This window comes from Chionomys nivalis, chromosome 5 (assembly GCF_950005125.1).
Source record: "Chionomys nivalis chromosome 5, mChiNiv1.1, whole genome shotgun sequence".
NCBI lineage: Eukaryota > Metazoa > Chordata > Mammalia > Rodentia > Cricetidae > Chionomys > Chionomys nivalis.
In genome coordinates, this window is record NC_080090.1 from 54169869 (window position 1) to 54314047 (window position 144179).

General features: G+C 46.3%; 1 protein-coding gene across 3 annotated transcripts; it reads right to left on the reverse strand.

Annotated features, from left to right (window-relative positions):
* Positions 1–26690: 26690 nt before the first annotated feature.
* On the reverse strand, positions 26691–114216 carry Fam78b (family with sequence similarity 78 member B). Of its 3 annotated transcripts, none has more exons than XR_009057161.1 (3): positions 113377–114216; positions 37966–38863; positions 26691–29697 (listed from the first exon to the last, which is right to left on the reverse strand). XR_009057161.1 is itself a non-coding variant. In XM_057770610.1 (2 exons), exons 1-2 carry the CDS (start codon positions 113637–113639, stop codon positions 38341–38343), a joined length of 786 nt encoding a protein of 261 aa, XP_057626593.1. In that variant the 5' UTR covers positions 113640–114216; the 3' UTR covers positions 36593–38340. The 3 variants fall into 3 exon arrangements, 1 of the variants encoding a protein (XP_057626593.1); XR_009057162.1 differs by having other exon boundaries at positions 37962–38863; XM_057770610.1 differs by lacking the exon at positions 26691–29697 and having other exon boundaries at positions 36593–38863.
* Positions 114217–144179: the final 29963 nt, after the last annotated feature.

Below are 144179 nucleotides of genomic sequence, written 5' to 3' on the forward strand. Positions count from 1 at the left end.
TTCGGTTTGCCAGTATTTTATTGAGAACTTTTGCATCGATGTTCATGAGTGAGATAGGCCTGTAATTCTGTTTCTTGGTTGGGTCTTTGTGTAGTTTTGGTATGAGGGTAACTGTAGCTTCATAAAAGGAATTTGGCATAGACTCTTCTGTTTCTATATTGTGAAATACATTAAGAAGTATAGGTATTAGCTCTTCTTGGAAGTTCTGGTTGAATTCTGCATTGAAACCATCTGGTCCTGGGTTTTTTTTTGGAAGGGAGATTTTTGATAACCGTTTCTAATTCTTCACGACTAACAGGTCTGTTTAGATCGTTCACCTGGTCTTGGTTTAGCTTTGGTATATGGTACTTATCTAAAAAAGTGTTCATTTCTTTTGCATTTTCCAGTTTTGTGGCATACAGGCTTTTGTAGTAAGATCTAATGATTCTCTGAATTTCCTCTGTGTCTGTGGTTATGTCCCCCTTTTCATTTCTGATCTTATTTATTTGTGTGTTCTCTCTCTGTCGTTTAATTAGTTTGGATAGGGGTTTGTCGATCTTGTTGATTTTCTCCAAGAACCAACTTTTTGTTTCATTGATTCTTTGACTGTTTCCTGTGTTTCTATTTGTTGATTTCCAGCCTCAGTTTGATTATTTCCAGTCTTCTACTCCTCCTGGGTGCATGTGCTTCTTTTTTTTTTCTAGAGCTTTCAGGTGTGCTGTTAAGTCCCCAATGTATGCTTTCTCCGTTTTTTTTTAAGTGGGCAATTAGTGCTATGAACTTTCCTCTGAACACTGCTTTTATCATGTCCCATAGGTTTGAATATGTTGTCTCTTTATTTTCATTAAATTCAAGGAAGACTTTAATTTCTTTCTTAATTTCTTCCTTAACCCAGGTGTGGTTCAGTAGTTGACTGTTCAGTTTCCATGAGTTTGTCAGCTTTCTGGGGGTAGCATTGTTGTTGCCTTCTAACTTTAATCCATGGTGATCTGATAAGACACAGGTGGACACTGATTTTTTTTGTATCTGTGGAGGTTTCCTTTGTTTCCAAGTATTTGGTCAATTTTCGAGAAGGTTCCATTAGCTGCAGAGAAGAAGGTATATTCTTTCCTATTTGGGTGGAGTGTTCTATAGATGTCTGTTAAATCCATTTGATTCATTACCTCCAACAATTCTCTTAATTCTCTATTAGGTTTCTGTCTGATTGACCTGTCCATTGGTGAGAGAGGTGTGTTGAAGTCTCCGACTACTAGTGTGTGTGGTTTGATGTCTGCCTTGAGTTCTAGTAATATTTCTTTTACCTAAGTGGGTGTTTTTGTATTAGGGGCATAGATATTCAGGATTGAGACTTCATCCTGATGAATTGTTCCTGTTATGAGTATAAAGTGTCCATCTCGATCTCTTCTGATTGATTTTAGTTTGAAGTCAGTTTTGTTAGAAATTAGTATGGCCACACCTGCTTTTTTCTTAAGACCATTTGCTTGAAAAACCTTTTCCCAACCCTTTACTCTGAGTAGATGCGTGTCTTTGTGGTTGAGATGAGTTTCTTGCAAACAGCAGAATGTTGGATCCTGTTTTCGTATCCAATCTCTTAGCCTGTGCCTTTTTATAGGTGAATTGAGACCATTAATATTAAGTGATATTAATGACCAGTGGTTGTTTACTCCGGTTATTCTTATTGTTTTTGGTAGTAGAGTTTGTGTGTCTGCCTTCTTTGAGTCATGCTGGTGAAGGGTCGCTAGATGCCTGAGTTATTGTAGGCAATGTTGGCTATGTTGGATTCCTTGGGTTGTGATTTTCCTTCTATTACTTTCTGTAGGGCTGGATTTGTGGCTACGTATTGTTTAAATTTGTTCTTATCCTGGAATGTCTTGTTTTCTCCATTGATAGTGAACGATAGCTTGGCTGGGTAGAGTAGTTTGGGTTTGCATCCATGGTCTCTTAGTTTCTGCAGTACCTCTACCCAGGACCTTCTGGCTTTCATCGTTTCCATAGAGAAGTCAGGTGCAAGTCTGATCGGTTTACCTTTATAAGTTACTTGCCCTTTTTCCTTTGCAGCTCTTAATATTCTTTCTTTAATCTGTATATTTTGTGTTTTGATTATAATATGGTGAGGGGATGTTTTTTTTGATCCAGTCTGTTTGGTGTTCTGCATGCTTCTTGAATATTCAAAGGAATATCTTTCTTTATGTTGGGAAAATTTTCTTCCATAATTTTGTTAAAAATATTTTCTGGGTCTTTGAGCTGTGACTCTTCTCCTTCTTCTATCCCTATTATTCTTAGGTTTGGTCTTTTTATTGTGTCACATATTTCCTGAATGTTTTGTGATGAGAATTTGTTGGCTTTGCTGTTTTCTTTGATCAGTGCGTTTATTTTCTTTACGTTGTCTTCAGAATCTGAGATTCTTTCTTCTATCTCTTGTGTTCTATTTTTTATTAATTAATTTATTTAATTATTAAAGATTTCTGCCTCTTCCCCTCCACCACCTTCCATTCCCCCCTCCCCCAATCAAGTCTTCCTCCCTCCTCAGCCCAAAGAGCAAGCAGGTTTCCCTGCCCTGTGGGAGGTCCAAGGACCACCCACCTCCATCCAGGTCTAATAAGGTAAGCATCCAAACTACCTGGGCTCCCACAAAGCCATTACGTGCAATAGGATCAAGAACCCATTGCCATTGTTCTTCAGTTCTCAGTAGTCCTCATTGTCCGTTATGTTCAGCGAGACGGGTTTTGTCCCATGCTTTTTCAGACCCCGGCCAGCTGGCCTTGGTGAGTTCCTAATAGAACATCCCCATTGTCTCAGTGTGTGAGTGCACCCCCCGTGGTACTGAGTTCCCTCTTGTATTCTATTGATTATGCTTGTTTCTGTAGTCTCCTCTCATTGACCTAGCTTTTCCATATCCAGCTGGTCCTCAGTTTGTGTTTTCTTCCTTGCTTCGATTTCAGTTTTCAATTCTTGAACTGTTTCCATTACCTGTTTGATCGTTTTTTTCTTGGTTTCCCAGGGTATCATTTACGTATTTACTCATTTCTTCAAACTTTTTGTTATACTTCTCATCCATTTCTATAAGGGCGTTTTTTACATGTTGTTTAAGGAACTCTATTGCTTTCATAAAGTCAATTTTTTACACTTCTTCTGTGTTAGGGTGTTCAAGTCTTTCTGTTGTAAGATCATTGGGTTCTGGTGTTTTCATGTTGTTTTTCAGATTGTTGGGTGAATTCTTGCCTTGGCGCCTGTCCATCTCCTCCTATCAATGCTATCTACTGGGTCTTTTAAAACAGGATCAGGTTTCCCTGCTGGTCAGGGGCCCTGCTTACAAAGTGCCCTCGCTCTGTTTCCTGGCTCCCACCGTGGGCCAAGATCTCTCTCACCACTCAGAAGGATCTTCAGGACCAGGACCAGGCTCCCTGTTCACCAGGGACCTCGCCAACAAAAGGCCTACCCCTCTGCAGGCCAGCCACCAAAACAGAGAAACTTCCGCTGCCCTCTGCCCCGAGCTCCCGACCCAGCGCCCAAACAGGCTATACTGGGTGATCCTGAGGCCTCGCGGAAGGAAGGGGGAGTGAAGGAGGGCCCTGGGTGCAAGTTAGGATGTGCCAGGGAGAGAGAGGTCGCAGCAGAAGAGGAGCAGCCCCAGCAGAGGGTACCAGCCCTCGCAGGCTAACCGGGGGGGTGGGGGGGTGGGGGAGTGGGGGGGTGGGGGGGTGGGGGGGTGGGGGGGTGGGGGGGTGGGGGGGGTCAAGGGAGTCGGGGAATGCCCTCTCTCCATTTCCTGTGTCCCGCTGCAGGCCTAGAACACTCTCCCCACTCAGGAGGGTCTTCAGGGACAGGACCAGGCTCCCCGTTCACCCGTGGACCTTGCCAATAAAAGGCCTCCCACTCTGCAGGCCAGGCCCCAAAAAACCTACTTGATTTAATTGTAGTGGGGTGATCTGCTCTCAGTGTGGGCTTCACTGTTTCATGCCTGGACTATCCCGCATCCGCCGTGTCTGTGCGCGCCAGTGTCCGCTGCTTGCCCAGCCTTCCACTTTGTTTGAGGCAAGTTCTCTCTCGTTTCTCTCAGTGTGCTGCGTACTCCAAGCTAGCTGGCTTGCCACCCTCTGCTGATTCTCTTGCTGTTGGAGTGCGGGGATTATAGATGTGTACTATCAAATCTGCTGTGTGTGTGTGTGTGTTTATGTGGGTTCCAGGGATCAACATTCAGACCACCAGGCTTGGACTTTTACCACTTTTATCCTTGGTCTCCAGTTCACAGTTTTTGAATCATTACGGGAAACATTCCTTTTGGAGAATGGCTCAAAGCAACGAACATATGTCTTTTAAGGATAGTTCCTTGGGAACCCCAAGTCAGGGTTGAGGTCTTTGAAGTAGAATCTCCTTCCTAATTCCAAAAGTGGTCCCACCCGACTTGTTGTCATTACTTTGGAGACAGAATGTGTGTGCATGTGTGTGTTCCATAGTTGTATTGATTGCCAGGTTCATTTGGACACCTGTCATCTCTGGTGTACTTCAGAGGTACCCACTGATAAGGGGAATACCCTTGGATCTATCACTAACCACAAATATTTCTGGTATGTGTATAAATTGCAGTTGGGGCTCCTGTATTGGGGGCATCGTAGCCCTTTTAACCTGGACTGAAGTCTGATTTCAGTTATCCGCTCCAGAGTCTCACCATATAATTTAATCAGGTCTGGCAATGAGAAAACCCAGGTTGGGGTTGGGGAAAGGCCAGTAGCCAAGGTGACCACTTCTGATCAGTCAGTAGTGTTTTCTCCTGCTGTTCTGTTGCTCACTTTGAGGGGCGGTGGATCTGGGAAGATCATATTCGTGTCAGTGTCCCCATAGCTTTCAAGGCCTCAGATGCTGCAGGTCTTTGTTGGTGCCCTTTTAACCACAGTCTCCCTCTCCTCAGGAACCTGGCACAGTTTCCTCAAAGGGCTGAGTTAGAAGCTAATCTGTGGGGTTCTCAATTCATACTGGTACTGTCTCCATCATGCGAGTTCTTTCCTTGGAGGCACTGAGGGATGTGGGGGTCCATTTCCCCCGTCCCTGGTGGGGAGGAAGGTCTTAGAATGACATGGTTAGGTATCAGCCACCCTGTTTGGTCCTTGTTTCAATCAATTCATTCAGCCCTGGCTGGCCAATTCTTCTACTGGGAGACATGTATCCACATGTCAGGAACAGGTTAGAGCCACACAGATATATGATGGCAAAAAACCCAATCGCTGTGTGCCTGGCTTGTCTGAGTCCTCCTGATCTTATTTTGTTCCTAAAGTCCCTTGGAAATTTCCAGCCTAACTAAAAACTCATGGTGGATTCAGTGACACACTACTCCTGGCAGGCGTTTTGACACTTCACTCCAGGTGGGAGGACTTGAGGCCAGGCTGGTGAATTGCTGCTGCCTGATGGAGCTGCCAGGGTCAAGGCCTGTGAAGATGTCCACGGGGACCGTGCCAGCCCTGGGCAGTCACAATCTACTGTTTTAGCTTCCCAGGGTTTGATAAAAACCCAGACTTTACAGTACAAGTGTGTGAAACGGGCTGCTTGAAATGTACCAGCATCTGCTGTCGTACCCAGCTGGCAGGGAACCAGAGAAGGAAATTAAACGTTGCATTTCCCCAGCCCTCCCCACCTTCCGTTAACCAATTGGTTTTGTCCGATGTGCCTGAGAGTGCGAAGTCTTGCCATTTTCCAGGACCAAGGCACTTGGCATTCTCAGGGAATTTGGGAGGCGTCTGCCAGTTTATTGGCAGGTACTGGGAAGTCTGATGTCACCAGATGGAGAAGGACCGTAGCCCTTCCAGTGTCTAACTTTAGAGTGAGTTGAACCTATGGAGGGATGGAGAATGAGAGTGACTGCCAGCATCCCACTCTGACTTTTCAGTGACAGAGGGAAAACGATTTGTAAAAGTTGTAAAAGTGACATACGTCAACAGTTTAAGAAATCAGCATGCACATCATAAATTCGAGTTCTATGCCACTGGGAAACTTTATCCGTATTCCAACTGAGAATGTGTGACAACATTTTCTGCTTTCTTCTAGAGACACGTACCATTGCCAGGCTGAAGGAATCCATCCATCTTTCTAGCCGTCTTCCCCAGACTGACCATTGGCCTGGAACTCCTGGGGGCCACAGAAGCATGGAAGAGGGGGCTTCATCCCTTACTAGGAGGGAGAAGACATATTTATTATGCCCATGCCACTATGTTTCAATAAATACTTCCCTGAGAAGAGTCTCTATTAAACTGTGTTTCCAGAATAATTTTTATATTTAGGATTCAAAGATTTAAAAAAAAAATGTAGTCACTACACTCTAGGTGTTTACGTTGAGTGAGGAGACAGGAAAAGAGTAGCGCTTCCAGAGATTCTGCTCCCATCTCTGTTCCTCTGAACCTCCATTTTATTATCAACAAAATGGAGGAGAATAAAAACGACCTAAAAGGGATGGCAAGGAAAGAATAAGGCAAAGTGATAGTGTTGCAAGGAAGCAGCAGACGCCGGGTAAACGGACTCGACCTGGACCACTGGGTTGCTGGGGAGAAGGACAGCTGAGGTTCTGGGTTGCCAGCTCTCTGTGGGACCTGACTGCTGCTGATCCTGGGATCAGGGAATCCTGAAATCTCAGACTGTAGGGTGGGATCCTGGAACTCGCCCTTTGTTTCTCTGCCCTGTCCGTTTGTCTTTTGGGGAGATGAGTGCTCTTATCTCTGGAGCCCACCTACCTCTACTTCAGGTGAAGGCATCTGAATTCTGGGAGAACCCTTCCAAGACAGCCAGCTAGCCTTGTTCGCTGTTTATTATGACTTATAACTGGACATTTTTAGCCATACACAAAAGTGAGAAAACACAGGTTGAGTATCCTTTACCTGAAACCTGAGACTGGAAGTGTTTTGGCCTTTTTTCTCCCCCAGATCTGAGGGATATTTGAGGGATAGGACTCCTATCTCATCTGACTTCATTATGTTCCCTATACATCTTTGTGGTGGTTCTAGTTGTCAACTTGACGCATCTAGAGTCATTCAGGAAGAGAGTCTCAGTGTAAAGCCTGCCTAGATCAGGTTTGTCTGTGGGGACTGTCTTGATTACATTAATTACAGTGGGGAAACCCACACATTGTGAGCCGCACCATTCTCTGGGGCTGGGGGTTACAGGACTATGTGTGCCAAAGGCTCTGAGCACAGGAGTCAATCACTTTCATTTCTCTCTGTTCTTGACTGTGGGTGTGCCGTGATGAGCTGTTTTCAGTTCTTGCAGCCTTGACTTTTCTGTCATCATGGACTATAACCTGGAACTGCTAAAATAAACCCTGTGGTGCTTTGAAAGACTATGCTCCCAGAGGGAGTGACCCTATTAGGAGGTGAGGCTTTGTTGGAGTAGGTGTGGCCTTGTTGGAGGAAATGTGTTTCTGTAGGGGTGGGCTTTGAGGTCTTAAATACTCAAGCTATGCCCAGTGAGGCACACAGTTGCTTCCTCTGCCTGTGGATCAAGATATAGAACTCTCCAGTCTTTCTCCAGTACCATGTCTGCCTGCAAGCCTCCCACAATAACGGACCAAACCTCTGAACTATAAGCCGGCCTCAATGAAATGTTTTTCTTTATAAGAGTGGTGCAGGACAATTCTGTATTCTGTCAATTATGTTTTAAATAAATGCTCATTGGCCAGTAGCCAGGCAGGACGTACAGGTGGGACAACCAGACAGGATGTAGAGGCGGGGCAATGAGAACAGGAGTATTCTGGGAAGAAGGAAGCTCTTCCTGTAGCCCTGCCCAGACACAGAAGAAGCAGGATGTGACCTGCCCCGCTGAAAACACGTACTGAGCCATGTGGCTAACATATACTAGAATAATGGGCTAATATAAGTTATAAGAGCTAATACGAAGCCTGAGCTAATGGGCCAATCAGTTTATAACTTATGGAGATCTCTGTGTGATTTTCTTTGGGGTTTACCAGCTGTGGGAACTGGGTAGGTCAGAAACCCCAACAAGCAGCCTGCTCCTCATCTTACATAAGAGTTGCTGAGGTCATGGTCTCTTTACAGCATTAGAAACTGTAACTAAGACACATCCTTTCTCCCATAAGTTGTTTTGGAGAAGAGTTTTGTCAATGTTAACAGAAATAAAGCCAGCACAACTTTATACCCAAAGCTTGATGGTAATTTATACAGTATTTAAAATACTTTTTATTAGTGAAATAGAACTTCCTGGCGTTCGGTTTTCCATCTGTGGCAATCATGTTGGTACTCAAAAAGTTCCTGGTTTTGGAGTACTCCAGAGTTTGGATTTTCAGATTAAAGACATCCAGTCTGCATTATAATAGAGCATGACAAACCCACCTGTCAAAGCTGTCAAACCTAATGACTGCCTATACGTGTTTGACATTTTTTTATCTGTACTCATCTGCTCCTACTGTCTTTGAGTTAGGTATCATTATGTACTGCAGACTGGCCTGGAACTTGTAATCCTCCTGCCTAGTCTACCTAGTACTGAAATTATAGATATATACCATTCTACTCTACTTCCTTCAATTACTTTAAAGAAAATAATATATATATATATATATATATATATATATTTAAATAATCCAGGTGTGGTGGCTCACATTCTGTAATCCCAGCACCCAGAAGACTGAAGTAGGAGGATCGTTATGAATTTTAGGTCACAAAGTGTGACCTGTCAAAACCAGTCAATCAACCAAACACATAATTAGTTATCACAATAGCCTCCCCATGTCTAAATAAAAGAAATCCTTACTACTATTAAATATTTAGAATTTAATCTTTTGTTTGATAAATGCTTTTATAGGGTAGGTCTCCAAAAATTAGGGTTTGCCTTTCTCCATATGTGCCTTTCATGCTCTTGATAATTCTCACGACTCTGTACTGACTGCATGATGGAGGAGGAGAAAGTTGCTGATACAGGAAAGTGAGAAGCTCCTGTCAGGACCCACATGTCCTGTCAGACTTGGTGGCCAGAAGCACATGCAGAGAAGTGGACCCCAGAAGGGAGGGTTGATGTTTCTCCGCGCTGGCAGAGGAGGCAGAGTGTTAACCTCAGGGCAGGAGGGGAAAGTGAGGTGGCTCTTACCTCATTGCTTCTGTCTTCTCCATGAAGAATGAAGGAAGAAAGCTAGCTGATTGGCTGAGTAAGGACTGCTTTGACTATTTACCTCATCAGACAGCTGTGATAGTTAGCAGGTGGGGAGGAGATTTACTCAAGAGCTCAGAGTTTATGACTGGAGACTTCAGAGCAGACCCAGGCCTTCTGTTTCTGAGTTTGGTGTCCTTACTAACCCTGACTATTAATAAAACAGGAGAAAATGTGGCCTCCCTCTAGTGTGGGCTTCAAGCAGGCTAACAGGGAGAGTGGGTCCCCAAAGATTACTTGTATTTCCAGGACAAAGGTAAGGCTGGATATTGTGTAGTGTAATAGAGCTTGGTCCAAGGTGAAACTTGGAATCGTAGGATTTTGGCTTTAAAGAGACAGCTTCGGGTGACCACTGAGGTCACAACTCTTGGGGAGAATATAATGTCCTCTAGTCCTCCTGTGAGTGGTCACCCAGCTATTTGTTTTTGATTTTGTGCAATGCCTGGGAACTCTTCATCTCTTAGACAGTATGCCATACTGTGTGATATCTCTAATGGCAAGACAACATCAGTTGTATTGAAATCTCCCTCCCTATAATTTCTACCCACGGAGCCTAATTCTGCCTCTGGTTATACAGTGAGAGTCAGCCTTCTCCTTTCTGACAGTCATTTGTGAACTGGAGCCGCCTCTCAAGTCCCCCTGCTGAGAGGTGAGTTGCTTTTGAATTGGAGAAGTGTGGAGAGAGAGAAAGAGAGAGAGAGGAGAGGGAGAGAGAGAAACAGAGACAGAGAGAGACAGAAAAAGTCAGAGATAGAGACAGAGAGAGACCGAAAAAGTCAGAGACAGAGAGAGAGACATCAATACAGAGAATCAGAGATAGATACAGAAATAGAGACACAGAAAGAGACAGACATTCCCCCCCACACCCCTACACCTCCACACACACCCACACCCACAGAGAGAGAGAAAGTCAGAGACAGAGAGAGAGACATCAATACAGAGAATCAGAGATAGAGACACAGAAAGAGACAGACAGACATTCCCCCCACACCCCTATACCTCCCCCCACACCCACAAAGAGAGAGAGAGAGAAAGAGAGAGAGAGAGAGAGAACCCAAAGGATATAGCCTCTTAGTTTTTGCTGCTTGTTCTGTGAATTCTGGCAAACACACTCTGTTGTCCTTCCGTCCTCTGTCCCAGAGGGCTTTCTCAGTTCATTTCGGAGCCTGGGTGTGAGAACCTCAGCAAGCACACTACTACATTTCCTTTCTCATCTAAGAGTCTCTCCTGGATCTTTTCAGACGCCCCAGGCACAGATCAGGACTGCTTTGACAAGACCCAATTCTCTGCGTGGGAATCCCATAGAAACTAGACCATCCATCAAGGCCTACTCCACCCATTGCTGGGAAACCAATAAGGACTCTTTCTTTGCCTTGGGGCATGCAGAAGGTATCTTGACTGGGGTCTCCATACTGTTTCTCAATTTTCAAACCCTTTCACAGGTCAAGGCTTAACCTTGGGCTCTTCTTATCCAGAGTGCCTTCCTAAACGAACTCCCCAACCCTTTCTCATTTCTAACTAACAGCAGTGGCGTACAGGGGGAAGGAGTGGCAAGGTCTTTGTAGTTGGCAGTGGTGATAATAAAGAACAGACATACCTTTAGTCGACTTATTGTCCTCACATCTTTTGGGCACACACAACCCCCAGGACTCTGCTGGGCTGGTCAGTCGTTCCTCTGCTCTCATCCCTTCTGTCCCACTCCTTACCAGCAACTCCTGGCCTGCCACATGCTTGAACAATTCTTTCTCATGCCTTAGTTTTCATCTTCAAAATTGAGAGTGAAACCATCAATGGCTTGGGGAGACTTATTGGCTTTGTTTACAAATCTAGGCACATGCCTACTGCTTAACACAGGATTGCCTGATTCCTGAGTGGATAATGGAGTGGTCTCTCAGAGATTCCAAAGCTGGACAGTGGGATACATGAGTCATATTTTGAAATCCTCTTTCCTAACCGGCTTCTAGGAAGAGAGGGACTAGAATGTGTGTAGAGCATGGTGAGGAAATAAGTGTGACATGCTTGGGAAACATACCTCTGTCACTCTCCACGAGAGCAGACAGAGGCGGGCTGGGTCTACATCTTCCCAGAATCCCCTCAGTTTAATGAGAGGAAGTATATTATTGTCATGCTAAAGCACCTTATAAAAGCAACTCAGAGAAGGAAGGGTTTCTTTTGCTTCACAGTTTGAAGGGCTGAAGAGGTGGCTTAGCAGTTAAGAGCTCTGCCCGTTTTACCAAAGGTCCTGAGTTCAATTCCCAGCAACCACATGATGGCTCACAACCATCTGAGAGATTTGATCAGTCGTCCTCATCAACTTAGACCATGAACTCCAATATAGACAAGTTCAAGAGAACCAACATATATGGGCTGCCCATGAAAATTGAAGGCAAAGTCCTTCCTGGAGGGAAAAGCATGGCATGCATGGCGGCTGAAGCGTGAGGCAGCTGGTCACAGTGAGAGTCACAGAGCAGTCACAGTCAGAGTCCTGATGATCAGCTCACTCACTGTGCCACCCAAATTTGGGGTGAGTCTTCACGCCTCAATCTAGAAACTTTCCTACAGGCTTGCTCAGAGGCTTGTCCACTATGAGGTGCTAGATCCTGTCAGGTTGACAGTCAGTATTTACTGTCATGGGCAGGAACCTGACCTTTACCCTTACTCTCTCCTTCTTCCCCTTTCTCACCCTCCACCGACTTTTCCTAATGACTTTGATGAGATTTCGGAGACCAGGGCCGCTCTTTTCTGACCTCAGCAGTCAGTAGGATTTCATTTGATTTTGCCTGGGCTGAGCTCTTGGCCTGGTGTAACTCTCTTCCCAAAGTGTCCATGGTCCCTAGTGTATCTAAGCTAATTATCTGCTGAGCACACACAGAGTGATGTGTCAGCTCCTGACGGGATCTGGGACTCTGCTGGCCCTGTCTGTTGGTTGGGTCCCAGGAGCTCTGGCCAGAGAGCTTTGAATCTCCCTGTAGGGTTTCTACAGGCTGGAGCTCCAGTAACTAAGGCTGACTGTCCACCAGCAACGCCTTGTGATCAAGAGCGAGCCCTTGGTGGGGCTCTGGGGATGGCTATGCAGATGGAACACTTACTTGCTCTCATTCCCAGCGTCCATGTAAAAAGTGGGGGAGGGCCAGGCGGTGGTGGCACACGCCTTTAATCCCAGCACTTGGGAGGCAGAGGCAGGCGGATCTCTGTGAGTTTGAGACCAGCCTGGTCTACAAGAGCTAGTTCCAGGACAGGCTCCAAAACCACAGAGAAACCCTGTCTCAAAAAAACCAAAAAAAAAAAAAAAAAGTGGGGGAGGAACCAGGTGTGGTGGCACATACCTTTAATCCCAGCACTTGGAAGACAGCGATCTCTATGAGTTCATGGCCATGGTCACCATAGAGAGTTCTAGGGCAGTCAGGGATACATAGGGAGACCTTGTCTTGGGGATAGGGGGAGGGGGGAGGGGGCAATATGTGGGAGGAGGGGGAGGGAAATGGGAAACGGGGAGCAGTTGGAAATTTTAATTAAAAAAGAATAAAAAAAAAAAGCCTAAAAAGCAAGCAAGCAAGCAAGCAAACAAAAACCCAAACTCAACCTAACACACACACACACACACACACACACACAAATCCAGACAGGGGCTGGGGAGTTGGCTCAGTGGGTAAAAGAATTTGCTGAACAAGCATAAGGAAGTGAGTTTGAAGCCCCAGAACCAATGTACAGCTGAGCATAGTAAATTGCTTCTTCACTCCCAGTGCTCCCAAAACATGATAGAAGGCAGAGATAGGCAGATTCCAGAAACTCATGGGCCAGCTAGGCTGGAAGATGCAGTTATAAACATCAGATACCATTCCCCCACTGCCCCCACTTTTTTTTTTTTTTTTTTTTTTGAGACTGGGTTTCTTTGTATGACCCTAGCTGTCCTGGAACTAGCCTTGTAGATCAGGCTGTCCTCAAACTCACAGAGATCTCCCTACCCTTGCCTCCTGATTGCTGGGATCAAAGGCATGCACCACCACCGCCAGTCCAGAGAGCCTTTCTTAAGCAAGGTAGCCTGTGAGGCTCAGCAATGAGATTGCCCTCTGACCTCTTCATGTGCACTGTGGTACACACACACAAGTATGCCTGTACACTCATGTGCATGGGCACACATTAAAACACACACACCTTAAACATGCATGCATGTATGCACAGACATTCTCGACATACATACAGTCTCATACATACATGCATTCACATCATGTACAAACACAGAAAAATAAGCTTCTTGGGGTGGCTCATTGTAAGCACATGGAGGCAAGTCTGCCTTCTGGGATGGAGGCCATGATGGGAAATAACCTTATTCATCTTATTCATAGGCTCACAATGCTGTTTAATTCTTGTTTCTGGCCTAGCTTATAAAAGCCAAGGAAGTGCCCTAGCTCCCATTCTAAAGTTCCTTCCCCACAAACTTGGGTGGGGCTCTAGAAAACATGAGTGGGGCTTGCACCACAGACCAAGGATCCCCAGAAACTTACCTTCCCTTTTCCTGGGCCTGTTACTCATGAGCGCTACTTAGCATCCTTGTTCCATTACAGAGGTTGATCTCCCTTCTCCATCTTCAAGATTAAGTTCCAGTGTCAACGCTCCTCAGGCTCTTACCCCTTGTCCAAAAGTTCCCATTTATGTCAGTGCCTAGAACCTGAGTGTGCTATAAATACCTGCTTGTATGTGTCCCTCTGTGGTGTCAATTCCTTGAGGGCAGAGACTGTGTTTGCATGCTTGGTGACACATAGTGAGAACAGTTAAGGTGTCTGTAGGATAAAGAAATGCACCCAGGACATGCTGAAAAGTCTCTGCAGCTTCTGTGGAAAATTCTGGGGTGAAGGGTTTAAAAGAAGCACTTTGTAAACTTTTTCCAAGCTGTGGTGGTATCTGAATGATGTCATTACTTTGGCTACATTCCAGCAGGCTAGAGGGCCTTGGGAACAGTCTCAAAAGTGGGAGAAGCTTCTGGAATGTAATGAGAGACATTCTGAGATGTGATGAGAGATGATGGTAAATCAAGGCCCAGTAGATCAGGGAGATCTGAGCTCACAGTACCACTCATTTCCTCAGATGCGTGGGCATCATCAAAAAGGAAAAAGTGGTGGCCTTTGATTAGCGGAACTCAAAATGCGATTCCCAGATCAGAGACCCCCTCTCCACCTCCCCTGGGAACTTACTATAAATACAGATGCTCAGATTCCACCTCAAACCTACAGAATCAGGTATCCTGGGGGAGGCCCAGGGTCTGCTTGTCACAGGTTGTCTGGGTAATACTGAAAAAGGGTTAAGTATCATGGGACTCAGAGCTCCCCGTGTAAGAATTTCTGGGGGTATTTATATAAAATGGAAATATCTGGGTCCCACTCCAGAAGCTCTGTTTCAGCCAGCCAGCAAGGGATCCAGCGATGTGTGCCTTGAACTAGGGGGTGGTGGTGGGGTGTGAAGAAGCAGGGTCACAGGCGGTCACTTCCTCAGCCTAACATGTTTTAGGAACCATTGTCCCTGTAGCAGGGAATGTGCTTGGTTCTGCCTGGCCAAGAAATGTCACACTGAATAGCAGGTAAGTCTGCCTCCCAAGTTAACAGGACCTCTCAGGGAGCAACATACCGTACCGTGGGACAGGACTTCACCTGAGAGGGGACAGTCTTTTCCCAAAATAGTACAGTGGTACTGGGGGGTGGGTGTTAGACTTCCGCCCCTTTAAACACCCTTGTAATTTACATTTAAAAATAGAAAGAAGCTCATGAATAATTTGTGAGTCATGAGCAAGCCCCTTCAAAATACAGTCATGAATAAAATATCCCGCCTTGCCTCTCTAATGGTGCTGGCCTTTGATGTTTTATTGATGGGTTGCCCATCCTGAGTGCTGGCAGGCGCCTGGATTAATTCATGCTCTCGGCCCCCGACCCCTGCAGGTCAGTGGGCCTGCCCTTACTAACACGTAAACACACCACCCTGTTCTAGACAGTTCAAGAGGCAGGCTCCAGATCCCCTTGAACAGAAGTGTAATTACAGCATGTGGGAAACCCTGCCTGGACCCATGGTGAGGGCGGGACCTAAGTCACCAGAAGCTTTTGTTTGCAGCCAGGTGAGCATTTGGAGCAGGTGGAGTGTGTCTCCTGTTTGATTGCTTCTTAAGAAGCCAGGAATGGAAAGTAGACATTAGGGAGGTGTAAATAATAATCTCTCAGAACCTGAGGAAGAGCAATGGTCTGGGCCATGTGCCTTTCCTGAAGGAGCTCTGCCTGCCCCAAGGGGCTTTGTGAGTGCCCCAAAAGCAGAGACCCCAGGAAGGCTGTTAAAGATGGCCGCTAGTACAGAGAGCCTCTGTATTTGCCTAGGGAGTTTGAAGGCTAGGACAATTATTGGAGACCCTATCTACAGGCAGAGCCCAGAAGGTTCTCTGTACAGGTCCATGAAAGTGTATATGTGTGTGTGTGTGTCGGGGGGATAGATGATTGAATGTATGCATTCCTTCATTAAAAAATAGATATAATTTTAGTACATGTACTTGAGAGGTAGAGGCAGATGGATCTCTGAGAGCTTGAGGATAGCCTGGTCTACAGAGTAAGGCCATTTCCTCAATATTTATTTAGTCTGGGAAGTTGGTACTTTGGTTAAGGGTACTTGCTGCTCTTGTAGAAGATCTGCTATCATTTGTATGGGGTAGGGTGGGTTGGCCAGCCCCTCATTGTTTGGGAAGTCTTGTCTAGCCTGCTGAAGAGCATGAACACAGCATGTACAGCCGTTACTGTCCCTGGACACACACAGGTATCTCCACTCCATCAAATGAAACCTAGTTTGTTCTGGTCTTTTAGAGATAAGGAGACACTGTTCTGTTACCACGGCTGAGACTACCATCAAGCCAAACATCACTTTACCTGCAGGTTTGTATGTAGTAGGGAGCTGCAGGCCTCTTCCCACAGCCCGGCTCATGGCTGCCTGGCTAGCTTATGCCCCAAAATAATGACACACAAACTGTATTCTTTTAAACATTGCTTGGCCCATTTCTATTCATGTGTGTAGCACCCCAAGGTGCACTTACCGGGAAGATTCTAGCCTACGTCCATCTTGGGTCGGAGCTTCATCGCGTCTTCTGGGGAGAGGGGAGCATGGCGTCTGCTCCAGAGAGCAGAGCTGTGGAGTCTGAGCTCACTTCCTCTTCCTCCCAGCATTCTATTCTGTTTACTCCACCCACCTATGCTTCAACCTATGAGGGCCAAGCAGTCTCTCTATTACTTAGCCAATGAAATCAACAGATTGATATATGACACTCCCACATCATTTGTAGGTACCTTGGGCCATGCTACCTTGAAAGGCAAGAGTTTGAGGTAAGAGAAGAGGTTTAAACCCTAGAAAAGATTGAATATAAAGACAGAGAAGCACCAGAGGTTCACCTAGGCCAGGCCTTTCAAATGCTCTGGGAGGAGAAGGGAGCAGTGGGCCTGAGAGACAGGACTGTTCTACATGTTTCTCCTTTTAGCATCCCAACTACATCAGCCCACTTAGAGTTTTTCTCCTGAGTTTCCTTAAAATTTTTTGCAATCAAAAGGGCTCAAGAAAGGCCAAGGGTAAGTGCTAGGACAAGTCTAATTTAAGGCAAGATGATAAAAGAGCTGAAGATTGCTCATTCCTCTCCTGTGGAAACTGCTTTGTCAATTTCCCGTTCTTGACATGGAGTTTCTGGGTGCCCAGTGTCTCTAGACTGCAAATCTCATGCACGGTACTCAGACTTACTCAAAACACCCCCCTTTCCATCCCCTGACTTCCTGATCTTCATCCCTATAAGGTGGAAAAACAGCTGGTGACGGAGTCATAGCTTCAGCTACTGTTGCTTACTACCAGTGATGGTAGTCATGGGATCACAAAGTCCCTGGGTCTTCTGGAGGAAGTACAGCCAACTCGAGGATAGCCACTGTCAGCTGACCTATCCTGACAAGGAGAAACCAATGAGACAGCTGTTCCCAGAAAACAGAGCATCCAACTCAAAGTGGGAGCAGATATAAGACGATCATAAGGAGACCAGAGGGGGGAAGCCAGATGTGACACATGTGGTCCAGGGATGGAAAGAATCCACAAAGGGTCAGGAACCTAGTAGGAAAATGGAATGGATTCTTGAAGGGAAGAAATAAAACTATGAAAGAGATGACAAACTTGTTCATGGAGGGGGCGATGTAGACAGTCCTCACCTGGTCCCTTAGATGTTTGTACATTTTTAGCTTGAAGCTTGATTTCCAATAACAGTGCTTCTTATTGTGACTCACTCCTTATTTGAGCAAACCCCTGTCATAACTGGGGAAGAAAGGTTGTCTCAACAGAATAATGGTGTGACTTCCTTCCTGTGTCTGCTATGTCCTGTGTCACCACCACCATCCTCACAAAGTGAAAGACCATTTTACTAAGTGGGTATCACATGGCTAGAACAGTGCCTACTAGGAAGTCATCTGTTACCAGAGGTGCTGAGTGCTTTGGAGGAAAGTTAAGCGAGACACTAGGGCTGAACATACCATTGTGGTTTTATTGGGAGGGATGTGGGTGAGTCTCATTGAGAAGGTAACATTACCCAAAGGCTCAGAGATGGGGAAGTGGAGTCAGGCTGGAGTTTGTGGACAAACCAGGGTGAGAGGGAAAAGGACAGCTGCAGGGAGTGCATTCTAAGACCTGTGGAGGATGCCTGTCTTTAGTAGGTGGGGCCCAGGGGGAGAGTCTTAGGTCATTGAGGGGAATGCCATTGAAGGGATTGGGATCCCAGATCCTTCTTCCCCTCCTAGCCACCATGAGGCGAACAGCCCACAGTGCCACAGAGCACAACAAAGGACTCATACCACTACAGGCCCAAATCAACACATTCTCATGATCATGGACAAAAACCTCTGAAATTATGGGCCAGAAATAAAACCGTCCTTATTTTCCAGTGATTGTCTTGGGTATTTTATCATAGCAACAGAAAGATGATCAAATAGAAAGTTGCTACTGAGAAGTGGGTCCCTGATGTGACTGTACCTGAGATGACATGGAGAAGCCTTCAGAATGGGAGTGTGGAAGGGATTTGGAAAGACTCAGAGAGGCAAGCTTGAGAAATTCTAGAATGTGATAAATGTAGATGAATGGACAGCCCTAGTAAGGACTAAGAGAACATTGATACAAATTCAAAGAGTAAAGGCTGTGCTATAAAGTTTCCAATAGAAACTCTAACAGAAAGTAGGGAGTCTGCTGGAGACTAAAAGCCACCCCTGTGGCCAAACCAGCTGCATTTCCCCCATGCTGTGATGCAGGGACTCTTAGTCTCTCTGTTGTGCTTCAGTCATTTCCGCTTAGAAGACCTTTTACTCAGTGGAGAGCCAGCGTCATAGGAAACGTGGTTTGAAATGTGCAACTCTCCACGTAGGTCCTGCAGAGGGTTTGCTCTCCCACACTCTGATATCCTAGAAAAATCCATTTGCCTTGCTGACACCTGGAGCGGCTTCCGGTGTTGTTTCTGTGTGGTGGCTGTAAACCAGAAGGTGCTCTGTGCATTAGGAAGGTCTGGAAGATGGATTTTATGTCAGATTGTCCTCCCTGGGCTCTTGTGGGGAGCCTGTGGATACCCCTGCGCTACTGCCTCTGCCCACCAAAGAGTGACCTTCCATCCCTGTTGCCAAACAGCCTTTAGTGTGGGCACTGGAGATCAAGCCCTTAGACTCTTGGATCAGCAAATGTCACAGCTGAGTTCTCACTTTGGCAAAAAATAAGTAAGGCTGAGATCTGTTTGCCTAGAGTTTGTTTGTCCCCAGCAACCTCCTGAAAATGGAAGTGGCTAGACTTTGGCTTATGTTTTCTATGGCTACTGAGTACCGCTCTCCCCAAAGAGGCAGTGGCTCCTGGAGAGTCCTCATGATGGAGAGGAGTTGTGCTGGGTTCAGTTGGCCGTGGTTTGGGGAAGTCGCCCCACGGCAACCACCTCACGTTCCAGGCCTGTGAGAAGAAACCCAGGCTCATGAGTCTCTCTCCCTGCCACCAGCCAGCTCCCAAATATTGACAGAGACTTATTATTGATTACGAAAGCTGGGCTTTTAGCTTAGGCTTGCTTTCAACTAGCTCTTATAACTTAAATTAACCTATATTTTTATTAATCTACATTCTATCACATGGCTTTTACCTCTCTCCCATTCTGTGTGTCCAACTCATTCCAAGTCTCCATGGCATCTCCTGTGTATCTCGATTCATCTCCTACTTCCTCTCTCTCAGCCTGGAAGTCCTGCCTACACCTCCTGCCTAGCTACTGGTTGCTCAGTATTAAACCAAACACAGTAATATACCTTTACACAGTGTACAAACATCCCACAACACTCCAGGACCCTTGCATAGTTTATTTTCTCTTCCCATTAAACATCTCTTTAGCTATCCACATATCCTATTCCCTCCCTGTTAGGCCAAACTCCGTCCCACCATTTTAAGGAGTCTCCCTGGACCACAATGATTTAAGCCTTCATCAGAATACACTTTCATCTTCGGCTTCATGTTCTTTTCCTCTAGAGCCCTCAACACCAGAAGAGCAAATGTTGTACCAATTTTATCGAGCATTTCACCTTTAAGATGATTCCCATTCTGGGCCCTGGCACCGGAACACTATCTGTTGCACAGTAGATGCACCCCACATATTTATTGGATAAAGAAAGCAATGGGTCTTTTGTTTCTAGGACAAAATGATGGGAATGAAGGCTCATTCTGTATGTTTGTCGACAAGTGTTTGGTAGTAGTTGTACATCAAGGGAGACCAACTGGGAAATCCTCTGCCTGGCCTCTAGGAAACATCCATTGGACTCTAAGGCTTTTGGTCCTTTCCTAGGGGTATCCTACCCTTCTCCCAGATGCTGGTTCCTAGGGGTATCCCATCCCTCTACCAGATGCTGGTTCCTAGGGGGTATTCCACCCTTCTACCAGATGCTGGTTCCTAGGGGTATCCCATCCCTCTACCAGATGCTGGTTCCTAGGGGTATCCCATCCCTCTACCAGATGCTGGTTCCTAGGGGGTATTTCACCCTTTTACCAGATGCTGGTTCCTAGGGGTATCCCATCCCTCTACCAGATGCTGGTTCCTAGGGGGTATTTCACCCTTTTACCAGATGCTGGTTCCTAGGGGTATCCTATCCCTCTACCAGATGCTGGTTCCTAGGGTTATCCCATCCCTCTACCAGATGCTGATCACAGGCTCACCTTTAGACACCCATTTAATGCCTTGACATTTAGGAGAAAGAGCCAGTAGTTGATCAAGGGTTGTGGGACTGAGGGGGGGGCACTCTTCTTTTGTTCTCCTGCTACTGGGAACCTGCTGATGTTTTTAAACTGAAACATCCTTCCCCTTACTGCCCTGAAAGCTTTCTTGCTATATTCGGTGCTCCTTTTCTAGTGTGGTGGAGCAACAAGGTGCTAACGAGAGGCCCAAGATTTCCTTGTTCACAGCTTCTAGTGTCCACCTGCCTGAACTCAGCAGCAAGAAGGTGCTTTGTTGGCAGGGCCGGAAGAGGCAGCACCAGCCTGTGCACTCCGTGAGCACTGGTTCCTTTTCTTCCCTCTGAATTCGGGTCATCTGGTTCCTGAGTGACTCTTCCTCCCAGACTCACTGTCACCTGGGAATGATTCTGATTTTATTCTATCAACTCTGAGACTTACCAGCAGTTTCTTCTGCCTTTGGGGGGAAATGAGGATTGTGTGACAGGAGCCTTCCCAGGAACACACTGTGAAGGGCTAGACTAGGGAGGAAAAATACCATAGCTAGCCAGTGGGATTAGTGCTGGGCAGGTCATTTTCCTAAGGATGCATCTCTTTGTAGAGGCACAAACTAGCCTGGAGTTTCCTTACAAATCATCCATCCTAGAATTGACTCAGAAGACAAGATTTTTTGGAGGGCTGGGGTGTGGAGGCTTAGCAGAAGAACCAGAGACCCCGGGAGGCCTGATCCAGCCTCAGCACCCACTGTCCACAGCAGAAAGCCTTTGCTTTCTGAGAGTCTGAGGACAGAAAGATGCTTGGGTATGGCCAGGGTTCAGTGTTTGACCACATGACCACAAGCGGGCTTGTGAATGAGTTGGGGAATCTATTGACTCTGACTTGAGTTATTGCTCAGTGGTATATCTTTTTTTCTTCATATTTTTTATTATGTATATACAATATTCTGTCTGTGTGTATGCCCGCTGGTCAGAAGAGGGCACCAGACCTCATTACAGATGGTTGTGAGCCACCATGTGGTTGCTGGGAATTGAACTCAGGACCTTTGGAAGAGCAGGCAATGCTCTTAACCTCTGAGCCATCTCTCCAGCCCCCTCAGTGATATTTCTTTATGTTAGTGGTGTTTATGGGGTGCAGATGGGGGCAAAGACTTGGGATTTCACACCCAACACGAAGTGACACCTTTAGATACCCATTTAACACCTTGGGATTTAGACGAAAGAGCCAGTGGTTAATCCAGACATTGTCTGTGTCCTGTGGGTTTCTATTCTGGGTGGGGAGAGGGTGTTAGGAGAGGGAAGCTCACATTCTCCACCAGGTGCCATTCTCTTCACCATCAGTTTCACTCGGAGACCATTTCTCTTTGTCTTTCCACAGTGATAGAAAGCAACACAGACCATTTCCCGGGAATGAGTAATTGCTACAGCACAGACTCGGCAGTTGGTTAGCGATAAAGACAAAGTCCGGCATTGGGAGGAAAGAGTACGTTTAGACTACATCTTGTCTCGGGCTGGGATATGGATTTCCAATTTGCAGACTCCGGTCGCCGTGACTTTCAGTATCTCCGGTGCCCTGTTTGCTTGTTTCCAGACTTCCTTCATCTCCTACCCCTCTCCTTTCTCTATCCTGGCCATCCTCTCTGAAGGAAACCCAGCCGCTGTGTTCCTTTTCATCTTTGTCTACAGTGTGGGCGTGCTTGCTTTCTAATTTCTCTTGGAATCTTGATCAGAAGGAACCTGAGTCAGGTAGTGAAGACATGTTATACATCCCCAAGCTGGCGGGATGAGGACGAGGCTGACTTCCCCCGTGGAGTCGCGTACTCTGACTTTGGGGAGAAAAGAGCAGGCGACGTTTGGCAGTGCTGTGAAGACGGGCTTTACTTTCATATTTCTTTGCGTTAAGTCTGCTTTTTTTCTTTCACTTTTTTTTTTCTTTTTTGCAGTATAATATAATGTTTTGAACGCTACAATATCTCTCTCAGAGAAACTCGCTAAATTTCAGGACCCTGTCAGAGAGCAGAATTGGTTTTCCTTCTTAGAATTTGTTTCTTCCAAGCCTGTCCAGACGCCGGGCTGTCTTATTTGGCAGCTTAGATGGATGGACTTGGTACCAGCTGCCTTTCAGCATAATATGGCTCTGGTGACTGGAGGAGCAAAGCGGAAGCAGGCTTCTGCAAAAGCACAGTGCGTTCGGTTGGATGCTCTTGGCTCCACTCACTTCTCAGGGAACCGTCACCTGTGAAGTCCTTTGCTCCATTCTTGGCTGCTGTGGGAAGTGCTTAGAGACTCCTAACAAGGGCCATGCTTCCTCAATATATTTAGGGCAATTATGCGCATACTTTTAGAAAATACCTTGGGAGTGGGCTTGCTTTGAATCCATGTGAATCAGATAATTAGTTTAAAGACAGGAAATATATACTGTTTTAATTTTTCTGGCTTGACTAAGGATTGCTTTGGGAGTTTGTGTGTAGCATGTTTTAAAACCAGCTCCTTTTAATTATATTTATTTACTTAATGACTCACATAGACAGTAGGTAAGTGGCATTTTGAGATAGCCTGCAGAGCTGCCCCAAAGCCTCACACTTATTCTGTGTCTTATAATTCATATCAGAATTTCATATCTTTTCTTACCTTTTGCTTGCAGGGAGCCCATCCATGTTTTACACACCTAGTAGGAAACCATATCAGGTTTCAATTTTAGAACGCTGGGCTACATCCCTAGCCTGGGTTCTCAATTCTAGATCTTCTGGAATTGTGTCTTGCGCTCTTTCCCACTGCACCGGGTAAAGTCATACAGTAGAGTCACAACAGCCATACTGGGATCCTTGCTCTGACACTCAGCGAATGGGTGACTTTGGCAAAGTCACCTTGTCTCTCTCTTAGCTGCAGTAAAAGGAGTCTCCATGAGTTTCTGCAACAGTAAGAGCAATGAACTTGACTCTCCTTCGGAATCCGGGATGTGAATAGCTGAGGCTTCTGTGGCCTAGGAAGCCCATGCCTGTAGGGGTTAAGAGGGAGGCCTGAGGAGGCTAGAGCCATTCAAGTAGTGGGTTTATTTGACAGCTACTTTGAATAGAATCCAGACAGAGTATCACCTGGCAGGAACTCCCCAGTCCTCTCCTTTCCCCTTATCTGCCCTTTCTTCCCCTCCCATACTTTCTAGTATATAATTTTCTTATTGTATTGATTTTCTTTTTCTTCCCCCCAGAGGTACAGATCCTGTTTACATGGCAGTCAGATAGAAGGGGTCACACCAGGAGCCTTTAATTATGCAAATGTAGGATCCCTTGGAGAAGGGGAGCTGTGGGATGTGGAAGAACAGGATTAATTTGCCAAGGGAACCCGGGGCATTCTGGGAGTAGAGGAATGGCAGCTCAATTCATCTTCCCAAGGTCTGAAGCTGGGCTGGACATTAGAGTCTCCCAGGGGCCTGGGTCTGGGCTCAGAGCCTAGGAAATGTGGTGAAGTGGTTGTACTGGGGAGGGGAAGGGTTCAGGCTTTTGACCTGATGAAATGCAGTCCTGGCCCTCTTAACACCCTGTGCTTTGGCAACAGTGACTGGCCTAGTGGCATGCTCAGCCAGTGTCCTGGACATCCAGACTGCTGTGAACTGCTATCTGCTTCAGGCAGGAGCCAGAGGAAGCACCGGTTAGAATGAACAGTCGGCTAGATTCTATTTTGGGGAACATGGTGGTGAGTGGGTAAAACAGCTTCAGAAAGGGATTTGATTGTGTTTTCTGCTATGAGAAGGTAGGAAGGTTTCAGTAATTAGTATGTTACATACTTTACGCGTTCAGATTTGTAGCTCAAGATGCTTAGGCGTGTTACGTCACTTCCTCATGGAAAATATTCTATCTTCGCGTTCCCAAGTATCTTCTTTCAATGTAGCCAGCTTAGTTCTGAAAATCAGAAACATTTGTGTTCCCTCTCCCAGGTCACCAGAGTTCAATACAAGCTTCAAGGTTCTTTTAAAACGGGAAACAAATACAACTTATATTTTCAGTTTGCCTCAACGGTCGCACGTCTCTCTAGCCCTCACACCTACAGAAGAGCTTTGTACACACATACATTCTACAGTGGGACTCATGACGACTGAGCCGCTCTTTGGTGCTTAGAATGAATGAACTAAGGAAAACTACCAATGTCCTTTAAAGTGTGTGTGTGTGAGTGTTGTGCCAAAAATCATACGTAAGGCCTCATACTTACCTAGCAAGTGTTCTCTCATGGGTGGTGGCCTTCAGATCATGCTTTATGACAGGGATGATGCTGTCTGTGGAACTGCTTTCTACAGAGTTGAGCATGTGTTACTCTGCCGACTTGGGCGGGGTGGGGGGACTGTCTTAAAAACACAAATGCTTCGTGGAGCAGTGGAGGCTTACCCCTTTAATCCCATGATTTGGGAGGCAGAAGGAGGAAGGCCTCTGGCCTCTGAGTTTGAGGTCAGTCTGCTCTACAGATCTACAGAGTTCCAGGACAGCCAGGGCTACAAAGAGAAACCCTGTCTGGAAAAACAAAACAAAGCAAAAATGAGTACAAATGTTTAAATCTACCCCCTCATCCATTTGAGTTCATAATTTTGTCTGACAGAGGCATGACGGAGGTTAGTGGAAACTATTATCTTTTTCTCTTTATCTGTGTCTCCTTGCTTGTGAGGGGGGTTGAGGAAGCGATGAAGAGAGGGAGGGAGGGAGAGAGAGAGAGAGAGAGAGAGAGAGAGAGAGAGAGAGAGAGAATGAATATTAATTAGTGGCTCTCAGTCTTCTTAAAACTGCTGGCCCCAGAGAAGAGTCATGCCTCTTGTGGAAAATAACCATGACAGATTTGACTAAAAGAGAGAGCAGCAATGCAAGAACAAGGTGCAGGTGGTTGGGAGAGGTAGGGGAGAGGCCTGGTAGAGCTAGGGGCTTCAGTTACTTTCCAACTACACTGACTTTTCAGGATTCAAGTGCATGTTAGGGCCTCACTGCCAACTCTGCCCTTCCACTCTTGCTTAGAGGATATCTGGCCTTTTAAAAATTCAACTCTCTGAGAGAGAAGGCAACGGTGCAGAAACTTAACTGCCTGCCTGAACTCAGTCCTTCCAAAATAACTGGGTTTGGGTTAGCTCCTTGGGTGGCAAAGGTTCAGCTAGACTTTGTGTGCATGTGCGTGTGTGTGTGTGTGTGTGTGTGTGTAAGAGAGAGAGAGAGAGAGAGAGAGAGAGAGAGAGAGAGAGAGAGAGAGGCTGACCGAGGTACTCTAAGAAGGAGTGGTAGTGAGAAAGAGGTGAAGGGCAATTTCTGGGATATTCTTCCAATTTCTCCTCCCTGAAGCAGAGACGAGAATAGTGGTATGGGCTGATTGTATGTTCTCCTCCTCAAATCCAAACGCTTAAATCCTAAGTCCTAGGATGATGATGTCAGAGGTGGGGTGTTGAGAGTGATTAAGTCATGATAATGGAGTACTTGTGATCTGAATTAGTGCCCTTGTGAAGAGGCCTGAAGGAGCCTGTTCATTCTTATATGTGAGCACAGGAGAAGGACCAGCAACTGGGTCCTTAGCAGACCCTAAGTATGCAGGGAACTTGATCTTGGACTTCTCAACCTTTAGGACTGTGAGAAATAATTGTGTGTGTGTGTGTGTGTGTGTGTGTGTGTGTGTGTATAAGTCACCTAGTAAGTGGCATTTTGTTACGGCAGCCTTAGCAGATGAAGACCAATAATGTGTCCTCAGGAAGAAGGGGGAATATATTTCTTTTCCTTGCTCACAATGTCATGTTTATTTCTCCTTGTAAAACTGCTCAGTGAATGGAATCTGGTTGTACTATGTGGCCTTCACTGGCAGAGCTTTATTAAGTATACAGAGCCTGACTCTTGTGCCTCCTCTCCTCTATATATCCCAACGCTTGTATGTACCTGGAGCCTTCCCTTGGTTTTATGAAAAATTGGGTACTAAATAATAAACAAAAAATTATTTTATTTTTGGGGAAGTGTATCTCCTTCCTTCTTCCTCTCTCTTCCCTCCCTCCCTCCCTCCCTCCCTCCCTCCCTCCCTCCCTCCCTCCCTTCCCTTCTCCTTCTCTGTGCATGTGTGTGCATGTATGTGTGTCTGGGTACCTGGAGAGGTCTGAAAGGTGTCATATCCCCTAGAGCTTGAGCTACAGGTAGCTGTGGATCACCTGACATGGGTGCTGGGAACTGAACTCTGATCCCCTTGGAGAGTAGCAAGTGCTCTTAACCCCTGAGCCATCTTCCAAGCCCTTGAATCCCCCACCTCCTCAGTACTAAATCTTTAAGGATCCAATTAAAGAAAAAATATACTTGTTGTCATTGTTGAATACATACTGTATTTAACTTTTTTTAATCCCAGAGAAGTGAAATGCAACATCCATTTGAGTTTATGTAACATCCAAAGACTGACAACTCAGAATTTCCTAATTAAAGTCATTTTTAAGGCACTCTGCAGAGCCAGCTTTCATCTCTTCCTTTGTGGCATTATTCTTCAAACTGTAGCAGAATACCTGGCTTCTCTGTCTTCAGTGACACACATACATGCTCATGCTCTTAGCCTCCACTTCTGTCCTCGACGACACCAAAAACAACACAATTTTAAGGAAGAAAATCCATTTTGGGGGAAACAAGGCAAGAGCAGAGAGGACATGTACACATAAATTAACTGATAGGCCAGTAGCAGAAAAGAGGAGGAGCAGGAAGGAAATGGAACAGGGTGGGGTAGACCAGATGGTTGGTGGCCGGTGAGAAAATAGGCTGCATTTCCCAATGAGGTTTAAACTAATTTAGCTGGTTCCTTTTTACATTTTTTTTTAATTTTAAAGATGGGTCCAATGCAAGGGAGGTATTCCAAAATTATGGGATGTGGATGTAGGTAAGTGTGCTTGCTCATGCTCATGTACTTATGAGCTGATTTTAAAGATAGGTACGGGGAAGGGGAGGCTCTAAAATGCCCTCCTGAGATAAAAATAATCTCTCTTACTGGCCCACTTCTGCACCTGGAATTCCCAGCATTCAAGCTATTCCTTCAGATTAAGGCATTGTCTATAGCCCCAATGAAAAGGTAAACGTCACCTAAGAAGTGTAACACTCAACTCTTTAGCACCCACCGACTGAACCGTTTTCTATCAGAGAGCAGGACCCTGAGAGACGGGACGTGGTGCAGGACAGTCTGATTAACAGGGCAAGACGGCATGGTGCTATGAATGCAGGAGAAATCTACTTGCTCTGGGAACCTGCTAAGGAGGCGGGGTACGAAAACAGACTCTGTCTATGCTGGGGCACTCTCTTGTGCATACAGCATACACACTCTCTAACACACCCAACAGTTCTTAGACATTACAGCATTCTGCAGGGAGCACTACTATGGCGTTCACTTGGGTCCTCGAGGAAAGGTGCTCAGGGAATCCGTCGAGTGCAAGACAGCACAAGTTCTTGATTGTTTTCAGGTAAAGTTCTATACTGTAAAGTGGAAGTTCAGTATCTTCAAAGGTCCATGTCATTTATATGAAGGCGGTACACAGCACACACATACGCAGACACACACACGTGCGCGTACACGCACACACACCTTCACTTATATATTCATTGTCTGAGAACTTGTCAACATGAGAGGTGAGAAGTCTCTAGTCATCTATAATCTGGATGCTGTAGTGGGTGGGTTGCTGTCAGGTTATTGGGTAAGGGACTGTTCGGAGGACAATACTTTCCTATTATGGATGACCCTTTCCTGTCACCAGTGGGCCCTTGGGTAATTCAGGTTGCTCTGCAGAAACAGCCAACCCTTGGGTTATAAAGACCGGAATAAGCTTTGCCTCAAAATTCGGACAGAAAGGCAGGGAAACCCATGTAACCTTCAGGCTCTGGGAGGGAGGCATGTGTGGTGGTGGGGGAAGGGCAGATGGCAGGTGAACTTGGGCAGGGGACGAGCGTTTGCATGTGACTCTTGGGACCAGTCAACCTTTGGGTCTGCTCAGGTTGATCGTGCCGGTGGGGAGAAGGTGTAACGAGGAAAAAAGACTGGAGCAATGGGGACTCTAGAGAAAGCTTGTGAACTAAAGGAGGAAGGGATCTGGGAGGTGGACGGGGGTGTAGAAGGGTGTTTTTTCCTATCAACTACATTGACGAGTTAGAATCATCTGGGTTCCTCAAAAGACCTCGGCTGCTCAGCCCCCTGGAGCCTCTACGATGGATAACTGAGATGGGAACCAGGTATGTGGGTTTGAGCTTCTGACCTAGCGCTAACGCGCATCTGGTGTCAAGCATTCTGCACCAGAGCGGAAGGAGAGGTCCAGTGTTAACAGTCAGGCTGGAGCCCGCTGCTCAGCCTTGCAGGGGTTTGTGAAGGAGCGGAAGGGAAGAGTGCAAAAGCAGGAAGGAGGTTGGAAGATGCTGACTTTCCGTCTGGTTAGCTGGACCTGTGCTGATTCGTGGGGCTAGATTGCTTGCTACTAGCTGGTAGTTTCTGATCCCATTTCGGGTTGAAAAGCTGGCTGGGGTAGAAGTATTTGGGACTAGGGAGAAGAATTTTCCTCTTTTTTTTTTTTTGTGGCTTCAAAGAGGAATCATTTACTGTGCTCCGTAGGGGCCGACAAGACAGATCTGGGGCTGATGTTTGAGAGAGGGAAGTAGATTTCCTGATGTCTAATAAATATAGATCCCATAAATAAATAAATAAATTGGGAAGTATAGCAATAAATAAAACAATCAAGAAAACAACATAGACCACTTTTGCCCTGTCGGGAGAAATTGTGCTCTCACTTCACTGATCCTGGTGACGTGAGGGCTGCTCTTGGACATCCGAAGGCACCAAGCTTGTCCATGGTAGGGCAAACAGTTGCCTTCCAAAGACCGTAGAGAAACCTCAGAGGATGATTGACATTGGCTATCCACATAGAGAAGAGTGAGGAGAAGGGGAGATAGATATTCTCCCTGTTTCCCACCCAAAAGTGTGGGGGTGAGGAGGCAGGCTTGGGAGCCAGGGCTGGGCCGTGTGGGGTCTCTTCAGTCCAGGATGGCCAGCCTTGTCCTTGGGAGGCTTCACGTGGAAGGAGGGGATGAGCAGGAGGTGCGGGCGAACTCGATGTTTCCACACACAGAAGCTGCAGCAGGCACAACTTCTATTTCAACAAAGCTCCCCCATGAGCCAACCAGCTGGCCTGGCTGGACACACGCGGTGGGGAGAGGAGGTACTGGTCACAGGATGGGAGGGTGGTGAGGAGACAGGCAAGATGGCACTCTTTTTAAATAGGAAATCAGCTGTCCAGGGCGTCAGCTTCTAGCGCCACCAGCCATTGCTCATATCCTCCTCCTCAGTCTTGCCGTGTGGTTCTGTGTGCTGGGCTTGCCTTGTCCTACTAGGAGACCTGCATGTGACAAGGAAACACAAAAACAGTGCACATTATTAAGACAGTGGCCAAGGAAACACCATTCCTTAAAAGCAGACGTTCATAATTCAAGCTTTGTAAGTAGATTTTTCAAAGGGATAATAGCTTGAATTTTGTGCAAAGTTCTGAGCATCTTCATGTACACATCTCTATAAAGGAGGGCTGTAACTTTCATCTCTTCTTAAAAGATTAAAAACTAAAGCAGTGTGATGGGATCTCAAGTCACTTGTGTGTTTAGTCCATTGGGAAAGCACAAAAGAACTACAGAAACGGGTGGAAATTCCAGCAGTGCCCCTTAGAATTCTGGGTGCAGGAACCGGACTGACTGGAGACCTGGGTGTAACCAGGATTTCTGTCATTGACTCAGGACAATTGCCAAAGCCTTCGTCTTCACTATGTGTCTATATCATGCAATTTGAAGCTGTCAATCAAAGTTTCTTTAGGAAGAAAATATACATCAGCTGTTTTTTTGTGGGCACGTGTATCTACCACTTTATGTAACTGCTGAAGTCCTAAAAAAGTGGGTGGACCCAATTTTAAAAAATAAAACAAAAAGCATTTTTGAATGCACAAAGGGAGCTGTTCTTAGGTAAAGTAGATGTTGTGAATCCCTTTCTTTCCTGAAATTTTTGTTTGGTGTGTATATATACACGTATATGTCAGAGTGCATGTTTGTGTGTGTGTACACCTGTGTATGTGTATTGTATGTGTGTGGGTGCATGTGTGTGCACCTAAGTGTAGAGGTTACAGGTCTATTTTGGGTGTCTTTCTCAGGAGTTCTACACCTTGTTTTTTGAGACAGGATCTCTCTCTCTGAGCCTGGAGCTCACTAGTTGAGCTAAACAGTCTAGTCAGCAAGCTAGCCAGTGATTGTCCCCTCTGCCAGCCCCCTCCAATGTTGGGGTTAAAGATGCATGCTGCCATGTCTGGGTTTTGGCGGGTGTCTGGGATCTGACCTCAAGTCCTCATGCCTGTGCATCAAGCACTTTACCCAGGAGCCACCTCCCCAGTCACTTGTCTAGATTTTGTGTGTGCTGAACTTGCTCACAGTATCGCTAGGGCGCAAATGTTTTTATAATTCCACATTTAAATGATGTCATTGCCTTTTCTGATTATAAATATGTATTCAGTTTTAGGAAGTTATGTAGTCAGTTAAAAAAACTTGTCTTGATGCTCTGAAATTAGAAGATAAACCCATTTCATATACAAACAGGGACTTGGTCTAAGATACGTTTTAGAAAGCAGCCCTCTCTGTACCCTGTTCACCAGAATAGCAGCCATGCCTTGTGGCATCTGTAAATACCAGTTCCCATTTCTGCAGGAATGTGATTAGTCAGAATGGGTCAGAGGTGCTGAGTGTGCCAGACTCTGCCAGCCCTTGCTACCTGACCTGGCAAAGAAGAACAAACATGGCGAGGTGGGGAGGAGGTCGGGTACCAGGTAAGCAGATATGAGCAGAGGCCTAAGCCGAACTCACAGTCTACTTGGTGATCACAGAGCACACCACACAGATGCTCATGAATGAAAGTCACGTCACCCAGGAGACTGCCTTACTAATCATGATCTTTATGATTTATTATTGATATTAGTCCATATATCATTAGTATATTAATTCTATCATATATTATATAAGAGCAATTTAAAAACAGCATAATTTTTGTATAGAAAATATTTTAAGTGTGTAGTTTACTTTTGTCTACTAGTTTTCCTAAGGCAAGACACAAGCAACCCAGTTAAGTTTGCTCTGTTAAGTGTGCTTTCATAAACACTTGTGGGGTGCACATGGCACTGACAAGGGGCCTCCTTCTTGTGCCACAGATAAATACGTCAAGGTCAGTATGACATCAATATGAAATCAGGGCCCAGGAGCCCAGTCCCCTGGTCTCCTGTACCAATGAATAGTATGTTTGGCATATAGAAAGCTGGGTGGAAATAATCTACTAAAGGCAAAAAGAAAAAAAAAAGAAAAAAAAAGAAAAGATCATTTTTTTTTCTGTAACAAGCTCATAATTAAATGACTTTAAAGCTGTTTATTCTTTTATACAAAATGTCCTGTTTCTCTTTTCATGGAAGTACTCAAAGAAGGAATACTTTGATTTTATTAGCGGCACTTGGGACTAGAAGTTTTTTGTTTTGTTTTGTTTTTTTTTGTTTTTTTTTTTTGCCATTTAAGAAGATCCATGGAAGTTTTTATTTTATTTTCTCGAGACAGGGTTTCTCTTTGTAGCCCTGGTGCTCCTGGAATTCACCTCGTAGACCTGGCTGGCCTCGAACCGAAGAGATCCACTTGCCTCTGCCTCCCAAGTGCTGGGATTAAAGGTGTGCACCACCACTGCCCAGCAAGATCCATGGAATTCTTTAGGTGAAAGTCCTTAGTTTTCTGGTGTGTGCGCGTACATGCGTATGTGCAAGCAGAGGGAGATAAGGGTGGCAGCGTCTCTACCACCGTTCTTCTGATATGCATGTGCACAGTCTTTTCTCTCTGATTAATTAGAAGTAATAGCTTTCCTTAGCTTCTGGTATGTGAGAGAGTAAAGTGGGAAATAATTTAATTGGCTGTCTTGCTTTCAAAGCCCAGTTTAATGAAATAGTTCTCGGCTTAAAGTGCATGCATTATCCTTCCTGTTATTTTTACAATTAGCATGTCATTGGATCATGTTTAGGTGGAATATTCTAATTGGTTCCTAGGGTGGGGGCACAGCAGATGGAGAGATAATCCAGGTACTGGGGTGTGTATTGTGCTTTCATTAGGACAGTGTGCCTGAGAAGTCTTGTCCTGTCACTTATCTTAGGCATGAGAGAGGGGTCATACCAGTCTCTAAAAATGGTAGACTGTTTAATGCACCCATTGGGTAGAGAGATGACTCTGAGACACTTTACAAGGTCCTAGGCTACCTCCCAATGCATGACCCAGTGGCACAAGGAGCGCCCCCTACAGTTTCCTATGTGCACTGTCCCACTGAGGGCACGGATTCTGTTTTGCTAAGTATGTAGGACATACTTGTAGAAAGACATGCTGGAAGAATGAGCATTTGGAGAATCCCATGATACCTTCCCTGCTTTGCTCTTCTGTGTGGACAGCAGAGGGTTAGAGGTAGATATGAAGCGGGGCAGAGAGTAAGGAGCAAACCAGGCACCAAAGGCCAACACCAAGAAGGTTTGCTGGCCTGAGCATGAGTATCTTCTTAAATTCTACGTCTCTTAATACCTTGCTTGCCTCACCTTCACCCTAGGTCTGGCAACTAACAAAACATCCTGTTCTCCTTTTTATCTCCTCCTTGCTCCAGTAATGCTGGGCCTCAGCCAGCCCTCAGTCAGCCCCAGATTCAGTGATGCTACCATTTAAATATCTCACAGCACTGTCTTACAATCCTGTGTAGCACTGGGCCCTGCTTGAGTCTTGGCTCTGTGTCTGGTTCTTTCTTCTTCACTGTGCAGTTGTGACATATGTTTCTTCCTTACCCCCTGGTATTTCCGAACCAGCACTCAGCTGTTTTAAGGATCAACTCATTTTTTCTAGGTAAGCTGAAGACAAACATGGACCTAGAGGCAAAAGAGGCTCGATGCTTGACCATGTGTCCCACTGTCTAGAGGCCTGGATCTGTATTTGTCTTAGAAAGAGGAGCTGGTTCTTTTAGGGAGCATCCTTTGGCCCAGCTGGGAGAAAGGAATAATTGAGGCATGGAACAGGGACTGGGACAGGCTTAAAGACAACTGTGCAGCTAGGCCAAAAGAGACCATAAAGAAAGCGGTCACTATAGGCAGCTGTAGAGAGAAGACAGAACCAGTCATACCTCCACCATTGTGAGATAGCCTGGGATATGCTGTGTATGTACAGGGTGAGGGGAAGTACTTCCTCATTTTATCCTTCAAGATGGCAGGCCTGTAAAACCACCTGTAAACTTCAAGGTCTTAGCCAAAACTGTAGGGACAGACAGGCCAGTAGAGACCCATGAAAAGATTTAAACATATATGTGTGTGTATAGAATATATATATATATAGAATATATATATACAAATATTGAATATATATATATATATACATATATATATATATATATATATACACACACACATACCTCTCTGTGCTATGTGACCACAAATGTGGAAAATACAGCTGTTTTGGGATGACTTCTGTGGTCATTTCAACCCAGCCTGTTGTACTGGGATTTTCCATCTGGCCCTGTCCTGACAGGAGGAGTTTTAGCTACCTATAGGACCCAGGACCATGTGACCTTCTCCTGTTTTTCTTTTCTGCCCCTGCTTGGGAATGGTCAGATAACCTTGGCAACCCTCTGGGAAGCTTTCTATAGGCAGATGTTACCAGGGAAATGGGGACCAGATGTACTCCAGATCTCAAAAGAAATTAATGGCAATAAGACTCTGGGGTAAAAATATCTGTGTGCTTGCTCACTGAGCTTGTTCACTCGGCTCCTGTTCTATCTAAGGATCATTTAGGCTTAATTATAGAGTTCAGGCATTCATTGGGCTTTTGATTAATTTTCTTTTCAGCCTGGAAAGTGTGTGAGTGTGGTAGGTCTTTGTCTGTGCATGTGTGCGCGTGTATATGTGTGCGTTTATATCTTTCTTTGCAACTCAGTTGGGAGTTGGCTCTAGCGATGTTTAATTGAGCCCTCCGTTCTTAACAAGAACGCTCAATGTGCCAAGAAAGCCTTGGAAAGCCATTGTTTTCACTGCCTCCGCCCCATGGGCTGCTCCTGAGCACGCATTGAGGGACGGCGGGTGGCAGGGCAGTGCTCAGCTGGGACCTCAGCTGTAGGATGCATGCTTCCTGTCTGTCTTTGTACTTGTGTTTAAGGGATTCAGAGACCAGGGGAACAGCTTTTCCTACTCCATTAATTACAAGTGACAGCCACCTCCCCCACACCACAGTCCCTGACAGGCATCTTTCTGGGCCATCCTCCCTGGGGATTACAAGGCTCTTTGAGGAAGCAAACAGCTCTCATTCTCTCATTTGTAATGTCCCCACTTGGTGGGTAGGGGAGGACTACATGACCGTGCAGATGACAGTGACCTGCCTTCTCCTTTTCTTTCTTCTCCTTTGTGCTAAGGGGTAAACTAAGGGACAACACTATACAGAGGGAAAAAATGGGGGTTTGAGCCAAAAGGCCCAGTTTGAATCCTAGCTTTTGGCATTTTTCCTGTCTGTGTGCCTGTGGATACATCATTTACCCTCTTTGGTCTCAACTTGCTATTTGTAAAATGAGGACAATAACACCACCACCATCACCACCACCGAATGACACTTCTTACGATGACTGTGGATGAGAAAACGCGTGTGGAAGCCTTGTGCAAAATCTTTTATAAATCATTGCTATTTTATTTTACTGTGCAGAGTTGTTTCTTAGACCATGACTTTGACCTTTGAGGTATTCATTGCGGGGGGGGGGGATCCAAAATGATTCATTGACTGCAAGGCAGGCAGGGGACCAGCCTCCAGCCTCCAATGTGTTGTGGACGGCAGCAATGACCTGAGGATGTGGTATGCAATCAGCAGAGAACAGATTAAAGGTTCACTATCAAAACAGCTGTCATGGATAGAAAGTAATCTGGAATATTCCTTTTTGACATTCTAACGGAAAGGGTTCTGGACCCAATTGTTTTTAATTTCTAGGCTAATTGATTTGTGGGTGAATGATTCTGGAACAATGGCAGTGTTTCTGGCTGGAGACGAGGAAAGACCCCAGGTCCCAGGCAATGTGCCTATATTGTAGGCTGTGGTCTGGGAGACTCAGGCCTGTGCTGTTGAGGTTTGTGATCCTGAATAGTTGACCTAATTTAAATGGGCCTCAATTTCCTTGGAGATCATAGACTAGAGGATCTCAAAGGTGACCTCATTTAAGGATTTAAGAAGTGATGATGTATTCTTTCAAATACAGGAGGTTTTAAACTGTTGTGTCACTAAGAAACTATGAACCTATACAAAGTCCAAATACAGTTTAGAGACCACCCAACTCCCACCAAAGGCTCAGAGCGAGTCCGTTTGAAACTGATGTTGTCTGGAATCAGAGCCCTCCCCGCCCCCCCCCCCCCCCCCCCCCCCCCCCCCCCGCTTTCTCCTGCAGAGATCTCAAGGTTAACTCTCTCCTGTAAGAGAGCCCTTTGTTTGGTAATATCCTGACTAAGCTAAGAGTCAATGATCCACAGATAGAGAGAAAGGGGGTCATTTCCTTATAAAACAATGGTAACTTTAACATAATTGACTATTGGGTAATTGAGTGTCCTACCAGGTTGACTTCAGGAGAGAGAGAGAGAGAGAGAGAGAGAGAGAGAGAGAGAGAGAGAGAGAGAGAGAGAGATTAGAGAAGTAACAAATGACAGCGGTAATGCATATTTGCATAGTGATTTTACCTTTTATAAGCCCTTTCTCACATATTTTTTTCTCAATTGTTATTACATCATTCCCCAGGAAACCACCTGGGGGTAGTTTATTTTAAAAATCTGAAGTGATTCTTTTTAAGTAGGAATAAGCTTAGGTAAGCACGCTGCACCTTGCTTTATAAGTACAGACAGGTCTTTGAAAAGCTATATTTTATGGAAATATAATTGTGTGACTCATATCTTAATGTGCTAGGGACATTTAAAGACTGAAACCTTGCATAGGATTTTTAATATAAACTCTTTCTTATTCATCTGTTGTTACAATTTTAGATGTGGAAAAAAAATCAGGTTTTCTTAAAGTGGGGCTATGTGGCTTGGATTCCAAGATCAGCATCCACTGCCCCAAATCTCATAAAAGTGGCATCTAATTCAATGAGGGAGAGATTGGTGCTTCTGATGTCAGCATGGAAAATAAGCAGCTTTATTCTTCAGCTTGTAGCTCTCTGAGGTCAGCTCTGCCATAAAGAAGTAGGGGAGCATGGGAAAGGACAGAGAAAATAACAAAAATAACAGCTGAATTATTTCTAAATAGAAGAATCTTTGCAACTCACAGATGGGCATTAATGTGTTGTTATAAATGACTTGCCATCAATTACTAGTCTATGAGAGAGGAGCTGATGGTTGGGGTGTGAAGTTAGTGCTATATAATTTTGAGTCGCATCCTTTGGGACTAGAGCATAAAAGCAATTAAACTACAGTGCATTTTAAACAAAAGCAATGGACAAGCCTTTCCAGTTCACATTCTTTGTCCCCAAACTCTGGCAGGCTTGGGGTCAATGACAGGATCGGTATAATGGCTCCAGACTTGGAATATCACACTTCTGAAATTAAGCTTGAAGAATTTACTTATTCAATGTACAACACTGTGAGAGTTCTGTAGTTTGTTCTCACGGGGAGTTTTGGAACAAAGAGGGCTCCATCTCACAACCTGCACTACTGAGAATAACAAGGAAAGCTCTTTTCTGGGAGGAGGTGATTTAGGCTGAAAGGGTTGGAAATCTTACCATTGTAAATACTGGAAACTCATTAGAAAGTTTTACACAGCTGAATTAAGGACATCTGGCTTCCCACCTTTATTGGTCGGATCTCAGTAATACAAGTTTGCTTAAAGAAAATGCCCAGATTTTCACTATAGAAGTAAGAAACACTTCCTCCCTATAGCTGAACAAGCAGTTAAAGTTGAATTTTTGTAAGTATAGTTGAAGTTAACCTATGTGGACTTATGGTGTACATACTATGTGTGTTTAAAGGCCATAGATGAACATTCAGGCACTACTGGCAAGACTCATTGTTATGATCTCTGAATACTGGTGTGTGAGAACACATGTGCATGCACAGATGTGTACACTTCCTGTGCCCAAACAAGTCAGAGATTAAAACTCGAAAGTATCGTTCTCATTTGTGGAGATGTTCCCGAAACCCTGCAACGATAGGAGGCTGTACATCTTTGTAAACCAAGGGCTGGTGAGGAATCTGTAGTTGTAAACAAAGTCACAGACTGAGTCACTAAAAAACCGGGGAGGGACCCAGTGCCACAGTTGCTGCAGAAAACTACATAGCCAATACTGTGACTAACACTTAGAATGAACCATCTCTTTGGAACAAGAGTGTATGGAAGCAGCCAGTCTCCACTAGGGCTGCGGACATCAGCACTTTGGACAGCTCCTAGGGCAGCTCTGAGACAGAGTGTTCCCCTCATTCCAGAGAATGTACTGACGATCTGATCATCAACTAATATTTGATACTAATCTGTAGCAACAACTTCTTCTCTCTCCCCATCACCCAGTATCTTTCACCCAACTCCCCAACACCCTCCAGTCACACACGGGGGACTGTCTTACGAACACCTGGTGTGGATGTTTCCACGTGCGCTTCTAATTGGTTGGGAAGCAGCATCCGCCACAGGCACTGTTTAGTTTCATTTACCTCCCCTGCATCTCACAGGAAAGAAATGGTCAATAGTTCAAATAAAAGAATCATCCCGGTCAGCTGCAAAATATGGCTACTTGCATGGTAATCACAGCAAGTCTGTCAAATCAGTGATTTCTTTATTCCTAAGAGGAAGGGGCTTTTCCTAAGGGTTATGGTTCTACCACCCGAGGAGCAGCTGGACTCTTCACAAGCAGCTGCAGAGGCTGGCAAACCAAGAGGTCTGCTTTGGCTCAGAAACTCAGTTTGGCTCCTGCCACCCCTGGCAACACACAGCTGGGCAGTTCGCTTCTACTTAGGAGGTATCACCACCAGGGGCGGCCCCCGCTTGGGCCTCCACATGAGGACCTGGGCATCATTGGCATTGGGCTTCACAAGTGCGTTAGGGGGGATGGGTTCCATCCGGCTCAGAACCCGGGGCTGCTCCTGCTGAGTCCTGCCCACTAGCCGGGCCCGTTGCCCCAACAGCTGAAGAGGATCCACTTCAATGTCCACTCTCATCCTCCACTTGATGGTCTGCAGAATGATCTTCTCCTTGGTGGTGGTGTTCATGGCTACCAGCCAGGTGGTAAAACTTTGGTCCCTCTTGATCCTGGTGAGAAGTGGCACGTTGCTGTCACTCACTGGCACTGCCCATGTCACGCTGGGGTAAAAGTTATCATTCATGCTGACGGAGAACCTGGAGATCTTGTTGGTGGGGCCAACCAGGGTCACAGTCTCTGTGGTGTTCCCGTACCAGGGGTAGCTCACCCCGTCTGAATCACTGATGGCTTTTACTCTCCCTTCCCTCAAGTCAGGCAGTTCCCAGCTTGACCTGGCAAAGCAGAAGGGATACACAAGAAGAGGATGAATGAGTTTTTTTAAAGTTGGAAAGGTACCCACCACTTTACTAACACAGTCAAATTGGGCAAAATGGGAAATTGGGAGGGGGGAATTTAGGCCATAAAGTTCTATGCTGGGCTGTATCAGGATTAAATGAGAAAAAAAAAACAATCAAAATTAAAAATAAAACACAGTTCCAAAGTAAGTTAAATAAAAGCTTAGCTGACCCAATGGAAAAGCCCAAAGGAACAGCGATGAGATCACCAATAGTTATCTACTCATTGGGATGATTGTGATGAGCGGTGTAGAGGTCAGCCATGACAGGATGCACCTTCATGGGGAGAATGTGTTTGAATAAGGTTTGACACCCAGCACAGGTGATACAAAATTTAACTTGAAAGGATGTAACAGAAGGAGAAGAAAGGAGGGGTAAAAGAGGTGAGGGTCAACATTATATTAATTTCTTAGAAAAGCCATAGTACTAGAATATCTATTCCACAGAGCATCTTTAAATTCTACTGTGAAACCAAACCAGCACTCAGAAAACAGGTCAAAGAAAAGCCGTGATGGAGTACTGGCTACTTTCCCACTAAAGCTAACGTGCTTTGTGGGAACTGCTATGGGCTGGCACGCATGCTCCTTCACATGCTGCTCTCCCCTGGGCTTAGTGTCCTGGCTGGAATCTTCATTGCCATGATTGTGACCTTGGCATTCTGAGTACCTGTCTATTCTTCCCGTGCATTTCCCATCCTCACACAGAATGACAGAGGCGCACATGTGGCCATTCTTAGCCCATGCATTTCCTCCCAGGTATGTTGCGTATAACGATGATAATCATAATGGTCATGACTGATAGTTACACAGCACCTACCCCATCCCAACCATGGTGTTATGTACTCTGTTATCACAGTTTATGTTCAAAAGATCCCACACTGTAACTGGATTTTCTTTCTTTCTGTCTTTTTTTTTTTTTTTTTTCCCCAAGAGAGGTAGAGGTTTAAAAGCACTGGTATATATCGTGTCCTATAGATTCTACAGACTCTAAGAGGTTAGATTGCTTTACTCTAGAGTCTGATTTTGATCACTGTATCATACTGCTTCCAAGTACCCATGGTAAAGGGAACCTATGCTGTACAATGATCTAACTAACAGTCATGGGGAATTTGACTGGACTCTAATAGTGATATTCTACGTATTTCCAACCCTGGAACCAGGAACGACAGCAATGCTTGGTAATAATGCTTGTAAGTCAATAATTAAAGAAAGGTGAGTTTTTCATTTATTAGCTAAGAGGTGATGGCCTTTTTTGATATAAAGTGCTTCCCCTCCAGAGATGACAGAAGATCTGGCAGGGCTTACCCAAATGGTAGAAAAGGAGTTACTTGCTCCAGCTGATACTGATGATGTCTCAGCATCCCCTACTAGGGAACATGGAAACACTGCTGCTTCTGGCTACCCCCATGGTGCTTTCTATGCCAGTCACCCCAGCATAAGTGAAGGGAAGGCTGGACCGCCTGTGGAGGAGGTGAGCCCGCAGCTGCAAGAGGCTTTTCTCTTGTCTTCATGCCCTCGATGACTGTTGAGAATAATTGTAGTGTACTATGGTTGGCAGAAGCTAAGTGACAGAAACTGACCTGATGCAGAGTCGAAGAGAGCTCATCTTACTGTGCATGCTGGTGTGCTGTGCCAGGCGGAGCCCCCAGATCTATCTATAGCTCCCAGTCTTCCCCTCCCTCCCTCCCTCCCTCCCTCCTTCCCTCCCTCCCTCCTTCCCTCCCTCCCTCCTTCCCTCCCTCCCTTCTTGAGACAGGGTCTCCCCATATAGCCCTAGCTGTCTCTGAACTTGCTATGTAGACCAGGTTGGCTTTGAACTCAGAGATCTGTGTGCTTCTGCCTCCTGGGATTAAGAATGTTCACCACCATGCCTGGTATCACGTCTAATATATATACCTCTACTGGCTCTCTTTGAAATTCATGGCCTCTTTTTAAAACCAATTGTTGTCACACACATATATATTCCTAAATCACACACACACATATATTCACATTTTACTGTACAGAAATGAGTGTGTTGTTTGAGTGTAATATAATTATGCATGAGTTAGCATGGTAGAGAACCAACTGGCTAATCTGCTTGCTGGATTCATGAAATGACAACACTGGAGTCATTGTGCCCCAACTAAGGGGCCAAGACAATGTCATCACTGGATATTATTTCCAAACCTCAGTTTTTATTTTTCTAAGTAGTCATTGTGACACTTTCTGAGTGGCTGGGGGACAGGCATCCCCAGCAGTGCCAGATCAAGCTTGCTCCCTGCTCCTCTCACGCCAACTGTGCTGTGTCCAGTCTGGAGAACTCTGTTTTCAGTGGATGTTCTTGTTATTTCACTACAGTTCAAGTGGATGTGCTTCTTATTCCACTACAATGCTGACCTTTTTGGGACTGTGTACCCTGATGGTCAATCCAATTCCTTTGGCTATGATGGAGTTACAATTTACATTTTGCCTTTATCTCCCTGCCCAGAGCCAAGGGCAGAGACTTGAGACCACACTCTCGAAGACAGCCTACTTGGAAGATAATAAAACTTAGTTTGGTTCTAGGTTTTCTCACAAATGGAGATGGTGTAATGAGGTCCACAAGTGTGCCTGTCTCAGAAAAGAAGGAAGAGAGTGGTCTCATAGGATGCTCTGGAATGCATGCATATCCTGAGCTTCTTAACCACTACATCCCAGCAAGGATGTATCTGGCAGAGCACAGGCTTGGGCTTGTGACCTTAGCAGGCTACACTTCTGTCTCATTTTGGTTCCTGTCTTAAAGTTGCTAGAGCTCAAAGTGGGGTCTCTCCTACAGCTCCATGGAACCAGTATCTACCTTCATCATAGAGGGGTGGCTTAACCAAATAACCAAATTCATTAAGACTAAAGCCTAGTGAAGGGGAGAGGCTTTCTATCAGAAAATTATTGCATTTTTATTTCTTTATATGAAAATTAGATATTTATTCCCAGACAGTGGCTTGAAAGAGCTTGGCCTATAAAATGCATAACGGGTTTATGTAGAAGATGAGATGGCAATGGTTTTCTGAAAGGTCCTTTTTAAGTTCCAACAATGATAGCCTGGAGTCCCTTGGTGGGTGTTAAGAGGATGCCTGTGATGAGGATGCTGAAGCACTTCAGATCCCACATGGTCCAAACAGAACTCCCCATCACCACCTCAGAGCTGGACCTTCCCCTCTCTGCTACATCCAACCTTTCATGTCAGAAGTGAGGGCTATATTTGACCTTCCCACCCCTCACAGAGACCACCACAGCCGCCACTCAGCATCTTGTGACTTTTGCCGCACAAGTCTTGTGTGGATGTACTTCCTTTTCTCTGTCCACCTCTCACTGCTTTCATGTAATCCAAGCCTTTAGCATCTCCTAAACGGTCTACTGTCGTGCCCCACTAACTGCATTCAATGCTGATTCCCCCCCCCCCACACACACACACTTCATCTCGTAGGCTGCATAAGTTCTCAAACTTGTTTGCTCTATACATAAAATGTTTCTATGACTCTTTTACATGAAAACCACAGGGTCACTCATAGGATAAAATCTGAGTTCCTTTCCGGCACAGATCTGGCTCAATGTGACCTGACCTCTCTGATCCCACGTACTCTGCTATTTTTCTCCTTCACTCCTTAGCTCTTGCAGCACCCTTTGCTCACACTGCTCTTCCCTTTAATAAAAATCCCCTGTATCTATCCACTCTCCTGCTGGAACTCATCGTGAGTCACTCCCCCACAGGAAGAGTATGATTCCCACCAACCGATGGGTGTGTCCACATTGACAGGTGCCAGGTTACATTTTAACTTTTAGTTTTTATGTCTTTCTTCATTAGACGTCAGTTTCCTGGGAACTGTGACTTACTTTTGAATCTGCACCTAGCACATAGCTGGCATGCAACTAAAACTTACTATTTTTTGGATGGATCCACATCCGTGATTATATGAGCACCACAAACAATATTCAGTCTGTTAAACACACACACACAGACAGACAATATGAACTTAGGAGAAAGGATGGGGAGCGAGAGGTGAACCTGGGAGGAATTAGGTCTGGGAGGGAATATAAAAGGTAAATATAATCAGAATACATTGTATGCATCTCAAAGAATTAATAAAATATATTCTAAAACTTTAATATTTCTCAAAGGATTAAATATTGTATTTTCATGCCTTCATGTGTGGGGCTTGATAGAACTTGCGCACGACAGAATCTTTTATCACAGCTCTACACTTTAGATACTTGCTCGCTTCTAAAATTCCAACATCTATTATTCATCTAGAATCTATTATTAGGATAGCTGCACACCTTGCACTGAACGTTATTTGTCTTCGGGGGGAGGTGAGCCACACTTGAAATGAGTGAATTAGTAAGCATGAATGTATTTCAGAGACTATTTTTGCCAGCACACAACAAACATATGAAAATGAGTAGCACAACTCCCAAGTGCGACTGGCTCCGGATGTGTAGAGATCCACAAAGGCAGAAGAGCTGGGGGAGGTTTGCAGAGGGAATGGGTTATGGGAACTAAAGTCGGGCCTTCTCAGCTGGGAGGTTTCACCAAAGGCCAGGGTAACATCAAGCATGCGACAGAATGTCCAGGAAACAGAAGGGACGACTTGGGGAAGGGAACGGAGGAAAGAGTGAGAATGGAGCGGTGGCTAGGGTGGCCTTGGCTTGATGGGTGTCTTGAAAAATGGGCTTTGGCATTCGGACTTCATCAGAGCAGCGGAGGGACTTGCATTGGAGGCTGCTGTGCCAGGGACCGTCAGGTTCCTCAAAGGAGAATTTGCGTGTTGGAGGGAGAGAGAGTTGGGATAAGTAGGAACATTTGCAATGCGGTAGGTAATATCTATTGATTATCTATCTATCTATCTATCTATCTATCTATCTATCTATCTATCTATCTATTTTATTTTGAGACAGGGTCTCATGCAGTCCAGGCTAGACAAGATCATGTTGTGTATGATCTACGGATATCCCTCGACTGTGGATCCTCCTGCCCCAAGTGCTCAGATTATACAAGTACTCTATCACTGAGCCTGGCTTACAGAATCTATAAGGAGACTTCACCCAGACTGACGGTAAGGGAGGGGTACAGCACAAAGCCACTAACTACCAAGGCAGATCCTCTCAACTTTGGGGCCAATCGCATAGTACAGACACAAGAAGGGAGACAAACCCAAAGTGTCAGTCAGATGAGCCAAGACTGCATATGTTTATAGTGTTTATAAAGGGAACATGCTTGTGGTCTGTCTTTGACATCTTATCCTCATCTTTGAGCTCATTCATAATGGGGTTTTAGGATTTAAACCTCCCGGCTTCTCCACGGAAGAGCAAGACAGGGCCAAGCTTGCTGTGTCCTTTGCTCAGAATGCAGTGCCAAGGACATGGCGTGTCTATGACACTCTTGGTTCGTCCCTAGCTTACGCCTCTCTCCCAGGGTTCTCTGCTGGTCTTGCCACACCTCTTAACAGTTCAACTTTGGAAAGCTCCATCATTTGTTCTTTCCTTTCCATCTCTTTATGGTTTCTTAGGATCTAGCTGACCTCAGGCAAATTATTCTGTCAGTCTCAGGCTCCTCATGTGTAAAATGGGAAGAAAAAAAGCTCCTGGCAATCCTTCGCCTGAGAGTTATCGCAAGAATAGGACAAAGTGCTGGCGTACGCGCGAACGCTTTGTAAAGTACACCGCTCTCTGCCCGTATTAGTTATTATCTCACTCCTCGCTGTCTCCCACCACCTTTCTCTTCACTGTGATAGACAGTGTTTTCATTTTAAACAATCAGCCATTGACCCAAAGCTCCCAGCTAACGCGCCCGCCAATGGGCCTAATAATGAAAACATCGATTATGGCAACCTTCGCGCTTTCCGTCTCTCTTTTAGAAGAAGCAAATCTCAACCCCACGGCTCACACTAAACATTTCCCTCAAATGAGCTGTCCCTGAGCACACTCTGACCTGGCCAGTGTCCCCAGTGTGAACAAGGACCTGGACCGAGCAGCCTCTCCGAGAAGGACCACTCTCTACTCCTAACCCTGGGAAACTACTGAGGAGGCAGGGGCTGGGTAGCAGGGCTGGACAGGAAACTTATTCAGTCATCCAGCTAGGGAGGGTCAGAACTGGATGGTAAAACAGAGGTCTGATTCTAAATCCCCCGCTTTCTCACAGGGCCTCTCTGGTGCTCAGTGGCCCCCGACTCTTGAGTGTAGTAGTCATGGACGACCTTGACTGATGTGCACTGGTGTGGCCACATCAGCATCAAATATCGAGACATTCGGGTATAGCTACGAGCCAGTCTCTCCTTCTCCTCACCGGGCCTTTTCCCTGGCTACCCAGGTTTACCTCAGCTTCCTTAGGTAACTCACCAACTTCAAGGGTTAATACAGGCAGAGCAGAGGGACACCACCATCCTGTTCTCTCTGTGAGTCTGAGATCAGTTCTGACAATGTCACCCCTCACAGCTGACTGCAACATCCTCACTACTGGTACAGTTGTCTAACCACCACGTGGAGCCTGGTCTTTAAAGGGTTACCAGCTGCTGAGGCAACTATGCTGCACTTAGATGGGGCGAGGTGGGTGTTGAGGGGCTCAGACCTTCACCCTTAACCTTTGCTGATGGAGTCTAAGGAGCGATCATTCTGTGGAAGAGAATGGCACCTACTCTGAGGACTAAGCTTTCCTACACTAGGCGTTGAAGACAGCACCGTGTTTCCCACCCAGGAGCCTCAGGCTCTCTGCCATCTCTGGTTCTGTAGCACCGCTCACTCCAAACTCCACCCTGACAGGATCTGGCTACTGAAGAAAAGAGAGGTGTGGAGCAGGTGAGGGCTTGGCTCAGGGCTGTGGCGAAGGGGGCTGAGGTGGGGGGGGCAGGGGCAACCACCCAGCCAAGGCACTGTGTGTCTCCAGATGAGTCACAAATCCCTCTGCCTCTGAGCAGCCACTCAACTTCTCAGCCACCAATTCCCAGCCCTGGCCCTGGCCCTGGCCCGTGTCCCAGTTCTCGAATGGTTTGCATCATGATTGCAGAGTAAGTTTTAAAATTAGGATTTTCCTCATTCTGCATTGTTTATGTCAGACTCTGAGAAGCCTATAAACACCACCCGCCCACCGCCTGTTCTGCCTCCTTCCTTTCTGACCACATCCGCTTCTCTTTGGCACACAGGAAGACATTTTTTCCCCCCTTCTAGGGCAGAAAAGAAAATTTCCCATGTTTTCCAAGATTCCACAGTCCTGGCAGAGGTCTCATGTTTAAGTGGAGGCTTCTCTCATTTCCCACCCTCATGCTCGGTTCTATTGACTTTCTCTAGCACACACCTCCGGACGCGTTTATTCTTTAGTATGTGGAGTCGTCTAGCCCACCTGGGACTCAACGGTCTCTGCTGACTTCTCTGTTTGATAGCCCTGCCATCTCAGGCCGGACGCCAGTTTTCTGGGTCACGTCTAAGGATGGTTTGCCTCTGATTTCAGTGCTAAGCTTCTTGAAGCAGAGCACCCTTTCTTCCCATCAACTGCACAAACTGGCAGGCAGCCTTGCTCATGGAAGGGTACTTAGTCATGCCTGCAGGGCAATTCTGCAGACCGAGCCTGTGTGTCTTACAAGGACCATGCTCACAGGCCACACAACAAGCCCTTTTGGTCACTTAACATGCTCCCTTAACACGCACAAAGCTTAAAGGTTGACAAGGAATGGTTCTTCCCCAGTCCTCAAGGAGCTCTGAGCCCATGGGGTGACGACCATGGTCCAGATGCTCTTTCAAAGAAGTAAAGCACTGTTCATGCATTGGTGCTGTGTGGGCCAAGAGGAGCAGGGGTTGGCGCATTACAGGTGCTTTACAAGTGGGTACGAATATGTATGCTGCTCTTTCCAAGTCAGTGTCGACTAACTGTGCCTGAGGGTCCTTGAAAGGAACATTCTTCCCCTCACGCAGATGGAACTGGAGTATTTCACTTTCCCCTGGAGGAGGTGGAAGGAGAGTAAACAGCCTCACCTTATTGATTATTCAGTGGGGACACTGAAAAAGAGAAACGACCCAGTCATGGAACAAGAAGAAAACACATTTCTTTCAATTCCTTTTCACAAGTACTCTTGGTGAGTACTTACTTTGTTCCAACACTATGTTCAACTTTGTGAGTGACACAAAGACCTAGAAGACACACACACACACACAAATATGCACACACGCTTGCCCTCCCTCACACTACAAACACCTCACAGGGGAAAGGCTACTCTCCTCAAACCGAGGTATGCTCAAAGACTGTTGTTCATTTCCTTCTAGAGACTCCTGACTCGGACTCCCTGGTAAGCTCTGTCACTGAATTTTCTCACATCCAAGGGGGCAGAACACACACCCGATAGGCAAGCCCTGGGTTAGCTCCTCTGTACTTTGACTCAAGACTTTGGTCTTTGTGCTGACAGAGGTGGGTTCTGAGGACCACAAAGGGCAGACGTTGTGGCTTCAAATAAAGACATGTAGTGTCTGTCCCCAAGAGATAAGCTGTCCATCTCATAACAAGATTCCACACAACTGGCTTTCCTGGGCTCCAGGGCCTCTGGGGTTCAGGGATATATCCCTGGGCCCAGGTGTCTAATGACTGTCCTCTCCAGGCTTCTGGTCCCTTGTCCCTTCCAAGTTTTCTGAACCGTCTGCAGCTGAGACGATGCTGTGGCTCTGAGTTCTGATGAATTTCTCTAAGTGCCAGATGTTGGATGGAGGTAGCACTTCTGCCTGTGTACTACCCGGATCCCTGAAGCCAAGCTTCTCCTAGAGTCCCTGCTATAATCTAGGGGTCCATAGCTCTTAACTGTGACACTCAACTTATTTGATTCCCGCCCCCTACTTTTGGTACTTGGTCACTAACTGGGAGGAGGTGTGGCTCATTTATTTGCTTTTACAACATCCACATGGAATTCCTGGTATGAAATCCTTTGGCGGGTCCTTAGAAGTGGACATTTCGGGGTCTCCCCATTTACCCTGCTGTAGTTTGCTGACACAGTCTGGGTCTGCAATCCCACTGCCTGCTTCAGCATAGAGCATTTGCTGTAGAACTCTTTATAAGGTACGGCTAGAGTTTTGTGGTTGAATGCAACGGTCCCAATCATCTGTTGGTGACAATGAACACAGCAAGAATGGTTAGGGGTGGGCTCTGAGCAGCCCTTAGGGGAAGGACAGCCACTCTGTCAAGCCTTGACACCTGGACCTAAACTGCATTAGCTTTAAAAGCTGATGTCAGATGTGTTTCTTCAGATTAGCCGGACCAGAAGTACTTGTGATTTCCCCCAACTGATTAAAAAGAACAAATCTTCAAGGCCAAGAACGTATTGATGAAGACACAGTTGTCAGATCTCCAGATGCAAAGGGAGCCATTAGACATGTATGCACTGAATAAACAAAGCAGAGCAGTTTCCTGGGCCCCCAGGTGGCAGCAGGGAGTAGGGACACCACTAGGACAGGACAGAGTTTTCACCTTTCTCCTGCTTCAGTGGCCATCAGTGATCCAGGGGGCAGTGACCACGACCAGGCCATGGTCATTGTCACCGTGTTTAAACCAAGCTTCTCTGATCATAGCCACAGGAGGCTCACAGATCCCCTGGCTGCTCCATAACATGGGGAAGAGAGGTGATGTCCCCCTCATGTCCTTGCCACCCCCACTTAGCCAGCCTATGGAAGGGACAAAGGGCGTCAGGCTCCATCAAGAGACATTTGTTTCTGGGCAAACAGAATGGGGAACGGATGGGCAAAAAGTCTGGTGGGCCAGAACAGAGCCTGGCAAACTCTAGTTCTGGGTCCCCAAGCCAAAGGTGGCCCTGAGGAGGGACAAGATCTGCGGACCTTGGGGTCAAGCAGTTTAGGCTGAGGATCCTTGGCCTCAGTGGTCTAGCAGACTTCCAAAGTCTGGGAGCTAAGAAATGAAGTCAAAGTCAGAGAAATCTGTTTACTGGCACAAGAACAAGGCCATGGGAACCACAGAGCTAAGTATCTGTGGTGACTAAGTTGAGATCATCAGGGCAGACAGAGGGCAGAACCTTCAAAAGTTAGGTATTACGATATTGCCACTACTGATATTTACTAGAGGCTACCATGTGCCAAGCATCCTACCAAATGGTCCACACAGCAACTTTACAGCAGGCATGTTGCTTTGTTTTCTTTCATAAGGGAGCTGAAGCTCGGGAAAATCGCTCAACAATGTCACAAAGTAAGGATGCGGCAGAGATGGGAGTGGCCTGGCACAGACTCAGCAGCCCCCAGACACACTCTTCGGTCAGTATCAAAGGCTATCACAGCCACTCCAGCCCTGGGCCCCCTAACCTTATCTTTCCCCACCATCCCCGAAGCACTGATTCTCTTCACAGGAAGTGTTAGATCTGAGGCATGTTCCCAGGAGAGGCCAGTGCTCCTGGGAACATTCACTGTGTCACTGGTACCAAAGATGGGAGGATGGAAGGTGTTTCAGTTCCGGGCCAATTGGTACCCAGGAGGGAAGGGAGGGTGTAGGGAAGGGCCGGGTTCATGCATGCTGTACTTCAGAGGAAGGCAGGCATGGGGAAACAGAAGGATGGAGGTTTAATGGCAGAGATATCAAAACCAGGCTTTATTGTTTTCATTAGCTTTCCACTTGGTGTTCGCAGCATGTAGCACTTCACTGCCTGCTGGGCAGGGCTACAGATGTGAGGGAGGGGTCACCAGCTGCAGCTCAGCCTGGGCAGGAACTTACCAGGGGGCTCACATCTGTGTGTGCCCTGATGACAGAACCGTGGTAATGTCCCATCAGCACCCAGACTGGGTACATGGTTACAGTGGGCCGAGGCTGGGGGCCACACTGACACACAGGCAGGGAACTCACAAGGCAAACACTAAACTGTGGGGAATGGGAAGCTGCAGGATAGCTCAGGGTTCTTCACTGGCACCAAGCACAGCGCATTTAGATGGGAGGCCCTGGCAGCTATTGCAGATGCAAATGGCTCAGGGACTTGCTCGCTCTCACTTAATCTACTGTGACACCCTGGGTGGCTACTCTAGTGCCACCCCCATCTTGCGAAGGAGGAAACCGGGCCTGAGAGAGCTTGCATGATGTCCAGGATGACAGCTGGAGTTAAGTCACTGTGGCAGTATCCTCATTCATGCATTTGCAAAGCCCCCAGGGAGGGAAACTAGCGTTCCTTAAGTCCACCATCCTTCACCTACTGCGCCATGCTGGCGGCTTACTTGGTGCTCCACAGTTCTGGTGGAGGGGGGCACAGCTAGCCTTGTCTTGCAAATGCTGTAGCTTGGGTGGAGGGGTGACAGGTGACTTTGGTCCACTGGCTCAGCTGTGCCAGAGCTGAGACTCAGATCCACGAGGGAGACCCCCACGTGACTGACTCAGCTTTTCGTTTCTACAGGCTGCATTATTTATTCGCATCCTCCCATCCGCTATGCTTGTGGATCGATGGGCTCAGCCCTTTAACAAGCAATTATTTAAGCTCTATGTGTCCAAGGCAGTATGTGGAGAGGGACACAAAGATGCCTGTGACCTGATTCCTGGCAGGCGTAGGTCCTATATCAGTGACTACAGAGAACGGATGGATGAGAGGTGTGCTAGGAAGACAAGAGGAGGTTCTGGGGTGCCAGGCACAGCAGGCTACATCAGTGTGTGCTGCCTCTCCACTCCCTGGGGTTCAGAGGTAGTCAACTCTTAGTAAGAGCCAGCCTGCAGGTTCTCTGAGTCCATTCTGCTCGCCTTTTGTCCTTGGGTGGATCATCTCTGCTCTGGTGATTCTGGTGTCAGTGTGAGAGCCAGCAGGCAACACCTCACTCTCTTTAGATGTTAAATTAAAATAAGGAGCTCCTTCAGCGGGGGGGCCCTCAAACTGTGGAGGGAATTTGAGGCACACCAGCACACCTGCAAGATGCTTTTTTCTACTTATGTCTCCCCTGGAGACTGTGTGCAGACCATGCTGGGTGGGGCAGAAACAGTGTTGGCTTCAGAAACAGTACTGGGTCTGTATTCTGGCCTGTTACTAGGCTATATAACTTTATCACTGAGGCTTTATCCAGCCTCAGTGTCCTAAGCTGATAAAACAGGATAGTATTGTCCTCTTTCAGGGCACCATTGACACATCTGAGTGTCAGATTATGCATTTGATTCTCAGGCTTTATCAAGTGGTGTCCAGCTGTGTGGACAGGCCATCCCCACCACTTGATTATTTCTTGTGGGCTTTCTGATTTCCTGTCTTCCTGATTCTGGAGGGCTGTGTGCTTTATCCCACAGCACGTGGTTACCCTAGGGTGGGAGGCGGAGGGAGTGACAAGGGACTAATCTGAAATTGTGCTGGGCAGGTGACCTTCCCGGTGTGTGTCTCCTGAAAGATTTCTTATTGTTACCAGAACACAACACAAGCCCTTAATTTGTTCCTCAGAGACCTGCACAATCTAGTTCCTGACAACGCCCCTGGCTGCTTCTCCTTTTATGCTCTCCCATGCTCTCAGCACCGTCCTGCCGTTGGCTTCTCCTACAGTTCTCGTACAAGTCAACCTCTGCCCCAGGGCCTTAGTGTGTGCTCCAAAGTACCCTTTCCCTGACGCTCAATTTGTTAACTGTGAGCAATCCATGGGTAAGTGTGAGTTGAAGTGTTAAGAATCACTTCCTCTGGGGCACCTTCCTTGATCCACCTACCTCTATCTTTCAACCCTGAAATAAATTAGGTCTCTTTTAGAACTCCATATTTTTCTGATTCATGCACCCAAATGGCATTTCTAGTTACACAGTAGAGTACAAATACACCCATTTATAGCTTACGGTCTGTTTCCTCTGGGGGAATCATGGCAGAGACTATTGGGGAAGCAATGGGGTCAGCGAAGAAGGGCAGCATGGTAGTGCAGGCAGGGGCAGTAGGGGCTCGAAGGGAATGACAGACCAGATACAGTAAGAAGTCCGAGAGTGGGCTGTGTGCCTTTAAGGCTTCGGGGCACAGTTATGAAGGCGGCTGTGCTGTGAGATTCCAAGAAGACAGCAGGTGGGGAGCTCTTAGCGATGCTGAAGTGAGGGGCATCTAGTTTTTTCTGAGAACTCAGAAACAGGCAGGAAGCAGGAGAGGGCTCCATGGAGGGGTCTGACATCATCCGTATGGGATGGATGGTCCTGCATCACAGTTATCTGAGAGGACTAGAACGTCGGCAGTGCCCCTTGGACTCAGGAGGAGGGAGTTGTCTGGGGGAGACAGGACTCTGCTAACAGCAGAGTACAGAGGTGCAGGGCCAATAGCCCCCTTTCCTTTGCAGCCGGCAGCCCTTGGCTAGACCCCTGGATCCCATTCCTGCTGTCTAGGAACCACACCAAGTCCCTAGTTCTCCCGGCAGCAATTAGAAAGCTGAGCAGCAGAGGCAGGGGAGGACAGAAAGCCAAACCGGAAGCTGATAATTGCCGACTGCAGAAGCAGCTGGTTAAAATGAAAGAGTTCAGACCTAGGTTAGTTATATAAAGCCCCTCTCATCCTTCCCAGAGTCCTGTAGTTCCCCTCAATGTCCACTCTAGGATCATGAATTCTCAGCCCACATTAGAATTGGAAAATAGAGAACCCTCCTACACACACACACACACACTCACGCGCGCCACTTTTTAGGCCTCCTGTACACACAACCAGAAATGATTTCTCTATATCTCCAGGCCGAGGCCAACAAGACCACTAAGACCATTTGCTTTTCTCATCGATAGATACGCCTGCAACTCTGGACAGGCCGAGAGCAACACCGAACCCCTGAAAATAATCCCTTACTCAGGCTGAAAGGTGCAAGCCAGCAGGGCAATGGGTGTCACGAAGCCAGTACTCCAATGCCAATGTAGTGAAAGTCATTTAAGATCAAAAGGTTGCCAAGCCCTTCTTTGGCTACAACCAACTCTACTGGAGAGAATATAGGCCCAGACAAAATGAGTAATACAGAAAAGCGCTTCAGAGAGAGGCTTCATTTGACGCTAGCTCACTGATTCTTGATTCCTTACAATGCGCTTGGCTTCTTGTTTATGTGAGGCATCCCAAGACTCATGAGACAGTGTCCTTGTTCTGATGGAAAACCTCCCTTATCTGGAGAGCAAAGACTTAAAGAAATCACATAAATACAACATAAGCTATTTGGGGACAGAGGTATCAGGGTGGATCGTAGCAAAAGGGCCTGGGCAGATGGAAGGACAGGATGTCTGTGACAATCACCACAGTCAGTGTTGACCAAGAGCTCACGCTGCACAGGCACTGTCTGTCCACACATCTTCCGACAGGCCACTCCTGAGGAACTCTCACTGCGATCCTACAGTGTCTGTACTCCCATTATGTCTGTTTATAGCGTAGTGAGGTTTGGGGAGGTAAAGGACCCAGCCTTGAACAACAGAGAATTTGAATACAGGCTGACTGTCTACTGAGCAAACCCTGATGTAGAATGAGCAGGAGACAAGAGCAACACACAGTGTCTTAGGCAGAGAGGGTAAAAGAGCTTTCTCTATTAACTGAATGTAAAGTTGGTTCAAGAAGGAAAGGACAGGCAGAGTGGGAAATGGTGGCCATGGCAACGCCCCAGCCTGTCTGGATGGGTGGTCCAGCCTGTCTGGATGGGTGGTCCAGAAGGTGCAATCCAAGCAGAAGTCTGTTGGGGTCCCACCATCTTTCCTGCTATGGAGATACTTCCCCCTTACTTGGTGACTAAATGAAAGAGAAAAGAACTCAAACCAGACATTCACTTTTACATTCCATAAAACATTCCCCATTTTCACAAGAAGTCCACAAAGTAGCTATTATGTTCTTAATCTAACAGAAGAGAAACCAAAGCTCAGAAAGGTTGAGGATTCATAAGGATGGAGACAAGACTCGAACTCGTGTCTATGCGCTGTTGTGCTTTCCATTGGCCTCTCTTGGTTTTCGCTGAGTTAAGACCACAGAGAACCTGGACACTGTGGTCTGAACGGCGGAGCCATCACTACTTTCTGCAGAACAAAAAGAGTTGGTACCTTGACCTATTTGAGGTCTTTCTTCTAAAGAATTTTCCAGAACTTGGCTCACAAGGAGATCGGTCCAAACCGCCTGTAATATACTTGGTAAATATGAGGCAGAAATAATTAGCTAATTAGTTACTATCATCAGTGATTATCATCTGAGTCAATCCAGACAAGCACTGATGTGGAGTATGAAAGGCTATGGAAAATGTCCCATGGAGAGTGAGCCTGGCAAGTGTGCAGCCCGAACCACAGCCCCAACTCACCCTCCCAATTGCCTTTTTTTTTTTTTTTTTCCAAGGGCTTCTTCAAAGGCACCTAGGCCTGGGCTCTCAGCATCCTGCTCCCCCACAAGGTCCTTCCTTGCCTCTTCTGTCCTAGAGACCCTTCACTTTAGATCCATTTTGGTTCTCCTTCTACTCTCTAGTTATGACTTCCTGAAATCTGTTCCTGTCATCTAGAATACAGACTCTTATCCTTGTTACTCTGTATGCTTGATATGTAAGTCATCTTTGCCTATAGACAACTCCAATCCTGACCCTTGCTGCTCAAGGGTATGGGTTCACCATCTTCTCAGAGTAAATTTTGCAATGTGCCACAAGTTTTAGTTCCAACCATCTCAAACATATTCTTTTAAACTTGGTGACATCTGATTGGCTACTATTATTCTGTATTAAGAATAAGAGGCTTAGAGAAATGCTATTCTAACACACGTTTTAAAGTTTCATTATTTATTTATGTGTATGGATGCATGTTTGTGAGTGTGTCCATGGAGGTCAGAGAGGTATTGGCTCCTTGAAACTGGAGCTACAGGCAGTTGTGAGATGTCTGGTATGGATGCTGAGAATCAAAATCAGGTCTTCTATAAAAACAATATGTGCTCTTAACCACTGAGCAATTTTGCCAGTCCATAATATAAATTTTTGATAAATGAAGGACTAAGCTTGTTTCATCTTTTAAACAATTTTCATCATCCTGTTTTACAGACAAGCACCTTGGATCTTGGAGATATTGTAACTTACCACTAAGTGGTCAGGTTCTGAGTTCCCAAATCTATGTTCTTTCAATTGTGCTTGTAAACTGAGTAACAGGAAAAGGTATGTGAAGGAAGAATTCAATATACACAAACATCATTTCCTTAAAAGGAGCATTGGGAAGAGCATCATTTGAATGGAGTATGTAAATAAGCACCCATTCATTTCTCCTGTTTTATATTTTTCCTGATTTATATTAGTTCTTTGAGAATGTCATACAATGTATTTCACTCTTTTCCAGTTCATCCCAGATCCATCCCATTCCTTACTCACTCAACTTGTGTCTTTTTTATTTAATCCTTCAAGTCTAACTAGTACTGATTACATATTCTTGAATGTGTGGCCTTTCCTGGCACACATGATTGACCTACCAGGGGCCACACCATTAGAGTATTATATTTAGAGGCTGGGATAGGGCATGGCTTGGTGGTATATTACTTGCCTAGCATGTCTGTGAGGTCCTAGGTTTGATTCACAGCATATGCACACACACACATGCACAAGCACACACACACACATAATAAATAAATAAATAAATAAATAAATAAAGAAAGAAAGAAAGAAAGAAAGAAAGAAAGAAAGAATCAAATGTCCCCCTCTCCCTTTCCATCCACTTTCCTGAAGTGGGCATGTGAGTTAATGAGAACTTTCCAGAACAGGTATTAGGCACGTGGGTAGGATTACATGGACAAATTGTACCTTCACTATAGACATAGATTGTGGTTGTGAACTGCAGGGGGAAACTGTGATGGCCTTAAAGTCTCATTTCCAACCATCATTCAAGGGCCTGCTCTTCCCATTGCTTTTAGATGGACACAGGGGCACACAGCATCTTTGTTTCCTTTATTTCCTTCTCCTTCTGAGCTAACATGCTGGACCCTCTGTGACCTATGGCTCACAGGGTGGGGGGCATTTGAAGACTTTCTATAACATAGTATCCTTCCAGCCCTTCTCACATGTGAAGGCTCTAAGGGACCGAGCCTGTGCTAGATTAACAGAGGACAGATCCATGAGAGAAAAGTGTGTCAAAGCAATTCCTGGCAGGATAAAAGATCAGCTGAGGCTTCTCAGGGACCCGTGAATGGCAGACAAGCAGTCACGTGGGACACACTTTCTGTTATATTTTTAAAGAATGTGACAAAATTAGCAGGTATAGACTGGGCATTGGAGGAAAGGCAAGCATTGATTTATTTTTTAGGATTTGAGTTGTTTCTCAATAGTCCCTGACTGGTGGGGATAATCCAGGACAGGGCTAGCACGAAGGGAACTTAGTTCACACGGGAGTGTGGAAGGGTGTAGAGAGGGCGTCTGTGTGTGGTGTTGGGCTCATGTTTTATGGAGCCAAGGGGGTGCAGGGAGCGGGGCAGAGGGGCTTAGCCTAACATTAATAGCCCAGTGGAATCCCAGAGAGAAGCCATCAGGGTGGGTCTGTGCTTAGGATGCCCAAGCTCACAGGCCAGAAGAGAAGGGTCTCAAGTAAGGGGCAGTGACAGGGAGATAGGGATTATGACAATCATATGGGCCCCAATAGAGAGGGGAGTTGCCATCCAGAGAAAAAAGATATAAGCAGGTGGCCATCACTCTGCATGGGGACAGGCACGCAGGTTGTGCCCTTACTCTGGATAGAAATAGGCTCTATGCTATGGCATGATTCTTGCCAGGCTGTGCGCATGCGATGCCGACCCCTGCACCCTGGCAGAGTGTCACAGCAGGCATTATCCATTCCAAGTGGACCCAGAACTGCCCTTGGCCACGCTGCATTGTGTCGAGATTGGTCTACGAGTTCACGCTGTCATGTTTTGTCAGGGCAGATTTTTCTCAGGACTGTTAGTGCAGGAGTCCACTGTAGGTGTGGGGGGTGGGCTAGGCCTTAATTTTTCCGCAGTGAATATTTTGACCTTGCATGAATGCCCCTGTGAACCAGAATGGTCATATATGCTGAGGGGGACTCTGAGAGGAGCAGGAGAGTAGGGGAAGGGGAACAGTGAGGCTGAGCTATGGCCACCCTCTCTGGCATTACAGCAGCGGCAGTGTTAGTCACTGAGGTCACCAGCTCCATTTAATGCCAGAGGAAGCATCTTACATACACACGGCCCTCACTTCAATCCCGAGAACAGCCCTTCTGCAGTGTGTAGCTGATCAGATCCACTTCATGTGCAGACAGTTCCCGACTCACAAAGCTTCAGCCTAGGATGTTTTGACTTTCTGATGGTGCAACAGTGATCAGCAGTCAACGGAGACTAAACTTGGAATTCTATTCTTCCTGGGCTAGCAATACACGGATGATGTTCTCACAATGCTCGGCTGGGCAGCGGCAGTGAGCAACCAACCACACGTGGAAAGGTCTGACAACCTACGGTGTGCTGCTGAGCTGTGGCGCTCAGATGGTTAGACGTAGTAAGTACTTTTTAGGAAACTTATGATAAACTTAGAATGGCTATATCAAAGGGCTGAGATGATAGCTCATTTGGTAGCTTGCTGCTGGACCTGACTTTGAATCCCTAGCACTTAAGTAAGTGCTGGCATGGTACATGCACCTCTAACCTTAGTGACAGACTAGCTGGATCAGCAAGTTTCAGAATTGGTGAGAGACTTGAAGAGAGAGAACATTAAGCAGGCCATAGGTTGAAGTGCATCAGTAAAAACAGACAAGTTCAGGGTGCTGAAGAGACTTGTCCAAGGTAACTAAATCAACAGGTGGCTGAGCAGGCAGGTCTCTGTGACATTCAGGACACCCCTGCGTCAGGTTTAGGCATTGTCAACTCTGTGTGCCTGTGCTACCCTCCAGGAGCAACTCTCTTGACACAAAGCATGCAGAGACTCCTGGGACCCATTCTGGAGCTGCGAGCTTCCTCGATTCCCAAAGGGACCTCTGTTCCAGAAATTTCCCTTCCTTCTAGTGGGGAAAGCTTTACACATCAGCCTCTCCCGCCACCCCAGTGGTGACAGGCCTGAGCAGCCCCTACAAAGGTAGGTAAGGCAAGCAGGCCAGTTCCCGGAGGACTTAAACTGTTGATGAGTTACTCAGGTAAACAAGGGAGCAGTCAGAACCAGGACAGACTGAAGGACAGCTAGACTGGTGGAACAGAGGCTCAGGTATATGTGGGGCAATTCTGGGGCTTGGGAAGTCCAAAGCCTCCTAGGGAAAGGAATGAGGGTATTGGCGCCATTTTTGACAGGCTCACGATAGCCGGCTCCTCCCCCAGACTCAGGCACTTTGCTGTCAGAGGATGCTCACTCTTCTGCCTTTTCTGTGAACCACATGGTCCCTGATCCTTTCCTGAGACTCTACTTCTTTGTAATATTAGCCTAGACCAGAGGTAGGGCAGCAGAAAAGGGACAGAGACATGTCCAAGTGACAGATCCAGCCAGTGAGGTACAGACTCTCCCAGGGAGACCCTTTAGGCCTGGGGCATACTAGCCCATCATTCAGGGGTGACAGTCCCCTGGGAGAGAAGAGCAAGGTGCAGGCTTCGGAGGACCTGCGACAGAGTAAATGCAGAGGTAATCAGATGCAAAATGGCAGGAAGCTGCAGGCAGAAGTTACTCCCCAGCCGGAAGCGGCAACACCTAAAAATACTGAGCTGTGGTTCTCCCAGGAATGCGCAGCAGCCCACACTCAATCTAGAATGGCTTGGGGATTATTGGTTAGAGTAAATAAAGAAGATCATCTAAGCAACATAACCATAGGTTTTTAGCTTAAAATGACATGTGGTACCAACATATTGTCTGTCTCTGAGCAACTCCAATTGCCTTTTGTCCCAGGAGTCTCTGCTGCTCTCAGCAAATTATCCATCCCGAGTTGCCCCAGCCCATGGGAAGAACATACGTGTGAATTTCAGCTTTCTCTTACGTGTGAATTTCAGCTTTCTCTTAGGTCTTGGAGTCCCTGTGGTGACCCAGGAGGCACTGCAGGGGAAAGGATGGTCACTGGTCAGCATATGGTTTGTCCACTCTGCAGTGGTAGGGCAGGGCACTTGGTCTGTTCACATTGTGGTGGTCAGTTCGCACCAGTGAGGCCAGCCATGCCTCCATCAGCTTTCCAAGACAACAGCCTTAGAGGCACAATCTCTCTCTGGCTGGCTGGCTGGCTTTTCTTTAAGGAGGGGAATTCTCCTCCTGACAGATCTAATCTGTTTCTACAGTGACCCACGGGTGTGACCCAGGGTGAGCTTAACATTTCCTTCCTCTGTCGGCTCATCGGTAAAGCAGGGAACACCTTTAACTGCCTAAAAGAGCAAAAAGACTGCTCTGACATCCTGTTTTCCCTTCCTAAGCCTGTTACCTGTTCCCACGAGCTGGCCCTTGCCCTGCATATCTGCCTGTGACAGGCAGGCCACTCAATTCTACTCCTTCCGGCTCATTTTTGATTCCGAAGCCCAGCTGGTTTCCAGCCTGGAGTCCTAGGATCCAGAGAAGACAAGGAACTGCCTTCAAAGGAAAGAGAACCTAGGTTTATTACTGGGCCTGACCTCATTATTGCCCGAGCCTCATGAAACACAGACTTCAGATCTTCACTCTGCACAGCTGGCCATCTTTGAAGAGTCCGGCAGTCCGAGACTGAAACTGATTTCTTCTGACAATTTAGAATTTATTCATTACCTGATACCACTGGGAGAGAAGAGCAATCACTGGCTCTTCCTCTCATGCCAGGCTGCCCAAAGCCCGCTCGTAGTTAACTTCCCTGTCTCTTTATTGATTGCCCAACACAGGAGCATCGGCGACACCCCATGTGCACAACCACAGGGGGCCAGATGGCAACAGTGACTTCAGTTGCCAGGAAACTTGAGACAGCGTCACATGGGAACAACTGACAATCTCCAGCTTTGGAGAGAAGAGAGTGTGGCTCCGACCAGTAGACTCCAGTTCTGACCTCTTATCTGGCAGAACGCAGAGAAGCTGAGTACGTTAGGAACTCTGAGGCAGACGGACCAAGAAGTCAGAGTGGTCTTAGGGTAGGTGGTGAATGGAGTCCTCCTAAGTGTGAGCTGATCCTGGCACTGTGCTCAGCTTTGGAAGGTCCTGCGTCCTATATATCTACATAGGAGTTAGAAAAACCTCAAAAGTTCCCATCACCAAATATGAGCAAGTATGCGAGAGCAGCGATAAATGAAATGAGAGTCTGAATGATCAGTGTATGTGTGTGCGTGCGTGTGCGTGAATACATATGCATACGGCAGGAGGCTAGAGGCTGCTGTCGCGTATCCCCCACCCTCTCTTTACACCTTATCTTTTTGATTCAGGGTCTATCATTGAGCTCAGAATGCCCCTATTGGCTAGACCAGCTTGGCAGTGAGCTCTGAGATCTGCTTGTCTCCACCTCCTCTGAAGGCGAGGGTCAGCTTTTACATGGGTGCTGGGAATCTCAGGTCCTTGTGCTTGTGTGGCAGGCGCTTCACCAAAGTAAGCTACCTCTCCAGTCCCTGAACCATCCATCAGTTTTAACAAACAAATTCCTAGGGTGGAAGGTGTATGGCTTCCGTGAGAAGGAGAGAAACAGAGGGACCATTGTATACCAGGGTCCTCTGGCCATCCTAAAAACACTGGCCCAGACCAGGTCCTGCTGTTATCTCTCCTGGGTAAAGCAACTATGAGGTCCAGGTAGCTGGGCTCTGGCAGGATCCGACAGCCTCTCTTTTCTTTATGGAAGAGTCCTCAGATTTATGGAATTTGTGAGAACTCTCTCTGCGCCAGTAGCAGGGCAGAAGGGCACTGCTAAGCTGGAGTTTCTATTTGTTCTCCGCACCCCAGCCAGTGGGTCTCTGCTTTCTGAGCTTGGGTATCTTTCACACGATCTCATCAAGGGTGGAGTGAAACCTAGAAATCTCAGAAGTGTCCAGACCTCCCTGCCACAGAGGTGGAACTGCTGTCTATCACGTGGACAGGTGAACTCTGGTCTGTGGTCAGTGTTTCAGCCTGGCTAAGGATCTGCTGTGGAAATACAAGAAGCCTCTTGATCTTTTATAAATAACTAGGAATATGACTTCTTTGTGGAGACTTTGAATGGAAGAAAAGTCAAACTCTCAAGGTCAAAGATCATGTGTTATAACAGAAAACGTCCAACTGGAATGTTTTCTGCAGAAGGCTTTTTTGAAGGTGACTGGTGAATGCGGGGTCATCAAAGTTCACAACACAATTCCTGGCACATGATAGAATTCGCTTAATAAATGTCCAATATTATCTAATTTCCTCTAACATTTAAGATATACCGAGTCACAGAGCAGGGCTCCTGGCTGCTCTCAGGCTGCTCTGTAACCTGTGGTTCTCCATGCTTTATTACTTTCGGGCTAAATTTCTATCCAGGTCATGATGCTTTTGCCTAAGAGAATATAAATTAGTGCAATAAGTTGCACGATCCAGGCTTTCAAAGACTTTATTAACATCGGGAGACATTACTCAGTGTGGTGGCCTCCCAGGCTATAATATTGAAATTTTGTCCTGAGGCAGGCGGGGTTCTCTGGTATTGCTGCCTCTGTCTAAATTCTTAGGGTGTCACTCTCCCGTGCTTCCGAATCTCTCTTTCAGCTCATTCATTCCTACCTTTTAGGTAGACTTACTAGAGATGAGTGTGTTATCCATTACATTTCTATTATAATTGTGCTCACAAGCCTGGTCTCTGGACAGATTGACCCAAAACAGCCAGTGGCTGAGGGAAAGACAGGCGTGAGCCTGCAGTAGGGTCTACGGCTCCAGCCTATTCCTTTCCTTCTTCTGATCTCCACGTCATCCCATTTATGATGAAGGTTTTGGGGTAAACAGTCTATAGGAACTGAGAAGAGAAATCTGGGAGCTTGAGAAGGTGCTTCGTCTCAGTCTGTGCTTTCCAGTGTGTTGAGACCCAGCTCCAGATCTCCCGGTATCGCCTTAGCTCAGATGGATCTTTGAAAGACCATCCATGAAGCTGTGACTGCCGGACTCTGCTGAGTAAAGACAGCGTATGCTAACTTCCCACGCCTGCCACTCCCTTCTCCGCTATTTAAGGAGTGGAGCTGCCACTGGAAGGGCCGGTCGGGGGTTGCCTAAACTTCTGTCCTCAAACAGAGTGCATGGGGTTATGAGTACTAGACCCTGGGTCACCCAAGGTTCTCGGAGCATTTCCTACATGCCTGCCACGTGCTAACTACTCTTTGTAACAATCACCCCAGTTCACCTTACCAACACCTGCTCGAGGTACATGTCTGGATTACTGACATTTTATAGACATGGAAATTGAGGCCCACAGGGATTCTGTAATTTGTAACCCAAAGTTGTACCATTAACAAGTGCCACACTGGGATCTAAACCCTCAGACCCTCGCATCTCTAATCTTGGGGAAACCACTTTAAGTGTGCTTTTCAGTTGGCTAAGTTAGAGACATGTGAGATTTTAAACAACCACTTTCCAATTGAATGAATGAAAATACAGAAATTCCTTAGTATGCCCGGTTCAGCTGACGGTCATGCAGCTGAATGATGACCACTGTCCCCTAAACCCTAGGTATTTTCTTTTGGGGGGGGGTAGAGGTAGGACGGGGCCAGTAGATGGTCAAGCTGACTCTCTCCAGGGCTCTAGACCAAATGGGCTGCCCTTAGTCGGGGCTCGCTTTAAGTAGGTCCTCGATTTGAAACCCTTCTCCTAAGTAGGGGATTGCTGGCTCCAGACTTGCACAGACATGCTCAGTGGGGAGATAAGACGGTGCTGCAATCCTTCCTCTCTGCCTGCAGCGTCCAGGTTACTGCTCCAGTTGCCTTAGGTGTGAAGACAGGGCTCACAGTCACTTCACAGAGTGATAAAGATGAAACGTGTGATGTGAGAACACCGAAGCTTTACAAACCTCAGTGATTAAGTCCATAACTAAATGTGTTTCCATGAGGGTGTGGATAACAGTTAGGATTCCAAGTACACTTGATCATTGAAAGAGGAATTTAATAAACGATCTTCCAGTTAGATGGGTGTGTACGCAGCATTAGAAACTCAAGAGTTCTGTTTGTTCTTTCAGCTGGCTGCAAGGACTGGGGCGGGGCTTGTCTACCTTTGCTCTCCCCAGCTGCCATTCTGCACACCGAGCAACCCAGCAATCAATGACTTGGTGTCGCGATTCAGTGGGACCTGCATGTGAACGAATATGGCTATCTGTCCCATGATAGGGTTGGGATGGGGGTGGGAGGACGGGAAAGAGGCCACCTCAGAGCGGTGTCAGACTCCAAAACAGTAAAGACCACACCCGGGGCAAAAGGAGGCAGCCTATCCAAACCGCAAATGTGGCTGACCACATCCGATCTCCCACACAGCTTAAAGGCACAGATTATTTTTTTGTGTCGATATGTGTATGTGCATGTGTGAAGGCTGCCCATGCAGGTGTGTGTGTGCAGAGGCTGGAAATAACCTTGGGTGGTATTTCTCAGTTGCCTTTTTCTTTTAAAGAAGAAAAACTATCTTTTTTTCATTTTACATGCCAATTCCAGTTCCCACTGAGTTGTCTTAAAACACATAGTGTGCTTTAGGGGTCTCCCGTGGGCCTGTGGCTCACCCATTAGTGCCACGGGGGTCCACTTGTCACTTCATCACCTGTTTGAAGGACTTTCCTCAGCCTAGCAGGGCTTGCTAAGCATTGAAAAGAAAGAAAGAAACAACAAAACAAAGCAGACATACACACTCAGATCTCATCTATTCTCTCACTATTCAGCTAGCAGCCTCTTCTGTGTATACTATGCCGGGCACCTTTGGGAGGTATGAATACAATATAAAAGTACTATTGCACATTTGAAATTTCAAGGTAGTCACACACACAGAGTCTACCCAATTCTCGAAACCAACTGATGGATTTTAATGCCCACTTAAAGGCTGGGAAACTAAAGCTCAGAAAGAGCGTCCTAAGACACAGTTACCAAATGGCAGAGTTTGGGCTAAAACCCTTTGGTAGTTTTACTCATTCACCGGCTCATTCTCTATTAAATGGCTGAGATCTTTCAGGATTGATTTTTGTGGCTGTTTGACAGAGATTGTCAACTTTTGACAAAGACTGGCCTTTAGAAAGTCGTGTGTGAAGTTTGAACACCCACATCGCCGCAAAAGTTGAAACAAATTCTGAACTAATTTTCAAAAAGAAAAGAAGACCTGCCCTTTAAGCAGGGAACTTTGGTGTCTGGGGAGGTGTCTAGGTAGGAGACCCCCAGCAGGACTTAAAACAATGTGGTCTGTGGTAGTGTGAGCATAATTAGTCCCATAAGCTCAGAGGGAATGCTGAAGTAGACGTGGCCTTGTTGGAGGGAGTGTGTCACTGTGGGGGAGGGCTTTGAGGTCTCCTATGCTCAGGCTACACCTAGTTCAGACCACTTCCTGCTGCCTGTGGGATCAAGACGTAGCTCCTCTTCCACTCTCGGCTCCTCCTCCAGCACCACGTCTGCCCGCACGCCACCATGCCCTGCCGCGATGGTGACAGACCAAACCTCCGAAACTGCAAACCACCCAGCTAAATGTTTTCTTTATATGCCATGCTCATGATTTCTCTTCACAGCAAAGGAATACTGACTGAGACATGGTCCACCCTGCATTTTAACAGAGTAGGGGGGAGGGGAAGGCAGCCATGGCACACCCTTCTTAGCCAGTTACCTCAGAGGGTACAGCAAGGGAAGACATGGAGTCTCCCTAGGAGGGGACAACCACAATCTAAGATTCTCTATTTTAAAAGGCGACACTATAGTTAAGATTCTTTGTTTTAGGTTTACTGCTATTCATTTTCTTCCCAAACTCAGAAACCACAGTGATGCCAGCAAGCACCTCCCATGTCTGACCCAGCATTTCTCAGGGGTTCCTGGTGCCCAGGGACACAGTCTAGTCTTGGAGTCTTTTTGTATAACTTTTTTTACTTTTTTGAAATTAAAATACAATTTTATCATTTTGGCTCTTTCATTCCCTCCCTCCAATGTGCTCTCTTAATCGTTCTCAAACACATGGCCTCTTTTTCTGTTACATATATATGTGTGTGTGTGTGTGTGTGTGTGTGTACATTTGTTCTTAAATATATCACCATGACTAACTCATCCTGTGCAATGTTATTTGTATATGTATATAATCTCAGTGCTGACCATTTGGGTAGTCAGTTGGGGGGCTCATCCCTAGAGAAGACTATTTCTCCTGCTTCCAGTGTTCCTTAGTTGTCTGGAGTTCTTTGCTAAGGTCACAGGCCATAGTCTGATCTTGCAGAAGTTCCCTTTAAGGTTCTCCACTTGACAACAGAAAGGAGAGTCTCAAATTTCAGGAAGATGGAGGGAAATGCAAACAGTGACAGAGCAGTTTCTGGCTACTCCATGATGGGACCGTGTGATCTGACATCCCCTCTACAAGATGCCTGTTGGGTGCAGACATTGCTCTAAGCTCTAGGGTCGGAGTGGTGAATAAAGTCCCTTCTCCCTGGAAGGTCTTATCTGCAGACAACTAACAAAGGCAATGAGAAATGGAGCTTCTTTTTAGAACGAAGAGTGAAGATGGCTTCTTTGCCATGTTCAATGAGTGCTGAGGAAGAGAAGGGACATCTGGTGAAAAATGCTCCGAGTACATGGAGGTGCGAATGGTATTGCGTGCCCCCGAGGCCAGCTTAGGGAAGGTGCGGAGAGGTGGAGTCAAAGAGGTAGCAAGCACAGCGGTGGAGCAGATACTCTGAGACCCTGGGAGCATTTGCTGTGTCTTCTATGAGCCTATCAATCATTCTTAGTGTCTGGGGACGCAAAGATGAACAAACCATGGCCCTGACTTCATGCATCTCATGATCCAACGAGGGATGATAGGCAAAGAAGGAGATGGACTGAGGACCCTCTGACAAGTGCTGGGGTGTTTGGAGGGGCTCAGAGCTTGGGCAGGGCTTCCAGATTAAATGTTGTAGGGACAGGAATGGCATGGTGCAGAGTGGCTGTGCTTCACACCCAGAGTTTCCCTCTTTCCCTCTTGGTCTAATCTTCATCTTTCTGAGGTTCAACTCCCTCACGCACAAAAGAGAACGGCAAGACTTTTCTGTAGAGGGAATAATGTTAAGGTGTGAAGATGCTTTGAGGAGTGCGCATGCTTGATAAATGTGCTACCCTTGCTATCACCTCTCTGTCCACCCACGACCCCGTGGGAGCATGTGCACAGGCAGATGTACACGCTCCTCACATATCCTCATGAATCTATCCAGGCTGGTCACCTGCTCTATAACGATCTGTTCTCAGGCTCCTTCTCGCAGGGCTGATTGGTTTCTGCGCACACTCTAGCTCTCAGTGGAGCCACTGGAGGCACCACTGCTGTGATATCTACCATAATAGTTAACTGGAATTGCTCAAACATGTGTGCCTCATCCTCTTTGCATGTGGGTGCCTCATGATCTCCAACAAGAACCCCAAGCATTCCTCAGGCTGCAGGTGTTTAGCTATTTGTACTGCCGTTTGTCTGCATTTGGGAGTGGGATGCTGTTTCTATTATAAGCCAGGCATGGCTCTGGCCAGAGCTGTGTTTTTCTATAGCTAGAGGCACGCAGCCAAGGGAAGAAGAATCTGCACTCTCTATAAAGAAGGTCCATTTCAGGAGTAAATTTCCATCGGCACATCTGCCAGGTCAGTGTCAAACGAAACAACTCCCAACAATGCAGTTGGGGTGATGGATGAGCCACCCCTCTCTTCTGGAGTCCCTCAGGTAAGAGTCTCCTTCCTCAACCCAAGACTTATCCATGCCACCTTGCACTGCGCTTTCTCTCTCCGTCATAGCTGTCCCATAGTAAGTCTACTTCCTTGGTGGAGATGCCTACTCTTAGCTTATAGGAAAACAGCGGCTAGGCTCCAGAACTTGAGGATTCTCTTCAGGTTCCAATGACAATCTGTAAAGAGGAACGCTGAAATGGAAGAGTCTGAGATCTCTCCGATCTTGAGCCTCCTGGACTTCACAGCCCTTTGTCACTGATGGCAGGGCCCTGTCACCTACCCTCGACCATGTCTCTTGACCATGCCCTTCGTCTTTGACCTTGGCTTTTGCTTTTGTATGCTCTTTCTTTTTTTCCTGTCTGTTTTGGGAAGCTGGTAACTCCCTGGGTAAGACTTGTGTCTCACTTCGCATTTTGCATCGTGGGGAGCATGTCATTTGCCGTTGGTGCTCAGTAAATACGACAACAGATTAATAGGCTTCCAGATAGCACATTTTCCTTCCTTCGTTTAGAGGAGCAGCCATTACAGACCTGGCATCCCCGTATCACATTCCCTCATCAGCACAAGCTGCTGTTTCTCTGATAGGCTAATAACAGTAAGTATCCATTTACTCCCATCTGAGAAACGCTACTCCAAGGGCCTCCACTTCATTCCAGTCTTAATGGTATTTATTTTTCTATGGATGCATTCTTGTATTAGCATAGATTTTTGTTGGGAAGCAGCTAGCTGTTTTATTCATGCAGGAATGACTGAACTGTAGGCATACAGGGGAATGCACAGGAGTTCTGACCGGTCTGGAAAGAGGGGACTTCAAACGCCTGAGGGGTATTAAATATTCCAGTCCTCCACTCTGGGCAAACTGAGGCCACCAAAGTAGCTTCTGGGTGTCTGCAAAGAGTACATAAGATAGGTCCTTTGGGGTCTGCTAGACAGGAATGCAGCTAGAACAGGCAGGCAGCACTATAATACTGTCCCCCCTACAAGACTCAGCAGAGAAGAGTAAACCTAGCACAAGGCAATGGGGGTTGGGGTGGTAACTAGGTTAGTGTGAAGGAGATTGAGCTGAGGCTTCCGGGGCTCAGCAGGAAGACAGCAGCCCTGTCCATGGTAGGAGAAGTAGGCAGAACAAAGGAGGTGGCGCAGCTAAGACCGTGAAGAAAGGTCATCAAGAAGCTGGTTCTGCCTTCATTAAGTCCTTGGACAGGTGGGGTGGGGGTGGATGGAGTGTCTGTGTCTCAAGATGAGACACTCACTGTGATAAATACACATAGCCAGAGAGTTGTTGAGGAATTTCTAGCAGGAAAAGTGACTGGGACTTCATGACCTCTAAGGGTATCAGCGCTCTAACATTTTAGAAAGTTCAACACCAAGAAAGTAGTGGGTCACACAGTAAATAAAAGAATTGATAATTCCACACCTAAATAATTTTTTAAAAGGCTTCATAAGATAAAATTCCTTGACTTTAAGAAAGAATCTTACGGTTATGCAATCCAGGGGTTGGCGGAGTATGGCCTGCGGTCAGCTTTTATGAATTAAGTTCCATTCGTACACAGCCATGGCCACCCGCTTGGCTACCTTGGACTGCTTCTATGTCACAGGGACAGAGCTGGGCAGTTTCGACAGAAAGCATACGGGCCCTGGAGCCTAAGATATAGCAGTATCTGGCTCTCCCTCTTTGGTCTCATCTAACTCCCTGATTTTGCAGGCAAGGAAACTATCACTGACAAAGTAAAATAAATTAGTTTAGGGGAGCTGGTTGGTGACTGAGTCAGGATGAGAAGCAGGGCACTGTCGCTTGGGGCGTGCGTGTGTGTGTGTGTGTGTGTCTGTGTGTGTGTGTGTGACTCCGCATTGGCTCCTCGTGTCCCATTCTCGGATGCTTTGAGCATGGGCATCTCCCCAGATCATGTGCACTGTGACTTTACAGACAGGGAGGCCGAGAGGCAGAGGTGAACTGACACTTGTCCACTTGGCACAGGACAGGCTCTGACCTCGAGAAGGAACCACGATGTATGGGCTAAGGAACTCAGGCGAGGAAGGCAGAGAGCAAGCGCTTCTGAGAGCTCTGCAGACAAGAACTCCTAGGCTCCCTGAGCCCCTCCCAGCATTAGCATTCACCTCTGCTAGCCAACAAAAGGACACATTTACAACCATCTGAAGCTCCACTGGAGAACACTCTCCACATGTTTCCAGGGAAATTACTCCAAGCAGTCCTAATGGGTTAAGACGATTTTTAACACACCTACTTGTCTTCAGCTCCTCCGGCAGCATCTGCTACAGACAGCAGAAACATCCAAGAGCCTGATATTTACCTTTCTCTGAAACAAGAGACTCCAAAGGGAACGGCATGAAGGGGGACAATGAGCCCTCACTGCCCACAATCACATCTAGAAGAACAAATGGCCAACCCGAGGCCCACGTCGGGCTTCTGTCTTCCGAGCGTGAGATTTCCCAGAGTGATGAGAATCAATCAGCTCTCCAGAATAATCTCCAACTGTCCAGGACTGTACACCATCCTCTCAGCTGCCCCCAGGAGGCTTCTGCATCCTCCTCCATAGTCAGACACCTCCTCATTGTCAGCCTCCTTAGGTTATCGAGCATCTTTCTTAGACAGACAGGAACGAATATTCACAGACGTGATTAAAGTGCATTAACAGTCTGAACATATGTGGCTGAGAGAAAAAGGCAAGTCAGAAGTGCTCACACGAGACCCTGCCCCGCACACTCCCCAAGCCTCAGCAAAGCAATACACCACACTGAACATGCCTGTGCTATCCTGGGTCAAAGTGCTCTTGACAAGCTCAGACATAAGCTTTCATTTCAAGGGTGACATTTTGCAGCCTCGGAGGAAAGTTGAGGTTGACAGAGAAGATGAGTAGCCCTGCTAGGGGCTCAGCTAATGAATCTCCTGTTACCTTTCCCTCAGCGTTCTGCCTTCCCCTCCCACAAATCAGCTCCTCTCAGCAGAAAGATGCACTGGGCATGGCACTGAGGATGGAAGACAAACAGCGTCCTTATGTTTACATTTGCTGGAAGTCTGTGCCCGGTGCTGGGACTAGAGCTTTGTATAAGCTGTTTCTTTACATCCTCACACGGCCACGAGGTCAGCAGCACTGTTCTCATCTTATATATACAGTGCCCACCCATCAGAGTCAGCTAAGTGCTGCGGAGACACAGAGGGAGCCAGTGGGTGGAATGGGGCATCCAGTCCCACATGCATCACCTCCCCATTCTAGAGATGTTCTTTCTCCAGGGTTGCGGAATGACTGTGTCTCTCCCCGAAACAGCAGGGTGTCCAGCAGCTCCAGGAACAGACACTGAGGTGCAGATGAATTCAGTGTGTGGTACAGCACACTGAAATGGAACACACAGAGACTCAAGAGTGTTTGTAGAGTCAAGGCAGAGGAGTGGACCACGAAAGCACAACTGATTTTCCTGGAGATACTCTTGTTTATGTCGGTGAGAACTGAGCATGGCGGGGATACTGTCAGCTGTAGAGAAAAGCGTGTTCATTTGGGACATGAAGAGGTGAGACTTTGCAAAGGAAGTTTAAGACAGCAAGCCAACAAAGTCCTTGCCTGACCAGGACTGGGGGCGGGAGTGGGAGGGGCTAAGAGCTGTTTCTGTGAGCAGGAGTGGGTTGGTGCCATCTGATCTTTAACTCAGACTCCTGAACAAAGGAGACTGGGTGGACACCCGGTCCTGTCTGCAAACACTGTTTCCAACCCTTCCTGCCCTGTCTACCTGAGCAAAGTGAGCAGGAGGAGGAAGCGAGCGCACACCTCAGTGCAGGAATAGGGTCACTTCCCATCTCATTTTTCACCAGTATCAGGATCAGCTCATATGGTCTTGGCCAAGAATAAAACAACCCCACCTATCATATGCCTTTATATTTAAAGGCTATCAATTTAGCCTAACAGTTGCTAAATTTGTGACAGTCCCCTTCCTCAACAACTGCCTTTGTTTCTGACCAGCACTGAAATGCAGCATTCTGAGTCTATGAGGAACTACACAGAAATGAACACGGGGACACCTCCATCCTCAAGAAGCCACGAACTTGTCGTGGGACACAGACATCTACAGGACCATCTACAGCGCCATACTCCGACCTCCTAACACCTCCATCCTCAAGAAGCCACGTACTCGTCGTGGGACACAGACATTTACAGGACCAGATAGTGCCACACTCCGACCTCCTGACACCTCCATCCTCAAGAAGCCACGTACTCGTCGTGGGACACAGACATTTACAGGACCAGACAGTGCCACACTCCGATCTCCTGACATCTCCATCCTCAAGGAACCATGTACTCGCCGTGGGATACAGACGTCTACAGGACCAGACAGCGCCACACTCCGACTTCCTGACATATTCTAGGCCTTTGAGAGCTCACAAGGCAGTAGAGTCCACTTTTGGAAAACAACCACCCAAAAAAATATCCATATGGGTTCTGGAACTCTAATCTGTTTACGTGGCAGATTCCAGGATCCTAGCTGCCACTGAGGAATGGTCTAGAAGAATGGTTTGGGGGCCTTCAGAACTTCAAACCCTATGAAAAGAGTCATAGAAGAGGCTACAGTGGAGCTCTCTGAAGCATGGGACCAGGACAAGCATAAGATGGGCTCTAAGCTTTGCCAATACTCACCATACATTGTGTATTAAAGGCACTTATTACTGACAGTTGCCCTAAGCAAGTTAGATGTGTTAAGTTACCCAAACTGGAGTGGGTGCCAAGGAAAATGTCACCCACCCGATACTTACACACGTGTTAAGTTCATAGGACTCTGTAAAGTATTACTGCTTGTGTTTTCCAGAGGAGGAGCTTATGGCTCAGTGGGTGAGCAACTACCCAGAATTCTTCAGTGATGGAGCTAGGTCCTTCCTCCTATTCACACACTACACTCCCTCTACACGGGGTTCAACTTATCTTTAGGACACAATTTCTATTGCAGCTTCTCAGTGCTCGGGCCTGAAGACAACTCCCAGCTGAACTGCCTGCTGTACAGTTGTGACCTACCCGTGTGGCTGTCTAGAACCTCTCTTTGCCAGAATCCCACCCTGACTACTTTGCTGACTCAATAGTGAGTTTCCTGGCTCTAAGCATGGATTTGCTGACACACCACTTTGGGAAACTGGAGGTAAGTGCTCAGCTGAGGCAAAGCATGGGATTCCCAGGGGAGGACACTCGTGGCTGGACACCATAGCTAACAACCAGACGGTTGCTCAGTGCAGGACACTGGAGAGTCTGAAGTAAGAGACAAACCTCAGATGAGCAGGGCTTCCGGCACCGAGTGATGGAAGCCGCCCTTGTCCTGGGGAGAAGTACGAGTCAAGACAAAGTGCCCTTGCACCTGAGGTAGGTCCTCCTGGGCGCCTAACTCACCCCAAACCAGAGTGGATGCCAAGGAAATGCCACCCACCTAATTTTTATGTACATTTTGTAAGGCTCATCATCCAATAGCAAACAAGCCAATTCACAGCTTAGACATTAACAGACTTCAGAATGGAGACTGGTTGCAACCTATTCACTTCAAACAATAACAACAAAAGGTGGAAGAGGGCGTGTGCTGTGAGTTCTAGGTTTGGATTCAAATCCTCATCCACTCCCTTAGCATGTGTGTGGTGTTATGTATAATATCGGCTCCCCCGAACCCTGGCTTCCTTACATGGAAACGTCTTACAGGATCACTGCAAGAATGGAAAGAAAGACATCTCTGGGGTATGAAAGATACATTTAAAATGTCACGTTCTCCCTCGTAGGCCATTTCTAGCTTCTGCATTCCCCTCCTTGAGGCTCTGCCAGGGGTTATCTTCAAGAATCTGTGGAGAGGGTTGTTTACAGCTGATGGCGACCCTGTTTTCTCTGAGGCAAGCATGGCCAGGCTACAGAAGGCAGGCATAAAAACCACAGGGGGAGGGCCTATTCTGGGCACGGAATGCTCTCAGGAAGGCAGAAGCAGACAAATAAATATAAGAGAAATCTTTCAGTGGAGGAGATATCAAAGCAATAAGGGCTGGTCCCTGACCCGCAAGGTGACACCGAGGTGTAGCAGGCAGGCGTGGACAGACTACAAGGAGAGAGCAGGACTTGACTGCCTCTGCCAACTCCCTGCTTCCGGGACCTGACCTCTTCCATGCCCAGGCCACCTCAGAGGGCCCTCAGCTTCACAGATGCAAACACAGTGGTCAAGAAATCCTGGCTTGGCTGCCTTACTACATCTTAGCACCTCCTTGACATTTCCCAGAGCATCCCCTTCTCTGTTTGTTATTATCGGCTTTTCTCTCCTGGACAATGAACAATGGCTCCTACCCAGGGTCCCCACCCTCAGTCTTCCTTTCTCTTAGTCTTGCTTCACACTGCTGTCAGAGTGACAGCTCCAAAACGTTCAGTTGACCCCAATTTAAGCCCCTCCCATAGCTCCTGGGTGCATAAAGGATGAGGTCCACACTCCTTACTCCACTAGTTACGTCTTTTTCATGCAGAGATGTAAGAATCAGATTGAAGAAACTTTTGTTTAAAAAAAGCTTTGTTGGCAGGACACTGGGAACTTTCATAGCACAGAAGGAAGATACACAGGGACTTTTCCTGGAAGGGACAACCACAGGGCTTGTGGGAGCTCAAGGGCCAGGCCTAGGATAAGGGCAAAGGCCTCCCATGGCCCCAAACCACTCTTCCCAATAACCCGCCATAAGGGTCGAGCTGCATGCTGCTGCCGTTCTGGCAGAGACCCCAGTGAACACGACTGGCCAGCTCAAGCCGTGTTTCCTTTCCACACTGAAAGAATGCCACGGACTGGTACCTGGGTTCCAAGGCTGGATCTTGTCTGGAGTCGAGGAAGGGAGTGGGATCAGGGCTAAAGAGGTCAAGAGGTGCTGAGATGATAAAGACCAAGCTTGCCACGGTCTGACCTGGAGACATCTTTGCCCCTCACCCCCTGCTCCCTACCCTGAAGGTGACACCACTGTGGTACCAGGGCCTGCCTGGTGACTCACCTCCTTCTGCCTAGTATGGTTTCTTTGCTTGGATATACTTGGACACACACACACACACACACACACACACACACACACACACACACACCATCCTCAGGAGGAGGAAGGAGGAAGATGCGGCCAGTTGGGCACATGGGAATTAGATTTTTAGGGGCTGTTGGAGGAATAGGTCAGAGAAGTCTAGCCCCAAACTGGCTGTCCTCGCAAACTTGGTATAAGCAGGGACATAGGACACCAAATAAGCCACCCAGAGCCCTACACCCTTCAAGGTCACCCCTGTGAAATGTCCCTTTTTAACAAAGCCACTCCTTTTCCCCTCTCCCCCCACCTTCCAACTTCCATTCAGATCCATAAAGCAGCAGGGATGGCGCCTCCAGTGGCGGCATGAAAACAAAGTTTTTCCAGGGAGCTGTCACCTCTACAGCTTCTGTGTGCACCCGCTGGGGTGCTGTTCACTAGGGCCCTGGCTTTCCTTGACTGCGTTTCACTTTTCCTTCAGTTGCTAGACTTGTTGGTCAGCAGGTCAGCAGCCAGGCTGTGTTTCGGCAATAAGTTTCTAATGCTAACTTAGTTTCTCTAGTTGCTATGGAGACCTATTCTAATAATCTGCCTCGGCGTTCTTCCTCCATGGACTCCACATCAGCTTCTGCCTCCAGGTTCCTGCTCTAACTTCCTTCACTGATAGACTATGACTTGGAAGTGTAAGCAAAGTAAACCCTTTCCTCCCCAAGCCACCTTTCGGTCATGGTGTTTCATCACACCAACAGAAACCCTAACTAAGACAGCATCCACATGTGCATATCTGGGGAACATTCTAGGCAAAATGCTAAGGGTGAGAATGCTTCCTGGGGTGCTTAGGGAAAGGACAGGGGTTAGTGAGGCCAGGAAGGAGTGGAGATGGGGGAGATGAGGATAAGGTGTGATTTGGGGCCATATCATGTAGGGTGTGAAATGCACTATTGTTCTATTATGAAGTGCCACTATGAGTTCCCTTTTACTGATGAGGAAAATGGGGTGCGGAGTGGCTATATGTCTGTCTCATTCAAGGTGACATGACATACACATATCAGAGTAGGCAGTGAACCTAAGTCCAGGCTCACGTTTTCATCTCAAGATTTGCCTCCTAAGACAATGGCAAACCAAGAAGTCATGTCTGCCCCTATCAAGCAAATGAAGCTGCACAGGACATGAGACTCAGAACATTTTGAGCTGGAAGGAATCTCTGAGATCTAATTCTAGTGTGATGTAAGAAAGACTTCAAGGCTCAAGCCCGGTCTGCCTTCCTCTAGCTGGGTGACATATGACATGGTCTTTGACTGCCAGTTCTCTCACTTCGCAATAAAGACAATCATTCCAACATTATAGGAGTGGGAAGATGAGATTAAATGATCAGCGTGCAAGGGCTCTGAACATGCTGGCAGTTCCTCTTTACTTCCTGTGTCCCTCCCCAGCTTCTACCAGCGATAGTCCCTGACCGTCATCAAGTAGCCAGAGATAGGGCATATATGGATAGTCTCCATTCCAATCACCACCTCCAGTGGGGTAATGAGGTATTCGGTCCTAGGCACAGGTATTTACCTGAGGTTAGGGATACTGCACCCAAGACCAACTTTCCCCAAGGCACTCAGAATTTGATACTCCACATCCCTCTAGCCTTAAGACTTCATGGTCTCTGTCTCACCAGGTGGAACTTAACTTCAGCCTGTCTGAAGAGTTAGAGACACATGCTAGACGCTCTATAAATTATCAGTTGGTATTTACTGGTACCAAAAAAGTATACTCAATTTGAACAGATGTTGGTAAAGATAGCTTTGGAATGGAAGAGAAGACATGTTTAGTTCACGGGACTGTCTGACCACTCCTTGAGGGTGGTGGTAAGTTCTTACACAGAGCTCCTGCTTGGTAGACCTGAAGGCCAGAGGAAGTTCCCGGAACCAGACCTAATCTGTGACTGCCCTGGCTATCAGTGGTAAATGGATCCACACAGACTTATTTGGTTCGCAACAAGGATTATTTTAGAAACCACTAGTAACAGATAAGCAATTGTGGTACTTGATAAAAGCAACCTGTGAAAGTATCCTCAGGAGTACAAACCTAATTGTAAACACTGGGAAATTCCTAAGAAATGGAAGCTGAGAACACAGGAACTGAAGGATGTGTGCACACTGAGGACCAGAAAAGCTAAACGTACAAGTCTGATACCTGAATCAGGCCTGTTAACAGAAGCAGAAGCTGACTTTTCTTTTTTTAGCATTTCAGTGCCTTAACCTTCTATCATGTGTGTGTCTGTGTGTGTCTGTGTGTGTGTGCACACACACACCACAGTCCGTACATGGATGCAGGTCTGAGGACAATTTGTGAAAATTAGTTCCCTCCCTCTTCCATGTAGGTCCTTCGGACTGAACGCAGGTTGTCACACTTGGTGGCAAGTGCCTTCACTAGCTGGACCATCTGACTCACCCTGTCTCTCCTTTTATTTACATATTAATTCATTCATTTTACTCATTCATCAATTTTATTCACTTAGTTCATCCCTCCCGATTTACTTCTCGCTCCTCCGTGCAGTCCCCAATAAGATGGAAAGAAAACACAGGATGAGGTGGTGGTGAGAAATGGTGAGCAAGTACAGCCTAGGTCTGGTCTGCCATGGTCACTGTTACCCTTTAAGAAGCAGGGAGATATTGCCTGTATCAGGTCCCATTGTTATAGGATGGGTTGGTATTGGTGAAGATGCCTACAGAGCTGTGGAGAGATACCCACGGAGAAGCCGGTCTGTGGATATGAGCTGGAGTAGAGATTTCACACCTGGGTCTCACTGTCACATTCACAGCTGGAGTGGGGGTGGGGGCAGGTCCTCGGGCTTCTCCTCCCTCTGTCCCACTGGGAGTGGACATGGCACAGGGTCTGTGAATGAGCATGGTGACGAAAGATGGCTTTCCTCCCAGGGGTGGGCCCAGTGGTACACCAAGTATTTATCCCTCGGGTTGGAGGGTGACTATGTTTATTGGGTAGACAATGGATGGGTGTTCTGGGAGTCATCACTGTGACTGTCCCTCCTTTAGTATATTTAAGGAGCTCAGCACTGTATCACATGTAATGTCAGAATAAAGTAACCAAGACTGGGGGAGGTAAGGTAAGGTTCCTTGGAACAATAATGGATGAAAGTCAAGTCACCTGCTGAGAAGACAGAATGGAAATGTGACCAAAGAGTCCCTGGGAAGGATGGGAGCCTTTTGCCAGAACACAAACGTGGGATCTGCCCCATGCTCTCTGAAGTCCAGGCCGTAACTTGCTGTCTTGCTGTGTGAACATAGAGGGAAGCCCAGCTGTAGCAATTTAGTACCTGGAACCCTGCTGGGGACACACTCCCGTGCTGGGGACACATTCTGGAGCTGGGGACACACTCCTGAGCTGGGGACACACTCCCAAGCTGGGGACCGACTCAGAGCGTCCTGATGAGTTCCTAGAACATTAGGAAATGCCTATGGCACATACGCCACACATGGTTCTGTCCTTGCTGTCCACTTAGTGAAGTCTGAACTCTCTCTATACTCATAGAGAACAGGGGAAGGAACCAGATGAGCTGTTTTCCACTGTTAAACAAAACAAACAAACCACCCTGAATGCTACTTTTTGAGGATCCTATAACTAGATCCTCTTCCACCCCAGGAAAAAACAAATCTCTGAGAAAAACTCTCATGCTCTCTTACAGGAAGTACAGGCAACTTTTCAGATGTAGGTGTGGAAAAGTCCAGAAACCCCCTAATTTAACGTTGCTCCCTGGCTCATGTCCACTGCTTAAAGTTCCTGACTCCTGGCTCTTCTTGTCTATTCTATTAATGGGAACCCCTTTCTCAGGGACTCAGATTTACAATCTTACCCATCTCCTCTTTTTGCTCCTCTCCAACCCTGGTTAGCTTGTCTTAGCTCGTCTTCACTTTTCCTGTCGAATCCGGTGGTCATTATGTGGTAACTGGCTTCCCCTCATTCCTACTCACTCGGCTCCTCCTACCTATCAGATTCTAACCACACCACTCTGCTGCTCAGTAACAATCTACCACAAGCACACCATCCGAATCTGGCATCGGAGCAGTCATGAACAAGGTCTACCCTCCTGCTGATCTTCTATGTTCTCTACCCCAGACCATGTTACTCTTCTGCCTCAACCACCTACAGACTATACTGCCCACCTCTGTCAGCTTAAAAAACAAACAAACAAACAAAAAAACCAAAAGGTCCAGCTTGCCCCTCAGGACCCATCCCAAACACCACCTTCCTCCATGGAGCCTTTTTTCCCTGCTCCCGAGCACTTACTTTGTCTTACACCTGCACACTTTGTATTCTAGTCACTAATGTTGAAATATTCCTCCCTAAGAATGTATCAGCCAAGAAAACAGGCACTGTTACTTTGTGACTCTCCACACAGAGTGGCTCTTAAATACATTGAAAGGGAGCCGCTTCCTTGAACTGCATAACACAGAGGCTTATCAAGTTACCTTCTGGACCAGGGAAGGATGTGGTGGGAAAAATGGCTCTCTTCTAAGATGCTGGAGGAGGAGGAAAACCATCAGGCTGTGTTTCCTCATGCTGAGAATGAATGTATCTCAATAAACCTACAAGTTAGGACAGTCTACCTGGGACAGCTTGACTGCCAGGGTCCTTGATAAAGTCTGGCGATGCTTGCTGTTACACCAGGAAGGTGCTATTTGCATTTACAGGGAGAGGTCAGAGATGCCACTGACAATCTGACAATGGACAGGACAGCCGACACAGCAAAAATAAACGTATCAGGCCAAAATGTCAAAAATGGTATTGGCAAGAAACCTTGAATTCATGTAAAACAGGCATTAACTTCACTCCAGGTGAAGAAACTGAGGCACAGTTGCACCTCTTTCCCAGGTAACAGCTAACAGGAGTGAGAACTAACATTTGATTCTCTGAGTGTTTTTCCTCCTAGGTCATGTTTCCACCTGCATAATCTGATGTCACGGCAGGAACCAGAAGTGTCACACCTGATGAAGAATACTGTCATTGTTCAGCTCGGTAGATGTCAAAGTGGCCACAGGTCACAGGGTACTGGCAGAGGAACTTGGCATACTAGCTCCTCCCCTAGGTGTTTGTTTCAGCTCCTTCCAACTGAACAGGACAGTGGGAGTGGCCATACTAGAAGGGCCAGAGCACAGCTAAGTCTCACTCTAGTGGGCCAGAGAAAGGAAAATAGCCCTGCAAAGGATGGGTATGGGACCCTCCAGCATGGGTGACTTTGCTGTGAGACCTGGTATGAGAAAGAAGAGGCCGAGGGTCACGAGCACCTTTCAGTACCTGCAGGGCAGTCACATGGACCTGCAGATGGCATCCTGAGAGGCTCTGGTGGGCAGGACTTGCTTCATGCTGCGCTTGAGTTTGATAAGAATGAGGAGAACTGTCTAAAATAGCACAAGACTCCAGCTCGGGGTGATCTGCGTGACTGCGAAGTGACACTAAAGCAGGCCCAAATCGATGTACTCACTCATATTTGGTTTCTAGCCATAAATAAAGGACAGTGAACCTATAATTCGTGATCCTAGAGAAGCTAAATAAGAAGGTGAACCCAAAGAAAAACATATAAGCATCCTCCTTAATATTAACCTTCATCAGGCAATGAAAGGAGACAGAGACAGAGACAGAGACCCACATTGGAGCACCGGACTGAAATCTCAAGGTCCAAATCAGGAGCAGAAGGAGAGAGAATACGAGCAAGGAACTCAGGACCGCGAGGGGTGCACCCACACACTGAGACAATGGGGATGTTCTATCGGGAACTCACCAAGGCCAGCTGGCCCGGGTCTGAAAAAGCATGGGATAAAACCGGACTCGCTGAACATAGCGGACAATGAGGACTACTGAGAACTCAAGAACAATGGCAATGGGTTTTGATCCTACTGCACGTACTGGCTTTGTGGGAGCCTAGGCAGTTTGGATGTTCACCTTAATAGACCTGGATGGAGGTGGGTGGTCCTTAGACTTCCCACAGGGCAGGGAACCCTGATTGCTCTTTGGGCTGAAGAGGGACGGGGACTTGATTGGGGGAGGGGGAGGGAAATGGGAGGCGGTGGCAGGGAAGAGGCAGAAATCTTTAAGAAATAAATAAATTAATTTAAAAAAAAAGAAGGCCCAAATCGGAAACTTCTAAGATCTTGCTATATTTTTTGAAAGCAAAAAGTAGATTGCGCTGTGTGCTAATTGCAGGGCTTGAGATGAAGCCACAAAAGCAAGCCTCAGCAGGTGATGTAACTTGGAATGTCCTACCCCGACATGGTGGGGACTCTGCAGAATGCAGAGGACCTGGGTGCTTTGAAAAATTGCCCTCAGGTGGAAAGACACCTGTTTTCCTAAGAGGCAGAATGCCAGAAAAGATGTAAAAACAAACCAGTCCCCCCCCCCCCATTAAAAAACTTGTCAGAAGCCAGGCATGATGGTGCACATCTTCAATTTCAGGACTCTGGAGACAGAGGCAGGCAAAGCTCTGTGAATTTGGGAACAGCCTGGTCTGCATAGCAAGATCCAAGCCAGTCAGGGATGCAAGTAAGACTGTGTCTTAACGAAAGAAAACAAACAAACAAAAAAACTCTCAAGAAAACAAAAATAACAACAAATAAAAAACCTCTTAACTTGTAAGGAAATGTCTCTACAGTAAGAACAGGCTACAAAGACTGCCATCATTATGAAACATGATTATCATAAAAGGAATATGACAGGTTGGAGGTATCCTGTCACGGCTGCTGTGTATCAAGCCATTCACATGAAAAGCTTAAGGGTCCTTTGTTCTGTATTTGTTATTCAGAGGTCATCCTAAACTTACCCATCCCCCAACATTCACAGTATGAAGATCACGCTCCGCTGGGCTTGACCAATACTGATTGTCTAAGTTCAAAATCTGGTGGTGTGATTTAACACAACTATACTGGGCATGTCATTTAACTTTTCCCGTAGTTTTCTACTTGACTGCTAGGCATCCAGTGAGATGCTTGTGGAGAACATAAATTAGAGAGTACACCCAGCACCACGTGTCGAGTAAAGGCTAGTGAAGGCCAGCCGTCAGAATACACGGCTCCCCGTATATTATCATCCTCGATGGAGACTTCCTCCACCCCTAACTGATTAACTGTCGCTCTCTCACATCAGATCATCCCGCCAGATTAGACGAAGAGTCTCACGTTTGGATGAAGTACCAAAGTTCAAAAGCCACTTTCCTCCAGTTGTTTCTGTGAAGGAAGCACCCACTACATGATCCAATCAGGTTTGCTTAGTTCTGCACAGCTTGATTATTTTTAAATAATTTGCAGTTGTACTACCAGTTCAACATAAAGAAGGATCTACTTCTCAGCATGAGAGGTAAAAGTAGTTTGTAAGAGTGGAGAGCCAGGGATCCCAGAGTCTTCTTCCTCTGCAGGAGGATACCCTTCTGCCACCAGCCTCTCCTTTGAGAAGATGGGAATCCAGCTACAATGTGGCTACAGTGTCCCTGGCTCCAGGTGTGCATTCATCCTCACTGAACAGGTTTGGGACATTCAGTGTGATAGCAAGAAAGAGCAGGACACAGAACTCAAGTCCTATCCAGTGGGAAATGTTTACCTCCTATACCTTTGACCTGAGACTACATAGAACCAGACACCTTGGGGAAAGAAGGATTTGTTGGTCTGTTAGCCTTGGTGTAGAAGCCAGTAGGTCTGCAGGAGATACAACCGAGGCAGAGTCTGGCGCCCCAGATACCTAACTTCCTACAGTGCAAAGCTGCCCTGTCTTAGTTAAGCTTTCTGGAGTATGGGAGCAATCTCTGCAGCCAGTCTCAGGTCATGGAAATCTGTTGAGAACTGGAAGCTTCCATTAAAAAACGAAAGGGTGGTTTGTTTGTTAAACTGGCGATATGTTGGAGGGACACTGCTCACTTAGTGAGGATGGCAGAACAGCTCCTTTTCTTTATGAGACGGTTTCCACTAGAGGCCAAATCTGTTTCTTCCCAAGGCTTCTTGGGTGGATACAAGGGCTGAGCATAGCCCAGCTGTGGGTCCCGATCTGCAGCTGCATGCCACCACACGAGACTCTTTACAAGGGCTGCTTTGCAGTCAGGAGGGCTCACAGCAGGGACGATGCTTGCTGCTGCACAGGCCTTAGGCTAAGTGTTAATTAACACTTTCTGAGATGAATCTGAGGGACTTCTCTAAAAGAACCTGCAATTTTCATACTCCACCAGCAGGCGGCAGCAATACAGATTAAACTGTGAGAATGTTTCATGTCAAGATCGTCCCCAGATTCCACAAATATGTAATGATTTCCAGTGATTAATTAAAAGACAGGCAACTTTTGAAGAGAAATCTTGAAAAAAAAATTGAACGTAGACATAATATGGAACACTGTATCTGACGTTCAGGGGTTAGAATGTATTATACCTGACTTAATTAGAATGTGTCCCTGTGTGGCTGCGGGATGCAGCCTGTGACCCTCCTATGCTACTTCCTTCAGCTATGCTCTCTCTTGGTGACAACCCTTTCATCTCAGGGGTCTCTAAATGAGTGCACGTAACATTTACTTCGGCCACCAATGGGAGCCGGGACAGTATTGGGTTCACCAGTACTAAATGAAGCAGTAGGAAGGTATAATGATTAGTGATGCCCCAATGGGGAATAAGCATTAACCAGAAAACCACTTAATTGCAGAGATGGAATTTGAGCTTGAGTTTCATGTCTTATGATTAGGCTGATCATTCTAAACATTCTAAAGTCACTTCAGAGTCCTGAAGGAATGGCCATTTAAAAGATCAGCACACTGAGGAAGAGAGAGAGACAGCAGGAGTGAGTGGAATAAAGCGACCAAATAGACATAAGAACAGTGGAGCCCAAATATCTTGAAGTAGCTCAGTAGGTCAGACAGCAGTCACTGCCTTCCGTTCTGTCCCGGAAGGCGGCATCAGGACGGTCCTGGGAGAATACGGGTGACTTAGCTACAATGCTAACTTTAAAAATGTAGAAAATGTCCCGAGTCTCCTTTAATAACCCAGTTTATAGCTGTCATCCGTGACTTTCTCTGAAAGTTCATTCCTGGGGTCTATTTATAACCCCAGCCCATACTGCTACTTAGAGGAACGATTTTCACACGCTGACTACCTGCGGCGTAAAGTACTGCTTCCTTCTATTTGGCCTTAAAACCGTCGAGCTCTCTGGCTTCGCGCAGCAGGGCAGGATGAGAAGCCATTAACATCCTTCACCTGAAGAATTATTTTTAAAGAAGCTAATTAAGCCGACAATGAAAACAGGCATAATACTATGCAAACACATTAATTAGGCCAATTTTGAGGTTCCAACAAGTGTCCTGGAAAAGTTCAGTCCGTTTACACGGTCTAACATTCCCCAGCTGATTTCCACTTGGAACCTACTTCGGTATGGGCCTAGTTGATCTCTGAACCAGAAGAAGAAAGATGACAATGAGTGGGGCCGAGAGCCAAAGAACATAGTTAAATATACCGGCAGTGACTCCTGAAAATGAATTCTTTTGTTTTCAAAGTTCAGAGCTCTCAGAACAACTCCACTTTGGTTCACACTGGATAGAGCTAGCCAACTCCAATATCTAAAAAGGGCAGGTGGACTGCCAGGAGCCACCCTCTGGAAGGAAGGCCCACCCAGACTCCCTGCTCATCAAGTTTTGTTTCTCCTGTGGAGGAAGGACTAAGACTCAGTTGGGTGTTGGTCTGCTTGGCCCAACAGTCAGGGACATGTTGGGTGAAAATGTTTTCCTTATCCGTGCAAAGACAGAACAGTCAGAAGGCGTTCTTAAGTCTTAGTTTGCGGTCAGGGCAGGAGAGGGACGGAAGCAGATCCCAGCCAGAGGGAATTCCTAGTGGAACAGTTTCCACCATGGTCTGCTTCTGATTCCCTGCCTCACCCAACGCAGATGCAGGAACAGGGCGTGAAACTATGAGTTTGCCAAGTGAAGAAGGGAAGCCAAGGTCTAGATGAGCTTTCTCCCCACTGAATAGATATGTTCTGTTGTTGGGAAAGAGAGAGAGAGAGAGAGAGAGAGAGAGAGAGAGAGAGAGAGAGAGAGAGAGAGAGAGAGAGAACAAAGGTTAACATTCAAGTATTTTAGAATCAGTACAGAGAAAGTCTATTATCCAAGGTTGGTTTTGATATATTAAAAGATCTAGTCTCCCAAGACCTATGAAATCCCAAGAGGTCCCTGCACTCTCAAGCTGTAGAGGAAGGGGTATGGGAACGCGGCAAACCTTTTTCAAAGGGCTTTTTAAAAGGAGTCTTGTCACTCACCAATACTCTAGGTATGCTAAGTACATTGTCTTAACCAGAGCTTGCCAGTAATTTGCTTGTCTATGGGACCAGCTGGGAACTAACCCAGGACACTGGAGATGTAACAGCAAAGGCTGTAAGGATTCTGATGCATGCAGGGCGTCAGAAACTTAATAAGAGTTCAATCTTTTAGCGATGCCTGAATTCACAGCATGGCTTTTCCCAAGAAGTGCCAAGTGCTTTAAAGATGACACGTTAATCTTCACAGAGCCTGGTAATGGAAAGCCTGCGCCTGCAGGGACAGGGTGAGGGCTGTGGAAGCTGACTTCTCGCTGTGTGCTGACTTCAGAGAGCGTGGCAGTGATGTGGAGAGCAGGACAGCTGTCTCCAGGCGCCCCATCTCTTGGCCCTCTCAACTGCTGCTGTCCCTGCCAACTCTCAGTCCCAGAGTAGTAGGAATCGGACCCCCCACGCTTCTCCCCTTTTAAGCAGCAGCACCTTATCAGTAAACAAAGCAAAGAATAAAGACGTGAAAGAGCAGATAAGAAAGAAAGGGGAGCAAGAGGATCCGCCAAAAGAAAGATGATGAACAGGGCACAACACGGTCTGCCCAGTGGGCCATACTGTAGGCACCTGTGCGGCCCCAGAGAAAGCTTGGTGAGATCCGAAGGCCCTGTGTGTTAGCACATAGCCTCGCACAGAATTGACACACAACCAGATCTGCACTTTACAGTTTAGAAAAATATTCATCCACCATAACTGTGTACTTTCCCCAACTATATGCCCTGACACATAAGGAAACGTAAGTTTATAACGGCCAGGAAAGGGGGCCTGTCCTGAGGCCTTCTTATTTCCAGGCTGTTTATAGAAAAGAAGCATTCTAGAATGACCTGGAGAAAGTGTGAGCTCCACTTGCCTGTTCTCACTTTTCTCTTCCTTTCAGCTCACTTCTGTTGGTTCTTCAACCCAATTGTTCAACTCTTGTGGTCTCTTTCTTTAGCTTGAGACTCACAATAACTCAACATAAAATCAGTTTCCTCAAGCCAGGGATGGTAGCACAAAACCTATAATCCCCAAAGAGACAGATGGACAACATTTACCTCGATGAGATGCTGCCCAGAGTGGATATCATAATTTGAGTTGGGAATATTAGAACTTAAGACATCACTCTTCTGAACTAGTCTTATATGCATGCAATTATAGGACTCACAGGAACTAACAGGGTTGCTTGATCTAGCCAGCCACTAGAAATGGGGTCATAAGTAGTAGTTAGGTCTTTGAACACTGTTATGGTTTGAATAGAAACTATCCCCCTCCCTCAAAGATTTGTGGAGTGAAGGCTTGACCTATGATTTAACATTTCCCAGGTGGGGTCTGGAGGGAAAGCTGGAAAAAGCACTAAACTCATCAGTAAGATCGGTGAGTTGAGTTCATAGCTAAAGGACAGGAAGTTGGTCATTGGAGGCATGCCTTTGAAGGGACTATTTTTCTCTCTGTCTGTTTCTCTGTCTGTGTCTCTCTCCGCCTCTCTGTCTCTCTCTATCTCTGTTTCTCTCTCCTTTCTGGATGACATCAAATCATCAGCCTTTTCTATTACAAACTCCTGCCACCATGACAGTCTATCTTGCCTCAAGACCAAAGCAACAGAGCCAGCCAACTGTGGATGGAAGCTTCTGAAACTAGGAGCCCAAATTAGAAAATTAATCTCTTAAATAATACTCCTAGGTATTTTTCACACTGAGAGAAAGCTAGTACAGAAAGTTGGTAACAGGAACGGGGTGGTTGTGGTGATAGTATTACCTGATGATGTGGTTAGGAAGCTTCTGGAACTGGTTTGTAGAAGACACTTGGAAGTTTGGAGAAGGTGGCTAAAAATGTTAAAAGGCTATTAACAGAACTTAACAGTCTATTCTGATGGCACTCAGGTCAAAATTCTGAGAAGAATATAAACAATAAAAGCTATGTTCGTAAGATTTCAGAAAGAAATACGGACTTTACTGGAAATTAGATCAGAGCCATTTGTTTTATAGTCTGAAAGACATTTATCTATCTTTTATTTGTGTCCTCAGACTTTGCAGGATACAGAATTTAAAGATGATGGACTAGCCTGATAGAGGAAATTTTAAGACACCAAAGCATTTAGGCTGTGGCATGGGTATTGCTAGCTGCTTTTAGCAAGATTTACAATGAGAACTGAAAGCAAAATCAGAGCACAAAAATGTGAAAACCTTACAGTTTGGCTACAGAAGAAATACCAGTAATGTTGGTGCTGATGAAACCAGTCCATTGTGAGGAGCCCAGTATTGTGTGCCAGGACACCAGGCAGGACACCCGAGAGCATCTCAGCAACTGCTAAGCCTGTACAAGTATAAACTCTTTAGAAAGACTGTGTGAGAAACGTGCTTCAGTACTTTCCTTGGATGGGAGTGCCTCAAACGATGCTGCTGTAGGATTCATCTCATTGTGTTACCATTCTGGCACTTGTAGGCCCATATAACCATGGACCAAGCAGATCCAGATTCTGCATAACCTGGAAGCAGACCCTGATGCTATTCCCCCCGATGCTTGTTTGGCAGGAAAACAGAATGCAAGACTTACAGCATAATGGAAGTTCTCACCAAGATTTCAAAGTGAGGCAAAATGCAGCATGATGAGTAAGCAGTATTGAAGCTGAAGCTGCAGCGAAGACCCCAGGAAGTTAAGAGATGCCAGGAGCACATAATGTTTCTTGAGAAAAGTCACAGGAAACAAGTGGAGACAGTCCAAAAGGAATGGCCATCTAGGCTGCAGTCAGCAAGGCCACATGGGCATGGCTGTTCAAGCACTTTGCAACTTATATCACAACTATATGTTGAAGCTTATATCACAACTGTATATAGGATTATTGTTTGCACTGTGTGGTCTAATCTTGCTTTGGCCTTACTTCTCCTTGCTGTTTTCTCATTCTTCCCTTTGGGAATGGAAACATTTACCCTGTATCTACTGGGTCTATAGGTGGTGGTTTGTAGGAGAATGCCCCCCATCAGCTTCTGTATTTGAATGCTTGGTCCACAGTTGGTAGAACTGTTTGGAAAGGATGAGGAGGTGTGGCCTTGTTGGGAGAGGCATGTCCCTGGGGGCAGGCTTGGAAGTTTCAGAAGCTCATGCCATTTCTAGTCACTTCTGTCTCTGCCCTGTTGTTGTCTTAACAGGTGGGCTCTTAGCTACTGCTCTAGCGCCATGCTCACCTGCCTGCGGCCATGCTCCCCATCATGATGGTCATGGACTCACCTTTGAAACTGTAAACCCAAGGAACCATTTCCTCCTTAAGTTGCATTGGTCACAGTGTCTTAGCACAGCGGTAGAAAAGTTACAGGCACAAAGGTAATAGTCACCATGCGTCGCTAAGAAGCCTTGGACTTTTGAGCAATGCTGGAACTGTTACACCTTTGGATATAGGACAATTGCATTTTGCACTATGAGATGTTATGAGTCTTTGGGGTCCAAGAGTAGATGGTATAGTTTGGATATAAAGTATTCTCTGGAATTAGGTAATTGAAGGCTTGGTTTTTGATGCAGGAATGTTCAGAGAAGGGTATTTGAGAGTGACTGGATCATGAAAGCACTGATCTCATCACAGTATTAATCTATTGAGCTCCAAGCTGGATTGGCTATTATTTGTAGGGTCTACTGGAGAAAGCAGGCCATGGCGGCTGCCCTTGAGGAGTGCATTTTCCTCCAGATTTGTTTTCTTATCCTTTTACTGCTTCCTGGCTGCCAGGAGGTGAGCAGCCTCTTCCAGCTAAAGCTCTCATCACTGTGATACTCCACCTTGCCTCAGGCCTACAGCAGTGAAACCAGGTGATCTTGGGCCAAGCCTGAGAAACCATGAACCAAAATAATATTTGGTTAATAAAAGTAGATTTTCTCAGGTTACAATGACGAACATTGACTAACGAGCTCACAGAAAGCCCACGCTGAGGGTCTGTGAAGTTTCTTTCCATTGGGCTCACTCATTTCTGGATAATCTCATTTCATTAAAATGTAAATTCCTAAAAGGTAAGGATTTTTTGGTGTTTTCCTCATATCTTCCTTGCTATTGCCCAGAAGAGTGCATGCCATGGCAGCCACTCAAAAAATATTTGTTGAATGAATTAATAATTGGTCTTGTATACAGTCCTTGGGGCCTTTCAAAAAACCTAATCCTTTTCATCTTCTACATGACAGCCCCTAAAATAATACGAGACAGCTGTCATGCTCCCCAAGTCATCTCCTTCCCTGACAAAACATTTATAGTTTCCTGAAAATTATGTGAAGAAAATCCAGACCCTCTGTCTTCTTGGAGCTTCAGAATTACAGAGCATCAGCGGACACCGGGAAACCTTCTCTCACCAACACTCTCATTCTGAAGAGAAGAAAACGGAGCTGTATCGAAGGAGAAACCTACCTAGGTTGACTGTTGAGGGAAAGATGGGGCAATATAAGAAACAGCTGTGATAGGCTTCACACTGCACAAACTTTGTAGGAAAAACAAATCTGAGATCAAGGCCTTTACAATCTTTGTGATGCTGTTCACGAAAGTAGCAGAGTTCTTTAATATAGCCCAAACCAAACCACTAGAGATTTAGATGCAGTCAGGCATGAGAGAGAGAGAGAGACAGAGAGAGAGACAGAGAGAGAGAGAGACAGAGAGAGATAGACACACAGAGAGAGACAGAGACACAGAGAGACAGAGACACAGAGAGACAGAGACACAGAGACACAGAGACACAGAGACAGAGAGACAGAGACACAGAGAGACAGAGACACAGAGAGACAGAGACAGAGAGAACACGGGACCCTTCACATGCTTAGCACATGCCCACACCAGTGAGTTACACTCCCAGTTCAACACCGGATTCATTTTCATCCATCAGATACAATGACCATGTACCATGACTCACACTGGACTTTCAGAAGGCCGAGTTGAAAAACAAAAGTCTCTACAATTTGGCACTTATAGTCTACAATCCCACAAACTGATCATAATGGTATGAGGATACCAGAAAGTAACAGAGGAGAAGTCCCTACATCAGACAATGTATCCTGGCATTTGAACTTCTGCCTAGGATAGTGTCCTGGCTAGTTTTATGCCAACTTGATCCAAGCTAGAGTTATGTGAAACGAGAGAACTTCCGTCAGAAAATGCCTTCATAAGACCCTTCATAAGGCATTTTCTTTATTAGTGATTGATAGGATAGAGCCTAGCCCACGCAGATGGTGACATCCCTGGGCTGATGGTCCTGGGTGCTTTAAAAGAGCAGGCCGAGCAAAGGTATCAGGAGCAAGCCAATAAGCTGCCCTCCTCTATGGCCTCTGCTTCAGCTCCTGCCTCCAGGTCCCTGTCCTGTTTGAGTTCCTGTCCTGGCTTCCTTCAATGATGGACTGGAATGCGGAAGTGGAAGTCAAATAAACCCTTCCTCCCCATGGAGTTTCACTGTACAATAGAAACCTTAACTAAGGTAGGTCTGTGAATTGCTTTTACTTGCACGTATCCAGCGTGCAGCTGGAAGAGGAGGCTGCAGGCTGGCCTTAACCAGACTAGTGAATCCAAGAAGGTACTCTTCCTATGGACACCACCAGCCAGGGCTGAGCTGCCTCAGAAGTACCCAAGTATGGTCTTTCTGAGGGCCTTCCCTTTCTGTTACATCTTCATGGGACGTCAAGTTGGGCTGCTCTGTTCTGGAGATGGAGGAAGGAGGCGATGAATCTTTGCCATTGCCGGGGGCCCTATAAAAGGTTGTGCAGAATGAGGAGGAAGGTAGAACGGGTTTCTCCGCAGTTGTCTTTGGAAGACTGCTTTAAGTAAATAGGAAAGAGTTTAGAGTACTTCTGACACATCCTGGCGGGGCTGCGCTCTTCTGAGTTATGAGAGAGGCAGTATGGCCATTCCAGGAGCAGAAGCACCCCTCTCTCCCCCTGCCAGCCCTCCACCGCGCAGGTTGCATGCCGTTCCTTTCCCATAGCCTGATCCACTGCTAACTTACGACAGTGAAGTAACACACTCTGCAGGACGAAGAAAGCTGACTCGCTAGGAAAGGGCCACCTCTAGCATGACAGTCACTCGGGCAGATGAAGACTGAACAGGGGCAGTGGACATGCAAATCCAACTGCAGACATCATTAGTGGCTAGAAATGGTGACTATAAATCTCAGAATCTAGACGGCTGCTGAAAGAGCTCAGGGCTTTCAAGGAAAACAGCAGTTAGGGCCACTAATAAATCTGAATCTTGTCGTCTTAACTAAGCCAGAAGACAGACAGAGGAGCCACCATTTACACCAGAGAAGAATGATGGGCCTGATGTGCAGGGGACCTCGGTCTTTGTACCCTTAGCTGATGCTGTCAAGGCAATGCATCATATCTCCCAGTGAAGTGGTGGGAGAATGACTAATTAAAGAATGTAGAGGTGCTCTCAGAACATGTTTAATGGTAAAACAGAGCAAAAGAGCTACACGGGGCATGAACGGTATCTACCCTAACCACTGGGCTTCTGCTTGTCTGTACTATGGAGGGGAAAGGTCTTGGAGTTTACACAATGGCTTCTTATGGTTATGTTCGCTTTTAAAACAACCCCGTGAGGGAGGTGTTACCACTATGTAGTCATTTCTTTCAAATTAAGAAACCATGGTTTAAAGGAAGCAAGCATTTTACTCATAGTTCACAGGCAAGTAACAGGCTACCTGTGACTATAATCTGCTCTTTGGAAAACAAACCCTCTTCTAAGCAAAAATGAATTAGGGGAACATTAAATTTCTTAAAAAAACATGTGTGTGCCCTTTCAATAGTCAGGCATGCTCCGTGGACACAAACAGCTGGTGTGGAGGTGAACACGCACAAGAGAAGTTCCTGCATGACACCGCCAGGATGGTCTACTCGAGGCGAGAGGCTAAGAACTGAGGTCATCTGTCTATTAGGGACACAGAGCTGATGATCCCTCACAGCAGACTCAGCCAACATGCAATTGTGTCACAGGGAGACAAACACAAACAATGGGACAAGCGGTGATGCTGGGGGCATGAACATCACACGACTGTACTCTGCTTATGGAGCAAGACGCCCTGCATGTTCTAATCACACAGGTCAGCCAGCCACTGGAAGAAAACAGAATAGCCTTCCCTTCCTGTGTCCTTTCATCCGACTGTATAGCCTTCATCTACGGGAGCCTTTATTAATCTACTCTTAAATGTTTACTTTGTGCTGGGAGCTGGGCTCATAACAGGCACTTAAGAAGAATTTTTGAAATTTGCAAATGTAGGATCTTTATTCCCACTTTCCATGGCAGAAAAGTTGCAGCGTGGAGGCGTTATGGTGGTGTAGATCGAGGTGAAGTGCGCTGACAGACACAGGACAGCTACCTCTGACTATTCTGGCTGCTACCTGGCTGCACAGGTTGTGACAACTTGCATTGTCCTCTGTGGACACCTGATGGGCACAGCTGTTCATGCTAGGTACATCCAGCTCTGGAGGAAGACTACTGCTCTGGAGATGGTGGGGAGGAGGGAAGGAGGGGAGGAGGCAGGTGAGCAGCAGCTGGTTGCCTATGAAAAGCTAGCTGCGCCGGGCGGTGGTGGCGCACGCCTTTAATCCCAGCACTTGGGAGGCAGAGGCAGGCGGATCTCTGTGAGTTCGAGACCAGCCTGGTCTACAAGAGCTAGTTCCAGGACAGGCTCCAAAACCACAGAGAAACCCTGTCTCGAAAAACCAAAAAAAAAAAAAAAAAAGAAAAGCTAGCTGCACTGCGCTCTCTCTGCATGGCCCAGCAGGACAGGCCAACAGTGACAGATTCTGAGTTTCCCGGTCCTTAGCACATCTCCTTAAAAGGTCAGACTGGCTTTGGGATGACCAGCTCTGCTCTGACCTGAGTCATGTCGCATGGAAGAGGTAAGTTGTCCTGTGTGTCGTATACCTACGTAGGTCACTAAGGGACACGGTGCAGTGAATGGAAACATAGATAGGTAGGGACTAGACTTCACTTAAGGAAAGTTTCAATATTCCGAACAACTCAGCTCTATTGGGGTGATGTGACCCTTGGCTCAAAGAAGTGGGTTAGCCTTATGATTGATCTACTGAGCACGACAATCCAGGAAAGATGGGTGGACAGAGGGCTTCACTGAGAAAATGATCATGTTTGTGGCCCTCATCAGGCTCCGGAATCCAACCTGGGTAGCAGCACATGTTTTCTCAGTCCAGGAGACCTTCTAGAATAGCTGTGGTTCCGTTTATAGCACAATAGTATCTGAGGTACACAGCCAGGAACTCCAAGAGTATGTAGACTTTGGAGTCAGATCACTGAATTTAGGCCCCAGCTCTTAAAGGTTGAAAAGTCTTTAGGCAAATCATTTAATCTATGTGTGAATGTGTGTGTGTATGCATGCAGTGCATGTGTGTGTGTGTATGTGTATGTATGCAGCGCATGTGTGTGTGTGGTATGTGTGTGTGTGTGCATGCAGTGCATGTGTGTGTGCCCACGAAGCACCTCTGCAGTGGCTATCCAAACCCTTTAGTGCATGTGGTAGAGGAGGGTTGGGAATGATGGAAAGGGGGCAGTGTGCTGAGGAGCTGAAGCAGATGGGCCACAGCCTGCCCCTGCCCCTCCGATAAAAATGAAAAGGGTGCAGTTTCATTAAGAGGTAATGATGAGGCAGACCAAACAGCTGACAAATGGCACAGCAGAAATCCTCTGCTCAAACAGAAGTTACAGAAAGCAGCTTTCTCTGGGGATGAAGGAAGAGATGACACATACCCCCAAACTCAAGATTGCCCGACAGTTGAGAGAGGAGGGAAGAGAGAGAGAGAGAGAGAGAGAGAGAGAGAGAGAGAGAGAGAGAGAGAGAGAGAGAGAGAGAGAAATTTTACAGATCTGGGCTTAGTTCTTTTGAATGGGAGCAAGCTGCAAGCAAGGGAGGAGGGGTCTAGGAGTGGTCTAATCCTCCTTATGAATGATCCTGATGTGGGTGTCACGGAAATGAAATCAACAGATGGCAATAAATTTGTAGGAAGTGAAAGCCTTTTAAATCCAGAGTCACAGGAACCCTTAAACTGCTTCTAGGCAAGAGAGGCACATGAGCAAGAAATATCTCTGAAAGGATTAGCTCAAGTCTGATCTGCTTCCTTCCAAAGGTGAGAGGCAGGGATGGGGAGGAGGAGGCTGGTGTCCTTCTGATGGAGCAGGGAGGATCAGAGAGTGATAGGGCGGTGGGCGGAGAGGTCTCCATTCTTCTTAACAGGCTTCGGGCCTGATAGATAGACAGGGCGTGGGTGGCTGTTTATCTTTGAAATCCCAGCTATTTTCTTCAGTAAAGAGGTGTAAACTAACTTCCTCCGGGGCACATCTCCAGTTGCAGTAGGGCACATCAAAGGTACAAAGGCCCATGGCCATTCCTTCCTAGGAGAAACCTTTTTCCCTTCGTCCTGGTAGTGACCGGAGGCTTCTCTGTGGACCCATTCTTCCCATAAACAGGCAACCCCTCTTCTTGTCCTTGTTCATGAAGAAGTTTGGGGTTTCTCTGAGGCTTCAGGAGTAGAGTGGAGTGCGGGAGAACTACTTAATTTCATTTTGAGGGCACATGCCTGCCCTCATACCCACTTCTTTGCATCTCAAACCACAATGGTTAATTTTAACTGTCAGCTGGTTGGAATTTAGAATTACTATGGAAATAAACCTCTGGGCATTCTGTGAGGGAGTTTATTGATTCGGGTAACTGAGGCGGGACATACCACCCTAAATGTGGGAGGTGCTATTCAGGGGCCTGGGGTATTGGACTGAAGAAAAGGAGAATGAGAGCCAACAATCAGCACTTGGTTGTGTTTGTTGCTTAGTTTTTTGTTTTTTTTTTTTTGTTTTGTTTTGTTTTTTTTCTACTTGACACAGGCTAAAGTCATCTGGAAAGAGGGAACCTCAACTGAAGTGAGTTGGCCTGTGGGCAACCCTGTGGGGCATTTTCTTGATTAATGATCGATGGAGGAGGGCCCAGTTCACTGTGCATGGCACCATCCCTAGGCAGGTGCTCCTGGGTTGTAAAAGAAAGCAGGCTGAGCAAGCCACTTGAGGAGCAAGCCGGTGAGCAGCATCCTTCCATGGTTTCTGCAGTTCCTACCTTCAGGTTCCTACTTTTGAGTTCCTGCCTTAGCCTCCCTTGGTGGACTGTGACTCAGGACACATAAACCAAATTGCTTTTGGCCAAGTTGCCTTTGGCCATGGCCTTAGTCACAGGAACAGAACAAAGATTAGGAGCCTCTGCTTCCTGAATTGTAGATGCCACACGAGCAGCTGTGTCAAGTTCCTGCACCATCGTCTCCCTACCGTGACAGACTGTTCCTCAGGCTGGGAGCCCGGCAACACCTTCCTTCCTTAAGTCGCTCTGGTCAGGTATTTTGTTACCGACAAGAAAAGTAACCAAAACACAATCTATACCAAAGAGAACAGAAAGGAGGCTGGAGAAATGCTCTCTAATGGAAAGAGTTTGCTGTAGTCATCACTGCTAAGGCTAGCCTTAGGACACTGAAGCTGAACTGCTCTCCGACATACAGATTCAGAAAGCCAAGATGCCGGAGTCACCACCTCTGCTCCTGACTCCTCTCACTTCCGTCAAAGTGGCTCCAGACTCATCTACACAATTTGGAGGGCTGCCCCATACAACACAGACCCGGGGGTGGAGATTTGACTTTGAGGAACTTTTTTTTATCCCACGTCACTGCCCAATCCAGCCTTCTAGAGTCTGCCTGGCATCTTCCATCCCAGCACTCTGCAAGCTGATGCCCGAGGCCATCCACACACTTTGTCTAGCCTTTAACAGGGAAGGAGGTTTCTCAGTAGACACTGGGAACACAGCACAGAGACATTCATTTGCCTCTGGGTTGCAGGAAGGAAGGGAAGACATGAGTCAGATATTTCTCCAAAGTCCCTTCTAGCTGCTTTATGAGGTGAAGGTAGGCCACGATGTATTTCCACGATGCCAAAGTCAGCAAAATGTCCAGTCTTGCAACTTCTACAGATTCAGAGACAAGCTCAGGGCAGACACATTCTTGCCATTCAGGGAAGCCCATTCAAGCTTCCCAAAGAAAAGGTGACTAACACCTTTTTCTTAAGCTGGAATTCAGATTCAGAACCTGAAGGCTAGCGGGAGAATGTAGGCAAGTGGTGGGCAGTGAGGCAGAGACACTTTGTTAGTCTGTTGTCTGCTCCCCCGGGTCTTGGACAAATCAAAAACTTCTCAGAGCCTCAGCCTCAGTTTCTTCATGTGCAATAGAGATGTTACCTTCCCTGCACTCCTCATACAGCCACTGAGAGGAGCAAAAGGGAAGGCGCAGATGAACGCATGCTAGAAACACAGGACCTCGGTGAAGGACGAGAATCAGCACGGCTTGGCTGGTTCAGTATCCAAACTGAGGATAATGCAGGGGGTTTGGGCTTCAGAGTTCACTATGACCATTTTTTTTTTTTGTGCAAAGGCTTTTGATCCCAAGGATTAAGGATTAATTTCTGTTCTTCATCATGGCTTTATGGTTCTCGAGGACACCAAGTGCTAGGTTTATCTACCTCTGAGTTTAACTTACAGATTTCCATTGTTCTCCCTCCCCCCACCATGCTTAGGATAGCGGTTACTATAAATGTTAAAGATATTTGATAAAATAATAAGGATCAACTTATAAGCTACTTAGCATGCCTAGGATGACGTGGTTCTCTGGGCATAAACAGGGATGGAAGGAAAGCACGTTGTTTTTATTTACTGGTGTTAGAAGATTCAGTTACCAGCAATAGTGCTCTGAGATCCGTGCTTCGCAGTGCCGAAAGCAAAGATACGAAGTTAAGAGGGTGGGAGGCTGAAGCCTATGAAGTTTCCCAAGATAGTTTAGAAAGGAAGTTAGAGAACACACAGTGGGTCAGGGTGTACATAAGCTAATGCTCACATAGGACACATAGCAGTCAAGTTCTTGGCCAGTGGTTCTCGACCTTCCTAGTGCTGTTACCCTTTAATGTAGTTCCTCGTGGTGTGGTCACCCCCAGCTGTTGTGGGATATTTGTGTATACTGTATAAAGATGTGTCTCTGCCTAAGGTGCCTTCTGATTGGCTCAATAAAAGAGTTGAATGGCCAATGGGTATGCAGGAGAGGATAGATGGGATTTCTGGGGAGAGAGAGGAAGAGGGGGAAGAAGAGGAATCTAGGTGTATGGATTTCTCCAGCAGTCTCAGAGCAAACCGGATGCGCTATATTGAGGAAAGGTAAAAGCCACCTGACAAAGTGTAGATTAATAGAAGGTTAATTTGAGTTATAAGAGCTAGTTAGGGACAAGTCCAAGCTAAAGGCTAAGCTTTCATAATTAGTAAGAATTCTCTCTGTTGTTATATGGGGGCTGGCGATTCAAAGTCCAAAAAAAAGCTTGCTACATTCAACCATAAAATTATTTTCTTTGCTACCTCAGAACTGTAATTTTGCTGTTATGAATTTTAAATGTAAATGTCTGATACGCAGGATATCTGGTATATAATTCCTGTGAAAGGGTTGTTCAACACTCAAAGGGGTCGTGACCCACAGGTTGAGAACCACTGTTCTTAATAAAGGCAGCAGCAATTAACTTTGGCTTGGGCTTCTCTCCGAGCCAGAAGGAGGCACCCGAGGTCACTTTCACTATCCATTTCAGATCTCACCTCTTTCTCTATTCTGTACTCAGGCTCAGTTTGCCACTTTATTCTTTTTTATGACCTATAATTTCTTGTATGCCTGATGCCATGGTCCTCACACCACCCAAATCACACATAAAAGCTATCAGGGTTCCCAGAATCCTGAGCTTTTATTTAGTTGATTCTTGCCTGGCTAGATTCACGAGAGAACAGGTCTAAGATGTTCAAAAGAGCCCAGCTCTGGAAAGATGCATAGCAGGGAAGGAAGCTGAACTCAGTATGACACAGGGAAACCTGCTAGACATTAGGGTAGAAAAGTTTGTGCCTGCACGGTGATAATGGCAGATAGCCTTAGGGCTGTCAATGGTCAGAAATGCACTCTTATTGGCATGCTGTGGTTTGCCATGCTAGGATAGTAACTTCTAGGTGGGATTAGTGAGCAGGGGGAATGGTAAAGTCATTCCAGGGCTGTGGATGACTTAGGTTTGAGCTTCTGAGCCAAGTGAAAATCATAAGAATATTGCAAGGAACTGGCAAGATTCCTCTTGCAGAAGGCTGGATGCAAAGGTATACATACATAGTGTGTCAACGTCTTCATGGGTCTATTGGGTTATCTTGCTCAAGGTGGTCTTCCTAACTGGGAAGCCCATGGTGGATGTGCTTGTGTTAAGTCCTTGGGTGCATACCTAGGTAATTTCAAAACCAGCCAGATGATTCATAGCATGAAAATTTACCCAATGCAGTTTCTGGACTATAACATATCTGCAATAAATGCTTGTCTATCTATTCTTTTTTAGGGGAGGATGTGGAAGATTATTTGCTAGAGCATGGACAACTGAAGAAAATGACACCCCTTGGTGTCCATCTTTTCTTTAAAAAGTTTAAGAAAACACTGCATCTACAGTGTCTCTGGTACTGTTTGAAGCACTCTGTAAATGTTAACTCATTTAATCTTGCCAACAAGTTTATGAAGTAGTACCATTACTATTTATTCTTCTAGATGGGAAAGCAAAGGCAGAGAGGTTAGTAAGTAGTTGCGGCAGGATTCGAACCTACTTGCTGAGATTCCTTGGCCCATGCTTTCTATATGTTGTCTTCTATGAAGGAGAATCAGGGGTAATGAATTCTTGACTGTTGGCTTCTGGATCTCTACTGAGCCACACCCTTCTGATAACTTAGACCTCCAACTTTAACAGCGGTGGCTACTCATCACTGTGTTCTGCCTAACAGGAAACCTCTGAGGGATACATAAGATGCTACGAGGGGCCCAGAGAGCTGAAAATTTAAGGAACTCAATGCCTTAGTGTATTTTGGAGCTTTGGGCTTGTAGATGAATCTTGAATACATTTTGTACAGTTTCAATTTGGGAAGAGTGTTTGTAATGGTTTTGTTTGAAATGTTCCAACTATTGGCTGTTTACAGTGTTTTCAAATTTTACTTACAATTTGATATTTACTTTTTTTTCCCCCTCAAAGATAAACACCCATATGCTTGGTGATCCGGTGTTCATTTAGAATTCTTTCAGTGCAAGCTTGGAAAAATTACACGATCTTTCAAAAGCCCCCATTTCTTTGCATATGGAATGGAGGTACTATGAATTTGAATGAGCTTTAAATGAGTTAAAATTTGTGTAAACAGTTAGCATCTCTTTCTCTTCTTCTTTCCCCCTCTTCCTTGTTCTAAATTTTGCTTGTTACTAAGCATTGGTGACAGATACTTGACAGTTGAGATTCTTTTAATGGAGACTTAAATGAGAGGAGACAACCCATTCTGTGTCTTTGAACCAAGAGGCACAGACAAAAATGAAAATGGGGTCTAAGATCCTTTCTCCCCATACAACAATTAATTGTTTATTAGGCTGGGTCATTCCTACAGACTTGTCATCCCACGATAGAGTGGGTTTCTAAGAGAAATGTTAACACTAATGAAAATGAAATTAACTTAATTAAATATTTCAAAACACAGACTTTTACAAGAAGTTCCATCATTTGAAGATTTCTTAGTTTTTTTGAGTGACCTTGGGAAGTTCACCTTCTTTTTAATCTGTTTCCTTACCTTTGATATAAAAGAACTGCACTAAGATCTCTGGTCCTCTAGCTTCTGAAGGGCCCCCTCCCCCACTAGCTATTTAAGGGAACACTCAGTGTGGAATCCAATGGGGAATGTGAGTACTTCCTCACCTCATAAACCTGTCTGTTAAATTCTTGCTGAACCCTGGTTTGTCCACTGGTTCTATGGAAAAAGGTAATTCCATATCCAACCTCTAACAGTGAGTAGGGGCTCCATAGAACCAACACATGCAAGCAACTCTACAAGTCCTGGTTACAGCCTGGCCTTTTAGCTTGTTCCTTTGCCGGTTTGCTCATTTGTTTATGAGAGTGTAGGTTTATACGGCTCCAACAAACCTGAGATCTCCGCATGCATCCCAGAATAACTCAGCACAGGATTCCTGTGCTCTGCTCCCCTGCCCCACATAGAGACAGCTCATCAAGTGCCAAGCTGACTTTAGGCATGTGTGCCTCCTCAGGGGTCCTTGGTTGCGTCTTCCAAATGGCAGGGAATTTGCCTCCTGGTCCTAGTTTCTATCCCCACCCCCATCCTCTGCTGGTCTTTCTCAGAGCCATCTGGAAAAGAAGGAAGCAGACAAGCTCCTGCCTGCCTGAAGCCAAATGCCAGTGCAAAATGAGCCCTTGATGCAAGGCCAGAGAGCAGGTGCAGTAAAACTTGAAGCCAGCTGCTGGTGTCTCTGACATTCCAGGGAGACACTGAGGGTTGCTGGGCTTCAGTAGGGCCTGGAGGCATCTTAGGAATGCAGGTTCCTTTCTAGAAGAATCTTCTGGCTTGCCATAGTAGTCTAGGCCTTACAGTATGTGTACAGTTGGGTGACAAAGATCATTGTCATTCATCAGAGTCCTTTGTAATACTTCAGCAAAAGTAGATCTGCTGAGGCATCAGTATGCCTCTGTGGGTTGTGTCAAGTGCACAGTGGGGTAATTTGCTGGGCTCCCTTGACCTTGGCCTCAGTCAGAAGTCTCCTGGTACCTTGGCTCTCATTTCAATTCTGAATACAGAATGCTGAGACACAGTACTTCTTTTAAGAGTGCTGCCAAACACAAATTTATTTGAAAAATATTCACTCAATTCAGAAACAGTAATCACTAAAAGCTAACTTCTGCCCATAACTGAGTAATGATGGATCTAGTAAGCAAACCATAATAAGCTAAATATCTTGGAAAATCTTCCCATTACAAATTTCTTCTTAATGCATGGTTAAGTTTGCAAAATAAATTCCTTGGAGTCAAAAGTGAAGCAAAAAGTGAAAGCTCAAATCATAAGACTCATCCTAAAAAAACAAAAGTAAAAACAGAAAGAGGAGTCATGGACACTCTAGAATAGGGAGACACTTCATCAGATCTTCATAACTAGCAGTCCAAGAAGATAGAATCATCTAGAACATAGAACATCTGTGCAGAGCAACATTTTCTAGACAGAATGATCTAGAACACAGAATACCACTGCAACATTTTCAAGATATAATTATCTAGAACACAGAACACCACTACAACAATTTCAAGATAGAATCATCTAGAACATAGAACATCTGTGTAGTGCAACATTTTCAAGATAGACTCATCTAGAACACAAAACACTACCGCAACATTTTCAAGATAGAATCATCTAGAACATAGAACGTCTGCACAACATTTTCAAGATGGAATCATCTAAAACACAGAATCCCTCTGCAACATTTTCAACAAGTTGGATCTTATACACAGCTTCTTTTAAAACATCTACAGAAACAACTCCGAACCATGTGGAAGGTTGATGCTGTAACCCAGAGGCAAGACTGTGATCTAGTTTGGAACTTGGAGGCCAAGGAGCTTCATCAGCTTTGTGTTGGGTCATGTGAGTCAGCTTCAGACACTCAAGACAGGAAGCACTCAAGTCTTAAAAGCCCTAGAATTTAAGTGCTACCTTGTAAACTGGTCTTTGCTCTTGAACTCCAGATATATCTAGCTCTTGACCTATCCCTACGGACATAGAGTGGGTGTTTCACCCATGTCTTTATGTCTGGCCATTCTACCAGTTTAACCAGCAATATTTATACTAGAATATTGTCCAGTGCTTGTGCTTATGGAAAAAGGCAAAGCTTGACTTAATCCCCCTCTTCCTCTTTGCCTTCTCCTTGGGTTCCAAACCCTTCCTACTCTCGATTCCTCAACACTATGGTCCAATCTGGGGGATTCAGAACTAGAGTTTCACAGATAAATTTCTTTAAAGATCATTCAGGAGTGAGTTTTCTACTGGAAAGCAGCTGCCCATCAATGCTACAAAGGAATGTGAGGACTCTGTAGTTCATGGGCTTCCAGCAGGGCAGGAGATCCTGCTTTCAGGGTGTGTGGTGTTGCTGCTTGGGTTGTGGCCCCCTCTGCATTTGTCTCTCAACCTCAGGTGGGTGAATCCAAGGGAGGGAACCAACGAAAAGTCAGAGGATTCAGGAGACCCAATAGGCCTAAGAGTCTGAAAAGGTAACAGGTCCGAAGAAAGCGGCGGGTGGGAACTAGATAGCGAGAAATTGTGACACACACACACACACACACACACACAACAGATCGAGCAGATCTTGACAAAAATGTTCAGGAGCCTGGCAGCAAACAGTAGCAAATCGCAGGCTAACCAGACTTCAGGGGTTCTTGGAGTAACAGGACCTGTAAGAACCATGTCACATAGGTGGTGTGAGTGGGGGGTCTCAGTTGCCCATGAGATCTGAGGCTGCCTCCTCCTCCAGGGAAGGCAGGAACCAGGACTTAGTGCAGATGTTGAGAGTGGCGTGGAAGAGGGTCAAGTAAGGGAGGCTGATCACCTGATGTCGTCCTGGATTTCTAGCGTCCTCATGAGATGTGGCCTGAAAAGGCACAGATGACAGTTTGGGAGTTGTGAGATGCTGCTGGGAGGTCTATACTTTCCCCTCTGAAGGGGTTCCTCTATACTCATCTTAGGTCCCCAAAAGACAAAAGCACAAGAGAGTGGCCTGGACCCATACTTCCCTGTTCTTCCCAGCCCACCTCCAGTAGAGTAAGCGGACACAGCATTATTACGTCCCTATACTTAAAACTCCTTAACACAAAAAGAAAATGTTAAAAAATAAATGAAGCCCAACTAAAGTCCACAACAGTGACAGTCTCCAGGCTGCTAGGATATCCCTGTCAGACTACTCCCCATCTGTTCTGCTCTCCAGAGCCTCCCAGCTGAGCCCTGCTGTCAGGGGAGGGCCCTTGGCCCCCCACAATCTGTCATCTTTGACACCAGTTGGATCTTGTTTCTTTCGGAGCTGCCAGGGGACATGAGGATACCATGCCTGTCTGTGGGCAGGGAACCAGGAGGAAGGACCATGATCACCATCAGCACCTGGGCTGTGTGGGGGTAGCTATGGGACGGCTGGAGAACGGGGGTTCTGAGTTGCTGGGCATCCCAGCTGAGTCCCTGTCTCTCCATACGTCCAGCCTCTCTTGGCTGCCAAGACCTCCTATTTCTTGCCATCTGTGATGGGTGTCTCTGGGGAGACCCTCTCCTTTCTAGCTTGCTAATCACTGTGTACAGACACTGGCACGAGGCTGGTCTCTGCTCCTGGCAATTGTGCAGACATCCCTTGGGCTGATCTGAGCTTCCTTCTGTGCTGCCAAGGGACTTGACTCCTTGCTCTGTCTGCTTCCTCTCTGATATAGGTGATGCTTCTGCCAGCTGACCTGGACTCTCCTCAAACAAAGGTGTGTGTGTGTGTGTGTGTGTGTAAAATCAGAAGGTAAAAACCCGTTTGCTGACTTTCAAACTAAAAGAGCAGTGGGGAGGCCCATGGATGGGAAACATCAGCAATGGCATCAAACAGACCTGGGTTTGAATCCTGGTTCTGCCACTCACTCACTCACTCACTCACTCACTCACTCACTCACTCACTCACTCACTCACTCACACTCTCACCCTGTTCTTCTCTGGGCTTCAGCACGCATGTCTGTAAGGTGTGCTTCTGGGGTACATAATTTACTATGCTGTCTACCATCTGGCCAGGCAAAGAGGATTCTGCTGAACCACCACTTGCATGTTTTCTAGCTATTTCCCTGGTTGTCAGTTTAAACCTGGCTATGAACCAGAGCTGGCTGGGGAGGGAGATGGAAGAGCAAGGAGTACTGACTCAGGTGCTTACATGCTTGGGTCTCTTCCTAAGACCTTGATCTCATTAGACCAGATCCTGACCAGCTGAACGAACGAGGCAGCCAATGCAAGAACACTAGGCATAACCAATTTGGTTTAAACATTTTGTTTCTGAGGTTTCCTTAGCAAGCAATCAGACAATGGCCAGGACATCCAATGTTCATTCACTGCATCCACTCATTCACCCACCTACCCACCCACCCATCCATCCATCCACCCACCCACCCGCCCACCCACCCACCCACCCACCCACCCACCCATCCATCCATCCATCCATCCATCCATCCATCCATCCATCCATCCATCCATTTATTCAACTCTTCCGAACAGCTCATCATAGTCATTAGAATTAGTTTTATCTGTTCCTAATTATGCCTCTTTCACTAGTTGCCTAATGCTAGACATGACACCCGAACCTCTTCATTCCTATTTCATTATTTTATTCCGAGGAAAACAATGGTTTTCAGGGGCCACGCGCATAAAACACTTGGCACCAGGTAAGCCTTCAGCAAATGGCTCTTTAATCATTAAGTTGGTTATGGTTGCACAGGGATACATGCAAGGGAAATACTTGTCAATCACTCTAAGTGTACAGGTGTCCATATAAAAGACTGGCTCCCTGGTTCCAAAGGCCAAAGTTCCTCCTCTTCAGCAGAAGCTTTCGGTTTAGTTTGGTGGCACCAATCTCTTATCTTCTCTAAACAATGTGAAGAATGGTTCATGAAAATTTGGAAGAGTTAAGTCATTTAAAACAATCAGTTCTTGAATCGATTTTCCTAGCTCAGGTGTGGTGGAGACTGCTATTTTGGAATGGAGGATCATAGTATGACTCTCATGGTAAAACAAAACAGAGAGAGATGAGAGAGGAGAGAGAGAGAGAGAGAGAGAGAGAGAGAGAGAGAGAGAGAGAGAGCAAGTCTGATCCTGTTTCCTCATAGAACCAGCATCTCTGATCCCCATGAAGCTTCTCCTTCCTCTCACAGTTCAGTTCCTGACACCCCCTCACCCCCTACCCCCATGGCAGAGGGCAAGGCAAGATCTAATTTACCAGTCTCCGGTAGCTCTCAGCTTTGCCGGAGTCTGTTCCCTGCACCACTTACTCCCTGGCAGCCCTGGCTTCTCTGCCCCTTCAGGATGCTGCCATGGCTGCTGACTGAGGATGTCGACTTACTGTTTCCCATTAGCCAGATCTCTGACGGCCTTTGAGTGCTGGAGCCCGACACAGGCTCACAAGCCCGCTGGGAAAGGTCGGGCCCCAGAGGTTTAAGCCAGTGGAGGCTGCAGAGGCAGGACTGACACAGCCACCCCACTCATGGACCATCAGACCATCAGACAGCCTTATTTACTCTGTGTTTCTCTGACAGTCTGAAATTCCTGGTTGCATTTGTTGAACACATTTAGATGTTCCTGTTTTCTGCTCTCTGGTTTTCGTAGACTATAAATGACGTCTCTAAACAAGCTGAGAACAAGCAACACACATGCGCATAGCGCTGAGGATAGTTTCTCCCAAGCCCAACTCCTGTGAACTTGTGGGAGGACACTGGGGAAGAGTGTGGAGGATCGCACACCTGGCCCGGTTCCACCAGTATTTGCCAAGATGACCTTGGACACATTATGGCAGCTCTCTGAGCCTCTACTTGCTTGTCTAAAATAGGGAATAACTGTTGTCCCAAAATTTGTTTCATGATTATTGTAAGGTTTATTATGGGACACCCCCTTACAGATAGATGAAATTGTGCAGAGGGCTTGGATAGAGTGACAAACGTTAAAAATAGTTTAAGACATAAATGATTTCAAATGCTGTCTTCTCTCTTCTCTAGAATGGAAAACCTATGACTTTTTAGGCTACAGAAAGCAGGGCTCTGTCCCTAACTACTTGCATGGGGTACACTGCAGCTTCTTAAAGGCAAGTAAGTGAAGTTGTGACCAAGGGAGAGTTCTGGGTAGGGCTGGTGGCCCTCTTGAGGATGTGGCTAAGCTTTGGGGTTCAGGTTCAGGAAATCAGCAGGGTCTTGAATGCTGTCTAGAGAGCAGCTGGGAAGTGACGTTTTGGTGGAATGGGGGTGTCTTCCTCACTTGCCTCTCAACATGAGTGGAAAACATGGCCTTTGAGGTACCAAATGAGCCTTTTCCCCCTCCTCTAGGTCTGGAGAAGACTTCTAGGCAGACACCCATGTCAGGGGTCCCCTCAAAGCTCTAAGTTATTCTCTCTGCCAAGGGCCCAGGGCCACAGTTCCTTAAGGCTTCTCTGGAGTCACCGACCAGTATACCATGAACCGATAAGCTATAATCAAACTAACGTGTACATTGCACACCACAGTTTGGAATCCCTTTCCACAGTTCTCATCTCAGTTGATTCCTAACTCTAGACATGATTGCTCATTTATGTACAAGCAGACTAGACACTGAATTTGGAGGATCCTGCCAAAGGTCTCAGAGCTGGTGCTGGAACCCAGGTTTTCTGACTTGGGTTCTGTGCTGGAGAGCCAGCAGCTAGATCTTAAGCTGCCATGGTGACTAGTTCCAATTGGTGTGTCTCCTGGAGCTTAACTAGAAGCAGGGTCCACCCACTAGCACTGGTCTGATGGGCTTTAATGAAAGGGATAGCCCCAAAATTGTAGGACCCAGAAACATGTCTGAATACCTAAGGGTCCAATCACCAGAAAACATTCTCTCCCCGCTTCTCCCCTCAATCATCCATAGAACCACAGGGGAGCTGCAGAGGTGTAGGCCCAGAGTTAAACTCTGCAGCCTGGCCACTGTGAGGAGTCTGGGAGCCGGAGATGGTACCTCTGTTCCCAGAAGATGAGCTCTGGCATGGATGGAGCTCCCACCCTCCTACGAAGATGTGATTCTTACTGTTATAACTTTCTCTCTGGGAGGGGGGGAACATGAGATGGAGACTCAAAGGTATTTGCTACCACGCTCTCTGAACTCAATTCCAAATTATCAAGGAAGTGCACAAATCAGTAAAAAAAAACCAGCAAGACTAAGTTCATTATGTTTATTTAGCAGAGCAAGTATGGAGAACCTCCTTTCTGAAAGGCAAAGTGGTCCATTAGAAATGGAAGGGAAAGGGAATAACAGGCTTGCTTCCTGGCTGGGCCTCCTGCTGACTACGAGGCCGCAGGCAGGTTGCTGACCCTCCCTCTACCTTGTACTAGGAGACCCTCCTTTTCAGGATAAGGCTTATATGAGACCACATATGAGAGACGCTCAGTACTGTGGCACATACACAGGCCTCTAACATGTAGAACGTGTTAGTTTGTGATCCTTCCCTTCTCAAGCAAATCCACCAGATTTTCTAGGCACTCTTCCGTGTGGACCATTCTCCCCACACATCATCACCTGCTTTGTACTGAAATCCATCACAACTATAGGATCCGTTCTTAAACACCATCTTGATTTGAGCCTGAAAGAATGAGAGACAATGTACCCACGATACCTCTGTGGGTGCTTATCTCACAATGTGGGTATCTCTGCTGTTGGAGTTCAGCCTCCGGCCCCTCCCTCCCAGAGACTCTCAGCTCTACGTGTGCTCTTCCTCTCTCTAATACTCACCCGGATGCTCTTCTGCTTACTTCCCATTGCTTTTTCTTCTTAAAGGGATCCATAATAATCAGCTGCTAAATAAATTGTAGCCACTTCCTGCTTAGTGTTAAAAGAACAGAAACATGGCCTCTGTCATCCCTGGCAACTTTCCCTAATGCAACAATGTAGACAAGAGAAGGAGCCTGGGAAGATGGAACCTGATGCCTCCTCAGACCTGCCCCAAAAGACATCATGTACTCCTGCTGCCCAGTGGAAGGTCACTTGTGTCCTGTAGTCCAGCGCCCTCAAATGACCCTCTCCCTGTTTCCGTCTTCCCACCATGGCCAGGCAGCCACAGTCTGGCACCCAGGCACAAAGCACATCTTGTTTCCTTCCTTCTACCTTTCCCCTAATCACGTGTGTACTCTCTATCCCTTTGGGAGTTGGCTTTATCTCCAGTGAGCTTAATGCTTTGCTGATAAAACCAGTTAATCCTCTGCTGCTCCTCTTTTGCAGAGATGGAGGAGATTAGAGGAAAAGGGCGAGGCCATCTCCTCTTCAAGGGCACGCAGGAACTGGAGTTTGCTTTCCACCTGATGCTCTAGACTAGGGTCCCCGACGAAACTGTCACGGGAAGGGATCATGGCTAACGGTCCAGCAGCCTGGAAGAGACTCACTAGATTCCTCTGACAAATGGCTGATCTGGTTTTGAAGAGCAAAATGCTCAAAGAAGTCATGCCTAACAGTGAGGGCCACCCTCTCAGCCACCCTGTGACAAAAGAGCAAGCACTAGCTAAGGGGGACACGACGCAACCAGGCATGACCTTTATGTCACCATTCCCACAGATCCTGGGATGTGCAGAATCAGGGGTTCAGGTGGAGCAATGGATCCAGGGATTCAACGCCATGCTTCTGTGGGTGGGCACCGAGTGCCACTTTGTAGCAGGTGACATGAGAGTAAGGCTTCAGCATTTGATGACCAGGACACAGAAGGGAGGTGGGGGAGGTGAAAGATACAAGGCACATACTGAGAAGCAGACCTTCCAGTGAAGTCTAACAGAACACAATGGACACCAAAGCGTGGGGGAGCGAGGCTGTGTGCTACTGTCAAGCATTCCCTTGGGTGTGAGGAGTTTCGTGGATTAGACTGAGAGTTCACATGTAAAGCTAATTTTGAAGAGACATGATCTGTTGAAGGGGACACCGGTGATTTAAAGTGCTAAAAATGGCTAATATATTTAGCAAGATCACATGCTTTCTGACTATTATCTATGGTCCAGGCAGTTTTCATGGAGGACACAACAGATATAATATCTACTTTCATGATACATGTAGCAAGTTAAGTGAACCGCTACACTTGCCCTTGCTGTAAAGTATAGGAACAGGGCATTATGGAGGAGCAGAACTGGAGAACCTCATTGAAACTGTGAAGTCAATGATGGATTTTGAGGGGCAGTTGAGATTTGAATGATGAGCAGGAACTAGGTAGAACAGGGTAGGCAGGAGGAGCATTTCAGACAGAGGCCAGCCTGGGGTGAAGCTCTGAGCTGAGTCAAGTTAGTTCCACTGAAGACTTGGATATGGCTGACGTGGTTGAAGAACAGAAATCCCGAGTGGGAAGTGGTTTATACATTGTATACCCACTGTGCCAAAAGTTACGAAAAAGTTTAAGCAAGAGAGTAATAACACCTGTGTTTATAATGTACCTCTGCCGGCCATGTGGGAAGAGACTGGGGGGAGGGGAAGAAGAACAAGGATGGAGGGGAAGTTCAGTCGAAAAGCACAAGATGGCAGCCACCAATACACAGAAATGGCTGCACCACAGGTATGGAGAGTGGGGTCAGTAGGTCTGATGGTAGCCTGGATGTGTGGAGGAATCTCTGGAATGATACAGAGATGTTCTAGCTTGCTGTACCGCAGGGAGTGGAGCTATTCTTTATGAAGACAGGCAAGGATTGCGGACGCAGAAACTTGGCGAATGCTTCAGTGGAGATCAACTGTTTATGAGCCAAGCTGGGTGCGGTGCAGCGCTGTAACCTCAGTGTGCAGGAAGTCATAGCAGGAGGATTGCCATGGATTCCAGGCCAGCTTGGGCCTCACCGTGAGCACCAGACCACGTAGGGCTACATGGCACAATAGTTCTCAAAAGACTAAGCACAACAACATCATCAAAAGATATAAAAGAAAGTAACTTAAGTGTGGAAATCTTAAGCCTGAGATCTACCTTTCCAACAGTCAAGCAGAGCAACACACAGATACATGTATGTACCTGGCTGCATGCCAGAGAGAGAACATCCAATGTTATTGGGATGGACGGAATTACCGGGAGAAAGCACAGAATGAGAAGAGAAATATGTATTTTGAATAACATAGAGTAAGATTTATAAGGTGAGACAGAGGCCAGAGCAGCTGGAAAGAGTGTGGAGCTAAAATCTGAGAGTAATTAACTATGACAGAAAGATGTCAGCCACGTGGAAAGGAGAGTGCCTTTCAAAGCAGGTCTACTGGAGTTAGAAACATGGAAATTAAAAACTCAAAAGGAGCATGTTTCTCAATGGATAGAGAGCAGCATGGAAGGGAGTAAACAGGTCTAGATGGGAGCAGTGTGGAAGGGAGTAAACAGGTCTAGATGGGAGCAGTGTGGAAGGGAGTGAACAGGTCTAGATGGGAGCAGTGTGGAAGGGAGTGAACAGGTCTAGATGGGAGCAGCGTTGATGGGAGTGAACAGGTCTAGATGGGAGCAGCGTTGATGGGAGTGAACAGGTCTAGATGGGAGCAGCGTTGATGGGAGTGAACAGGTCTAGATGGGAGTAGCGTTGATGGGAGTGAACAGGTCTAGATGGGAGCAGTGTGGAAGGGAGTGAACAGGTCTAGATGGGAGCAGTGTGGAAGGGAGTGAACAGGTCTAGATGGGAGCAGCGTGGAAGGGAGTGAACAGGTCTAGATGGGAGCAGCGTGGAAGGGAGTGAACAGGTCTAGATGGGAGGCTAGTGAGATGCTCGCCAGCTGCAGCAATGATAGAGGAGAGAGCTAGTAGACTCTCTTGAAGGTGATCTACGACCTCCTAAATTTCACCCATGCCAAAGCTCTCCAGATTGGCTGGTCTGAGCTGATCATGGAAGATTCCCTTTACAATCCTAGAAGACAATGTAGGCAAGAGACTCTCTACCCATAGCCTTTCCCCTGATCTCAGCTGCACCTCACCCATTCCTGGCAAGAGAGCTCTCTTCCTGTTCAAACCTCACCCAGGAAATCTCTTGGATTGAGCACTTGGGGCTGTTCTGCCTCCTCTGGACAGCTTCTGCACACCCAAGAGGTAGGAAGAAGGCACAGAGAAACTCCTACCATCCCCTGGTGATAAAGAGCTGACCTTAACATTCCCTTTTCTAGACCTTATGTGATGCTTCCCAAGAGGCCCCAACTACCTGCGAGATTCCAGCCACTGCCATCTGTGCACGCTCCACACTAGTCCTTGCCCTCAATAACACTTTCTTCCCCCGCCCCCAAACCTCTTGTTTCTCTGTTTTGGTGGATGCTCCCCATATTGTGGAGACCATCTAGAGACACTGTGCCTTCAGAAAACCCTTCCTGGTTCTTCTTCTTAAGGCATTTTTCTCACCCCCTGCATAGTACTGGTTTCCCTGGTGCGAGGGAGCGAGGAGGCCACTACAAAAGCCATTGTTTGCTCTGTGGTGCTTGTAAGTCAGAACACCTGGTAAGTATGTGTTCACTGAGGGCTGACTGGGAAGGCAGCAGCTCTTCTTGATGGAGGAGGAAGACTTTGAACATTCTGCTGAAGACCGCATTAACCAGGATTAAAATAGAACTACTATATGAACTACCATACCATACAATACCACACCATACCACACCATACCAACCATACCACACCACACCATACCATACCACACCAACCATACCATACCATATCATATCATAGAACCACCACATCACTCCTAGGCATATACCCAGAGGATTCTATATCCAACTACAGAGATATCTGCATATCCATGTCTGTTGCTGCATTATTTACAAGAAGAAGGAAATGGAACTAGCTCAGAAGTTCATCAGCAGAAGGATGGAGAATGAGAACATGGTGCATACACCCAGTGGAATTTTTACTTAACCATTAAGAGAAATAAAATTATGGAATCTGCAAGAAAATGGATGGATCCACAAAGTATCATTTTAAAGTAAGGTGTCCTGGACTCAGAAAGACAAAAACAAAACAAACAAGCCTCCAAAACAACTACAACCCCTCCCCAAATTCTCATGTTCTCTCTTATAAACTATGAAACGTAGGTAGGAAGCCACAAGAGGGGAACAAGAACTATTGAGAAAAAAGGGGAAAGGTCAAAAGGTCAGATGTAACAGAAAGGTAGAAAGGAGGCTACTGGGGTCAAAAGGCACAGGAAGGGAAGAGGACTAGTGGGGGGGGGCGGGCAGAGAGAAACAGCAAAAATTTTGTTTAAAAAATGCCATAATGAAACCTAATTCTATGCTCTCCCTCCCTGGAGGAAGTTCGACATTTAAAGCACAAAGCCATGTTCTCTTTCAATCCTGGAACCAGCCGCTTCTTGCTGTTTTAGCTGTGGGTTTCATACTGCACAATTCTTTCCAAAATCTCAAAAGGGCACCCTTCTAACCCAAACTTCGCTGCGCCGCGCTTCTGTGAGAGAACGCTGGACTGTAGTGGAAACCAGCCTGCAGTGTCTGCCGCTCATGGCACTGGTGAACGCAGTCAGGATGACAGCACTGCCAGCAGGTGACAGTGACTTCTGTGCCATACGAGTTCCCATTAAAAAGTTTACATTGGCAAAGTTTTCAGTGCCTAAATATTCGGTAGAAACTGGTTCAGTAACATATAGGCTCCAAAGTGGCCCTAAACACATAGCAATTATTACAACCACAAAGAGATCGGTTGACTCTGGATACAAATCTATAATAATGCAATTTATGATTTCTTGGGGACTGTTCTTGCTTCCCTGCAAGAATAACACAGAAGCCAGCAATCTTAAAAAGAAGTTAAATGAAACAAGCAAAATCGTTCCAAACCCAAATGTAAGAATTCAGTAGGGTATATCAAGGTACTGTATTGTAAGGAATTCATGCCTGTGCAAACTGATTCCAAAGTAGACACACCCTGCCCTAGGTAGAAGGAAGTTCTGCTGTCATATGTTTGCAGCTCAACTTGACTTCTTTGGCAGGATATATTTTATAGAAGGAATTAGCACATATATATATTATATAATTAGCATATATATGCTTTGTATTTACTGATTTACAAGGGACTTGAGGCCACAGAGGTCGCTCCTGTGTAGTCATGGGAAATGTGGGACTGTTCCTGCTCAGTTCCTCCATGCTCCCTTTACTAAGGGATTCAGGCTTTGTGACTGTGTCCAGAAAGATTACTGTCCCCCCCCCCCACACACACACACAATCAGGGTGAGGCCAGGGGCATCAGATAGATGCCCTCTTCCCTAGCCAGGTTTTCTCTTATTTGGTGAAAAGAGTGAGTTTCAAACAGGTCCAAGCAAAACAAACAGTTCTAATACACACATGTAAAGAAACAAAACAAACAGTTCTAACACACACGTGTAAAGAAAAAAAAACCCACTCTTTTCAGGTTGTGTCTTTTTAGATGGAATGATTCACCCAAAAATAATATGTCCCCCATTTCTCTCACTTCCGGAGAGACAAGAACACAGTGTGCTTAGGCATACTGCAAAGCAGGGTTCACATTTCTTCACCACCAACCAGTTTTCTCCACTGAGCTTTTATGCTTAAAGAGCAAAGTGCAAACTCTGGGAGGAAAAGGAAACAAAACGATCTGTCAAAATTCCTTTTAGCACCTATGACTAGTGTTAACTTACATGCTCTGAGAGTGCAAGAAAAAGCCCCAAGACGGCTGCTAAAAAGATGATTTGACCTTTTAAAACGCGAACTCCCCCATCCCATATCCATTTTAAATAGGTAAATCTTGAAAGCACCATAATTTTAGATTTAAGAAGTGAAATGAGGTTGGATTTCCAGAAAAGGGGTTTCCCTAAAGGCTACAAGCTGATAATTAGGGTGCTCTAGACTGACGCTGTGATAGGAGGCTGAAAGCAGGCCCAAATCTCCTAGCCACCTATGGTCGCCAAGTGCACGGAGTCTCGTTCTGAAAAGGGACTGGAGGGCAGACGAAAATTTAGTAAGTAAAAAAGTCCAGAACGAGACCTCCCAAAGCCTGCGGTTCCAGGGCAGGATGTCTGCCCCTGGTGGCGGCGGAGCCCTGGCGATCTAGGTGCACCCGCAGCTGACAAACCCTCAGCGCGCACCAACCAGCGCTGCTGAAGGAAGTTGGAGAGCTCCCAGCCAGCTGACTGGATTCGGCGGTGGGCGCCTGGGAATCCCTACCAGCGCTGCAATTAGGAAAGTTTTGAAAAGTAAAGACCCCAGACAATTGAAGGGACTCATCCTTTCCTTGAGCCTAAGAAACATCTCGTGCCGCACCAACCGGCTGCTAGCACAAGGCCACCAATTCCGTCTGGCCCGGGAGCCTTCCAGCTTCCTACCGCCTCAGAATTGGTCCTTGGGGCGCATCGCCAGAGAGGCTCTCTGCCGGGCTGAAGGTTCCAGACCAAGATACCGCTATGCTTCCTGGCCTGGGGGGGGGGGGGGGGCGATGGCAGAATCTCTAACTCCCACTCGGACACCCTGTACCTTCTCTTTCAAGCCCGCTAGGTTTTCTCCAAAGGACGCACGACACAGACCATGCGCCCCCAGCACTCCACTCCTCTCCCCAAACTCTTCCAGGGGAGACCCACAAGCACAAACTGTGTCCCTGTGTCCCCCAAACTCCCATGACACTCGCCAACTACCCCATCTTTGCCTCTCCAATCCTCCCAGTTGCGTTCTTCCTGCCCCTCACTATCCTCGGCTTTCTGAGGAAGTCAGAAGCAAAGAACGAGAAAATGCCTTCGCTACGAGCCTCCCGTCACCCGCCCTGTCACTGAAACAAAAGCGCAGGGAGGAGGGAGGTGGGTGGGGAGGCGAGAGGAAGGTTCAGAGAGAGAGACGGGGAAAACGATAAGAGGGGCTGGGGAGGGGGCCGGAATGGAGAGCGGAGAGAGGGGCCAGGACCCCGCTCCCCGCGCCGCGTGGCGTGGCCGGTCGCTTACATGCCCAGGTCGCTGTAGGTGTTGAAGAACTCCATCTGGTTGCACGCCTGGATCCAGCCCACCACCCAGGTCTCGTGGCGGGGGATGGGGGGCATGACCACGCGGGCCGAGGCTTTGAAGTAAGGGGTCTTGTAGCGCAGGACGATGGGCGAGGTCTCCTCGATGCGCGTGGGGCACTGGTCGATGGTGGCGCACACATCGTACACCACGATGTTCTCGCGCCGGATCCGCGCCTTGCAGGTGATGCTTTGGATACAGCCCATCCTGCCGCCCGGCGCCGGCGCGGCGCGGCGTGGGGCAGCGCGGGGGCCCGGCGCGGGCAGCCGCGGGAGCCCGTCACGCCGGCATGGCGACGCGCCGCTCGCTCCCGGTCCAGCTCAGCTAGCGCCTAAGAGCGAGGAGCCGCCGCCGCGGGGCATCCTCCGGGGAAGCCCCCTCCCCTTTCCGCGCGCTGGGTCGCGGCTGCCCCGACGCCCGCCCACGCCCGCCTCCTCGCTCTAGCAAGGGCGCGCGGAGCGTGCGCTCCTAGGAGGCGGCGGGCGCTCTCGCCGGCTCCCGCGCCCCGGAGGAGGGCAGGGAGGGGAGCGGCGCTGCGAGGAGTGCTGCCCACCCCGGGCCGGAGACCCCCGCCCTTCGCCGGAGAGGAGGCGGCGGTGGCGGTGGCGGCATGGAGCTGCGAGAGGGTGACGGCGGCAGCACCCGGTCTGTTTCCGCGGCGGCAGCAGCAGCAGCCGCCGCCACCGCCGCCGCTGCATGAACCTCTGCACCGCGGCTGCCCCCCGCGTGCAGCGCACCCAGCGGCGGGCGAGCGGGCGGCCCGAGCGGCAGGCGGAGGCAGGCGGCGGCGGCCAAGACCGCGCTCCCTCCCACCCCTCCCGGGAGTCGGACAGCGCCCACACTCCTGCACCCGGCTTCGGGGGTGTGGGGGGCGCCAGGGCGTCGTAGCCCTGGGTGGAGAGCCCGGCGGGCTAGGGCTGCGGGGGACGCGCTCCGCGTAAGGGACTGGCTGTACGCCATGAGTTTGTCCCTCTTCGGCTGCCGTCCGGGTTGGGGGGGGTAGTGTGCAAGGGTGGGGGTGTTTAAAGGGCCGCTAGCTCCCGGGCGGGGCCCAGCACGTGGGGCTAAGCGGGGCGGGGACCCCGATAGGTGGCGTCCCGCGAATGGTAGTGGGGCGCAGACACGGAACCCTATGTGTTGGGTGGGGCCGAGAGGGCGCCGCGCCGCTGTTCAGAGACTGGTGGGAAGCACAGCCGGGTTAGGGACTCCTGGAGGAGAGAACGTTTGAGGCAGCTGAGGGGCTGGAGAATCAGCTTTATCTGAGATTTATTTGTGATACAGTTTGCTATAGTTGGGCGTGACCTCGTCCAGTATCCTACCCGGAGGAAGGCTGAAGTGTGGGCTCCAGCAGTGGCACTAAATGGATTTACCTCTTTCCCTGGCCCGCCTTTCCCTCTAGTTACTAGAGTCTAGGAGAAGCTTTTCTTCGCCCCATTGTATTGAGAGTGGGTACCTGAGAAATCCCGCTGGAGGCTGACACAAAATCACCCAAATGCCAGTATTAGTCACAGTGCAAGCTCAGCTTCCTCGTGGCCTGCTTTCATCCAACCTCTCCACACCCCCTAACATACTCTTTCATCAGAACAACATACACCGGGGGATTGAAGCTCCTTGGGAAACATTGTCTTTTCAATGTCTCGCGTCCCAAGACAGGTTGTGCTTAGCACGATCATTTAGCTAGATCAGAATGTTTAGCTGCCTTCCTAATGTTACCTAAGGCCTGTTACATACAAGGGGAAGTTCCAGACAGTATGGAATCGGGAGGATTAAAGAATAGTAAACCATTCAGGACACAGAAAGCTGGGAGTCTCAGGGATCCTTTCTTGTCTTTGCTTCTTTGGAAGTTGCATAGTGACCAACACATGGTCACTGTGATCTCAGGCGTCAAAGAGGAAGAATCTCTATCTATCTATCTATCTATCTATCTATCTATCTATCTATCTATCTATCTATCTATCTATCTATCCATCCATCCATCCATCCATCCATCCATCCATCCATCCATCCATCCATCCATCTATCTATCTATCTATCTATCTATCTATCTATCTATCTATCTATCTATCTATTTTACTGTGCATCTTCTCACATCGTTTAGAACCAGCAGCTTTTTTCAACTTTTTTTTTCTTCTCTTTCATGATCATTGCACATTCCTGGATCTGGTACTCAAGTGAGCTTCTCTAACAAACCCCTGGAGTCTGCTGGGGTTAGCCCTTGGTTAGGATGAGTAATGTAAAAGTTGCCTGAGATCTGAAAGCAGCCTTCATCCTCGTCTTAGCTTTTCTGACACTTTGGGTCGCTTTGTTTTCTTTTTTGGTGACACGGTCCATTTTCTGATATCTCCGAAGACCTCAATCACTGGTCCTTTTATTTAGCAAACACTTCCTGGTGGCTTGGCAGAAGCCAAGTATTGTGCTAGGTACTAGAGACTCGGAGCTGAAGGAAAGCCCATGGTTCACTTGGGATGGTAAATCTGCTAACAAGTTACAGTCGTCTGTGAGGCTGCTGTAATAAGAACATATACCCAGTGTCACGGGGTGGGGGGGGCAGACAGGAGAGCCACTGAGATTTGTAGACAGCTCTACTCAAAAATGACAATTGAATTTACTCCTGAAGGACTGATGGAGGCTGGCCATGAAGAGCTCAGTGTGAGGGGAGACAGAGAAGAGAGTGTCAAGAGCAAATGCATAGAGATGTGAGAGAACCTGGGCACACTTGGGGAGGAGCAGCTGGTTGTCCATGTATTTCTCAGTGTTACGTGTGGGCAGTGGGCATCACATCTCTGTCCCCAAGCCAGTTATTGATCTTCAGAAGGAGCCGATGAGAGCAAGTTCACAGTTTTGGGCACGGCGGGGCGGGGATGACAGCTCTGTATCACTGTGGAGACTAGATCCAGGCAAGATTTCAGGATCTGTGATGACAGATGATTTGGCCTGGAGTTAGGGGAGAGCTATGGGGCTGTGGAGGCCTGGCTGCATCTGAGAGTCATTAGGAGGAAAATTTGATTACTCAGTGATTGATTAGTGTTATAGAGAGGTCTGGGCCACCTATTGGGTTTTCCAGTTTTGACAATCAAGCACGTGATCAGAAGACAAAAGTAGGAGTATTGGGGGGGGGGTTGAGTCAAATCATGTTAGGTTGGAGGTGCTCCAGAGCCTGTTTGGGGGAGGGAGCCAGAGTTGGAGTTTCAGTGGTTATTCCCTTCTAGGAAGTAGACTTAGAGGAAAACATGTAGCTGGAGAATCAGGTTATCATTCTCATTTGAATAATTTGTCGATCTGTGGTTGTGCGGATAAATGTCTCCATTGTCTTCTGGCAGCACAAGCCAAGATGCCATAGATGGGAAGGGCATGTTAGCTGACTTCAGCTTGTAGAAAAATTGTGTAAGAGGGAATCTTTTTATTTTCAAAACCCAAACTGAGACTTTATTGTGTCTAGTAGAGTGCCAATAAAATCTATTATCTGCAGACTTTGATCCGGGACTCTCTAGAAGCACTCACCCGTGACCTTGGTGCGTTTCCAGAATCATGAATGTCATCATGACATACACTTTCAACCATAAATACAGTAAGCTGTAGTCATAAAATGTAAGGAGTCCTTTCAGACTCTTAATATGGGATTGTGATATTTTCTAAAGGTATTTAAATAAAAAATTGCAATTTCAAATAAACTTATTTCATTACATTGTATTGTTACCTTATCAACCGCATCATTAACTGAGTCTGCAAGAAAAATAAAGACTCAGTGTGCAACTTACTGTGCAAATGTCAAAGAAGAGCATAAGTGAACTGTATGGGGACACAAATGCCAGGTGTTCAGTGAGGTCCACACACTGCATATGTGCCCGGCAGGGACTCCTTAGCCTCCTGGAAGCCCATTCGAATTTATGTCTCAGCAAATTACTTCATGACATGGACCTTTCAGGTCATCCAGTGGGGACCATTCCCTCTCCCAGCTGCTGATCGTTAAGTGGCAGCGCACCTGTGCTGGTAGCGCAGATGAAGTGCTCACAGATTCAACAACTCTGTGAGGCTCTGCTGTGTTTCCCTCTCCCCTTTCTGCTGTTGGGGATCTACCCTAGGACCGCTGAATTCTAGGCAAGTGCCCTGCTTCTGCACTACACCCAGACCCTCTTGGGTTTCTCCTTCCGTGTTTGCACATGAGTCTCCCTTGCCTCGGGCAGTGCCACATACCTGCCTTTGTGGCGGCCTTCATGCGGTTCACGGTGTTTGCTCACGCTATCTTTTGAAGCAGGCATTCTCCTCTTCAGGAGAACGTGCCCTCATACTCTGTCACCCAGTTCAGTGTCTGGTATTCAGTCAGCATTTACAAACTAAATCTGTTCTTGGAAATACGATGAAACCTTATTTCCCATCCCTCCCCGACAACCCCTGCAAGCTCTATTACCTACAGTAAGGATGCCTTTGGGTCCTGATTCTTTCTCATCCCACTGGGTTTTCAGTATGATCGCCTGATGCTAATTGATGCCCTTTATCTTCGAGCACTGTATATTGTTGAAAAGATTATCAATTCTGGGTACCCAAACTTGGAAAAATTCCAATGACATGACTTTGGCAACAATCACTCCTTATGCATAACTTCATCGGAGCTTATTCTCTGGGTGCGGCACACAAATGCTCCTTTGTAGCCCAAGCTTGTGATGTTCTGGGTAGGACAGAGGTCCTCAGTTCCCTAGCTGGGACCCTCCAGCATGCTCCAAGGGATTCCAGCTTGGGTTCTTCAGCTGCAGTGACCCTGTGCTCTTGACTTTTCCCAAGGGGGAGATCTCTGACTTTACTTCTCCTATTGAGTGAGTCATTGCTCATTGTCAAGTATGCCTTTTAGAAATTATGGGTCACAAAGGCCTATCTTCTTGTGAACCTTGGCAGGAATTTTCAGAAACTGAAGAACAGACTACCAAGAGTTGAGGAATTGTCTCTGAAACTGTTAAAAAGGGAGACAGATTCCAATCTGGCTGCAATGGCCTGCAGACAGGCAAGGGGCTAGATAAAGCATAGGGAAGGAGAGGCACAGTTCCATTTAGCTTTATTACTTTATGGGCTGTGACTTTAGGGACAGAGTGACCAGATTTTCTTCCAGGCAGGGTAAAAAATCTCAGCATGGACTGTCCCATGATCATAGACTCGGGCTTTACTTCATCACTTAGCCTGAGACACAGGACTGCTCAAACAGTCTCCAGCTCTGTGTTACCCTGGGCTCCGTAAAGCTCGCAGGGATGTGCTCTGGCTTCTCCCTGTGCTGCCAAAGGTCCTGTTTCTGACATTTTATTTTTTGAGACAGGGTTTCTCTGTAGCTTTGGAGCCTATCCTGGAACTAGCTCTGTATACCAGGCTGGCCTCGAACTCACAGAGATTCGCTTGCCTCTGCCTCCTGAGTGCTGGGATTAAAGGTGTGCGCCATCATCGCCTGGCTGTTTCTGACACTCTTAAAACCCTTTTCTTGGTTCTTATCAGTACAACTTTATTTCCTTTCTCCAAGCCCAGACTCTTACTCCCTGTTGATTTCCCTCGGTTTCTGACCATTTCCTAAGGGGCTCTCCTGGAGTCTCTCAGGACTTCCATCCATGATTTTGGACTTGGCTGTTATTGTCACAGGTGTCTTCTATGTTTGTCCCTCCAGCCAGGCATTTCTTTTCCATTCCAGGCAAGTGCTCCACTCTCCTTGCTAGATGTCATGACACCCATGATGTATTAATGAATTGATGTTCTCTTCCAGTTGGCTGATGTCTCCTCTGACAACTGTTTCTGGCTGAAGTTCCCAGCATCTCCTCAGTATTGAAACCCTAAGCCAGCCTAGAGTCCTCAATCTCCATTCCCCGACTCTTCTAGCTCATCAGACTGCTGTTAGGGACAAACAAGACACAGGCTGGTTGGGACCCCTCTGTAGGACACTGAGAACCCACCCAGACTTTCCTGCCCTCTGTCTCTCCCTTTCCCACCCGCCCTAGCCCTCCATTCAAGCAGACGACCCACCTTTCCTGGAAGAGCCCCTTTCTCCATTTTAGCTAGGCCCCGTCCTTTGACTGTGTGCTCCCTTCCTATCCCGTGAAGACTGCTTGACTGAGTATGTTGGGCAATGTGAGGTGTGGGCAAGCGGAAAACCCCCAATCCATGCCTGTAGGAATGTTAAGACTGATCAGACCACCACAGAGAAGAAGCCTCCAGCAACAGCTCCTCCATTTTTTTTTTAATTTCATTTCCAAATTTGAAGGGGTAAGCTATAAACTAGTTATACAGATGTGGCCTTGGTGGGATGGCCACTTACAGATAGATCTAGGTTTGTAGACAACCTCAGTAGAAGGTATCTACCTTCTTTAAATCCCCTTGGGCTACTCACGTTCCCTATCCTCGTCATTCCACCCCTCTTCCTGCACCACTACGTTTTTCAACCAAACACTAACTGTGGACAAATACGCATTGCCATGACTGCTCCTCATGAATCAGGTGGTGAGATTTAGCTTTAGGATTTTCCAGCTCAGTGCTCAGCAATGACACCTCTGTATCTGCTCCTCATTAGTAGTGGAGATAGGAGGCCACCCACTCCTCTGAGACTTAGCCATGCCAGGGAAGCCTCAACTTGTGGCTGAACGTGACCTAGAGCCTCACAGACACAGTGTTCATTTGAGTCTGGTCCTGGCCACGGTCTCCATCCCCATCTCACACCCTCACGTCTAGAAGCAGCTTCTTTCTGACTCTTCTGAGCCACTTAGTTGGTTTTCCCTCGTTTCTCTTTCTCCAGTACCCCCAAACTGTTACCTGTATGTGCAAGTGTACATATTCATATGTGCAACATGAGTGTGCACATGCATGTATGTGTGTACATGTGGATACCAGAGTTCCATTTGGGGTGTCTTCCTCAATTTCTCCCCATCTTATTATTATTTTTTTTTTTTTGAGAGAGAGGATCTCTTATTGAATTTGGAACTCACTGAGGTGGCAGGATTGGTTGAATAGCAAGCTCTGGGATCGGTTTCTGTCTCTATAGTGCCAAGGTTAGCGATAGTGCTGATTTGCCCAGCTTTTTCTGTGGGTGCTGGGGATCTGAAGGTCTTCACAATTGTAAGCAGATATCTTGCCAACTGAGCCATCTCCGGCCCCCCTAAACTATTTTTTTATACTGTTACTGACAAGGATCTTTTTTTTTAAAAGTTCAATTTTTAAAAGCAATTACATTGCTTATTTTGAAAAAAATTTACAAATACATTTCAGTGATTTTCCACTGCTTTGGAGACCTCAGAGGGCTGTGACTATGATGAGATCCTTCATGATGTGGCTCCTGGCTGCCTATCTGCCTCCCCAGGCACTATCTTCTGTCTTTTCTATTCCATCTGGACATTTTCCCTAGTCCATGTTGTTGACTGACTCAAGCTGCATCCCTCCTCTAGGCCTTCGGGAACGTTCTGTTTCCTGATAGATCCTTCTTCCTTCTTGTCTTTTCCAATCTCTGACCTCCAGCCTCTGCCTTTCACTTAGCTAACTCAACCTTTGAAGCTCAACCCACCAATGCCACACCCATTTTAATTTCCTAGACCCAGCTGGGAATCACCATGGTGAGCTCCTGATGGTCCCACATCTCTTCCTCACCTCAGCATCCTATGACTTGATTATTTAATTATGACTTATCTCTCTTGCAAAGTTAGAAGCTCTCTAATGGTAGGGACATTTTTTAAAAAAATCTTCTATTGCTTCTCTAGCTTTTATAATAATGATGGGTAAATAGTTGCCAGTCTGAGGACAGCCTAGGCTATATCGTGAGACTCTTAGAAAAAAAAAAAGCCCCACAAGGACCCCAGTCTAGGCTAAGTAAATACAACATAAAGGTGGCAATTTTTGTGAAGCTTTACCATTGGTGTTTGTAATTATATTTTATTACTGCTGCAAACTATTGGTTTATGAACAGAAAGAAAACCCAAATCACATTATAATAAAGGAAATGAGCAGTGTAGAGAAAAAAAATATACAGAAGGGAAAAGAGAAAACCCGAGATTCTCTTTAAATTAAATATTGTATTTACCGGAATAGAAACTAATTTTATCTGAATCAGTTCAATAACTATCATCTACAGTGGAGGCGAAATATCATTAGTGTTCACACTTCCTGAGGAAAGTGAGGAGAACGCTCAGAATCCTGTGCTGACACGAGACAAACTCTGCGCAGGTCACACATTGCAGTTCTATTTCACAGACCTCCCGTGGAGCTGGATAGAGAAGTCCATGCTGTTTCCCTAAAGTGTTCGAAACACAATTGATTGTATCTTAAAATAGGACCACAGCCCAGCACTGGGAACAGTAATGGAAAATGGTGTCTCAGAGGCTTTGTGTCTTTCAGTTAACAAAGAATCAGCAGTAAAGTCCAAGGCCCTCTCCCCCCTCCATCCAGGTCTAGGAAGGTGGGCATCCAAACAGATTAGGCTCCCCAAAAGCCAGTGCATGCAGTAGAATCCAAATCTGGTGTCATTATCATTGGCTTCTCAGTCTGCCCTCATTGTCAGCCACATTCAGACAGTCCATCCGATTTGATGACACCCTGACTTCTCTTAGGACTGGAGAGCGAGGGGGAGGGGGAGTGGGGGGAAGTGGGAGGGAAATGGGAGGATGGGAGTAGGTGAAAATTTTTAATTAATAATTAAAAAAACTAAAAAAAAATGCAAAAAAAAAAAAGAATCAGTGGTGACACGAACTCCTTTGGACGCCCCAGTTTCCCTGTTTGTACTCACAGTTAAAAATAGCCATCTTCATGGCTGTCTCTGGACCCCCCTCCCATTTTGTCATGGGAAATGCCTTGACAGCTAGTTAGTATCCTGCTGAGGGTCCCAACTCTTCCAGGGGTGTTGCCTTTTCTCACCCACAGCACATCCGCATTTACTTCGGTTATTGCAGAGAATTTAAGACCCAGGTTTATTTGTTTTAGTTTCTTTAAGTTGCTACTAAGGGTTCCCAGATGAATGAACATGAATTTTGAGAGTGGGCTGAGAACAGAGCAAGGAAACAAAGGAGAGGTCACCAGTACTGTAACAAATACTGAGGGTCATCAGTTTACAAAAAGAGGTTTACTTCGGCTCAGGATTGGAGAGCCTGTTGCTTTTGGTTTGTGGCAAAGCAGCATGACATATCAGCAGGGTAACTTGGAGTAAAATCAGGGGCTCAAGATTTTGGCCTTTGAAAGGACAGTTAAGATCCAAATATAGCTTCTCCCAAAATGAATGGGGAAATCCATCCCTTGCAAAGAAGTCCTGAGGCTCAGTTTTAAGAGGTTTATTTACACACACACACACACACACACACACACACACACACACACGCTACTCTGTTTCTCCAAATTTGAACCAATATTCCTTACACTAAAAAGTGCTTCCCCTCTCTTTCTTCTTCCTGCCCTCTAGCTTAAAGAATAAGATTGAGTTCATGTCTGAATCGATTTCAATTCTAGGATAAAGATGCAGGAACAATTATGACTGACAGTAGAGTTCAAGTGCTGAGAAGTGACATGAAGACAAATTCAGAGAAGACTGAAGAATTGAAGTTCCCCAACAGTGACAGAAATCTTACAAAGGGGAATGGGTGTTCTGGGGCTTGTGTTGGGCACTTGAGCTAACGCAATTCTTCCTCAAGGTGAAGGGAGACACACAAAACGGGGGAAGTACAAAACACAGCACAGAAGCAGACTTCTTGACAAGCACTTACTCTTGGAGTGAGTACCTTCATTACCGCAGGCAACTGCCTTGGGATAATTCTTCCTGCGGCTTCTTTATACATATGACACATGTGGAAGGCTTTATAAGTGCTCCATGTCACCATTTTAAGGGGCTTTAATGCACAGTCTGCGTGTCCCCAGACTTGGGTGCTAGTGATGGTTAATCCTGCCTGTCAATCGGATGCATCTGAAATCACCTGAAACACAGCTTTGGAAAACCCCCAAGAGGGATTTTCTTGATTACGGTATCTGAAGCAGGAAGGCCACCCTACATGTGGGAGGTACCTTCTATGATCTTTCTAGATAGAAAGGCATGAATGAAGGAAACTTTGCTCTTTGCTTTTTGCTTTCTGACTTTTAGCCCTCACTCCCACTGGCAAATTCATCTGTCCCGTTGCTGTGGAATTCATTCACCAATACTAGCACTATTTTTTTTTGTGTGGGGGGGAAATGCTAAAATAAACTGAAGGCCACTGACAATCTAGGAACCTTCCAGGCCTTTAGTGCCAAATTAGGACTTAAAAGGTGTCCAGCTTCATGGAATGAGCAGTTCATTCCTGGTCTTTCCAGCCTGAGACAGCCATTGGTGGACTACCCAAACCATACCTTGTAAGTCAGAATAATAAATTCTTCATATATATTTTATATTGTATCACTTCTGTCCCCTTAGGAAACCCTGACTAATACAGGACTCAGTTTTCTGTTTTGCACTGTAATATACAAAGGTGTTCCTTTGTTCTTCACGGTTGTTGGGGATCAAGGACCACCCACCAGGAAAGCATCTCTCTGAAGATGTTGTAGTACTAGTCTGAGGGAAAAAAAGCAAATCTGAGGAATTTGGCAGAGATCTAAAGAGACTGAGCAATTTGATGGCTGTAAAGGAAGAAATTACAATATGACATCAAACAAATGAGAAAATAAGTAATCAGCAGAAGGAAATGCAGATCATTTTCTAGACGGAGTGATGGGGCCTGAATAACAGAACCCGCAGACTGTTCTCAGGGTGAGAGAGAGGCAGAAAAGGGAGAAGTCTTCTTTTCACGGTGACATGGAAGCAGTGGGGCAGTTGAGTAAAGATAAAAAGAAAAAAGCAGAAACATTAAAGAATAAAGGCTGGATGAGGGAAACTGGCACAATGAGATACATATCAAACAAGAACAGAGGGACCCACCACTCAGGAACACTGGACAGGATTGGTGATTCCCGACCATCACTGAGGCAGATCACATGATTATGGTCGACCTCGTGGGCTGTGTCTTGAGTTGAGAGAGTGGCTAGGATGTGTGAATCAGGAAAGACTCAGTGGGTAGTTGGCCTGTTGAGTTGTACCTAATCAATTTTAATTCAGATACTCGTTTTCATTTTCTTTAAATTAGCACTTAAGGAAAGGAATAAAAGAGGTAGCCTGCTTGCCTGGAAGTAAAAGCAATGCCCAGAAAGTCTAGGAACCAAAGGTTAACTGGGGTTGTTATGGGTTGAGTAGACTTGCAGCAATTCAATTGTTGCAAAAGTCATGCAGAGGGCAGAGAACAGAAATAGAGATGGAATGCACAGAGCCCAAGGCAAGTGCAAAAGTCCTTTTAATTTCTGTTCTCTGTAGGTAGGGGTGGGGCTGCAGCGCATGCCAGAAGGAGCAGACGGAGTGGAGGGCCAGTGAATGAGCCCTCTGGAGATGGGTCCAGCTGCTCTGCTGCATCCCACACCAGACTGTTGGTCAGATATTTCTTCCTTCCTGGGCCTCAGTTTTCTCACCAGAGAAATAGACTTGACCACACCCTCCTTAGAGTCTCAGATAGAATGGAATGTTATAAATAATTTGGCATGGTGAGCCTATGAACTCAGGCAAACTATGGGATATATTTTTGAATGAGAAGGTGATATGTTTGGTTTTAGAACCCTTCTAGTCTCCAAGGAGGACTGTTTATTTCTTTTGAATTAGTCCTCTCTGTGCCCCCAGAACACTGGATTTTATCTCTAGAAATTACCAACTATTCAATAGATACAAATCAACAAATGTGTATGAAGAACCTACCATACGCCAGGCACTGTGCTAGGCATTTAGTCTCAAAGATGCCCTGAGTAACACTTTCATCTTGTTGGAGTTCATTTCTAGAAAAAAGAACAGCTAATAGAAATTGATGCCATGATAGAGAAGTCCTAAGAGAGTGTGGTAGAAAGATAGGGGAGGTGGGGAGGAGGAGCCTGAGGCAGAGCCCGGGGGCACATCTGCTCCAGATCAGTAAGAGATGTTCACAAGAAACGGTAAGAGAAGGCTGCTGTGGCAGAGCCTGAGCTTGTCGAAGCAGGTTAGGTGCTTTGTGAGGTAGGAAACAGAGAGATAGCAACTCTGGGTGAAGTCAGAGTTAAGGGCAGAGTGGGGAAAGATAAGGGTGACATATGATGCTGTTGGATGTCAAACCCATTAGAGGAATTTGGGACACAGGAAAGCACTGGGGTTTGAACACATCATAGCCTTCCTGGGATAAATTGCACCTAGTCATGATGACTTGTCCTCTCCTATATTGTTAGAATGGGCTTGCTAATTTGGTAATGGTTTTGTGGGTTTCTTTATGGTAATGTTATGGTTTGTTTGGGCTGTTAAGATAGTGCTGGCCCCATGGGATACGTTGGAAATGTCCTTCCCAGGTATTAGTTTTGTACTATTGCTTATAACAGATTATCACAAATTTAGTGGCTTCAAACAATGAAAACACACTAGATGTGGTGGCATGTGTCTATAAGCTAGCACTGGAGAGCTGAAGGAGGAGGACTGTAGTGTGCTTGAGTTCTTCAAACCCCAACAGACCTAAACAGAGAACTCTCAACAGACAAATCTCAAATGACTAAAAGACACTTAAGGAAATGCTTAACATCCTTAGCCATAACTTCCAGGGACCACAACATGGGCATCCAGAAGAGACCATTATTCTGCCTGCTTTATTAATTTTCAATTTTTGAAAGTGTTTGTATTGTATAGAACTGATAGTATTAGCCAGAGAAGTTACTGGGCCTGGAGGTTTCTTTCTGAAAAATTTTGTTTCAAATGTGATTTCTTCAATATCTGTAGGATTAAAAAGAAAACTTGAATTTGAGACAGGGTCTTGTTAAATTGTCCAAGCTATCCTTGAGTTTGCTATCCTTCTTCCCCAGCCTCCAGATTAACTGGAATTATAGGTATGTACCGTCATACTCAATTGTATTGTAAAAACTGGTTCATGGCTCTCTTTCCCGAGCTCATGATTTCGGTTACCCACTTTACCAGATGGGGGAATATTTATCATAGGAGTATTGTGGTCCTTGTCTCATGATATTGCCATCCATACTATTTCCAGGTCTGTCTCTGTTAATGGATTTTCCCCTGTGGTCGTTTGCAGTTTATATGTCTGACAACTTTTCACTGAGTGTCCAACACGTTATACTTCAGGCTCTTGGGTGAGTGCTGAAGCTTTGTGCTCCTTTCATGCCCCTGTGGTATGTTCTAAGCAGTTGTTAGGGATCAAATAGTGCCATGATCCTTTTGAGGCTCACTTTTGGATTTGGTTGAGACCAATCAACATTCAACATAGGGCTAATTTGGCAATGTTCTCTTGAATAGCGTTCCTTACAGTCCGTGCTTTGTAGGGTTCTCTGCTCTGTTTGAAATATAAATGAATCCCAGTCCTGGGTGAGCTTCAGAAATTTTTTTACCCTGTTTGGGCCTTTCTCCTGCCTCAGGTGGTTTTCTCATCCATAAGTGCTAATCAGCACAGGCGGCCCTCAGTATCCTTCGGTTCCATGTCTACAGATTTACTTATCCTTGTATGGAGCATATTCTTAAAAAGTTGTATTTATATTAAATTTGGTAGTGATCTTTTGTTCCCCTCTCACTGCCCCTTAAACAATTCAATGTAACAGTGATTCACATAGCAATTGGGTTGTAATATGTGAAAGTAGCCTAGTAATGAGCTAAGCTGATCAGAGCCTGTGTGTAGGCTACACTCTCGTGAACTATGCTATTTTACATGTCGGACTCAAGCATTCTTAGATGTTGGTGTCTGTGGGGTTTCCTGGAACCAATTCACCACGAAGACCACGGAGCAACTGTATTCAGTCACCTACCCAGGAGAAGTCCTTTGTCGATCTCCACAGGTCTTTCACTGAGCAGGTAAATTGTGTTAGTCGATCACCTATCACTATAACAAAAAAGCTTGAGATAAACCACTTACGATGAGGGAGGATTTGCTTTCGCTCAGAGTTTTAGAAGTTAGGGCCACAGTCTTTTGGTTCCCTTGCTTTTGGGCCTGGAGTGAGGCAGAACATCATGGCGGGGAGAGTGTAGCCACTCAGTTCATGGTGGCCGAAAAGTGGAGAGAAAGGGAGGAAGGGGTTGGGTGAAGCCCCGATGACCCCTTTGTAAATATAGGCCTTTGAGGAACATTCTAGACATAGACTCTAAACCATCTGTTCTCTTTGACAGCGTGCTCAATGAAATCTCGTTGCTTTGGGCTTCTTAAACACACAACTCCACCTCTTCAGTTCAGGTAAATCCCTTCACCCGGGAGATCTCCAATAAACTTTCCAGGCCCGGACAGAAGATGTATTTAGTGCTCACTTATTTTGTTCCTCCTTTCTTTTTTTTAAATTGTATAATGCTTGAGAAAAGATTTTTTTTCAATGGACGGTGTTCAGTTTTGTTGTTTCATAAGGGTGGTGATTTGGGTCATCTTTAGTCCACCGTGTTGGAAGCAGAAGCTGATATAAAACATCTTAGGGTGAGATTACTAAAGAACCTCATTTAAAAAGAGTGTCAAATTCAAAAGAATAAGGCCGTGGCTGTAAGAAATGAAACCATGGAGGCCTGGAGTAGGTGGGGAGCATTAAGATACCTTCAACATGCCTGAACTGTGCACACTCAGCTCCGCCTGCCTCACACCAGAAGTGCACGCTGAGCCCCACTGAAAGTTTGCATAGAGCCGGGCAGGGGAGTGTTGGCTCCGCTGGAAGCTGCAGCACTACCTTACTCAGAGTCATAGGGAACCAAGTGCGCATGGACCCCCTGATCATCGTGTGTTTGCCTGCTTTTTGTGAAGACCACTTGTGCCCATGTTTCCAGGGAAACAGACCCAAGCTCAGGAGGCCTCTACTCACCTAAACATTAACCTGTGACTCAGACAAGAAGCCATTTTGCCAGGACTCACATATGCCTCTTAGAATGACGCTTAATTCTGCAGCAAGACGGCTTTCTTTCCTTGGGATGATTCAGATTTTTCTGTCATGGAGAGACTCTAAGAGCTGGGGAATAAGGACCAGGAATCTTCCCGTGCTGCAGAGGGATGGAGAGTCCAATGGGCTGAGTGTCCCCAGTGACTGCCCTCAGAGGGAAAAGATGGGAATGATTATCAGGAGGTGAAGCTCTCTCCCAGGCTTGGGTTTGTAATTTGAGGAGTCTGGCCAAATGACCTAGAAGATCGTACTCTATTTCTCCTTGGACCTCATGCCACTCCTTCGTGGTCTTTTTTTTTTCTGAGGCAGTCTGGAGTAGCTGACTGGAAGATGTAGAAAGGGGGTGTCCGGCTGCACCTGCCAAGCAAGCTCTCACATCCCCGAGTGACCGTGAAGGTCTTTGTGTCATGGCAAACTGTAATTGCTTCTCTAACAATGACAGATTGTCACAGCCATGACAGACTCCAGGTGTCATCTCTGTGAACATGACACGGAATGATATGGGCACAGATGTCCCCAATACTTCAGCCCAATTGACTTTAATGCAACATATAGGTCAGGGGACACAATAGGCATACAGTCAGTACTCTCTGAATGCTAAGTTTCATATTGCCGCGGCCTTGGAGAGGACCACATGCTCAGAGGCTGTGCTGGCTGTGTGTGCCAACAACGTACTGTATAAAATTGACAATACTTCACGTGCCACAGTGACTTCTCCAATCTGGGGAGACTTATCCTACAAAGCATGAAGTTGTAACATTTTCAATTATCCCAGCTCCCAGGTTCTAGGGACAGGGGGGTTCTTAGTTCTAGCTTTGTCTTTCACAGTAACCCTCCGAAGCAATATTTGTTTTCCTATTTATGGGGTGTTTCCTGCCCTCGTAAATCTCACCTCCCCAAGGGAAAAAAAATCAGATTCTTGCATTTTCACCTCTGGAAATATCTGTAGATTCAAGTTAAACCAATTACATTCATTGATGGGAGAGTTTGGTGGGGGAAAAGGCAAGGGAGGAAATGAGGATGGAGACTATTATCTGATCAATCAGTGTGACTTTTCTGATCAATCAACATGATTTTCTGATCAATCAGCATGACCTGTGAGCATCGAAGGCAGAATTTTAGGCTTCCAGAGCCCAATATCAGTGGCCCAGTGTGGTCCAAGTGTCATCCCTGGCCATGATGCTTCCAAGCCTGACCTTCTGGGTGATTTTATCAGCCAATCATATATTTTAATAATTTCTTTTCTTCCTTGACTAAAGTAGCCAGAACATTCTGCTGTGTGGAACTGAGGCCCTGGCAGATACAGTTCTCAACTGTTTCCTTTGGCCATTGGCTGCAAATCAAGCTAATTTCTACTCTGGCCGAAAGTAAGATCTCTGAGGGGTAGCTGGGTCAGGATGAGCGAGCAGATCCCAATCCTGCAGGTAGGAGTGAGTGGGGATCTCACTCCTAAAAGTCCCCTCTGCAGTTTCTGAACGCTCTGGCCTCTGGAAGTCTGTCCTAGCAGCTTATTGCTTGGCCGTGTCACCTCTCTCTTTTCTTCCTCCTTAAGGACACATGTATGCTGAGGCCAGGGATGTGTGATCTTCCAAGATCTTTCTTTCTCTTATCTCACAGTCACCAACTTGTAGAATTTCACATCACCACTACTGTGTAAATCCTTTGCCTTTTCTTCTTCCCCACAGCTGCTGTCCTGGTATTGTATTTGTCTCTGGTTCAGTTCCCTGCCCTCAGCCCCAACAGATTTTGGACCATTTCCCAGGATACCGAATTTCATGTCCTTACCTTATTGTAACTATTTGAATAAGAATGGTCCACGTATTTGAATACTTGGTCCCTGTGTGCTTAAATCTTTGGTCCCCTCCCTGTTGGTGAAACTGTTTGGGAAGGGTTAGGGTGTGCAGTCTTGTTGGAGGAGGTGTGTCATTGAGGGTGGATTTCGAGGTTTCAAAAGCCCTTGCCATTATCAGTTACCTCTCTCTCCTTCCTTTCCTCCCTCCCTCCTTCCTTCCCTCCCTCCGTCCCTCCGTCCCTCCCTCCCTCCCTCCTTCCCTCCCTCTCTCCCTCTCTCCTTCCCTCTCTCTCTTCTGCTATGTGAGCTCTCAGCTACTGCCTGTCTATTGCCATGCTCCCCACTCTGATGGCTGTGGACTCACTCTCTCCAACTGTAAGCCTCCATAAACTTGTCTATAAGCTGTTTTGGTTTTAGTATTTTATTACAACAGTAGAAGAGTAACTAAGACACCCGCCTGGGATGAAATCCTTCCACAGAAAAATGAATGCCCAAGCTGCATTGTGGTCTTGACACCATGAATGTTTTCAACTAATTTCCTACTCGTCCTCATTTCCTGTGTCCTGCCACCCACCAGCCTCCAAACACTGGCTTGCATCAGTGCCTCACAGACTGCATGACTGTCTCTTCTGGAAAGGTCCTGTATGACATCATGCATTTGACACACACCTACTCATTCTTCAAGATTTCACGAGAATACCACCAACTCTGGGGAAATGCTCTTTCATTTCCAGCAAAGTGTGGCACTTCTTGTTGTGTTTCCAAAGTGCCTTCCTATAACACTGCACTTCCGTGTTACTGTGACTGTTGTTTACACACTTATCCTCTCAGCGGAGACAGAACATGTGAGACAGGGCCAGACTCCTCTTCGCCTTTGTGCGCCTGACATTTGGGGTTTCTATGGGTGTTCATGAAACTAATCAGTAACAGAAACAACAGCAAGAGAGAACTAGGAAAACATTGGTAACTTTCATTCCACAATGGTAACTGTTATTAAAGATTTAGATTTATTATATACAAAAATGTTTTGTCTGCATGTATGTATGTACATACACCACGTGAATGCCTGGTACCCAAGGAGACCAGAAGAGGGCATCTGATCCCTTAGAAGTGGCATGACAGCTGTCATGTTTGTGCTGAGAACCGAACCCAGGCAAGTGTTCTTAACCTCAGAACCATTTCTGTTGCCCCTAGAAACAATTACTAAAGTCACACGATTGTCATATTATTAGCCACAGCCGTCTCTTCTCTCCTGGGCCACCAGGATTTCTTCCTGCACGGGAAGCTGGAGGCAGACCCGGAGAAGGAAAGCAGGCACCTGCCCCTTTACACACACCTAAGTATCTGGAATAGCAATCATACAGAGCTCACTATAGTTAGGGAGTAACAAATGGCTCCGTGTTGGTATCTAGCACAAGGATGCTTTACCCCTTCTCCTATGCAAGCAACGGTTATTAAGTTGAGGATGTTCAAAATGGCTGGAAACTGGGAGGGAGGCATTTCGGACACCACGTGTGCTTAAAAGGCACTGCTGCTTGTGGGCGGCCTTCATTTCTGTCACTAACTAGGATGGCAGAGGCAAGCATTTGCCAACCCCTGCCAGCCGAGGCAGAGGACTGAAGGCAGGCCTACTTTCATGCACAGCCACAAATGTCTTGGAGGAAAGGGAATTACACTTGGAAAGCAAACAAATTTAGAAGGAAGCAGGTAATCATTCACATTGCAGAAAATACCCTTCACCATACAAAAGGAGCCCCCACAGGGCACTTTTAAATGGGAAATGCCTTGGGAGCACTTAAAATACCATTGAGTTGATAAGGAATCGATTAAGAACTAATTCTTTTAGAAACCAATCTATTGCACAATTGGGGGCACCTTCAAGCAGCAGCTCCCTCCTTTGTTTTGGTATCAACTTTTTTGTTGTTAGAAACATCTACAGAGTGATAACGTTCAAAGGAAGGTGCGTGGTTAGGGTCAGGAGATAAGGGTTTGAACTGGTTTTGGGCCATGCTATCTGAGCCCAGGCAAACATCAGCCTGTGTTCATAGATGGAACTGGGGCCAGCAATCTTAAGGGTAAGAAGCCAATGTTGGGATAAGTGTGCAGTGATCCGTAACACGGGTGATGATGCACATGTGTGCTCTTTTTTCTAGAACCGCCATAACACATGACCACAGGTGGAATGGCTTAAGCAGCAGAAATGCTTCTTATATTTCTGTAGAGTAGACATCTGTGTCAGCCTATCCATGCCTCTCTTCTAATTTCTGGTAGTTTGTTGGCAATTCTTGGTGTTCTCTGGCTTCCGCTGGATCACCACGGTCTCTGACGGTATCACCATATGCTATTTTCTTTGTGTGTATTATCGGTATAACTCTGTTTTAACTGATGGCATTTGCAGTGACCCTGTTTCCAAGGAGGGCCATATTCTGAACTACTGGGGTTAGAACTTTGGCATCCAAGTTTGGAAGCAGACACAACTCAAACTAGCAACAGTCTGGTCTAAAGTCCCTGAAATGAGTTATTGCTGCGGTGAGACATTTTGTTTTTCTTGGCTGAGATATTGTTAAATGAAATGTGCTTTGATAGAAACAATAAGTCACAAAGAGAAGCCCTTGTTAGTAGAAACTAAGGCAAAGAAGAAGCTTTAATAGAAGAAACCCTGGGTAGCAGCTTGGACAGTAGCTCCATTGATTTTTCTTTTAACCTCACTATCTTTCTGTATTCCTCCTACTTTAAGGGCCAGAGAGTACTACACTCAGCTGGTTACATCCTCTGTTGTGTGACCCTGTTCCTGCGGAGATGTAAACAAACATCTCCTCACCCCAGAGAGGGAAATCAAGGACAGACCAAAGTCAGGATACCACCGAAGTCCAACTTTGTGTTGTACTGATCCAGTGAATTTTATTATGGTCATTGAAAAAATATGGGTGAGCTACATCACCAAAAGTTCACCCCAGCATATATGACAGCCAATGAAAGCTGGAAACCTAGAATGCATACATAATGGGTATGAGACTGTCCCTTTCTGGAACCTCAGCTTATGTGAGCTCCTTCCAGGTAACCAGGCAGGTCTTGTCTCCTTCTAGGTAGCCTGGCTGGTCCGACCCTCTTTTAGGCAGGTCAGCTTGTCTGGGAGCCTTGTAGGCAGTTCAGTTTGTTTGGGATGGTCTCTCAGCAGTTCTTACTGCTTATAAACGCTTGGAGAGATAGGGGCCTAATAAACCTGGTCAGTTCCAGGGGTTTCCTGAAGTCTGTGAGAGGGGCCTAATAAACCTGGTCAGTTCCAGGGGTTTCCTGAAGTCTGTGAGAGGTTCACTCCCTCAGCCTAATCAGCTTTCCTCCAAGATGGAGGGCTCTGTCTCTGGAAATCGTTACACAGCATCTTTGCCATGTGGAAGACAAGGAGGCTGGGTGCTCACTACCTCACAATTCCTTCTTTGAAGGGAGATTTCTCATATCCTGTGGAAACATGCTTCAGTCAAGGGAGTTAGTGCTCTGCCTCCCAGCGCCCTCCCAAAACACATAAGAGCAACAAATCGGTCACTTCTTTCCAAGAGTGGTTTCCAATAAACTCCAACAAAACAAAACAAAACAAAACAACAACCCCTCACCCCCCCCCCCAAAAAAAAAACCCTAACTGGTAACTGGTGCTGCTGTCCTGAAGATCCTGTTACTGTTGGTTAGCTGGAGGTTTGAAGGTCAGAGGCTAAAAGAAATGACTTTGGGGGCATAGCTGTTGGCACTTTGGTCCCTATACGATGACCCTAGGATGCTGCAGTAGAGTGGCTGTAGTAACAGCCCTGTTTGTTTTCTCTCCATACCCATGCATTTGATAATGGCCTCCCACACTTTTTCTTGGCATAGCCATCGAACCTGCTTTGACCAAGTAACTTGACAGCAGGCAGTTTGGTCTCTTGCTGTTCTTGCATCCTCTGCCACGGCTACCAAGCTATCAAGCTCAGCTGTCTACTGGAGGAAGAGACACTCCAAGTGGAGACAACTGGCTCAGTCATGCTTACTTCATCACCCCGCTCAACCTCAGCTGCTCAGATATCCGGGTGAGCCCAGCTGATATCAGCAGAGCATGGGTTAGGGGCAGAATGATCCAGATGCACCCAGCAAATACTGTAGAGTATCAAACTTGTGCACTAAAATATGGGTTTTTTGGGGGGAGGCTTTGGTATTTATGCAGGGTTGTTTCACTGTAAGCTACTTGGTTTGGGGCAGCTTGTTATATAACAAAAACTTTCCCATGAGAGTATTTCCCCAGATTTTTTTCTAGGACTGGTGAAAGCCCGCGTGTAAGGTGTCAGTTTTCTAAACAGCAAGGTGACATTGGGAGAACTTCACTAGGACAAGGATGTGTCACCCATCTTGCCTTTCTGCCTCTGGAAAGAGCAGGATTTGGAATTTATTAAAAGCAACAGCGATAATATATAAAATTCACAGTGTCTTCTCACAATAAGGATGCATTTGTCTCCCATGTTGTAGTTTGTGTATTTTTTTTTTTAATCTTGCACATCTGTGGTCAGCTGCAAAGAAGGCTGAGGGCTGGCTAAACTTAGCTGGCTCAGCAGAGATGGCTCATTTCAATTCCATCTTTCAGAAAATTCGTCTTTCAGAAGATTAGTTTGAACTTGATCGTGTTTACATATATCCATGAAGAGATCCAGGGATCGTAATGGCTAACTTCATGCTGTCAACTTGATTAGACCACAAGATGTCTAAGAATCTCATTAAATATTATTTCTGTGAGAGTGTGCCTTAAAGAGACCAGCAAAAAATAAAAAAAAAATGTTGTGTTAAGGAAGAAGTTTACCATCCCCACTGTGGGAGGGTCTTATCTAATCTGCCGAGGGCTAAAGTAAAAGAAAAGTATGGAGAAACAGAAGATTCTCTGGTTTCACCTCTGAAAGCTTGGCCAGGAGCATCAGTCTTCTCTCCATGGTTCTCTGGCCTTTGTACCATCAGCTTTGCTGAATCCTACCTTACAGGACTTAAGACTCCTCAGTTTTTGTAACTCTGTGAGCCAAGATTGCATAATCAACCTACCCACATGTATGTCTGTATGTTTCTCCAGTTTATGGATGTGCAATTCACTAATATGTATATTTACATGTGTGTGTGTCCATCCTATTCCATGTCTCTCTGGAACCCTAGTGCAGGGGTCCAGGCTCCTTCCTCTAAGTCTTCCAACACACCCCCTGCATTCATCTGGCAGACACAGAAAGAAAACAAGTAGGGGCAATCTGGCGGGCCTTGTTTCAGGCACCAGTCGAGGGTGGCATTAATCATTTTCTCTCCATCCCACTGGCAACAGTTAGTCTAGATGCAATAGAGTTAAGATCATGATCTAGCAGTATGTCAAAGAAAAAGAGAGAGAAAGGGTCGGATACCGTGGAGAACTGGCAGTCCAAGCAACAGCGCGCTGACTCAATCCTTGGGTGACCGACTCGGTTTCTCCAAGCTTATTTAACTTGCTGACAAAGCTGGAGAGATGGAGTGCCGCGGACCATTGCTGTGAGAACTGAGTGAGATTCTCTCTGTAAAGCCCCCCCCCCCGCCCCCGGGTGAGACCTGGCCTAGAGGAAGTGGTGAAAAGACTAGTTCTTATTTTGATTGTTGTATGGATATGAGAGACCGTGTGGGAGAGGTAATGGGAAGGAATGCCGCTCCACATTGGTTGTCAGCTGTGACTAAGAGAATTCCAGTCTGTCTCTTCATTCTGACTGACAGCCATTTACTCTGGGGAAACTGAGGCATGTCAGTGCCATCTCACTGTGCAACTGCGTTTGAGACTGTCTAGCACAGCAAGGCCAGTGGGAATGGTTCACCATGGGCACAGATGATATTTGGACACATTTCTGAGGAGAATTTTGAAAAAAAAAATTGAATTTTTTATTTGCTTGCAAGTTTTATAGTAAAGTTTATTTAAAAGAAAAAAGATTTAAAAAGAAAGTGAAGCCAGCTGAAAATTGGTATATTTAAAAATTATCAATATGTACCACAATAGTTTTAAAATGGCCCCTACATAAAAGAAAATATTTTTGAAGAACAAGCAATTACTAAAGAGTTGTAATGGTATAATATAAACTATAGTTGGTCCCTAATAGGAGAGGTATCAACTATATACTTTGGTTTTGAAAGTACATTTAAATAGATAAACTGTGAAGCCAACCTAGGTGTCCAACAACAGAAAACAGACAAGGAAAATGTGTTACACATGCACAACAAGGTTTTCTCATAATCCATAAAGAACTAAGTTATGCTGCTAGCAGGGAAATGGGTATAGCTGTAGATTATCATATTAAGTAATTTAAATCAGTCTTAGGTATATATCAAGAAGGGAACATCAAGGAAGAGGGGGTGGAAAGATAGTAAGAACTAGTGGACCAGGGCATCTGTTGTAAAGATGGTGTCTTTTATAAATGACAGGGATGCTGGGCTTGTAGGATCTCAAGTATATGGTCGCCTAAATAAACCTGGCACCACTGGGCCAGCTGACATGCCAACACTGTTGAGGAAAATCTCACAAGGCCCTACACCTAGATGAAGAGCTAGAGTCTATCATGGCTGTGGAGAGGGGGGAATGAGTCTTGTCCAGGGATGAGGCCCCTGATAGGTTATTCAGTCCCAAAGGGGTCAGCACTAATCACATATACAGAGGAGCAAACACACACACACACACACACACACACACACACACACACACACACTATGTAACAATAATTAAAAAGGAAGAGCTCATGAATTTGAGATGGAGTGAGGGGGACACAGGAGGAGCTGGAGGGAGGAGAAAGATGGATGGGCAGAAATGATGTAACAGTTCTTTTGTGTAAAATTCTCAAAAATTTTAAAAAGTTAGACATTAAAAGTATTCTAAAAAGCAAATGAAAAAAGAAAGGAAAATATTGTTTATCTCCTTTGTGGTTCCCAGATTTTATGTAAATACACAAATCTCCCCCTCCCACACACATGCTCACGCATACACACACACACACACACACACACACACACGACATGGGAGTAGAAGTAAAATTGTCTGGGGTACCAAAGGAAACCAACAGGAAGAAGGAGGGGCTGAGGAAAGGGAGGACAGGGGGTGCAAGGATTCAATATACAGAACACAATATATGCAAGTAAGCAACTTGGAGCAAACAAAAGAAATGATAAAAATACATTAAAGAGGCATCTGGATTTCAGATTCATTTGAGCATGCTTTTCAAATTCTGCTTTATTGTTTTAAACTTTGAGGCATAAAACAATGGGTCACTAGGCATGACAGAACCAAAGCCACCCAAGCATGCTGTCCTTGTCACAGTATTGTTCATTTCCAATTTCTGGCTTAAATACAGGACTTCTGGACCCACGAGTGATGAAAGACAGACACTTCTTCAGAGGGCCTGGAAGATGCTGAGATGTTACTAAGTTATCGGTGAGGCACGAAGTTCATTTCCATATACAGTGTCTGTTTGAAGCATAAGTAATGGAATTTTATTACTTTGCTTGGTGGGTAGGTGATAATGAATCTCCGGTGGGTGTGAAGTTAGGCTTGGTGTCTTGTGCTCTATCCCAGGAGCACCTCCTCTCTACTGTGACTCTTGGGTTGTCTAGAAGTATGACGACAGCCTCAGGAAGAAGTCCGATGAGGCAGTTCTCTGGAATTCCAGCCCTCGGGCACAGACTTTTATCATGGGATGGACACACATGGATGCACATGGCAGCATCCTGGATTCGTACCTTCCTGGGTTACTTGTCTGCTTCCCTGACACTTATTTGCTGCCTACAGCCCATACAATAGCCCTGTTAATTTATCCTCTGATCTAACCGAGTGAGTGTAATTCTGGGTGGATCTCCATCCATTACTGCTTTCTGAGCTGCCTCACAGTCCTACGTTTTTATGTTAATGGAACCATTTTCTCCCGACCTTGTTTTTTCACATTCTATATTTCATCCAGCTCATTCCTTCAGGTCCACCTTGCGTTAGACTCAGATCAGTTTCCATCCCACACCCCACAGCCTGTGTCTATACTCCTGCTAAATGAACACCTCAAACATCACTTTATCACGTCACGGGTCCCCGGAGCAGAGGCTTCCTGCCGCTGTTGCTTCAAAGCCACCGTAAGGATGCTGGAATCGATAGTGTGGAGATGCCTAACTTTCAGCTAAAACTTTTTCCTTATGTCTAGGGGTGTGCCTGATTTCCCGGGGTGAAACAGGTAAGTGGATCCAAAGGAGCTCCATATTTCCTCCATGCCAATGCAGGGGCTCAATACACACTCCTTGGATTGATTGAGACCAGACCTTTGTATTGATGGCGGCACAAAAAGACGCACAACAATGTTGATGGCTTCTGGACGTGTCATTTCCAGAGACCTCTTGTGAGGTGCAGTTGGAACTCTTGCTTTAACAGCATAGAGAAGAATTTCAAAATGACTCAATTGTTGCAATTAATCGAAACTTTTTTTTTTTTTGGTTTTTCGAGACAGGGTTTCTCTGTAGCTTTGGTGCCTGTCCCGGAACTAGCTCTTGTAGACCAGGCTGGCCTCGAACTCCCAGAGATCCGCCTGCCTCTGCCTCCCTAGTGCTGGGATTAAAGGCGTGCTCCACCATCGCCTGGCCTCGAAACAATTTCAATGTATATTTAAGCTCAGTATTTTGGGGGAACTTAGGAAGAGGATAACAACATGGATCCTAGAGTGGGCACAGGCTTTTCAATAGAATTGCATTTAAATCTCTCTCTCTCTCTCTCTCTCTCACACACACACACACACACACACACACACATACACACACACACACAGTACAGGTCTACAAGATGATGAGATAAAAAGAACAAATTGGAAAAAGGTCAAAGGAATTCCTATTATCCATAGATCATAAGGACGTTGAGACATGTTTTGACTATAAACATGGTTCATAATTTGTTTGTGAGATTTTCCTGATTTTAGCCAACGTAGATGAGAGGATTCTTTTTCATACCATATTCTCATATTTCTCATATATTCTCAGTTTCTAAACTGGCTTAGTATATGAAAACATAACAACCTCTAAGCATCATATTTTGCCCATGATCACACACTGATTTATGGCAGGGGTTGTCAGCATCTGTGTTAGTAAACTGTCCTAAAATTCAGTGGCTAAAACCAAGTGTTTTATTGTTTTTGTATGGTTGTGGTTGACCCTGCTGACAGTTTATGTGCCAGGATCTCTGGTGTTCTCTTGGGTAGGGGTAGCGAGTGGAGTCTTAGCTGGGTTATTAGATCTGCTGGGCCTCTTTTTCTCTCCTATGAGTCTCAGAGCCTTTCCCTCTCGCATGTACCCTTCATGTCATCCTGAAGGATGGTCTCTCAACGGTGACTGCCAGACTTCTTACCCAGAGGCTCAGTCTCTGAAAAAGTGAAGCAAGTGGAGGCTTTCGGTGGTACCCGGCTCCCACTAGCCAGGGCAGTGTCGGTCCCTCCAGGTTCAGCCACGTCATTGCATCAAGTCTTAGGGCAAGTGGGAGAGGAATCTGCACAAAGTGATAGACGTGGGGGTCATGGCCTGTTGACACCACCTTCCTGATTCATGTCTTCTCATACGAAAATTTCCCTCACTTATGCAAACCTCATGCTGTGTGAAATCAGTCGAAAGTCCAGGAGCACAACGCAATATGGTTGAGACTCCTTATGTGCACTTCCTCTTAGGGACAAAGATCAAGGAAGGGAATAATCTATGTGTCCCCCATTCGCCACTACCGAGCAGTGAAAGGGTCAGGAAACTACAGTGCTCACTCTTCCAAAGGAGGAGGAAGGGGATTACAGCAATTCTGAAATCCAGGCTGGCGGAGTCCCTGATTCCTTCCACTTAAGTCAAGGGGCGCTCCGTGTTCAAACCTCCCTTTTGATTTCTGGGATTATTCCTCTCAGTTCTTGGTTTCAACCTCTGGACTTTGGGTCTCATCTCTGAGTCATTCTTCCTGTCTCTAAAGAATGGTATGTGCTAGCAAGTAGATGACTCTAAGCCTGCTTGCTCCACAGGAAGAGGGAGGGCAAACGTCAACGAACCATTTCTCCTCAGACTCATTCTTTCGTCGCTGCCTCAGGCATTAAGTCATAGGTTTGCCCTGCGATCTGCTTTAACCAGCGGAATATTCCAGATGTCCCAGTTCTAGCTCAAAAGCTTGAGAAGACCTGATAGCTTCTGACTTTGTGCTTTGGAATACTTAACCCCATGTGAGATGTCTGTCTACCTCACTGGACTGACTCCACGGAGAGTCCACACAGGGGGTGGTGGTGGTGGGTGAAAAACCTCGTGGAGGGAAAGTCACCATAGCCCCTTGGTCTGCAGATAACTTACTGTCAACTGACACATGCTGCTCATCACATGAGAGAAGGAAGAGACCCCAAAGAACTTCCTATAGGACACAAGTCATCCCATGGAATGATGAGAGAAGATAGTAGCTGTTGTCTGAGACTGTTAATCTGGGATGCTTTGTTTTATACCAACAAATAATCTAGATGTATGCATGCATCCATTCAAAGTTACTCTGCCCGGTGCTGTTAGGCCCAAATGGATGCAAATTCGATATAGGTCCTGGCCTCCATCCTGTTGATGTAGGCTACCGATGAATCTGGGCAAATAGAATTATTTCAATTTTATATTTTAAGGACAAGGGGTTTTTGCACAGAATGTATTTTTGTTGACTCTGTTTGGAATTATCACTCTGAGATTTGTTGTATTTTTCATTTCCTTCAAGTTAGGGTTTTAGAACAGTAAAGCAAGCTGAACTTTTGCAGATAGAATTCGATTTAACAAATATTTTCTGAGTGCTTATGTATATGTGCTTCTTTTGTGTATTTTTTTCAAGTCTGTCTCCTCAGGTGAGATTGGCTTGAAAATCGGGTGGTGTTTTCTATCTGACATCCATTAGCTTGCCGGGTATTGCTGTCCCGAGTTACTCAGGGATCCTGTTTTTGCCTAGTAGCATATATTCTTGTACTATTGTGCCTCCCCTGGCTGTTCTTTTAATGCTTCAGAAGGAATCGCATTCAGTCATTCAGTGTCTAAATGACCTAATTAGCAATAGTTTCCCCACTCTTGTTTTATAATCCCCTGTCTCCGTTTGACTTCCTCCTCATCGGCCTTGTCTTTCTCTCTGAGTCTTACTCAAACTCTGCTAATGAGTTCGTGTTCCATTGCTGGCCCTCCGTGGATTGCTGCCAGGACGCTTGGAAGTCACTTTGCCTTAATTATAGGGTACGGGTGTCTCTTCTTGTCTTTCCCTGCTGGACTCTGCTATCTCTGAAGCTCCAGTCACTTACCTTTTGTCTCATTTTTTGCAGGGACAGAGGCTATGAAGCAGGAAGTCCAGGTGGAGACCACCTGGTTCTGCAGATGGACGAACTTTGGACTAGAAAACCCAGAGGCTTGTTCAAAGAGTGACAACCAAGGCCAGACCCACTTCTCCAAACCAAGGAGATTCGACTTCAGTACTTGGATAGGTGCACTATGGAGGTGCAGCACAGTAATGCGACTGCCCAACAGAAGATTAATAGATGATCTGATTAAGCTTTAATTAATGAAGTACCTGCTCTGTTCTTAACCTCGAGATAATAAGTGGAAGAAAATATGAGAAAAAAGGAAAAAATGGTGGATTCAGAAATTGTACTATGCATAGCAATAAGTCATATTTTTAAGGTTTAGAATTTTGGTCAATGCTCTCATATTTTTATTAATTTATGCAATAATCACTTGTTTAACACCAGCTGTATACGTATAAAGGCAGATATGTTCATACTGTGCCATGTCCTTATAAATGTCTTTATTATGCATTTAGCTTCAAGTTTCATGCTTGTGGCACCATACCATAGATTGATAGTTTTGGAGGAAAAATTGTGGTTTAGATTTTAAATAGAAACTTATCCTCACATTTGGCCTTGTAGTCCTTAGACTCATCAGAATATAGTCCATAGTAGAAGCTCTTAGACCCAAATCACCTTTAAAGAAGCAGTGGCCAACCCACGTTAGGTTATATTTCTATGTAAGCATTCCAAGGCTAATAATTCCAGAACTTCTGAAATTTTAAGAAATGCTATATATCTCAATTTAACTTTTCAAAACATTGGTAATGATTTGGAAGACTTAAAGTCAAGCGGTCCACATTAAAGTTGTTTGCTGGATTTATAAGCAATTTGCCCACTACTTGGTATATATCCCTTCCCCATCACTACGTGATATATATCCATCCCTTCCCCATGTTCAGAGATGCTCTCATATCCCAGTAATTCTGCAAGTAAATGACAGGGGCTATGGTTCAGGCAACACCCAATTATTCGCCTTATCAGTCTCTACCTGATGTCTCTGAGAAAATCAAAGTTCTTTGTTATAGTCGAAGAGGAAACAACAGCTGCTTTTAAGAGAACCACAGAGGGATTGCCTTTTCTTAGTTTTTTTTTTAATATTTAGTTATTATGTATACAATATTCTGTCTGTGTGTATGCCTGCAGGCCAGAAGAGGGCACCAGACCTCATTACAGATGGTTGTGAGCCACCATGTGGTTGCCGGGAATTGAACTCAGGACCTTTGAAAGAGCAGGCGGTGCTCTTAACCACTGAGCCATCTCTCCAGCCCCTTTTCTTAGTTTGTGTTATTTAAAAAAAATGTATTAATTGAGGATGGAGATATGGATTAATGGTTAAGAACACTATTTGCCTTTTGAGGACCCAGGTTCAATTCCCAGCACCCACATGGCAGCTAACAACTGTTTGAGTCTCCAGTTCCAGGGAATCTGATGTCCTGGTCTCACCTAAACAGGCACTGCACACATGTGGTGCACAGACATTCGGGTAAAACACCTGTACACACAATATTTTTTAAAATAAATCTCAAAAGTTGTATTGGTTATCTCACATGCTGTCACATGCTTGCACTTTCAGCCTCCAGGAGACTGAGGAAGGCTGGGAAGGAGGATCTAGACTTTGAGGCCAGCCTGGACTACGTACAGGGACACTGTGCCAGCACCAAAACAGGTTAACAGTAAAACAAAGTATCCCATCACCAAGAAAATTATCTATTCTGGAAATTAACTACTCTAGAAATTAAAATTTAGGATCGGCTTTGCCACTTAATGAGTGTGGTAGATACGAGTTCTTGTATGGACCATGCTAACGGACAGAAACCTTTTTATCTTGAACCATAGTATTATTTTAAATCCTAATAAGAAGCATCTGGTGTCTACTCAAGCTGTGCAGTTCAAGGTTGTCAATTGTTTCCTACACTTCAAGTCTAAGTTCATGGTCCTATTGCTTGTCTTACTTCATTTCCTTAATTGTCCAATATTTACAGAGAACATTCTAGGCATCAGATAGGTTTGAAACCCTAAAAATACAACACTGAATAACACAAAGACGGTCTATTCTTTCACAAGGTCCACTTTCTGTTTGGGGCTAGAGAGATAAAAGCTTAGCAAGGAGTGACTAAACTGCTTGGTTTCAAATGTAGACAACACGATGAACAGAGTAAAATACAGAAATAATGAGTGAGGCAAGGCTTTTCTGCAAAGTCATGGGGCGGAGACCTGTGGATGAACCGTGCACAGCAATTCAAAAACATCTGGGCAGAGGGATCCAATCAGGGAAAAGCCTTGGGGCCAAAGACTCGAGGCGGGGATCGATGTGATGTGTTCCTGGGTCAGAGAGCAAACTTGTTTGAGCAAAATGGCTAACCTGCCCTCTTTGCAGCCTTCCACAGTGGTTACAACTCTAATACTGGCTTGCTTTCTGGATCTTTGTGATTCTAAACCTGGGGTGCTGCTTGCTCTCTCCAAGGTGCTGAAAACGATAGTCCCTTCTAGGAGATCTTACTGGCTTCCAGAGCTTCATCAGTTACTCCAGCCTTATGTTCATGAGCACAGCAGCTTACGATGTCTTGGAAAATGTGATATGTATATAGAGAGGAAGCTCACTGCGTTGGTAGTTTTCTTTTTCCTATAACTCAGGAATGGTTTTCAGTAGTAGTCAGAAAGATAATTAGCTGAACTAAAGTGACCAAGGT

Bases quoted from the DNA above. Each gene is read 5' to 3' on its own strand.
- Fam78b (XM_057770610.1), bottom strand. From the start codon at position 113,639: ATGGGCTGTATCCAAAGCATCACCTGCAAGGCGCGGATCCGGCGCGAG. The intron at 38,864-113,376 runs GTAAGCGACCGG...CTGCTTTGCCAG, and splicing joins ACCTACAGCGACCTGGGCAT to GTCAAGCTGGGAACTGCCTG.